General features: G+C 39.8%; 4 protein-coding genes across 9 annotated transcripts in view; 3 read left to right on the top strand and 1 right to left on the bottom strand.

Moving 5' to 3' along the window:
* The first annotated feature begins 28393 nt into the window (after positions 1-28393).
* ncalda (neurocalcin delta a) lies at positions 28394-108065 on the top strand. 2 transcript variants are annotated; one of them, XM_008291991.1, is made up of 7 exons: positions 28394-28487; positions 32335-32461; positions 49336-49400; positions 89152-89560; positions 99991-100096; positions 102809-102928; positions 105849-108065. In XM_008291991.1, exons 4-6 carry the CDS (start codon positions 89183-89185, stop codon positions 102904-102906), a joined length of 582 nt encoding a protein of 193 aa, XP_008290213.1. In that variant the 5' UTR covers positions 28394-28487; positions 32335-32461; positions 49336-49400; positions 89152-89182; the 3' UTR covers positions 102907-102928; positions 105849-108065. The 2 variants fall into 2 exon arrangements, with proteins under 2 accessions (XP_008290213.1, XP_008290205.1); XM_008291983.1 differs by lacking the exons at positions 28394-28487; positions 32335-32461; positions 49336-49400 and adding an exon at positions 66495-66767.
* A 4272-nt stretch (positions 108066-112337) lies between these two features.
* On the bottom strand, positions 112338-125888 carry LOC103364756 (grainyhead-like protein 2 homolog). Of its 2 annotated transcripts, none has more exons than XM_008292011.1 (15): positions 125638-125888; positions 124752-124935; positions 124218-124643; positions 123985-124040; positions 122815-123067; positions 122581-122692; positions 120978-121072; positions 116831-116989; positions 116651-116708; positions 116227-116366; positions 116100-116137; positions 115706-115797; positions 115535-115620; positions 115330-115394; positions 112338-113577 (listed from the first exon to the last, which is right to left on the bottom strand). In XM_008292011.1, the coding sequence occupies exons 1-15, from the start codon at positions 125649-125651 to the stop codon at positions 113463-113465; spliced, it is 1893 nt and encodes a 630-aa protein (XP_008290233.1). In that variant the 5' UTR covers positions 125652-125888; the 3' UTR covers positions 112338-113462. The 2 variants fall into 2 exon arrangements, with proteins under 2 accessions (XP_008290233.1, XP_008290225.1); XM_008292003.1 differs by having other exon boundaries at positions 124206-124643.
* A 2077-nt stretch (positions 125889-127965) lies between these two features.
* Positions 127966-132033, top strand: LOC103364770 (zinc finger protein 706). Of its 4 annotated transcripts, XM_008292028.1 has the most exons (4): positions 127966-128127; positions 128371-128548; positions 129099-129247; positions 130433-132033. In XM_008292028.1, exons 2-4 carry the CDS (start codon positions 128521-128523, stop codon positions 130526-130528), a joined length of 273 nt encoding a protein of 90 aa, XP_008290250.1. In that variant the 5' UTR covers positions 127966-128127; positions 128371-128520; the 3' UTR covers positions 130529-132033. The 4 variants fall into 4 exon arrangements, with proteins under 4 accessions (XP_008290250.1, XP_008290257.1, XP_008290265.1 ...); XM_008292035.1 differs by lacking the exon at positions 128371-128548 and having other exon boundaries at positions 129037-129247; XM_008292043.1 differs by lacking the exon at positions 128371-128548.
* A 7418-nt stretch (positions 132034-139451) lies between these two features.
* Positions 139452-144179, top strand: part of LOC103364795 (14-3-3 protein zeta-like) — a 12487-nt gene continuing 7759 nt past the window's right edge. Inside the window, exons 1-2 of the mRNA XM_008292056.1 lie at positions 139452-139538; positions 141855-142169. Of these exons, the coding sequence (XP_008290278.1) occupies positions 141864-142169 (306 nt within the window). The 5' untranslated portion in view covers positions 139452-139538; positions 141855-141863. The remainder of the gene's footprint in view (positions 139539-141854; positions 142170-144179) is intronic.

The following is a 144179-nucleotide window of genomic DNA, read 5'->3' on the forward strand; positions in this document are numbered from 1 at the left end:
CTGAACTAGTTATCGCTTTGATACATTAAACAGTCACAGAAGACAACCGAGTCAATGAAGACAACCTGTGGGAATACCAAAATGTTGATGCTTAAATATGAAATTCTTCTGATAATTTGAAAATCTAAAAATGTCCCAAATGTGCATGTCACTCAGTCCTTGTTGCATACTGTATGTGTAAATGCAGAAGACAATAACAGCAGTAGAACAATGCTTCTACGGAAATTGTCAAAAGACACTGAGGAGGGGTTGCCCATCTGCATTTACATTTATGAATCCAGACTTAGACAGTATATTTTCTATCTCCAAAAACAAGGTTTTCCAATATAGCCTCCATTGTATGCAAATGTAAAAACATCAGCTTTGTGTTTAAGTGTGTGCAGGCTTGATTTGCATTTACAAAACAATGACCTGAACTACCCAGTGAGTGTCGAGGGCTGTGTGGCAGTAAATCTAAGACAGCCTTTCGTCACCTGTAATTTTCAATGTAGCTGTTTATTTTAAATTCAATTCAGTTCAATTTTATTTGTATAGCACAGTTTACAACATATGTCATCACATAGCGCTTGCCAGTATAGCTGACTGCACAGCAGCGCTGTTATCATCAACCTGGGTTCATGTGATTTTGAGATTATGAAACAAGGATTTTATCTGTGAGGTCTGGAATGGGCCACAATCAATCATTATCATATACTGTGACTTTGCCTCTATTAAATACAGTACAGGTAATCCAGAGAGGAGGAGACTGGAGGTGAGTGTAAGTGACTTTTGCTGTTTTTGACATTTTAAATGTCATATAGTCAATGGTACATTACAGCTGTTGTTATTTTTATTATTATTATTTCCTTTAGTCTCATTCTCAAGAGAAACCTGTTCGCAAATAACAAAACAATACAATATGGAATCACAGACAGACAACACTGTGGGACCTGTCCTTAACAAACGTAAAAATAAAAACAAACAGTGAATTACAGACAGACAGAATCAACATAAAACACAACATTAGACATTAAAATACTATTAACCTCTGCTAATGCTGAATTGCAAGACAAAGTCCTAATCATAAAATAATAGTTTGGTCAGCTGGCCTGTCTGTTTTCCACCTTGACACATCCTTCGTTGTTTGCCAACTGTTCAGGTGTTTCACTGCAAACAGAGGTGAACATTTAACACAAAAACAGCACTGATATTAAGGTGTATTCTCAATTTTTTTACACCCTTTAACACCCCTTTTTTGTGGTTGGGATGGTTCACAAAGACTGATGATCACAGCTACAGTTTTGGACTGCCCACCTGCTTTGAAAGATGTGCATGCATTGTATATGGAATAAAAACAGCCACAATAGCCAAAACTTATTTTGGTATGTACTAGCTAGTAGTCTGTAAACATTAGAGCAGTGTAAGTTAGGTCGAACACATGGGCAGCAAAAGTAAAATTCAAATAAAGACATGAATCTTTATAAGTAAAAAAAAAAAAAGCTAAGACTAAATGTTAAACAATTAGCAGTTAGCGTAAAGACGAGAGCCTGGGTCAAGCAGCTAGCTCAGCCCCTTTAAATTTAAATATACAGAGACTCCAATTAACTTGTAATTTCTTTACTTAACCCAAACACCTGGTAGTGTGGCATTAAATAAATGAGATACAAAGTGCTATTTAGCTACAGAGGTGTTGGTAGGTGTCTTTTTCACTGTTGAGCGATTCCAGCTTTCTGTTAAGCTAAGCTAATCAGCTATACTGGCAACACACGGAAATGATGTGAGACAAAGCCATGAGTATTTTGTCCTAAAATGTCAAATAATGCCTTCTAAATTTCTGAAATACAACAAACAATGACAAAACCTGTTACTTTTGACCGAGGGGCCCGACATGGCCCAACACAGTAACCCATTTCCTCCCCTGTGGATCAATGGGTCTGCTGAGATGAACAGACAATGTTGTTATATCCTGCTTTGCACTGGCCAATTAGTAACCTGTTAATTGGTGCAGGTGCACATGTCTGAATCCAGGGGCATCGTTATTTATTAAAGGCTCTCTGCAGACCTCCTGTTGGCTGAAATTAGCCCTCCTTTCGGCCAATGGCAGGTCTCAGGTGTGGGTGTTGTGGCGGAGACGTGCGCCTGTTAGTGTTGGAGAGTACATCGTAATTAGTCTGTGCTTATAATAAGTCTCTCTCTCTTCTCTCTGTGTCTGCTCGGCCTTTCCCACCAGCTGCCCCTCTCCTTTCCCCCCTGCTTTGTCCATCTTTCTCACCTCTCCATCTGCCTGCTTATTGGTTGAAACATATATGTCTTGACTTTATTTTTTCCAGTTCTCAATCCGTTTTCTTGTTTTGCTTTTGTCCCCTCTCACATTGTGGGTTTAATTTTTCAATTTCCACTCGGCCCAAATTTGAATTTCATTATGTATTCATGATGGATCTGATTTTAATACTCGGTTATGAGCAGAAATTTCTATGTAAAACTGCAAAAGTTTTGTTAGTATAAAAAATAATACAAATTTTGAGGCATGGTTCCTAAAAAGGCCTTAAAGTTATTGTGGTCATTTTCAACCTTCTTGTTTTTATGTCTTTGCTGTGTGAGCTAGTAAAGCATGTTCTTTATTTTGGGTTATATGGTATTTATGTCATTTTGGTATTTAGAAAAATGAATTCTTCAGCACAAAGCATGTACAGAATAAATGAACAAGCTACAATGTTCAATAGTAAGCTTTGGTGGAATCACTACTCAAATCTGAATTTAAAAAAATAAACAACACTTTAAAGGTTTGTGACGTTGCCCTAAAATAAGGTTTGAATGTTTTTTTTCCACACAGACTATACTTTTACTCTGCATATCACACTACCATCAGTGCAACAACATGACTGACTGGATGTTTCGGCTCCTACCAAGAAGGTGATTAGCGTTTGAGATCTGATGGCGGCATATGTGTATTACAACCCCCATATTAAGCATAGATTTCTGTTCTTCGTGTGGTGAGGCACCCCTTACATCTCAAGGTGCATGTAGGTAGAATGCAATACTTTTGGACAGATTATTATTATGCTAAGCTAAGCTAAGCTACTGCCACCATGTCAGGTTATTCCTTTAAGAAATAGCTGTGTTTGGAATGCAATCCACTGTTTGACTATATAACCTCATGGCTGCACTAAATGTGTAACGTATTTTGATCTTTTGCAGTGTGGATGCTGCTACACCACCCGTTCATTGTAATCAGTGAAGTTATGCATAACTTCAGAGCTTGTTCTCTCTACAGATGTCTCTGGCTCTGATCTGCAGTCGCTGACCTCACCGACACCTAAAATATTCATTGTACTGATTGTATTGCTTGCTCGCCATCTGCTATCTTGCTATCCCCACCCCAACCCCCTCTGCTATCCCCACCCCACCATCCCCGCTCTCACCCTAACCTGTCGAGGCAGCTGGTCACCTTCCCTGAACCTGGTTCTCTCTGAGGTTTTTTTCCCCCTCCCTATTAGGATTGTGGGGGGGGGGGTTCTTCCCACTGTTTCCGACTGCTTGCTCAGATGGAGTACAAAAGCAATTTTAGATTTTTAAGTTCTCTTTTCAAATTCATAAGGGCTTCACCTTACCGTGTAAAGTGCTATAAAGATGATATATGTTGTAAATTGTGCTATGTAACTGAAATTGCATCTAACTTTAGGCTTTAATACAATTCATACTGGTGATTTTATTTCAGCTGTCATGAATTAGCGATGGGCTTCAAGGTGGCTTGCTGGTATATACCGCTTAATCCTCACTAGGGTTGCAGGGGGCTGGAGCCTATCCCAGCTGACTTAGGGTGAAGGCAGGGGACACCCTGGACAGGTCACCAGTCTGTCGCAGGGCTACACTTAGAGACAGACAACCAAGCACACTCACATTCACACCTATGGACAATTTGGAATCACCAATTAACCTCAACATGTTTTTGGACTTGTGGGAGGAAGCCAGAGAACCCAGAGAGAACCCACGCTGCACGGGGAGAACATGCAAACTCCACGCAGAAAGATCCCAGTGCCCCCACTGGGACATGAACTGGCAACCTTCTTGCTGCGAGGCAACAGTGCTACCAACTGCGCCACCTTGCAGCCCCTCTTTTTGAAATCACTCCTTTAATTTTAATAATTATCAAAAGCAATGACACAAGTGTACAGGCTGGGTTTACACATAGAACAGGTACGTGCAGATGTGTATATGTGTTAGTGGCAGCAGCAGTCACAGCCCAATCACCTCCTCCTGCTGAGGAGGAAGAGTGAGGAGGAGGGGGAGATGCAGGGCAGATGTAAAGAGGAGGAGCTGACAAACAGCTGACAGACTCCTGCTGGGAGCCTCTTCACTTTCTCAAACAGAAGTTAAGTTAACAGAGTGTCTTTACTGAGCAAGAAGATTGGTTTGTTTATTTGTTTGTTTGTTTGTTTGTTTGTTTGTTTGTTTGTTTGGTTGGTTGGTTGGTTGGTTGTTGGTTGGTGGTTGGTTGGTTGGTTGGTTGGTTGGTTGGTTAGTTGTTTTGTTTTGTTTTTTTATATGAGCTGATTTGATATGAGCTGATTTAATAAAGCAACTCAGTTTGCAGAGGATGAAGGCATGGATATAGCAAGGATATGCAAACATAGGAACGAGTGCTCGAACGTGAATGAGCATATCGATCTGAATACAACATAGAAACATGGGAATGTTTTCTGAAGTAGAACCTCTACTGGTGGCAGGAAATGCAAAATTGATTCTCTGCTTCAGACAATAAACTAAATGACTTGGGTTTGTGTTAAAAGAGATCTCTTTCACTGTCACTGTTACCATAAAAAAGCACAAGTTGATGGGACAATCTTGGTTAAAGGAAACCGTCATGTTTGAAACAGGAAACACACAGCAGTCCTTCATTTTCATGTTTATAATGCTAAACATGTTGTTAAGGTATTCTTGTTCCATTCATCCACTCCGACCTCCTCCCTCTGTACCTACATCACCTCTCTCGTCATAGTTACAACGGCCACTAGAAGGTGTTGTCCCAAAGAAACATAACTATGGATCATTATGGGTTGCTTACACATATTTATGGCAGGACGGCCAAGCAGACACTGAAACAATGCACATTTATTCAAGACTATGAGATCCATGATGGACAAAGTTATACACAGCACACAGAGTCAGAAAGCTGACCAACAAAACAGAGTATCAATGCTGTTTGCGATGACTGCTTGTCCACAAATGTTGCCTTTTTTGTACAGTGATGCACTATCACAACAGATGTAAGATGTGTAAAGGCACATGTGCAAATCCTATCCTGAGGCATATCCTACATAACACGCTTATAGTCTGAAGTTGTACACAAAGCCAGGCAGCAGTGGTGAAATAACAGAGGAAAGGTAGAACTGTTCCACATATGATGAACTGATGTGGCATGAAATGGCCACTGTTGTATTTAATGCAAGCTGACAAGAGTTACATCAGTGGCTTCAAATGGCTGCAATTATGATGATAATGTTTCAAAATTCATTTAGTAAAGGTTTTTAATGTTTTAGAAAGCTATACAACACTTTAAGTGGTCGACAGTAGATAAAAGGTTTTTATTTTTTAAGTTTTGAGTTAGAAATTTTGCACTTCCCTCACCTGAAAGATGCTCAGGAACGCTTTGAAAAAGGTATTCCTTTATGTTTACAACTCCGTTTACAATCAGGCTGAATCTGTCTTTTAAATTTAAAAAAAATTTAAAATCTCTTTAGGTTTTCTTCAAATTAAGAGGCTGTTGCAAGTTTGTCCAAGATGTGGGAAACAATGTGAATAATGCATATGTGTGTGGTTATATTCTTGTAAAATACATCAATAGTTTGGTTGTAGTTCAAACTAGAAAAATGAAAATCTTTCTGTGATTTTTTTGCAGTGAATTTTAAAAATGAAACATCTTTGCTAATGCATTTGTCATTTTATGAAGTAGTTTTCCCTCTGTCCTCTACATGGACGTGGCCTACATTTTCACAAGACACATCATTGTGACACAGTGAGATCTAATATGGCACAGAGGACAGACCAAGCCGACTGGATGAATCCCACTGCTTTTATATGGCCCATTTATTCACATCCATCACTTTCAGTTTGGAGCGTCGGGAGCTGGGGAGACTGGTTAATTTATTAGTCGTCCTCCTCCTCGGTGGGTTCAGGACCATGAGAGAGAGCCGAGCATGCGATGCAGACAGAGTCAACACCGGGGAGAGTGCACATTCAAAAGACCATTTAGCATCAATCAGAGTGACAGCGTGATGTGGGCACAACTGCAGCTTCTTTTACTGTAGGTGTGAATAAAAGACCTGAAACATGCACATGTGTAAAAAAAAATAAAGAAAGAAAGAAACTCAAAAGGTTACCATAATGTCCAATCAATCCTATAAAATTGCTTTTAGCATCAAGGTGAGATTGTTTCTTATACTGATTATGGGAATATCAAAGGAATGTTAGAAATATGTAGGATGTTTTTGGGAAGCACATTCATTTACATAATTTTAGTCAAAGATTGACTAGAATTGTACAACATTTTTAGATGTGAAGCTTATAGCAGCTATCACATTGTTGCTTTATTCATTATTTAGTTTTCTTTAGGTTTGGCCCTCTCTTTTTTGTTATAAAGAAAAGGAAGAAAAAAGGATGGCAATTCTTCTGAGTCTGAATTGATTTTGACAGAATATCCTTGCAATATCCTTGCAGGGGATAAAGCAAAGAAAAGAGTCAGACAGAGAAAAAGAAGCAGAAGAAGAAAAGGATGGGAGATAGCGAGAGAAGAGAGGTAAAGAGAAAAGAAAGACGGGGGTAGGTGGGTGGTGGAAGGACCACTTTCCTTTCTGCTCTGAAGGAACAAAAAAAAAAACAAAAAAAAAGGGAGAAAGACTGGACAACAGCAGGGTCTGAAAGCAGCAGCCTTCTGAGAGGATCATGCCTCCTGTCACACCATCATTCTGGATGTCACAAATTCTCTAACACACACACATACAGGCATAAAAGCAGACAGCTCAGTGGGACCTGTCTGAGCAAAACACGAGTGAATGGAGGAGAAAACAGCGGGGTCAGCAGAGGTGGATGGACACACTGTAGTATACAAAACACACACACCTTCACACCCAAGGCTTGTTTTCCATTCAGGCATTAATACAATTCAAGATTCTACATTTATGTAATGAATTTGTCTAGACTGCTTTTTGTTTGAGATCTGCTCAGTCGAACTGAAGCATGTAGGTTTCATTTTACAGCTACTTTTCTCGGGTTTTGTGTCCCAATGCATCCAGTTCTTGAATGGATTTTCGTAGACAAGTGCATGTGAGGTGTCATCTTCTTTGTAATGTTGGTGCAGGAGGTGGAAATGGGATTTGTCATGTAGGTTTGTCAGAAGCTAATCATAGAATTACATTTCCTATATCTAACTGTATTAAATAATTATATTGCAGTTCTTTCCAGTTTATTAATCAACTGAACTGACATGCCACTGCTGGTGTTTGTGGTCTCTCTCAGTTATCGTCTGTTTGGGGGAACACTTGTTGGATCAGGTCTAAATATACTCAACCACTTTTTAGCTGTGCTCATGCCCCCCCCCCCAGGTCAGGTCTTTCTATTTCGATAAATGAATATATGTTGAGTTCAGATGTTTTCCACAGGTGTGTTCTGGATTGGGTGCAGTGTCTTTATTGAACCTCTTCAAGCATATCTTTACCAGATTTACAAAAAAAAAAACCCCTCATATACCAGTTCGGGAGATGACAAATACAAATAACCCTAATAACACACCATACATCGCATAAGCTTCTAACACATATTATAGATAGACAATAACAAAAAAGCATGATGTTCTTTTCCCTTTAAACAAAATAACTTAACATCAGTGTTAAACATATGAGCTACATGTTGGCATAAAAACATTGGTGGATGTAAAGACTTACCAAAACTAGTGCACAAAATACAACATAAGGCTTGATTGTTGTCCATCCCCACAATAAACATGTCATTATAGGTTGTTTGGCTTCAGTCCAGCATACAGCAACATGTTGCTGCGCATTAACCTGCTGCTTTCTTTCTGTTTCTTGTAATGTTACTAAAAACTACCTCTGCTTCAGGAAACTAGTTAGTCTTTACTGAAAAAAAAATTCAAAAAAGACCATAAATTTGATGTCTATAACTTCTTTTATTAAAGACCTACTTCATACAAGTTCAAACAAAGGCAAGGAAGTTAAGCCAATTTAAAAGTACCTTACTTAACACATTAAAACATTTTCTTTAAGTTAAAAAATCAACAAACACAAGTACAAAACAAGATGCCTTGATGTAGGAGTGGGCGATCTGACATCCTAATCTAACACAAGATCTGCTTTTCAGAATAAATGCACAGATTGAAGTACATGTAAGTATATTGTTTTGAAAGTTCAAGTGCTGATAATTAGTTAGCCCTGGTCTGTCCCATTTAATTTTTTATTTTATTTATTTATTTTTTAAATAAACAAAGTCCTACATTTATTAACAGCTGTGTACTATGAGGTGCTTGGGGTTGATGGTTGGTCTACAAAGCACGGGAGTGAAGGACTGTGTCACCAGAGACTTGGATTTCCATCCTGTCTTCCTTCAGTGGTTAGGTTTAGACAGCAAGCACTTTGGTCAACATTAGGGAAAGTTGATGGTTTTTATTTAAACATTAACAAACCATTGTCTCTCAAGTTTTACAGTATTTGAGCAGACCACCCGGGCTGCAAGATGGCTCGGTGGTTAGCACTGTTGCATCACAGCTAGAGGGTCGTCAGTTCGCATCCCACTAAGGACACTGGGATCTTTCTGCATGGAGTTGCATGTTCTCCCCGTGCAGTGTTCTCTCTGGGTTCTCCTCCCACACAGTCCAAAAACATGTTGAGGTTATTTGGTGATTCAAATTGTCCATAGGTGTGAATGTGAGTGTGCTTGGCTGTCTGTCTCTAAGTGTAGCCCTGTGATAGACTGGTGACCTGTCCAGGGTGTCCCCTGCCTTCACCCTAAGTCAGCTGGGATAGACTCCAGCCCCCCATGACCCTAGTGAGGACTAAGAGGTGTATAGATAATGGATGGATGGAAGCAGACCACCATCTTTCTTCAACCAAATGCTGCGAGTGCCTGAAAATAACAAATGGATGTTGCACTGCAAGATGACCTGTTTTGGCAGAAAACAAATATGTTGTCAGTGATCATTTTACTGATGCTGATGTCAACATTTGTTCTTAGCAGGTACCTTAATTCCCATTTTTTCCTTTTGCATTTTGTTTCCCTCTAAATGTATCTGCTGTTGCAAATTAGTTGTGTATAGATTGATTTTTTGCAGAACAGTGTTGTATCCAAGTAACAACTATATGTACTCCCAGTATGAATGGTATTATTAAAATTCATAAGCTAAAATAACAATAGAAGGGTTGATGGCAACAAACAACTTGCAATACATTCATTTTGCTGGATAAGTCCTGCATATAGATACAGCAGTATTCCACATCACCAGTGGCACTAGTGTGTTCCTGCTCTTGTATGGAGAGAGGGCCAAACCTCTCCAGCACACCCCGAGCACGAAGGAAGAGCCTCTTCATGCCACTCCTCTGTATTCATTATCTTGTTCTGTGCTACACTAGGTGTTTTGTGCTGTGATGTGTTGTGTCGCACTGAGCTTGTGTTGCTCGTGTACGCTTCCCTCCTCTCTGCCGTGCTCCCTATCACTAATGCAACAGACATTAGCATAGTGTTTGATGTCGAGTTAGGAGACATTTAGACGCTCTCTGTTTAACAACTGTGTCAAGTGTTTGCAGCGTCTATTTACTTCTAGAACAACATCAAACAATGCGTACACAGGGCCACAATGACGCCCTGGCTGTGGAGGATGATGAGAGGAGGAGAAGGAGAGCGAGAGAAGATAAAGAGAGAGAGAGAGAGAGAGAGTGAGAGAAGGAAATTCGAGAGGAGCACTCCTTCTCCTGCGTCGCTGCCAGTACTGTAGAAAATGTGAATGCTGTGAATCAGCAGCACTGTGAGGAGACTGTGGTGTCCACTGCAGGTCTTCATTAGAGCACAGCCAAGACAGGAAGAGCCCACTCAGAAACCAGCTGAGCTATTCAGCGCAGTTTTATTTCTGTTGCATTTTTGGATCAATCTGCACAATTCAGATCCAGATAGAAGGGGAAGATATGTGTAGGATCTGTGTGACTCCTTTCGTGAGTCTGTGTGCGAAAAATGTCGATAAAAGGAGATAAATCAATTTGTAGATTTACAGGGAGATGAAAGTGGTTCACACAATAGCCTGAAGGACACAAAAATGTATGTGTATCACATGATCAGCGTAACGCTGACAATGTGGAGGAGCAGGAATAATGAGCTGAATGGTAAATCCAGCTTGTCTGCTCATTAAAGCAAGCCAAAGCTCAACTTTCACAAGAATCAGGTGTCGAGACCCAATTAAGATTCAGTGCTTTGTTGTTTTCTGCTTCCATCTATTACAGCTGGGAAATAAAAGTTTTCTAATTTTCCTTCTGCTTTTTTGTTGTTGTTTTTTTTTACTGCAGAAACATCTACAGGAATTTTAAACATAATCTGAAGGAGATCTGCATCATTAGTGGAATGGTTCGTCTGGAAGGAATTTCAAAATCTACACAAAGGATTCAAAATATAACAGCAAATCTTGGCCACGTTGTCTCATGTGTGCCTCGTAGAACCATATAGAAGATGGACATGACCTCCGAGAAGTGAAACCAATGCATAAGTGCCTTAAACCAGCATTTCTTCTCATGACCAGCAGGAGGCGCCTCCTCTGGTTGTTAAAACTAGTCCAATTGTATAGAAGTCGATGAGAAAATTACCTTACTTCTCTCTTGATTTATTACCGCAGTAAATATTTTTCCAATGATCCCATTGGCTCAGTTGCTATAGTTGCGAATTTCTGTCAATACTACATGATGTTCAATTTGTAAATTATTGTCCCATTTAGACTAAAATAAATGTTAAAGTAGGATTGTTTTACAATTTGGCCACGTTGTGTGTGTCAAGTTGATACTGTTTAGGTGTGTGTTGTGTCCTTGAGATGTCAGATCTACCCTTCACTTGTCACTTTTGATCTCAAAGTTCCAAACACAAGGTTTCAGTGCAATAGTCCACAAACTAATGTGTGATGTCGAGGTCTTTTGTACGTAGGCAACAGGGTCCCGTGCTTCAAACTCAATTCACCTTTATACTCAAATTTGAGCCGACTCACTGAGCTTGTCTGAGAAGTCAAAAAATAATTAAGCATAACATTCAACCCCTAAAACATTTTTGTTGTTGTTGTTGTTCAAGAATAACTATACTTTGACACCTTAATAAAGAAATAATAATGTGCTTTGCTATTTTTTCATTTTTGTTGTAAAACAGTACATTTGAAAATTCATGGATAATAATAATATTTTAGCATTAAAAATATCATTTTGGTTAAATAGCTTCTACATACTGGTTTATTAACTGTTACAGAAACATAAAAAATGATTTTGGTAATTACCAGTGCTGTTAATTTAAGGCAGCTGTGGCATAAACCTGACACTGGGTGGTGGTCTAATACATTAGTGAAACACTGTACATATAACAACATTTTACACTTTGGGTCTATTTTATTTTATTTTTATTTTATGTGCAAAACTATTGTGGTTGTGGTTTGAGTTCTGAGTTCTGCCAAATCACAGATAACCCACACTCAGTACTGTACAGACTGCATCTTGTGTAGATAGAGGCAGAGGGCTGAAACTGCTGCTGCTGTTCTGCTACCCTGTTCATGCTTCATCCTCTCTGTAGACAAACAACTACAAGAGCACTCTTGAAGTAATTAGAGCAACTCACACCACCATTGTCTGACTAAATACACATTATTTTGTCAAAAGTCATTGTAAAGTGTGCTGCAACTGTACTGTGTCTGTATGTGTTTCTGTGCATACAGTCTGTTATATTACGTAAAATATGTGAAGTTCAGTCAGTTGTGTCTAAAATTGTGTATCAGCTGTGCAATTGCATGCATGTGTGCCAGAGTGTGTGTTTTTATGTGTTGGCATGTTTCTTCTCTCCAGCATGGAAGAGTCCAGGAGGTGAAGGAAGGGCGATAAGAGGAAGAAGAAGAGAGAGAGAGCAAAAGAAGAGAGAAAGCTCTGTGGGAGGAGGGAGATAAGAGGGAAAAGGTGAACAGCAACACTTGTCACAGCCGATGCCGCTTCAGATTGGGACGGGAAAAATTTAATGGAATCAAGGCACGAATAGGATGGGCTGAAGGCAAAGAATCTATTGGGATCTTTCTAGTGGGGTGCAGTACCCAAGGCTGGAACCATAATAAAACTAAATGTCTGTTGGCTACGTTATTTCTTATAAATTCTTAGTTACAATATTTACATTGTTTGAAAGTACACAAAACCTTTTAAGTAATCTTCTTATTCTGCAAAGATTTTCAAATTCATAATTAAGTTAATTAATCTCTATAATGGTTAAATGGAACTAAGAGAAATGAAATGTCTTTACTGAAGTGGGTCGTAATGATTTCTGCTTTTTATTTGAACGTAGAAAAGTGTAAAGATCGGCTTTACTGTGGCTGTGAAGCCCTTGGTTGCCATGTCGCAGGCTTTTCATCACGCTTCCATTTTTATGCACACATCAGCACTATCCATGTCTGCGTCTGATCCTTGAAATCAATACCTGTCCGCAATCCTGACGCCGCGCAGTGTTTGAGATGTGTGGCTGTGTCCAGTTGTGGCAGGTGTTTCTCTGCTTGGGCTGTCAAGGACAAATGGTGGGAGATGTGAGGGTCAGCGGTAAGTAATGATGAGCAATCTGCGAGGCATCTCTGCTCCATTCAGTCCCATCAGCTGCAGGCTAAATGAGGCTACTCTGGCAAGCAGGGCTGTCCGAATATGTCAAATAAGCCTGTTGTGTGTGTTTCTTCTATTTTTTTTGTATACACACATATTTAAGTTGCACGTGTGTGTGTGTGTGTTAGAAGTGTGTGAAGCACTGCCCTCTGAATCTGTGCTTCCTGTATAACAATGCAGCAGAGGTGTGCAGCAGCCAAAGGCCTCTTTTCTTTGATATGAAGAGCAGCCGAAAGGTCTTTGGCTGGAAGCTGATATATGTCAATCAGCTTTTTTTTTTTTTTTTTACCCCTCACACAACAACAGCAGCAGCAGCACCAGCCTCTGCCATCCTGTCCGTCTCTCTCACCTACAGCAAATCCCTCCCCAGCACTGATAACACTCCAAATAACAGGTGAGCGACTGCTGGCAGAAAGGAGATTGCCTGACCTTATTGTTTGCCTTCGCCTTCTCTTTGTTCTTCACAAATAAAGGGTTTTTTAATAAACTGAAAGGTCCTCTGCCGTGGCCCATAGAGAAAATGAAAGGGGGCAGTGAGGTATGGTACAATGTGGCGGGAAAAAAAGAGCAGCTCATCAGAAAATAACAAAGGTGCAAGTTAAAGATAAGGCGCCTGTCAGAGATTAATCCAGGCCTGCTTGATTGTTTTCTTTAATACCAGACCTGCTACAGCAAGCGATAAGTTTGCTGAGTAATTTGGTTTTCTAGGGGACAGGCAGCGAGTGGGTGGCTGGGTGCTCGAAATAATATTCAGGTGTGCTCCATAATTGATTTCTTTTTTTTCTCCACCCCTCAGTTCTCAAAGAAAAATGAGATGAAACTCAAAACTGCTTTGACTTGCCTTTCTGTTCTCTCTCCTCTTTTCTTCCTCTACTTTTTTTTTTTTTTTTGCTCTCTTTCCTTCTCTTCTCTTCTCTCGTCCCCCTTTGGATTAATAAACTGGCTTTGTTGAAGACAATAAAGGGAAGGAGAGAGTGTGCTTGAGGAAGCAGTTTTCTCTTCTTGCTAGCAGCTCCATTGTGATGGTTTCTGAAAGAGGCAGAGAAGAGAGAAGGATGGGTAACATATGCTGCAGACAGACAGCGCAGTGTGTGTGTGTGTGTGTGTGTGTGTGTGTGTGTCACGTTCTGATGAGTCTGAGGAAAATGAATGCAAAGAACAATAGATTAAAATCTATTAGTTTGGTAATGAAAAGAGTGGATTCAGTCACCCTGTGTTAATTTGGCTGCAGGAATAAAATATGTAAATACGATATGGGAGGCAAAACGAGCTGAAAAAAAAGAAGCTGCCTAACTTATCTGAAAGGACTTTTTAATTTTCTGCAGCAATTACCATGCTTTCCCCTTTTCTGTCTCGTCCCTTAGAGATCACCGCAGTTAAATTTCTCTCGCAAGCTCTATAGGAAATGCTTTGGGAGACATACCTTGAATTAGACTCATTCGGAAAAAAAGACAGCCGACTCATGAGCTCTGGGAAAACTGCCCGTATTCCATCTTATTTTTATATCTCAAAGGTGAGTAATAGACTTTTGCATTTTTGAAAAGCAGCGCGGCACAAAAGCAAAATCTCTGTGAAATATTTTTGTTAAATCAGTTATTCACCATCATCATTTCCCAGGCTCCACTGTGCTAGTTTACCTCGGTGGATTTAAATAAACAACTTGTTTTTTACCCCGATAGAGGGATTGGAGAGACAGACAGGAAAAAGAAAACATTTCCTATATTTTTCATCATTTTTGCCATTTTGATGCCAGAATTGATCTGCGTCACAAATCCCTCATCTCTCTGCCTCTCTCCTCCACCCTCCATCCCAACCACTTCTGCCTAAGATGGCCTGCACTCTAGGGTTGTTTTCCAATTATGGCTCAACCTTTTCAGAGAAGGTCATTATAATTAGAGATCCATTTAGCTTTTCTGTGAAAAGCATGAAATAATTTTTTTGTGATTGTGGTCCCTGGAAGAAAAAGAACAGGAAGGAGGAGAAAAAATACTGCTGTAGTGCTGATCTCAAGTGGCTCCATTATTATGGTTGGGTGGACAGGTTGCATGCATTAATGGCTTCACTTGGGGGAGAGACTGGCCTTTTGCACATTACTAAGGCGTGAATGGAAAAGACATCTTGGAAATAGCTCTCCAAATCAATACCAGGCTTGTATGTGTCTGTGTGTTCACCTCAGCAACGAGAGGATAATGAGCAGAGGAGGACCTCATTCACATGGAAGTAGCTGCAGACTGTAACCTGTCTGAAAAAATGAATTCTTCATGTGTAATCGGAGCAAAGATGATTATAGAGCTCCTGAGTCATATTTGAACACATGCTGCTAAGACTGTCTTTATTATAAGGTAGTAACAAGAATGGAACTGTAGTAAAATCGACAAGTCCTCCAACCTGATTGACCATATAGGTGGTTTGTCCCTTCTATTAGATACAAGCCATAGCGGTGTGGCAGCACATACACCACAGATGCCCAACTGTTATCCAACCCTTTTCTGATGTAACAACACAATGGCAAAGGTTTAGTAAGGTTTCTGCACAAACAACTTGGTTATTTTGTAAGAAATACAATGGATTGGCTTTAAATATATACTTTGTTAAAGTGGTAATCTCAGTAACCTCAGTTTCTTTTGCTCTGACAGGCATAAGGTCTGTTTATGAACCTCACTTCCTAGAGATCTAAACAGGAATTTATTTAACGAAAAATCTTCAAGACTGCCACCCCAGAGGACCTTCATCATCATGGTTACAATAATTAGGAAATGCTAAAGATAATGGACCAGAAACAACACTAAAGTCGGGCTCACAATGCAGGAGCTTGGGGCTGATTTACCCCCGATTCACCTCTCTCAACAATTAGAGGAGATATTTGGTCTGGGACCTTGGTCTGAACCAGTGTTCAGCCCAAATTATTTAGTAATGCAAGGGGTTAACAGGTGTGGGCTTTAACCTCCCAAACTGCTTGTAGACTCATCAGGGTTGCACAAATAAATATCAAATATGTTGTAGAAGTTAAAATTGGAATGGGTGTGATTATTGCAGAAGCCCTAGGAGCAGGGGACCCTGTTGCCAAGCAACTGTAAACATTCTAGCCCGTGAGGCTCACCACAGCTACGGATATTAAAATCTGGTTATATTTTGCAGCCATTTTCTCATCCAGACTCATCTAACCCTCTGCTTTTGTTTTTTCTCACTGCAAAGTATTGTTAGAGCTACAGCAAGTTGTTACGCTACAGTCTTCATTTTGTTTATGTCCTAATGGGAACATGTGATATGGTCCTGCTCCCTGATTGCTCCCTGGCAGGTATCCTGTAGTGTGTGATGCCACATTGTTTTCCAATCTTGTGTGCATATCTCAGATAAAAGAGAAGAATATCTGTGTGTATTTCTGTGTGTGATGCAACGCTGATGTTAGGATTTTAAAACTCCTGTAGTGTGAGTCCAGCCTAACAGTCTAAAGAAGAGCTGCCTCATATGTTAAGGTTAAAAGTATTCTCTACCCATCCATCCACCCCGACCTCCTCCTGGTGTGACTTTGTTGTTCTACAAACACATCAGCAGACTTCCTTCTTTGCTCCCTTCATAATTAATACGGCTATTGTGTGCTGCTTTGAAGCATCTGCTAACCTAAAACATGACTCTAAAGGTCACAGAACAATCAAAAAGAGTTGTTTCTTATGACAGTCTTATGTGTGAGTGGTTCTTCTAACTAAGTGAAGGTTATCCTACTTGCATGTCGTCAACATTGTGTCCTCTCTCTCCTATAGTTTGTGTTTTGTCCTCTCTCCTCTACCTCTATCATCTCTGTCTGCTGAGCTGCATGCATCTGATGAATCATTACTGACACCAACAAACTGTCCAGTGTTTATTGTCCTATTGTGTGTTTCTCACTGCCCGTCTCTTCTCTCTCCACTTTGCTCTCACCTCAACTGGTAGAGGCATGTAGCCACCCAGCCCCGGCCTGGTTCTTCCTGTTAACAGGAGATGTTCCTCCCAGCTGTCCCCGGGCGCGGTGGGAAATTGTAGGGTTTCCGTCTATAATACTATGAGTGCCCTAAGATTGCATATTTTGTTATTTGGGGCTCTATAAAAAACTGAACTGAATTGAAATTATTTTTAACATAATTGGAGCATTTGCTAAATCCTCCACCTCTGTACAGCAACCATAGCTTAGGAACTGTACAGAGGGAGGAGAGGCCTAGCAAACTTTAGAGTCCACAAGCTTTGGTGGACTTGCTGCCCTTGAATTATATGCTCTTGTTTATTTCACAATAATATTTTAATTGTCAAATTGCAGGTTACTGGGGTTACCAAATGTCATGTACCAGCTGATTGGATAATTAAGGATCATGTGGAGTTATATATCAATCATACTTATTGTAATTAATTTCCTACAGAAAAGGTGTTGTGGGGTAAAAATAAATAAATAATAAAAAAGCACGAGCGTCGCTAGCATGAGGTTATTTTACCCCCTTACTGATTTACCCTGTGGCAACATATTTGTCCACTTTAAAAGCTTGGCCCAGAATATTAAGACAGTTTGGGATAACATGCGCAGTTTCTTTCATGCTTTTTTATTGGATTACCCGAGACAACATTTGCCAAATGCACCTTTTGGTCCTCCTCTTGAAAGCTGTTAAAAGTAAAAACTATGTAAGGTAAACAATCAAATAGCCTCATGTTGGAAATACAATGAAACAACAGTCTGATCTGACATTTTCCTTTGTGCTGCTAATAATTCTCTGAATAAGTAATATGTAGTACAAGAAATTGCTTCTTTTTTATTTTGATTTCCTCTGATGAGATCTTTAACTGGTGAGGAAGTTGAGTTTTTTCAGGATATGCAGCTTTAGTCTCATTGTTTTAGCATGAAATTGTCGATGTAGCAATCAAGTGTGTATTTACAACCTCCGGGCATAAAATAGCCCGACCCACACTTGTTGTACTGTTGCCGCATTATCGGCTCCATGACAAGGAGTGTACCATGTGCATTCACTAACAACATGGTTTCTGTGCCCCGAGGTTTCTGCTTTTCACAAAACATATAATACTGTGTTTATGGCCAAAGCTCCTAATTTGGATTCCCTCAGCAGCCATGCACAGATAGGAAGTGAATCTGTGTAGCATACAATCTATAACAGTATGTTTTCTCCTCTCTGCATTACAGAAGCAGATGGCTGGGGACCAACACTCCAAAGTGGTGGAAACCAACTAATTGGTTTGAGGGAAATCGATACGGTGCTGGCAGCAAACCCCTCCTCTCGCCTCACAGTCCATCAGTCTCGCTCTGCAATTACCCCATTGATTGGCCAGTGCTAATTGCAGGTCTCATTATTGCAGGTTTCAGCCAGTCGCTTTTGCAGCAGCAGAATGCAGAGGTAAACAGTGAGGAGTACCTTGCACAACATATATAAAGTGAATGAGAGTGCATGCAGGTGCTCTGGGGGCTGAAGTCTATACTAGCACAGCTCACCCAGATCCTGATATTGAGATATTTTATTGAACACTATAGGAACGTTTCCTAAAGCTCAATACTGGAGGGAGGTCAGAGCTCAGATCAGATTTACAACAGCACTCTCACAGCTAGGAAAAAACAAAAACAAAAAAAACAGGTCGAAATAAAAATGTTATACTTTACTATTCAGCCTCTAAAATAGTCCCAAGCTGCCCCACAACCTTTGTAATAAAACAAAATCTGTTGTTCATGTTAAATTTAGACTTAGTTCCTGTAGACAGTGCTGTTGTCTGTCACATAATTAGACTACTGGCTGCAGTATTTATATCCAAACCTAAAGCGAGCAGCAAAGCAGACTGACAGAGAGACACTCTGCAGAACAATGGACTGAATCTGCACTAACATAGAAGATTCACATCTTCTTCTGGAGACCAACTTTTCTATTCATCTCTACAAAACAGTGCAATTTGATTAAATAGAACTGCAAGGCAGATCATCTATAGGAATTACTATACGGTAAATGGGCAGTTGTAATAATAAATAACTAGTACTTTGCTCTTCGTTCATTCATAAATCATCTCCTACTTTCCACATGGTTGTGATGAAGAAAAAGTGTCAGTAATCAACAACAGATGAGACTAGTCATAACCTAACAATTTATATCAGCTCCACTGTGAGTATACTCCCCCAAAATAGAAACTTCGTAGAAAAGTTAGTTTGTTTTAAATTCCTTATATTTGTCTCTTTAGATGAATTTTGTGATTTGTGTTGGTTTGCCATGTTTTCAATAAAATTCACCAAAAATGTTCTTTTTTTCGTCTCATGTATCACATTAAAGCTCAGCCTAATTAAAAACTAAATGAGAGATGCAGACGGATGTGGCAACTGCCCTTATTTATTATCTATAATTGCAGCACATGTGGTACAGATGTGATATAAAAAGATGATTCAGGTTAGCTAAACCATTTGCCCAGCCCCTGATGAGTATACAAGCTATTCAAAAGCTATTCTGAATGACACCAGACTTGTTTAAAAGCAGTCAGCTGTAACTTACTTGAATCATTCTTCACTATGGTCGCCAGTCTTGAAGGTGTCATTACAGGAATATAATACTTAGTGTAAGCATCAGTAGCACAAAGTACGAACACTAAATATGTGAAAGCAATACAGATGCAGCAAAATTTATGTGTTGAATTATTCACTGCACTATTTTTGTGGCCAAAAGAATTCATAACAATTACTGTGATTACTACAGGAATGACTACAGATTTTTTGAAAAAAGTTCTTTTTTTTTTAATTACACTGGAAATATGAGTTACGGGAGGTGGAGCGAGAGTCTGTAACGATAATTGTCAAAAAGCTGACTGTGGAGTGTAAAGCAGACCATTGCTGATAATTTATATTATCATATGTATATTATTAACATCATATCAATATTTCATTTTTAAAAACATTATCGTTATCATCAGTACGGGTATATCACAGCAGTCCTTATTGAATCGAACAGTTTAGCTCCAGAGTATCTTTCCTCATATATCCAAAGACAAGAATTTCACTGGCATCATATCAGAGAGCAACTGCAAAATAACACACTGCAGATTTAATTTGGACAATCAGCTTCCTTCATGGAGGCCTGTCAACTCTGGAACAGATTACCAACTGAGATCAAATTAATTACAGTTATAAAATCATTCAAAGTAAAAGGTAAAGGCTGTCTAAAAGTTGAAGAAAAAAAGGATGTAAAATCCTAATTTAGGGACAAGAGATAAAAATGAACATAAACTCAGCACCTCAGTTTCATGGTCAGTGTGGGAACAAAGTTAATTGATTTGCTCCTACCCAATAAAAAATTATAAAAATAAAATTAAAATAAAAAAAAACACAGAAAAGCACATTATTTCTGAAATACATTTCATTACTTTACAGATTGTTGGATGATTTAACATATAATCTTATTTTAAAACATTTAAATTTTTGAGCGTTGATGTTTGAAATCTCCTTTAAATTAGAGTGAACTAGAGCACAAAATGGCAAAAGATAAATGAGCCTAAATAAATGTACTTTGCATCAATGCTGTGAAGCTAATTGTTGCATTAGAACTGAAAAATTAAACCGAATGTCTCTTTCATCCAGAACGATTTCTGCATTCTATTATACGCCAACTAAACATTGATTTCAGGTAAAAGAAAATTGTGGTTTATTAATTACCTTTAAATGAGTTGTGAACTGAAGAAGGCCATGGTAAATCTCAGCTCAGTAAACACACACACATGAACTGCAATGCATCCATTCACACACTAAATTCAGTCACTTCAGTGTGATGCACATGCACACAGGTAAACAGAGACACACACAAACACAGCCTCGGCTCGTCCTGTTCTCTCCCATGGGTCTCTGTTAAAATTGACCTTCTCTGCCTTTCATCACAGGAAAATATTACCCTCAAAGAATAATAAGGCCGCCAGACACATTAATTAGAGAGCATCTATTTAGATAAACGTTGAATGTGAGGGAAGTTATTAATATGCAAGATGAAAATAATTACACACTATTTTTCTTAATATGTGGAAACAGCCCCCCTGCATTTCGCAAATATATTCTCCTGTTGCAATGTCTGTCTTTGTGTGGCTATTTGTTTTGCATAAAGAATACTTAGCGGCGAGGTCATGTGTGTCCACTGGATGTATATTTATATTTGATGTGTGTCGTTCTACCTATACTGATGCTGTCATGCAGTTACAGACATACAGAGCCTTCATCTTCCTCAAGTTAAGACAGTAACATGCTGCATTACTGTCTTTTTTTTTTGTCTCAGATGTACTTAAAATGAATGCATTAGACAGCGAGCGATCTTCTGTAAACAGGGTTCTGGGCTCCATCTGGTCCCAGTCAGAACAGTTTGGCAGCATCTCAATCAGAGCTGCTGATTGGTGCTGCTCTCATGCCTGATGCTGCTGCTGCTGTCCGGCCCTCAGCCTGAACACTGGGATCATTTCTGTTCACACCTTCCCCCCTCAGACTGAACAGATCAGCCCTCTCATTTGCCTTAGCTTTGCGTGTAAGGTAATTTGTGAATTAGAATCTTTGCAGGTGTTGATTTGGATTCTGTAGACGACGTGTGTCTCCTCTGCTCTTGTTTAACCTTTTGCAGCCTTTGAGTCCACTTAGAAAAACTGCATTTTGTGTATTATACCATACAACAACCTCTTAACCACATGTTTTATGGCATGTTTTCTACGTTGAAAACGAGAGGCCACTTTCTTTTCTTCTAAACAAACTCGAGCTCTGCTGCCAACAGGTACTTTTATTCCTTAATTTTTCCCTTCCAGCTGTCGATCGTGCAAAAAGTCTCAAGTGTATGATTTCCTGCTCAAAGGTTGCTATTGTTGCTTTAATGCATATTTTTAAACACCTCAGTCAGCTTCAGAGCAGCCATCAGTATTGTTTGTGTGTGTGTGTGCGCGCGAGGCAGGGGGTAGCATGATGGTTACCAAGGCGACAGAAAGATCTTTTCCCTGTTCTTTTACAGCAGGAAGCAGAAAGACTTCATCAACCCTGGATGACCCCCCAGAAACACAGGTGCAACATCCTCCCCATTTCTCTCTCTCTCCTCTCTCCCATCGCACAAAGATGTACAGCACGGACTCACAATGTCAGCAACACACTTTTGTAAAGGGATAGACACTTGGGCAGGTCATTAACTGGTCAATTAACAGGAAAAATCATTGGTAACTACTTGTATTTGTCAGGGTTCATTTGCTATTTTTTTGGCAATAGCTCTATAGGTCTAGTGTCTCACTTGTGAGGGTATTTCTTTGTGTTCTGTGAGCGTCTTGATTTTGAACTGCTGCTCTGACAAGATCTGATTATGTCTTCTTGGGATCTCTGATCTTGTGGCAGACATCTTTTGTTGCTTTGTAACATTTTATTCATTAATGGTGTCATTGTCACTGAAAAGTAACAAGGGAAGAAGACAAAAACGATGGAGGGGACAGATACAAGGAGAAAACCATAACCAACCCAAAACACGAAGCATAATAGTTTATTGATTGATAAAGAAAAATGATCAGCAGGTTAATCAATAATGAAATGACTTTTCAAACATACTGTATTGCCTTACAAAGGTGGACAACCACCAAAAGCCAAACAGTGACGAGGCTTTTATAAGTTGTAAAACTTTAATTCAATGAATTTTAGGACTGTTGTTCTCCAGAAAGAAAGACGCAGTAGTCAGATACGGTGAGTAGTTTATTTAACATGTGGACAACGTAAAACACTCGCAGATTAAGTACAAGTCACCACAAAATTATTCACAAAATGTAACTAATATGAGATAGATGCAGTTTACTCTCCCCATACCTGCATTACTCACCGTCTCTGTTGTAACATTTTCTTGCTTTTAATGACTTCTTTCTAACTGATTTAAATAATTCTGAGTATACCTGATGTGGACACGAGTCTTCCTAAATATTGATCTTCGTTCTGTGCTTGGTACGGACATAACATTCACATTTCAATCGTCCTGGACTTAAACAAACCTGATTACAGTACGGAGCAGCAAGTGTGGAAGTGCCTTAAAAGACATCTAAGCAAGACCAGTCAGTGTTTAGTGTGACTCTGTGAGCTACTTCTCTCCATTATGGCTAGATTTAGTTCTAATTAGTAAGATGTTAGTGCATTCAAGTGGATGGCTCAGGAGTGACTTAACTTGCTGAAGTGCAATGACTGTGGTTTCATGTTCTCTTTTAAACTGTATATTTCTTCAACATAATGTTTTAAAGACAAAAACAGACACTCGAAAGTCAGATTGTGGTCTTAACTCAGTCTTAGCAAACACAGAGTTGAGATATAGCTGGTGATCCTATGTACCTCAACATTAATGATTAGTGTAACACAATTGTTACTGTGGAATTACTTTTTCTGATGGGTTTGGTTTTCTTTTTTTTATTAGATATCAAGGAGGAGGGGTTCTGTATGTCTCCCTTTTTTGCTGTTAATATTTCTTTTCCTTTTCTGTTTGTCATTTGTATCCTTTATAGGCTGTTCATTGGCTTTAAGGTGTGAGTTTTGTTACATGCAAAGGATAATAATCCTGCAGATGCATTGGTCTTAACAGAAAGAAAGAAAGAAAGAAAGAAAGAAAGAAAGAAAGAAAGAAAGAAAGAAAGAAAGAAAGAAAGCAAGAAAGAAAGAAAGAAAGAAAGAAAGAAAGAAAGAAAGAAAGAAAGAAAGAAAGCACCATAAGGGTACTGAATGTGTGTAACTGTGGTGTAAAGGTGCACCTGACCTCCGTTCAGGATCTACACTCTAATACTGATGGACTATATACTCCATTGCTTTGACATTTTCATTAATGAAAAAAACAAAAGGACATAAATTCCTCAGGCTGGAATCTGTGCATGTCACTCACTCACAAACCTGATTACAGCACCTGATGGAATTATCATATTTACAATAAGACCTTTCCATTATGACGCTCAGCTATTGTGCTTCAGGTAGCTGCAGTGCCTGATGAAATACAACATGGGCAAGATGCTGCCAGTAAATGTCAGAGCAAATATGACAGATGGCAAGGAAAAATCTGAGATAGATACCTGACAAAATGAAAAATGAAATGAGAAAAAAAAAAAAGTAAAATGGCACAGTGATTGTGATCTGACGCCCCTGTTTTATATGCATATTAAACTGCAGTTGCTATCACATCCGTAGTGCTTTTTGGGGGGTTTACAACTGTTTAAAATCTGTATATTTTATTAGATCCTCAAAACTAATTACACGTGTTAATGAGAGATTCGTGGTCAAAAGGAAATTAAAGGTTAAAGTGTAATTCAGCGTGCTCTTGGTTATCTCTTAACCAGGAAGACTCAGGGAATGTTTAACATGCGGCACTCTGGTTTGGACCTTTTCTTGGCTCCGTGCCTCATGAGTGTAATTTGGATGAGTGCAGCTCGCTTGCCTTTGGGCTCATTAACAACAATATAAACAGTAATTACTGTGATCGCCTAATTAATTCATTTAAAAATGCTGCACGGCGTAAAAGGCATGAGCAAATCTTTTCTGGAGATAACAATTTTACGGAATCATTGTTGACACAATTACCAATTTCATGTTCCAAAATACACCCGAAATAATTAAAAACTTTAATTTTTTTGTCCCATTTCACACATTTACTCTTTTATTATTCAGATTGCTACAGCTTTTCTTTCTTTTTTTTTCCCCACTAAGCCTGCTTTCTGTGAGTTATCCTTCTCTGATCCCGTCTCTGTCTGTGTGGCGGCTCTGCAGTCCTGATAAATGTAATCCTCCCCTCTGGACACGTTCTTTTGTTTTTAGGCCATTTCTACGCTCCTCCTCTGATCACCAAGCCTTCCTTATTATAGAATCCTCTGCCTTCGTTCTATGGGTTTTGTTAGGGTAAATAATCATCATTTGGCCCTCAATTGTCTATTAATTCTATCTGCTTTATTGGCCAGTTAATTGTGATTAACAGTAATTAAGATTCGGCTGAACAAAAAGTGGATTTGTTGTGACTCTGGACAATAGTAAAGGATGAAATCTTCACTTTTTCTCCTCCTCACCACGCCCACACCCAGCTGAGATATGCTCCCAAAACAACATTTCAATTAAGTCGAACAATGAGCAGCTGATATTGTCCATGATAACTAGTTATGGTTCCTAAATGCTTGATAGGATCGGCTCACAGAGGAAATTCTTACAGGAAAATCTTTCATTCGATCATCCAATTCATGCAGAGCTTTAATGGGGCAACCTTAGTGCATAAGATGGGAACCACAATGTGAGAAGCATGTGACAGAGTGCTTTATGTTACAGGCACAGTCCTCTGACCCTTCAAAACCCCAATTAATACTCCTGCAGAATTTATTACCACGCCTGGCATCACTTCTTGTTGATTACCTCTCTACTCATTAAAGTGAGAGCAGATTTATGGACAGATCTGACTGATGCATGAGTACGGGTGGGAGGGATACTACGTCACAATGGTGATAAATCTGTACAGGATGTTTAAAAAAGTGTCAGAGATTAATGGTCGACATCGTTTTTTTCGATCGACACAGAAGCAGGGGTTGTGTGGGGTGACCTGCTTTAATAGAAAGAAGACTGGAAACATTTTAGCTATCCAAATTTAAAAGAAGCGTTTTTCTGTCTTGATGCTAAATACACAAATGGGAAATACGTGTTGCTAAGCTGAACTAGAGCAAATAATAACCATGTTTATCAGCAATTACTTTGCAGTTCATTTTTCTAATTAATGATCTGACTATATAACAGTAAACAGTGAAAAAGGGAATCAGTCCTATACTACACAAAACTGTACTGTGTTGTACAGTTTGTATCAGATTATTCAATGTTATTTGTTATTTGAGTTATGAAAATGTCTCGTGAAATTATTTTGAAACAACAAACTGTGTTGAGTTTTTCCTCTACAATTGTATTTTATTTTTGGGGGTTTTGGTTGTTTGTTTTTTATTATTTGTCAAAACCATCTGAAATTGTCAAGACAACAGAGGAGGGGACTTGAAATCCTGAGCTCAAGGTGATGAAATATTAAGTTATCGAGCAAATTTCATTGAGTTACATCAGCTTGAATTTAGTTTTAATTCAACTCATTTAAAATTTGAGTTTAAATAGCACACAGTGTTAAGTTGATGCAGTCACCAACATAACTGTGTCAACTCAAACCTTAAAAAAGATTTTTCACCTTAAATTATTTATTCAAATCAGTAAATCATTTTTTTCTTGCAACCATGTATTTAAATAAGTAGGGGGAATAGATCACTTGAATTCCTTTTTAAAACGTAAATGATTCCTTCAAATGTCTGGCCAGCAGTCCATTATCCAGAACCCAAAAATACTGTGTTTACGGTAATGTATGGCAAAGAAAAGCATCAAGTTATCAAATTTGAGGAGCTAGAAACTGCATATATTTTACTTTTTTGCTTAAGAAAATAGTAAAACTGTTGCATGTCAGTTTTCTGTCAATCAACCAGCTCTAACTGACGGTATAGTCACTGTCTGCAAACAAGAACTGTTACCTAAAGATGCCTTCTGTCTAGGATCAGTACGATCCAACAAAATGACTTGAATGAAGGGGTTCTACTTTGATGCTTCAGTTTATATAAGACAAAAACGAGAGGCAGAACAGCAGAATATAGAACACAGCACTTGATCGCCACCTGGTGGTTCTGAAAGTCAAGAAAGAGTTTGGTTTGTGTAAAACTTCTAGCAGTCAGATAGAAGAGGTTGAATAAAATAATGAGACACTAACCCCAGTGCACATTAAACATGGAGAAAAACTACAACCTATATGGTTGTTTTATTTGTGGATGTTTTGTGAATCTTTGCAATCATTTAACAAGTGAATAAAAGCTCTCAGGTGCAAAGTGAATTGATTTTGATTGGCAGATATTCTTTATTTATTTATGTATTTATTTATTTATAATAAAAAAAGACTTGCAGACCACTTTTGGTATCTGTAAGGACCGTGCTTTCGAAATGAAGATCTGCTTAGATTAGATTAGATTCAACTTTATTGTCATTGCACAAAGTGCAACTAGTAAATACAGATTAGCTTCAAAGTGCAAAAGAAGCAGTAAAAAGTGCAGTGCAGGGTAAAATATCTAAGTAGAATTGATGTAAGGGTATGAATGTTTTGAATGTGTGAAGATACAGACACTGTGGGCAGTATTAACAGTATAAACAGTGGATGCAAAATATATGACTAACCAAGGTGTATAAGTTTTATATATATATAAAAAACCTTGGTATAACATAGTATGATAAAGTATTAACAGAATGCACACTGTGATTAGAGTGGTATGAACACACCAAGTATAGAAATAGGATGAGCAATGGTAATATAAGTGTGTTCAATAAATATGAATATAAAGACAGATGCATGTAAATATACAGTAGGGATAAAATACAGTATGATGTGCAAAATACACACAATATGTACACATTGTGAACAGTGTGGTGTGTCATCTGTGTGGCTTGACCATGTATGTATTTTATATGTAAATTACATATTAATGCAAAGTGATGATGCAGTACAGAGGTAAAGTAGTACATAAGTTTGTAGTGCTTGTGATGAATCCTTAGTTTAGACATTACCTTTTTTCAAAAAAAAAAAAAAACCTTTCTTTAAATGTCCAAATACCTAAAAATCCTAATTCTCCAGCTTCCTCACACAAGTCTAAAAAAACCATGTTGACATTAATTGGTGATTCTAAATTGTCCGTAGGTGTGAATGTGAGTGTGCTTGGTTGTCTGTCTCTAAGTGTAGCCCTGGCGACCTGTCCAGGGTGTCCCCTGCCTTCGCCCTCGGTCAGCTGGGATAGGCTCCAGCCCCCCGCGACCCTAGTGAGGATTAAGTGGTGTATAGATAATAGATGGATGGATGGATAAAAATCCTAATCAGAAAATAGTATTAGGGAATAGTCAGGTGGCTACACACATGCTGACAATGTTAAATCAAAGAAAGAAAAATCAAGTTTGCCACATTCAAGAGTCACAGACAACCCCCCCACCCCCCAAAAAAACAACAGACCCTCATCAATACCCAACTAAACGAATAAAAAGTTCCATTATTAAGTGTCAAGATGTTAGACATTTAGGCATTAGACGTTTTCAGCCTGTTTTGTCAAAAGTTAGAAAGTGGTATAGAAAAGTTAAATCCAAATCAGATTTGATCACATTCCCTGTCTTCTCTATTTGTCCACTAGGTGGAGTCAGAGTCCCATAAAAGAAATCAGACCGCAATGTCGTTGAAGGCGGCAAAAGAAGAGAAAGACGACAGAGGTCCCACTCTGCTCGTTTGCTGGATACCGCAAATGTACACACGTACTGCTCTCACATACTGCAGAAATCTTAATCTTTTATTTTTTTTTGGAACACCATTGTGCCATCTTTCATCAAAATGTCTAATAACAAAGTGGATCCCTTCTTGTGAAGCTCATGAGCTATGGCAGGAAGAATTTTACAGGATTAAAGACGAGTGTGTTTCCCTGTCATGCAGCGCATCTTCCTCGTCCTATCTTTGCTCCCACTCCGTCCGCTCTGACACTTGTTGGGCTACATGTGTTCCTGTGTGTTGGTCTGCTGTGTACCGACTCACCGGTAGATGAAGAAGCCAGTTTTGGGGAAGTTTTCTCTTTAACGAAGCGGTAAGTCACCCGTTGAGGCTGCATGTTTACTGCTCTTAGCTATGTGCTGCACTTGTAGCTGTTATTGGCGTCTTTGCTCGCGTTCAGGCTCAGTACAGAAGTGAGTCAGGCTGAGGTAAACTCATGTCCAGCAGAATGAAGTGACTGAGGCTTCTTGCTTTCATTATCCAGGTTGAAAATGAAAGCAGTCTGATCAATAAAAAAAATACCTGAACACACTCTGGCGTTCAAAAGAGGACTAGCTACGTCTCTGCTTGTGTTTTAGAGCAGCAGGTCGGGTCAACGTACACCGTGTGAGCAATTCAGAAGACATAGCATTGTGCTAAGCTAATGGAGCTTCTGGGGGCAGAATCCGTCTTATTCTTTCCTCCGGCTGGATGCTGATGTTGTGTAGGCTTTTGTCCCACTGTTGTTACCTTCGTTTATCGTATCACACTCAACATGTGTGTTCGCCCTCATTGCTGTGTATCAAATGCTGTACAGATGTCCTGAGGTCTTGCTGAAGGCGGATACAAACTACAACTACTGAGTTTTTCCTGAGCTGTTGAGAGAAAGTTCAAAACGATCCAGGTTGAACTGAGTGTGTGGGAAGTTTTAAACGGGTGTTAAAATGTAAACCAGCAACAGTGTTGTTTTTAGGAATCCAAGAGCACACAGAGCTCTGTTTGTGAAGATGCAGTGTTGTGTTGTTGCATGAGGTTTGGCACTAAATCACTGTTCTGTACTGGAGAAATGCAAGTTATACAATCTAAAGGAAAGTGATCATCCTGGAGTCATTCTCCCTTCAACTGTTACGACTATGAACATCATTTGAGCTTAACCCCATGTAAAGTGCATTACAGAGATTTCTCACTTATGTCCATAATCCTTCAGTCCTAATACCTCACAGTAAACAGAGTAAACACAACTAAGCTGTTCACTCACTGCTTATATGAATTGCACTGGCATAAACTTTCATTCACAGTATTTCTTCTCTAGACTGAATTAAATGGCTTGAGGTACAATAGAGCAGAAAATATTTGGCATTTGTGTTTGAAAATTTGAAAAATTCTTGTAGAATAATATTATTGTAATCAGTCTTTCCACTCTATTTGATTTATACCAAAAACAAACTGACACATTAAATCTCTCCTTTATATTTTTATGATGTTCAGCATTATTAACTTAAAATATCGCCCGTACCGTAAGCCACTGTGTTGTTTACCGTTGTAAGGTTATGGTAATCATTTTCCCTCAACCGTCAAATTCATTGGTCCAGTGTGTCGCTGAATTTCTGCATCGGTATGAGTACATGTTTTATATGTTGTCATCGAGGTGTAAAACAGCTGGTCGCAGCTGTAGGGTGTTGTCGGTTGGTACAGATCAATAACAAGATAGCAGCAGTAGCACCCTCCCTCTTTAGATTTCTCACCTTATCTCCACAGTTTATTACATGTACCGAGAGGCAGATGAGCCGACATCTGGGGAAGGCTGCACATCACCAGGCTGTGTGGGGGGACCTGGAAGGCATCTTCAAATTGCTGCTGGGGCCGTTTTACCGTGAAAATTATAGTGGAATTTTTTTTAATTTTTTTTTTTCAGTGAAGCCAAGCTTGATGTAAACAACACTTCATGATTTCTTGTCTTTATAGTTTATTGTTAGGTAATTGATTTTTTAATTTTTTTTAAATCAGTGGGAGGAGGGTGCCTTTGTCCTGGTTGTTCTGTCGCCTCATCGTATGCTCAGAAAGTACTGTCCTCAAGTCAGAACTGGGAAGTTTGCACATGAACAAGAGCACAAGGTGATACTTTGACTTAATGCGTTCTTGGACACTTAACGCGTCATCTCTTGAATGTGGTGCGTCTGTGGTTCAGAAGGTACATGCAGACCATTTACTAATAAATTCCCACCTCCTTTTGTGTCCTTGGGGAAGACACTAAACCAAACTGTTTCTCAATGGTTAATCCAGGCCTTGTGCAGTACTGTGCCTGTTAAAAGTATTTACCCCCCTTGGAAGTTTTCCCCTTTTATTGCTTTTCAACATTGAATCGTTGTTAATTGAATTTTGCTTTTTAAAAAGAATTTACAAAAAAAGACTTGTGTCACAGTTAAAGCAGATTTCTAATTAAAAAAATAAATAAAATCTATGAAGATTATCAAAGATAACAGATACAGGACTCTTTCGAGGCTCTGTAATTGGAATAATTCTACTCTAAATCTAAATCTTAAGTCACTTTAAAGTCACCTCTTTATTCACAGACTTCAGCCAATTTGTGCTAGAAGTCACATTAATAATGAAATGGAGATCATCTGAGTGCAGTGAATGTGACTCGAGGGAATGTAGTATAAAGACATCTGTATGTGGGGGACCCAGTCATCAGTGAATCAGTGCTTATGGCTGTAACTAACCTATGAAGTCAAAAGAAAACTCCAAGCAAAAAGGAAAAGCATAAGTTTGGAAAGATACAAGAACATTTCCAAGAGACTGAATATCTCCTGAAGTACAGTTCAATCTATTATTAAGAAATGGAGCGAATATGGCGCATGCGTGAATCTGCCTAGAACAGGCTGTCCTTAAAAACTATGTGACTGTCCAAGAAAGACACGAGTGAGGAAAGACACCTGTGACTCCTCTGAAGGAGTTACAAGCTTCAGCAGCTGAGACGGGGGATACTGTGTATACAACAACTCTTGCTGAGGTTTTTCCCAAAGCTGTATGAGAGAGTGCACATCATAACAAACATCACTATACCCATGGTGAAGCATGGTGGTGGCAGCCTGATGACATGAGATACTTTTCAGCAGCATGCCCTGGTAAGCCTGTAAAGGTAGAGAGGAAAATGAATACCGCAAAGTACAGACAAATCCTGGAAGACAACTTGATGCAGTCTGCAAGAGAACTTGGGAGAAGATTTGTTTTCCAGTAAGACAATGACCCAAAGCATACAGCCACAGCTACACACAAATGGTTTAAAGACAAGGTGAATGCTCTGGAGTGCTGAGTCGGAGCCCAGACCTCGGTCCCATTTGTCTTGTGAAGTCGTGCCAGGACTTAAAAAGGGCTGTTCACTCACAATCCATGTGCAACCTGACAAAGCTTGTACAGTTTTGCAAAGAGGAAAGGGATAAAATCGCAGTATCCACGTGTGCAGGACTGATTGAGACCTATCCACACAGGCTCAATGCTTTAATTGCAAACAAAAGTGTATCTACTAAATACTAATTTGAAGGGAGCGCATACTTATGCAGTCACTAAATTCACTTTTTATATTTTTAATTAATTGACATTACTTTGTACAAATCTGTTTCACCTTGACAAGAAAGGGTCTTTTTTGGTAAATTCTTGTCAAATACGTGAAATATAGGCCATGATTCAATGTTGAAAAGCCGTAGAAGGGGAAAACCTTTATACATTATGAAGACACTGCAGCCTGATGGTGTGTGTGAATGAGTAAATTGTAAAACTCTTTGAATATGACAGTGGAAGTAGTGAGTCAGTGAGTGTCTGAGGAGCGTTAATAGAGTGGGTAAACTGAGGCTATGATAAGAGCTGTACGTACAGTAACATTATCAAGGAGTACTTTTTTTTTCCTGACCCCATGTGTGAACTTCAAAGTCAAACCAGAATCTTACATTTCTGAGAGTCAGTGACCATGAACCACACAGGCCACCCACTGACCTAGTCATTAGCCCAGATGCACACTAATTAACCCATAACAGACATTTATTTAGAGACATCTATGGATACAAGCAACATATGCACACATCAAACACAGTAAGTGCAAATACACTTTTACTGTTTTACGGATTTATTTTTCACAAATGCAACAGCAAATCAAAATTAGTTTTCTGTACTCTTTTTCTCAGGTGTTGATATCTTCCAAAGGAAAGCACTGGTGGATAAGTAAGGACACCATAAACACACCACCAGAAGGAGAGACCCAGCAGTCTGAGAGCACTCACCTGGGCTGCAGGTGTCCTCACTTTCCATCTGGTGAGTAACAGAATTAGCTACATACATACATACATACATACATACATACATACATACATACATACATACATACATACATACATACATACATACAACTAGGTATGCTAGCTAGCTGAATATCAATTACATTTCTCCAGAATCACAGACTCCACCTTTATACAATGCTGTAGGTATTTAGACATCAAACTAATTCACACACATTTCTGCTGCCCATTTATTTTATTAAGGGCCAGGGTGATTAACTTGTGTAGATTGACCAAGCAGTTGATCAAGCTTATTTGTCACACATTGCTGTCTGTCAGCACGCCTTTATTTTGAAACACTGAATCTCTGGGTGTGGCTCTGCTGTATTAAATACATTTTTAAAAATGCATCGAAGATAAAACCTGAGAGCATGTTGTGATCCAAATATTGCATGACATGCTACTAAAATGCCCAACCATCAACAAATAGACATCACTGTCGTGGTTTGAGAGTAGTATTGTGTTTTACATTATCTTCTTCCGGTATTTCACGGAACACACTCGGATATGGAGCCATTTTTACTCATGACAGTAAATCTCAGGGTAACCAGTGTTACATCACAGTGTTACCGGGCATGACACTTATTGACACTAATTGCTGGCGTGGTGCTATCTCGGGGCACAAGTCTCCCCATTTGCACTGTCTGCTATTGATTGATCCAAAGGCTGTTCAGTTGGGATTTTCAGAGTCAGCACCCCAGACCAACAGATCAACTCCAAGGCCAGGGAGCATTGTAGGTTGCCTGTCTCTGGGCCAGCCTTTTTGTGTCTACAAGATGTGCTTTTTCTGGCTGTTCCTTCATTATGTAGCCTCATTCATGGTTGCTTTTCATAGAGTTTACTCTTTAACCCTCAGAACCCCAAGTAGTTTCTAGGCATGTTTCACTATTGTCACATTTTTACTCACAAAGCTCACTTTTCACTGCAATATAAAGTCATGCACCACTATGCAGCACAAACTTTTACTAGGAGTAGAGAGAACTCAAAAATGTCTTTTGTGCAATACTAGACAAGGCTCCAGACTAACTTTTCCACTGGTAGCACTGGTGCACCAAGCTTCTTGTTTGGTCGCATGCTGGCTGCAGTAGACTCTGCCAGCTGGCTGCAGTGCAGCTCCTCTGTCAGGTGTGCGACCAAAAACTTGTTGGAAAACAGTGAAAAGAGCATTCTACAGATTTACCCAAGTTGAAACTGATTAATTCTTATCAACATGCACTATTTTCTATGAGCGGAGCGTATTTTAAATATCAATACCATAGTCAGTAATGTTTATTTAGACAGAATTGTGGTCACTGTTCAAATTTGGACCATCAGACCACCAGACTGAATGTGGGGGCTACTTTTTCTTCTGAACTGACTCTGTCTCCCTGCACCTGACCACCTCCTGTCACCAGGTGTGTCGTACCTCCACCTCTCCTCCAGCCTCCTTCTCTCCTTCTCTACTCCTTACTTCTTACCATAATCGTCTGTAGATTGTTTTCTTATTGGAACAAGGTAAAAGTGAAATTGACTGTTTTACCTGTCAGGCAGGGAGAGAGACTGAGTCATTGTGGACGAAATAATACCATTTTCGATGACAATAACTTGTGCCGACAGAAGGCCACCAGGTCAGCCTAATGATCGGCGTTCATTCGCACAATTTGACCGTGTGAAATTTCAACTCGCACTATTTTGTTCGCAGTCTGGAGCCTTTCCAAGCATTAGAACAAAGTCATAATGCTAAAAATATTGAAAAGAGGAGAAAAATAATAAAATTGAATTTCTCTGATTATTAATTTCACAAACAAAGAAAAATGTTGTATATGTTGATTTTTTTTCAAAGTACCCCCAGGTGTTGACAATACTGGACAAAATGATCACTTAAGTAACTGTAATGTATTTCACTGCTGACATTTTTAATTAGTTTCTGTTCTTGTCTCCTATCTGCACAGACTGCAGTTCAGCCTAGATTAGCCAAAAAGCCCCACAACAATTTAGTTTTTTACAGAATCTGACATGTTTTTTTTTGGTGTACTTTTTAAAATGAAACATTAAATTTCACAATTTTAAAGGTAGGATCATAGGAAAGTTGAAAATCTGACAATTATGTTTTTACCGTGTTTGGTACTGATAAATGGTGTGATTTTGATTTTTTTGATTTTTTTTATAAAGATAACATGCCTTTCAAACCTAGGCTGCAAGCTGGCTCGGTGGTTAGCATCGTTGCCTCGCAGCTAGAAGGTTGCCGGTTCGCGTCCCGGTGAGGACACCCGGGATCTTTCTGTGTGGAGTTTGCATGTTCTCCCTGTGCAGCGTGGGTTCTCTCTGGGTTCTCCAGCTTCCTCCCACAGTCCAAAAACATGTTGAGGTTAATTAGTGATTCTAAATTGTCCGTAGGTGTGAGTGTGAGTGTGCTTGGTTGTTTGTCTCTATGTGTAGCCCTGTGATAGACTGGCGACCTGTCCAGGGTGTCCCCTGCCTTCGCCCTAAGTCAGCTGGGATAGACTCCAGCCCCCCCGCGACCCTAGTGAGGCTTAAGCGGTGTATAGATAATGGATGGATGGATGCCTTTCTAACCTGATGTGTTTTAAAGTGGTGTGTTTTGGGGTCCAGAGCATTAATGTACACATGCTTTGAGTGCCCCTCTTCCACAGTGTGGGGCAGGTGCACCCTACCAGTCTTTCTTTTAAGTTAACCTTTGACACTTTTTATAAAGCTTTAGTGTCAAGCAGTGACTGTGTAAAATACATTATGTACTGCCCCTGTCAATTTGCTCATATAGTGGGCTTAAAGGTACTTACTCCAAACATATTGATAAAAGTATACTTCGTTAATATGCAATGCAGTCAGCTGTGCATGTTGGAAGTTTGTCAAGTCGATGGAGAAACAGAAAGTCAAGTCGATGTTCTTGCGGCTGACTTGGAAAGGGCAGCACTAGTTGATCCATAAGGACAGACCTGGTCGATCCATAGGAGTTTTTAAATCACTCTTAGTAAGGCCACTCATCTTGAGTCAGTGTCCCTTGGGAGACCACCAGCAGCAATTTATTTTATATTACAGCTCACAGGTTCATAGGGTCACCAAAACCCATCCACCACAATAAAGTGATGCTCTCAGTTTAACTTCAATATTCCTTCCACATCATGACCTTTGGCTTGTGACTGAAAGAATGAGATTGTGATTACAAGAAACTGAGGAGCTCAGACATCTGCAGGGACCCCATAGACAAACTACTGCTCCTTTATATTAGAAGGAGCCAGCTAATATGTCTTAAGGGTTTGATCAGGATGTCCTCAACAGGCATTTCAGGAAACTCTTTGGCAGACTGAGAACAAAGAGGTCATAATCCCAACCGCTGCATTCAGGATCAGAAAACGTTTACCAATGCATAATATATATTACAGACAAATGGGACCCATCTGCACGATATCAGTTTCATTGCGCCTGATGATATTTGACAGCGATATGGAGCGTATTACGCTCTGTAATATTATATGTTACCTACATATAGAAAACAATTAAATGGACTGATCTCAGTAATAAACTCAAAATCAACATTTTATCATGTGTTAACGTAATTCAGGCTGTATCTCGGATATAGCCCAAGGCGCAATGCGACTGATTTTGTGCAGATGGGTCATAAAGGACAAATGATCCTGCAGTCATACTGAACAAAATTAATCAAAAACACCAATAGAGAGCAGGAGGAGAGCAGTAGACGTTCTCCCTGTAATGTTGTGATGGATGTGTAGGAATCCAGCCAGGACTGACAGCATGGCATTACTTGTGACTTGGTTGTTTGATTTTCTTTGGTTTGTTTTCCTTATCAAACATGAGCACAGTGTGGGAAACACTGTCTACATTTGTCCTTCAGTTTTCCCAGGATGGATAGCTAGGATTGTTGGCATTCCTCATTGAAACCAAGGACACAGCTTCACTGCATCTCACTGAGTCCCCTGTGTTCCCACAAGAATGTGAGCAAATGAAATTACAGGCAGATTTTTTTGATACTTGACATATCTGTCTTTATTTGCATATTCACTTTAAATATTGAGATAACAGAGGCTGGAAGGCTTTGAGGGGGCTACATATAAGACATGATAGATCTTAACCCAGGACTTGTGGCAGGAGCTAAAAGACAACAGCTGAAACTATGTTTCTGTGAGGTCCTATTAAGATGAAAAACAATCTGCTGAAATTCTAAACGTCAAGGCGTGTCCTTAGTTAAACACCCTTGAAGCACCACTGTACAGACCCAGCATCACACCCACCCTCAAGTGTGTACCAGTTCTCTTCTTGCCTCTGCTTTGCTCGACACGACTGTGACTGGGTGGCAAACAAGATCATCAACTGTCAGCTTCATGTTTCCCACAGCCGCAGTGATGACAGCTTGTACAAGTGGACATGATGGGCTGCCCACTGCCTTCAGGAGAAGAGCTGGCACACTACATCCCATCAGTCCATCCATTCATGGTTAGATCATTTGGGAATCTAGTGTTAGCTGAGTGTCTCGCAATTCATGCCAGATAGTTTAATATTATTTTGAAAATGTCATTAACTCCTTTCCACCTGTCCTCCATATTTGACTGTCTGGCTGGATTGACTCAGAGATTGCATTGAGCAGCAAATCTCCTCTCTTACAAAAACCTATGATTGATATTACTGACACTACATCCATGCCAGGCTTTTCTACATTTGTCTTAAACTACAGCATCAGCATTAGTGCACTACAGTTCTTATGTTGTCTCAGTTTATCTTTGTTGTTATTATGCTCAATCATTCATTCAGCTTGTGTTATCATAGCCTTAATGTAAATGCATTTCTCTATTCCTCTGTCATAAAACCAAGTGAAGAACATACAAACCTCAAAGTAGTAAATTTCCACTTTGATCCTTTGTTGTTAGCAATTGCGACCTTTTCACAAGTGAAAATGTACTGGGCTACTGATGATTTGTCTTCGTGCCATTCATCAATTAGATCATTTTAAAGTACAACTGGAGTGTGGTAGTAGAATAGCGATTCTAAACAAATATCAGATGATGTGTTCTTTGCATCACACAATGATCAGTAATATGTCTTGTCAGTGGTCAGATGTAGGAGTCTAATAAAATTCCCTTAACTGCCCTGACCCTGGCCCTATGAAGAAGTATTGCAAGGCAAGTTTTGAACTTTTGATAACAGAAAATGTGCATTAATAATAGATTAAAAATCTAATTTCGAAACGATTGTATAGTTTCATAAGTAGCAAAAGCCAATTTTATGTTAATGGCACACTCCAGAAATTTTGCAAGTACTAGGCATTTCATATATGTCTTAATCTCTAATTATTCAATGAAACAACAGATGTATTTAATGGTTAATAACACAAACACCCTTGATGTAAACATACTTAAATAAATGCAAATGTAATAAAAATTCAATTTAATGTGTTGAATTATCAAAAGTGAAAGTTACTCAGTCTAGCATCTTTGGTAAAATGTCTGCTCCTCCTGAAGTTTCTAAACTATTAGTCAGCCTGAATTTATGCCATCTCGTCAAACCATGCAAGTAACACTTTTTCACATATTTTTTCAATTTCTCACAATGATAGATGTTGATGTCTTCAATAAGGTCACATTTACATCCAAAAGTTATTTGGCCAAGCCAAAAATATACCTCTGGTTTCATGTTATACAACGTGGTGACAGCAGTCATACAATGTGTTGAAGGATTACGTCGATTGAAAGGCACCCGTTCTGTGTCGTGTGTCATAATGAGCTTGCAGTCCACAGATGACTTAGTGCTGACACCTGGCCTTATGATTGGTCTCATGCCGTTCTCTGACCGGTGAGTCACCACAGCTATGCACTGCCAGCCTGTCTAATGTGTTAGATCATAAGAATGGACATGATGACAGATTTGAGGAAAGTGGTTGTAGTCTGTAGCATTTATTGAGTTGATGTACTTCCCTGCTGATGGCTTATAACATGTATTTACATTATTGTGTGTAGGAGTTGTAAAATGGTTTAATAAAGCCAATTTGCAATCTCTCAAGCACACTTATTATCATCTTAAATTTGTATACTGTTTTCAGACATTTTTAAAGGAGACCAGACACTGAGAGTAACTAAACTTTATGGTGTGACATAACTGTTTTCAGTTTGATCCTGTTGGCAGTGGCACTCAGAAGTAAGTGCTAATTTAATTGTTTGGACAGTGGAGTTATTTTTTAATAGCTCTACATTGGCTGGACTATAGAACTATGGCTGTGCTGTGAGTTTTCATCCACATGGTTTAGCTTTGCAAATGCTCCAGTTATATGTCTGGCTCTCATTACATTTAAACATTTTTATTTTTCTACATTGTGTGTATTGAACAGAGAAGATTCAGTACAAATGACTTGACCTGTGGTCCATCGACAAGTGGATGCTTCAGTTGCGCTGTGTGCATACTCACAACATCGATTATGCACAGGATTTTGGGCCACAGCACCACAATCATCAGCCCACACTTTTTCAAACAATAATTCAAATGACGAGTCATCACTTTAACATAGCTAAGGCGATTCAGCGTCCAGTGCAGATGATGCCTGACATGCTTATATAATGGGACCTCTAAAAACCAAAATAAGATGAGGTATTGTTTTGGATTTACGTAGGCACAGTCTCTTCACTTTTGGATTGCGTCTTGTACTTTGAGAATTTGCTCTCGATCTACACTCATCCTTTGCTGTATTCTTCTGTTGGAATGCATAGAAAACCCCATCCCTTTGTGGCTCTCATTCATATGTCAGCTGTACACACCAGCTGGCTGTTATAACTCACCCTGTGCGTGTGTGTGTGTGCGCGTGTGTGTGTGAGAATGTCAGATAGAAATTCAGAGACCAGTGTCTAACAATCTGGTGATGGGCTTCAGGGCCTGATGCTAAATAGAGCTGTATTTTAGTTCCTTCACACACAATCAGAAAAGGATTTCAGTTGAGTCTGTTGAGCTCCCTGGTTATAACTGGATAGCGACAGTTTTCGTTACTGATTAGGCTGTAGCCTATTGTCTCAAATATTCAATTAATAACTTTGTCTATAAAATATCAGAAAACTGTAAAAACAGCCCTACTCTAATTACCTAAGATGAGTTATTCAAGGAAATTTGACCAGCAGTCCAAATGCCAATATTTTTCACTTTTACATCAGGTATGATAGAGAAAACGCATCAAATCGTCACATTAACATTTTTTATTGAGTACCACTGACTCTAAAAATGACTCAGTGTGTGCTGCTCTCTACAAACAGCCAAAAATCAGATATTGCAGGCATAATGTGACCTTACAGCAAAAAACGAAGACTTGAAGCTGGATTGATGTACAACACACATGTTGGCTTGCTTTGTGAAAATTGTGTTTAAACAAATAAACAAAAACAAGACATCTGGGTTCAGTTGCATCTTGCAACACGCACGCTGCCACTTCATTTGCGACATTCACTTTTGTGAAATGGGCCCCAGTATCCCAAAGATACATCATGCACATGCTAAGAGCAAAGCAAAGGATCGCATTCCTAGAGCAGGCATACTGGAGCTATTGGTAGACAACTCTGTCAACATCACCCAGGTGATCAAAGCCAGTGTGGAACATCTACCCCAGAGGGGAACATGATCTAACCTTAACCCTAACCATGGAGCATCCGTGTATGAACTGAACTTAATGGGCAGCAGCTGTGGCATTTCACAGTGAGCTCTCTTTTCCTGTATGTCATGTCCTCTCCGTATGTGACTTCCAACTTATATGCAGCTGGGTTTCACTTGAAAAGGTAAATGTTTAGCCAAGAACTGGCTTTCATTATGAGTGTTGTCTGCTGTTTGTGTCCACATCGGGGCTATGATAAAATTAGATGAGCTTCAGTTCCCTGTCCAGATGATTATAAGACTCTTGTCTTATCCACAACACATGAAACGATCCGCCTCTCTGAAATTCACTTTGATATTTTTCTCAATAATAAATGTCATTGGCAGATTAAAGTAAACCGCAGCAGTGCTATTGTCGTATGTGTACAACAGCTGCTGAATTTCACTCTGAGTCCTATTTGGTCTCCATGCCATATATAGACAGGGAGAGACTAAGGAGAAATAGAATCCACACAACATACGTAGCCGTGATTAAAAATATAAACATCATTCCAGAATAAATCAGACAACAACATACTGTGTGGACAGGTGATTGCTATAGAGCAAGACAAGTATCTGATACAGACAAGTGTGCATTTTTTTTATCTGAAGTGCTAAAAATTGTTCAGACAGCAACCACACGCCATTACCTCACCAGCTAGACAGTGAGACCCCAGCAGCAAGATTGTCAGAAGCGATGGCATCAATAGCTGTGGACTTGTGTTAAGAGAGCTGAGAGGAGTTGCTAAGCTTCACTGACAGGCTTTGGCTTCACACCCTGGCTGGCCAGGAGTCTATGGACATGCCCTGAATTAGCACAGGGCTTTCCCACTATGTGAGAGTGGTATTATGTCACTGTGTTGTATACTTTACAGGGATTTTTAGGGACTATACTCTACGGCATCTGGGATGAGCCACTGGTTATGGCACATGGGAAAATATGGACATAAAATAAGTTGTCATAAAAGTTGCACACAGTGTCCTGCTAGAAATGTATGTACTTACCAGAAGAACAGTAGAACAGAAAATATGGAGAGAAATTAATCTTAAAAGTAGTAAAAATATATAATTTACAGTTGATTCATAGATTGTCATGAATTTTGTTTGTTTTATTTGTTGGTCACACATTGGCCACTACCATTAAGACTAATTTCTCTCCATAACATAATCCCATTTACACTTTTAACCTTTCTAATTGTTTTTACATAAAGAACGTTTACAAAGATATTGTCTGAATCACTGTTTTTCTGAGAAAGACTAATTTTGTATTTGGAAGTGGGGTTGATGGCACAGTGGTGGGTGCAGGAGCTATAATACCGCTTCTGGAAATCTTCCACAGGCCCCTCTGGAGAAAAACAAAACTAATGAAACTCTGCTAGAATTCTTTACACTGGATGATACACAAAATTCACTGATATTTACTTAAATGGCATATTCACAATTATGAGAACCTTTTACCTTATGAAAACTTTAGGCAGGGCTACAAGGTGGAGCAGTTAGTAGCACTGTTGCCTCGCAGCAAGACGATCGCCGGTCCGCGTCCCGGTGGATGGCACTGGGATCTTTCTGCGTGGAGTTTGCATGTTCTCCCCGTGCAGCGTGGGTTCTCTCCGGGTTCTTCAGCTTCCTCACAGTCCTTAAACATGTTGAGGTTAATTGGTGATTCTAAATTTGTGCTTGGTTGTCTGTCTCTAAGTGTAGCCCTGTGAAAGACTGGTGACCTGTCCACGGTGTCCCCTGCCTTCGCCCTAAGTCAACTGGGATAGACTCCAGCCCCCCATGACCCTAGTGAGGATTAAGCGGTGTATAGACAATGGATGGATGGAAAACTTTAGGCTCTCTTTATTTTGAATTATCCAAAGACTAATTACACAAATCTTTTTAACTAATACAGGTGAACACACTCACACAACCGCATGCGTATATATATTTATATATATATATATACACGCACACATAAGCCCACATTGCCTTTATGTAATGTTCCGGTTTACCACCCAGTGCGCGATAGAGGAGAAGTAGGATGAAAGATTCTTGGAGCGACAGTTATATGAGGGGAACGGTAATGAGTGGGCTACAAACCATGACAGTCGGTTTGCCGCAAGTAGGGGAGAGTGAGAGAAAGAGCGAATAAGAGGAGGGGGTTACATGTGGGAGTACACCACAGCGAATACAGTAGGAAGACAACACATTGCAGCCGCAGCCCAGTTTTATTGAGCAGATGAGCGAATGAGCAAGCGAGTATGTCTCGTCCAGACACCCACACTGACTGGGCCGGTGTCCTAGGAGATTAGCAATACATTGTTACGTTTTTCTCACTGTGCATTATGTTGTTTTTAAAACCATTTCAGTATACATCCCATCCTGAGGTTTTACATTGGCCTAGTTAAAATCTTCTTATACTGGCCATTCCTGTTTAGCAAACAAGGTTTACATCATGCTCTCTACAAGTGCATCTGCAGATAATTATTATGCATCCGCCACTGTTGGAGTACGGGACCAGCTAGTGTTCGACACCTAATTGAGTTACTTCAATAACAGTGACTGAGCTCACTGACTAAAAATTTCACTCACATATCACTGCTCAGACTTTGTACATTAGATCACTAGGCAAGGTTTTAGAGATTAAACATGCGAGTCAAGTTTTTTGACACAAAAATGTTAAATATTCTTCCAAAACAGTGACCCATACACAGAGCAGTCCTCTCTGTAACCAATGATCTACCTCCTGGCAGCTGCAGTATTGGTTGGTAGTATTAACTTACTTTGTGGTGAATAATTTTCATGAAGTGCACCACTCACATGCTAAATTTCCATGGGGCTGGAATATCTGTGCTACGCCACAATCCAAACAGCCATGACCAAAGCCTGCGATGCTGCAATAGCACAAACAGGCTTCCATGCAGTGAAAATAGAGCAGGTAGACCAGGAAAACAACTTTCTGATGGTAAAATTAAATGTAGCAGGTCACTGCTAAACACGTTTAAGCCCTTTAATTACATGACTTTCTTGTCGAGCTATAAGTGTCAGTGCTGTTTGGTTACTTCTAAAAATGTTTTATCCTCATGAATATAACAGGAATAGAGCCCAGGAGCTTGCTGCTAATAAAATGGTAATCCCTTGAATTACACAGTCTTCCTGCTCATTTGACACAGCCGTTGGCGTTTGATGTTTTGCGTGAATGCACACATATTAACATGCAGAGGGATGTTTAATGCTTGATAGGTCTCTCAGACTTGTACGGTGTTGTAGTTTTTACACCTGATCCTCTCACTTTTTTTTTACCTACCATATGCATGGAACATGTTGCCATGGCACCAGTGAAAGGCTGAGGTCTCCCTGCTGTCACATTTTGTTCAAAGACAACCTGAGTTCTCCAGACTCTGTGCTTTGCTGTATCTCTGTGCATGTATTTCCTTTATACCTCTCTCTCTCTGTTATGCCCTGAGACTGAAACCATGTGTCTCCACAGGGGAGCTGACCACTTCCCCAGAGGATTTAAGAAATGGAAAAACGACATCATCCTTACAAAAACGAAAAAGGATGAAATCAAAAAGCCACAGTGACCTAATGGTTAATGATCCTTTCTAGTTTGCTGATATGCCTGCTGGAATGGCTCTGAGATGATGTAATGGTGTTGAATTTGATCTCTTGAAAACAAAAGCTGGCCTCTGTCATGAATTTTCAGTTCTATTATTAGTTTTGTTCGAGCATTTTCCTCGTTTTCCCTGAGTAATTTTGTTATTGAGCCAGAGGTTGAATTCCATATACGGTCACCAGACAGGCCAACTACTAGGTCATTAGTGTTTGTTTTAGTCACAAATGGTGTGTGAAATATGCTCAAGACCAGGACAGTCTGTGGTGTCTACGTACATACGTATTTTTATGTGTGTGTGAGAGTTAGGATATAAATGTGCATAAACGCTTGTGGCTCTGCTTTCACTCATCGGCCTATTAAAACTGCCCTGAGCCAAACCAGCGCTCACGAACCAGGGGAAATAATGCTGTTTGATTTAAAGCCATCAGTGGTTGAAGGAATTGTTGTTGGAATGTATTTTGATGGATCCGTGGTACAAATTCTAGCTTTTTCTTCCTTTTCGGTGTTTGGTTGCAAAGTGCTGAAGTAAAGTAGTGTTTTTTTACAGAAAAAGTGCCACTTTGTTACTGTAAACGCTGGAGAAATGTTTGCTCCCATATGAGCGAGCCAATTGTAGGATATTTATGGTGAAGCTCCCTTTCGTAATTACCCAACACTAGAAAGTGTTGATATCATTTTATGATGTGTGTGTATTTATCCTCCAAAGTACAAAACCTTCCCACTGAGTAACTATTCTGGGGAAGCTATAGCAGCAACACCTCAGTGTTGCTGCTATAGTTGGAACTGTTACGGAGGCCCTTTCACAGGACTCTTCCCATCGAGTACAGGAATGGGGCTGCACCATGATCACAACTTAAAAATAAACATTTTAAAAGAATTATTTCACATCATATTTTATTCTCCTGGACTGCACAGTGGTTCGGTGGTTAGCACCATTGCCTCACAGCTAGAAGAGCCCCGATTCGCATCCTGGTTAGGACGCCTGGGATCTTTCTGTGTGGAGTTTGCATGTTCTCCCTGTGCAGCGTGGGTTCTCTCTGGGTTCTCCGGCCTCTACAAGGTCCAAAAACATGTTGAGGTTAATTGGTGATTCTAAATTGTCCGTAGGTGTGAATGTGAGTGTGCTTGGCTGTCTGTCTCTATGTGTAGCCCTGTGATAGACTGGCGACTCTGTCCAGGGTGTCCTCTGCCTTCATCCTAAATCAGCTGGGATAGACTCCCCCCCCTTTTACTTTTTCACCTGGTACCAAAATTTCTCCAAATTGATTTTGTTTGGATACAAAAATGTGCCCCCTTACATCGAGAGCTGTTTAGAACAAGTTTAAACATCAGAAAACACAGCCTCACAGAGTTGTTAGCATGACTTCACTATCTTGCAGCATTTGTTTACACAGAAAGCGTTTCAGACTCGTTTTTCAGTCATTGGTCTCATGTGGTGCCTCGATGGAATAGACATGCTCCTGTTTTAATTACTTGTGTCGTAGCGACTAGTGCTTTCCTCTCGCTATATGCTGGCAGATGCAGTTCAGAGCATATTTTTATGCTCTGGGTCTATTTTTACACATGTAACTACAGTGATTGTGTATTGGGCTTCAAGTGCTGCCAAAACACAGTTGACCTCCAGCTTAATACTGTGCCTGAATGCATCCTGTGTAGACACAGATGGAGCACTGAAGCTGCTGCTGCTCTGCAAACATGCTGCTCACGCTACACTGCATGTGTAGACACGGTGTTAGTCCTGAAACATTTTACAGTTCTGTGCTGTGTACAGATGATTGATGCTTACTAATTCTTCTGTAGTTATAGCTACTTAAAGCATGTCTTGAGAGACAGAGAGAAATGGCAACATTGTTTATCAAAACTTTCATGCCGGTAAATCCTCTTTACATTGAATTAAATCGAGAAAGTTTGCTTCTGTGTTACAAATCATTTTTTCCTTCCTCTGTATGTGTTAAAGCTGCACTTAGACACAAACACCCCATCTCACACACATGCAGAGTTGTCAGTTTGCCTAGAGAGTTTGTGCTCACCAAGCTGTGCCGTGCCAGAAGAGTTGTGTTATTTGAGAGATCCTGGGGAAGTGAGAGGACAGGAACCTCAGGAGCTGGTCTGTTCCTCAGTCGCAGCAACACAGAAGGTGGCTTTCCTCATACTTTCCCCTGCTCCAGGCACTCAGCAGGAAAACGCTTTCATTTCATCAGCTCTTATTGTCGCAATCAAAACGAACACTTTGTGCTTGCAAAGAGCAGGTCGTGTCGTTTGGTATTTAGAAAGAACACCAAGAATTGAAGAGTAATAATTATGAAATGGCTCATCTGTAGTAAAAAGCACAATAGCAAACTAAAATCTTTAATGCCTCCATTCATTGCGCTTTACAATTTATAGTCATGACATTACACAGTTTTTATTTAGTTCTTTGAATTCCTTTTAAAAAATTAACTTCTATTCTTTTCTCGTGTGCTATGAACAGACAAGTTTCAATTCCTGCACTATTGAGCATTAACTTTTAATGTTTTTGCTTCACTTTACACTCTCTGATTTTCTGTGTAATAGTTGTGTAGTTGTTGTTCAGTATTTTATCCTCATTCGTGTTATACATAACACCACATACTGCATAGTCAACACTGCATTCTGCTAATGCATGTGGATCTAATCCAGAAAAACTCACCTACTTAAAAGTCAGCAGCTTAATAGCACAGTGTTTTTGTTTGTTTTTTTATTTTTAGTTTGTGTTGTTATGTTGTTGTTGTTGTTGTTGTTGTTGTTGTTGTTGTTGTTGTTGATTTAGTCAACAGCACCCAGCTGGCCTGCACTTACTGTAAGTTTGGTGGCATTTATTCTGGCCTAAAATGAGATTGTAGCTTTGGGATTTTTTCCAACTCTCCTACTCTATTCTAAATATAGATTATTCAAGGGCCATGCTTAAGTCCAGTAATTCCTGGTTAATCAGACTATTTTTATGTGAAAAATATATTAGCTATGCTCTCTACCAGACTGGGAAAATATGCAATCTTTGAACACTGCGTTTTAATTCTACAAGGTGTAAGATGTCAATATTGGTCATTTATGTGTTCAGCGTAAAAAGCATCTTGATGGATAAATGTGCTCTCCTGCAGGTCAGTATTTTATCCTTTGTGTTTAGTGCTGGTTAGCAGTGTTAGCACACAGGCGCTATAAGGCGCTAGTTTGCTTCATCAGGATTTCTTGTCAAATGATCAGATAGCTCCAGAAACCCTCCTCCATAAGGGAGTATTTTATCATCTCTACAGAAAATAAGAAAATAAGGAGATGTGAGATCACTCTAACTTATTATCATCATATTTTATTGCCCCGTGGCATGCTGACCTTAGCATTCTTATGCAGCTTCATAGAGCTGTAGTCTCTTAGACCTGTGCCTCACTACTTACCTCACCTGTGCTTGGCGGTCGCAGAAATTCTGGCTTTTCATTTCAACATTCATGTTAATAGGTGAGAGCAGCCACACGACCTACGTGAGACCTGCACCTGTGACGTGTCTGAAACACCTCAGACCATCAACCATTGTAGCAATTACATGTTATTAAATGAGAGAGTGGAGTCTACATGTGTATTACATAGTCACAGCAGAAACCCAACAGACTATAATTATATTATGTCAATAAGTTAACAGAATATTAGGTGAAGGGCAGTGTTTTTCCAGTTCTCTCTCTCTCTCTCTCTCTCTCTCTCTCTCTCTCTCTCTCTCTCGCTCTCTTTCTCTCTCTACCTCTACTCTGAGTTCCCTTACTGCCATATTCATGCCATAAGGCAGCTCAGATGAGGATACCACCTAGGTGTCTTTGTTTGGGTGGTTTTCCGAGCATGTCCAAGTGGGAGGAGACCCCGGGATAGACCCAGAACTCACTGGAGGGATTACATATTTAATCTGGTTTAGGAGCGCTCTCAGAAAGAGCTGGAAAAGGGTTGGAAGTGGTCACTGAGGGGAAGGGCATCTGGAATGACCTGCTTAGCCTGCTGCTAACATGACCCGATCCTGGATAAGTGGAGGAAAATGAATGGATAGATGTCACATTAATAATACTGCCAAACCATTAAGCATGGTTTAATTCAAATGAGTGATTAGAAAATCCATCCATCCATTATCTATACACCACTTAATCCTTACTCGGGTCGCGGGGGGGCTGGAGCCTATCCCAGCCGACTTAGGGCGAAGGCAGGGGACACCCTGGACAGGTTGCCAGTCTATCGCAGGGCTACACTTAGAGACAGACAACCAAACACACTCACATTCACACCTACAGACCAATTAACCTCAACATGTTTTTGGACTTGTGGGAAGAAGCCAGAGAACCCGGAGAGAACCCACGCTGCACGGGCAGAACATGCAAACTCCATGCAGAAAGATCCCGGTGCCCCCACCGGGACATGAACTGGTGACCTTATAGCTGCGAGGCAACACTGCTACCAACTGCACCACCTTACAGCCCTGATTAGAAAATGTAAAGGAAAAAATACAATTTATGAACTAGAATAAATGACTCAGAGGATGAAAAGAGCAAGAGAAATGCAAAAAATAATAATAATAATGTTTTTTTTTAAAAAAGAAGTGTGTGTGTGTCTGTGTGTCACATATATAAGAGGCTATGTCAAGATAATTATTTTTCATATTCGGGAATGTTTTTATGATGGGTGGTATTGTAGCAGAACTATTTATAAATGTGTATGGAGAGTTGTGTGTCTGTATCTTAATCTGTGTTTCTGTAGTGAGATTTGTGAATATGAAATTACTTACATTTTATTGACAAGTCTCATTCGCATGTCCTTTTGCAAAATGCATGATGGTACACATTGCTTGGTTCGTGACCTTCGGCTTTTTTTCTACTTTTCACGGTGCATTGTGGGATGTTTTGAGTGGCGAACACCCTATATTGTGCATACAAGGTGAAGTGAGTGATTTCAGACACAGCCATACAGTTTCTGTGCAGTATATGTCACGTGATCACAGTCAGGTCTTGTCAGATGGGTTTATTTTTGGTTATTGACTACATAATAGTAGCTTAATAAGGCTGTTATCTATCAGTTAAGAAAAGTAATCCACCAATGCATTCCTAGGTCAATTCATTTCAGGTTGTTTCCATTCAGTATGCCTTATTGCCATGCCATATTCATGCTAAAAGGGAAGCACGGAGTAGAGTTGCTGCTCTTTTGCATTGCAAAGGGCCCACTGAAGTGGTTCGGGCATTTGATTAGGACACCTACTGGGCACAATCTTTGGTCTTTCTTTGGGGGTCTTCTGTGCATGTCCAACTGGGAGGAGACCAAGGGCTTGAACCAGAACTTGCTGGAAGGATTACATATCTCATCTGGCCTGGGAACACCTCGTAATCCCCCAAGATCTTTCTCAATCACTCACTCTGAATGCTGGTAAACTAAACCACATATAATTTAAAATTAAAATTAAATTAAACCCAACATTCTATTATTGATGGCCATTAACAAAGGCAAACCTAATGTAGAAAATAGCAGCAATGCAGCATGGATGCACAAGTACACAAGGGTCTCAGCAGTTCAGAGGGCTAGCCGTCACTCAATGGTAAGGTTAGCAGTGCAGCAGTGAGGTTTAGTCTTGTTTAACTAGTATTCCTTGTTTTTAACAGATCTGATTGACTGAGCAGACTAAAAGGAAGGCGTTATCCCGTGAGCCCGAAAGAAGACACCAAAGGTTTGCACAGAAAGTTTTTTAAATGGTATTAAATGTATGTTGTGTATCTGCCTTCAAACTTACACATTCAAAGTAAACGTAGTCTTCATAAAGTAATGTGTACCATGAAAATCATGGCACACAGAAGGATACTCTACTTTTGATGTGTTATTTTAGCAAATAAGCCAAATGTCTATCTGTATGACACAAAAAAATGTTTTAGTCAACTTGATGATGTTGAATCAATGCTTTTGTAATTATTGAACAATTTAGTTGATATTTTCGTTCAGTGTCATATTTTCTATAAGGTGGAGGAAATGTTTTAGAGGCACATGTCAGTGTGAAGGACATACTCCCCTCTCTTTTATCTCAGGCAGAAATTGGTGTATAATGTCCAGTCTAAACAATGAAATGTTGGGTGGTCATTCTGCAGTGTGCGTGAGCCCTGTTGTTTTTGGTTTGTGTTGTTTCCCATGACTCTGAGATGAGCCAGAGGAAGCCCAATGTGATTTCCACACAGTTCCCAGGCCCCCAGATCCCTCCCAACACAGGCCATTACACACAGTCACACTCGCATACACACACTTGCTCATAACTCAGAGACAAATATGTGTGTGTGTGTGTGTGTCTGTGTTACTAACATTAAAAGAGATAAATGGCTTGAACATCCTTTGCTCTTTGATCCACACACTCACTCTTACTTGTGAGCCATAAACACACACACACACACACACACACAGGCATGCTAGACTTTTAGACTAAGGTTCAGCTGAAACTTGTCCAGTAAAGAGGTCTGCTGCGTGAAACAAGGGCCGACTGCAAGCATGCCTCACGCACTCACACTTTGGGTCATTTGGAGTCAATGGAACCTCTGAACTTCCTTAAGATGACGTACACTAATGGAGGAGCTTTCTTCAAATAGGAGAAGTTCATATAGTTTACAGTTCTGTTTGGACTTTATCATGGTATCAGTGGGAGTGATAGCAGCTGTCTGTTTTGGACAGAAGAAGTCATTTGAAACTTGTGACAGTTGTGTTAAAATAACATGGAGTACATAGTAACTAAACCTTTTTTGATTATAGTTGTCATGCTTTGAAGGAATAATTTGACATTTTGGGAAATATACTTTTATTTTCTTGCTGAGAGTTTGACAAAAAGGTTTATAGCACTCTCATGTCTGTGTTCTAAAGATGATGCTACAGTAGAATCATCATTAGTCTGTCTAAATGCTGTTTCATTGAAGCATAATTTATTTATTTGTATGTCATTATTAGAGATTATGTGGATGTTTATTAGGAGTTTGACTTGGCACTTTATTCTGGCTCTTTTGCATTGCCTGTAGGTCACTACCAAGGTCAGGTTTGACCATAGACTATATAAAAGATGGACGTAGCTACCGTGACGTCACCCGTTGTTTTCTGCACTGAGAAAATGAAGCCAGGGTTTTGCTACTTCCTGGTTGACATCTTGGATTTTTGGAGCCAGTGACGCAAAAATCGTCGGAGGGAGGCAGAGCCATAGGAGCAGCGATTGGTCAGACGGATTGAGAGGCGGCCCTCTCTGCCCACCCACATTTACTGCCTTCTGATCACTTCATCTGTATGGTCGCTGCCGACTGTCAATCAAACCAGCCACGCCTTGCCCCGCAAAATTTTGACGATTATAAAAAATCAGTATTGATTTATTTTCAGATTGGCCACCTGATCTCTGGACTTGACCGTGAAAACTAATAAAAACAAAATCCTGAGCTGTAGGAATGCGGTATTTCGTGATCTGTGATCACTTATTTTCCAATTCATTTCTATGGGAGCCAGGGCTTTTTGGAGCCAGGACTAGCGGACGTAGTGATATTGCAGGTTTTTGACACTCCGGGTTGGCTTCACTTTTCAGGGCCGGTTGCTACGTCCATCTTTTATACAGTCTATGGGTTTGACTTAATGAAGGTTGTGTTTGGTGGAATTATCTCATCCATTCTGTCAGCCTTTCTCTCTTAGCAGGGATTCAAAGCTGTTTTGATAAGATGTTGTGGTGGAGATGGCAAAGGAAATGCTATCGTAAACTCTCGCTATAATGGCTGACTGATGCAATGACCTTGGATAAACCCACATTTGCCATTGTTCTAAGGGGTCAACAAGCATTATCAGCCAGTGTCCAGTTAAGCCTAGTTTTAAAGCATGTCTGAACAAACTGAAATGAGTTACCATGGTGCAATAACTATGAGGTTACATGTGTTAATTGTAGATTTATCATTACTGGCTAGATGAGTGTTGTTTTGGTGTGAAAATTAAGTTGTTCTGTTCTCTCTGTTGTATTTGCCAGTCATTTCCAACTATTCCTCTCAATTAAAACAGTATTTACAATGAATTACACAAGACTCTATTGAACGTAAAGTCTTGTGTTAAGTGGTCACTTAAGGTGCTGCCTTTAATTTACCAGACAACTGCAAAAACTGGTCACCAAGTGTTTCTTTACTATGTGTTATGGTCTATGGTATGTATTGAGTGCTTGCTTTAAAGCCCACAACTGTTGTGGAATAAAGATTTCTGTCTTGACAGGCGAGTGCTGTGTCACAAAGTTGCCATCTGCGCAACACAGCATACTGTATATCCTCTTAACTGAATACATTTATAAAGATCTGAAGTATATGTGAATCATCTACTGTACATTCAGAGCTGAGACTACATATAGTAGAGTCAGAGTGTTACCACAATGTTGCCTTTTTGATGGAAAACTTCATAGAGGCATATTACCTGATTTCTGATGCAGTCCCTTGGGATCAGTAATATGCCAGTGCCCAAATAATTATGTACAACTTCTACACAAAACCACCAGCCACACCATTAAAGTCAACTTGTTAATATTGTGTATCACCCACTTGTGTTGCCAAAACAGCTGAAGCATCACCTTCGATGGTTCACACCCCGGGCACAGCCTGTTCTCACTGCTGCCCTCAGGAAAGAGGTACAGGTCCATCAAGGCCTGCACAACCAGATTCATCAACACGTTCTACCCAAGTGCAGTACGGGTACTGAATGCACACCAGTCTCCATAGTCTTTACTATTTATCACATATATTTATTATTTGCACTATACTATACTATACTATGCTATACTATACTATACTATACTATACAATTATATCATAATTACGTTTTAATTATTATTTTACATGATACTGTTTTTTTTGTTTATATTTATTACTACCTCAACAGTGCAATATATTTATTCTGTCGTTGGCTAACTGTACATACTTCCTACTGGCTCCTTTTGAAATACATGTATATATTCATATTCGTCTTTTTATACGCTTACTTTTATACTTCTGCACCACTGGAGTTGTCTTTTAATTTCGTTGTACCTTGTGTATGATGACAAAAAAAAGCATTCTATTCTATTCTATTTTTTTCTATTCTATGCTATTAATCTGTTAGGGAATTGACATAGGACCTCTGGGGGTGTTCTGTAGTGTCTGACATCAGGAAGTTGGCTATGGATCCTTTCAGTTGTGGGATAAGACTTTTGTGGACCAGACTTTTTTTTCCCAGCGCATCCTGTAGTACCTGTTTTGTCAGATAGGGGTCTTTGAAATTTGGAGGCTGGGTCAACACCTGCACTTCACTGTCATGTTGCACGAGTTGTTTGTGTGGTGTGGTGTGGTGTGGTGTGGTGTGGTGTGGTGTGGTGTGGTGTCCTGCTGGGGGAGTGCCATTGCCATGGAGGTGTGTGCTTGCTTTGTGGCAATGCTTGGTTGGGTGGTTCATGTCAAGTAAAGGCCAATTCATGGCTTTGGCATGACCAATGCAGACTTTGAAAGCAGACCATGTACACTCCAATCATACTACATACGTGTCAGTCCGGCGGAAACAGCTGCATTACCTCTCTACTACCCTTATCAGATACAGAAAAACAGGACTTCTGTCAATGTTTCTTGAACGCTGGCTGTAACTTTTCACTTTTTACAGAATATATCAGCTAGTTACAGATTGGGCTACAGCGCTGTGTCACTGGAAATACTCTTGAAGTGTGCTGAGCAGAGTGAATTTAGAACTTCCCGCTGTTATGGACACTGTCATTGGAAAGCATGTACAAATCAAAGCACCTCCAAAGTCTGACAGCAGCTACTTCAAATATAACTCTTTAAACGGTGAACTATAAAGGTGTGGATGATCGAGAATCTCCTCATACAGTCTCTCCTCATAACAAGCATTGGCATTCCTTGCACATGTGCAGTTGGTGCGCTTGCAGTGTGGACAGTCTATGCAATCACAAATTTTGGGTTGCTTCCAGATGTCTATAGAGGGGGTCTGCACAGACCCTCGTGAACTTGGATGGATAATAAAATTTCTTGTCACATGTACCCATGCAGACACAAAGACATGGAAAGCATGAATTGGACTTTATATCCACATGAATGTCAGGACACAAGGTTTCCCCACAGAACATTGCATTGTAACAAGATGATCAATGTTACTCACTTCACCTGTCTGTTTGAATGTTGCAGTGGATTAGTGTATGCTTCCCATTAGGATTTTACCACTCTTTTTTTTTCTCTCTCTCTCTCTCTCTATCTCCCCCCCAAATAGTTTTGGCCAGAAAACAGATATAGCTACCTGTTTTCACAGTTTTTGTGGTAACGTAAGAAGTGACATTGTTTGTCCAAAGTTGGCAAAAAACTATGACTCAGAGGAAGTCCATAGCTGCTGTGAACTTACTCCTTGAAGCTGGTGAAATCTGGTATTTGATAGGCCAACTGCATCAGTTCATTGCATCCACCCTGGTGGACAGTCATCAATTTGCAGAGACAGCGGCTTTATTTCTGTGTGAATACTATTGATGCAGCTGTGGGAGTGTGTTTGTGTATGCTGGGTCTGTATATATGTTTCTCGTTGTGTGTTTGTGTGTGTATCAGTAATAGTGAGTAGGGGACCAGGGGTGACTCATAGGGGAGGTGGTGATGTGTCTTTTTCTTGCTCCTGACTCCCAACCTGCTGCTTTCTGATAAGAGAGAAACTGAGACAGTAGGCTTTGGTTAATCCTCTCTCCGCATCCAGCCTGCCATCTGCCATAAAAAACAATGGGATGGGACAGACTGGTCATCAGTTTTTTCTGCTGCCTTCTGTTTATAGTTTGTGAATCACTGAGGATGGAGTGGGTTGTAATACTGTTGAATAACTCTTGAGACACTTTGCTGATTGTATAACAAACCTTTATATTCACTCACAATTTCCTGTTTCTTCACAGCCCACCTCCCCAGCTATAAATGGGATTAAATAAATGCATTCTGTAAATAATGTTCTTCTCACCGCTCTGGATCATGACGAAATACAGCCACATCAAAGATTGACTCATTTATTATTTTAATTAATGAATATGACTGCCAAGAGAATGACGAGAGTCATTATGCTGCTTAGATTCTCCTGAAGAGAAAGCATTTGTTGACTACACAGAAAAGGTGATGAAGTTGACCAGGATCTCGTATCTCAGTCTATCACAACATTTCTGATTCTGCGATGATGAAATAGTGATTCCTGTTCCAAAAGTTATTTTATAATTAGGTTTATCATGTTGAAAAGCTCATCTGAAGTTTACCTCATTCTTATGAAGTACACTCTGTACAGTTTATAGAGTCCTTGAGTGTTTTTGCTGCATTTCTTTTCCTTCTTTGCACAAGTTGCAGGAGAGATCAGTGAGGCAAGCTGCCGATGTCGGTCTGTAGGCCTGGGGTTCAGTCTCAGCCCTGCTGTGCAATCATGATGTTAACATTTGTAAGTTTGTTGAGTGAGATATCTTGACAGCTCTTGCTGTTAAATGCAACCTGTTCAAAATTTCAGTTTGCCAACTTTGATTGACTGATGCATTTACTTGATTTGAAGCAGAATGGGAAGTGCAGGAAAACAATTTTTACATTGGCTTGGGGATGTTAATAAATTTTTTTCACGTCACAGCTGAATAATCTAAATGAGTTACTTCTGTTGTTTTATGTATTTTTAACAGTTCATTGCCAAGTGATAAACAAGTTTTCAGACACAGACACTTGATAGCGCCTGTAAAATTAACTAAATTTCTGCTGTCATAGATTCTTTTTTGTACATTTGCTGCCACTCTGTCAACATTTGTTGAACATCTGCAGTTCTTCTCATTAAGTGGGAGATGTCGTTGCAGTCAGAAATTCTCAGTATATCACACTTTGAATTACAAGCTACTGTGAATGTTTCTTCCTAACCAGCTGCTTGTAATTATGGTTTACACAATTTAATGTGAATATGCATAAATACCTGCAAAGCTAATGACCTTCTCAACAAGCCTAAGCTGTACTTAGTGTTTAGCAGTTCACATGTTAACATAATAAAATGAGATGGCCATCATGCTAAACATTCAACATGTATACATCAGCTTTGTCTCAGTATAAGCTCTGTTCCAGCCTTAATTCTGCTTTGTGTTTTGATTCTGCACTAATACACAAGATACAGGATAGTGTGACAACTGGTCCTGACAGTCCTTTATGTACTACTGCTGTTGGATTTTTATCAAACGCATTTAGGCAGATGGAATGAGTCATGTGCCTAAATGTTGTTTTGAGACATTTGGAATGAAGTAATGCTCTGCACCTGTTCAATATAGAGAAGAAGCATAAATACTTCCATTAAGCAATCATATTTGTAGTGCTTAAATAAGATTTCATGATGGTGTTTTTGCATTTTTACTGGAATTGGCCCATTTTCTTCTCCCAGAATGCTTCAGCTTATCACTTACCAAAGAATACATCATGTAAAACATTGTTGTCATCACTGTCAGCATTCAAAATATTTCCAGCTGTCCATAACTCTCACAACTTATTCCTTCAGTCCAGCAGGTTGTCTAGCCAGTGAGGTCAAACATGGGTGACAGAAAGCAATTATGAAGCTAGAGAAGAAGGAGGATAGTGGGAGATTTTTTTACAGTAGTTTTTCTCCCTTTCTCTGAATTTAATTTCTTTTTTGGCACAACTGTAATTACGTTCAGTTGCGATAAAGAAGAATAAGCTTGTCTTACTGTGACTCTCTTCCTCTCTTCTCTTCATTTAGCTGTCCATTACATCATCTTACTGGGCTATCACAGATACATAAATCCTTCTGACTCATAAATGTATATAATGTTCTTCACTGATCGATCACTGCAGGATTTGATTTGAATCAAAAGGTTGCAAGATCTGAAAAACAAAAAATGTGTATAAAAATGTACTCTTTTTTTTTTTTCTTTTTAACCAAATTTACTTAGTCTTAATACAGTATCACCAGCTACTAAGGGAATGCTGTGTAATTTTCCATCACAGTCTTTATTTTAAAATCACCTGTAAATGAAATTCCCCTCATCATGCAGCTACTTCATTGGTATCATCTGTTTTCTCAAACATATGAATATGCAGTGTTTTTTTTTTCCTTTTCTAATTTTTTGTTAACTAATAGTCATTTCCTTTGATTTGCAGTTTTCACATTGAATTAATATGCATTATCCTAATCTGTTTCATTACACAACAACATAGACCTCAAAGATACTGTCGTCATTTGTTTTGGCAAGCAGTGTGGTACGTTGGATTAGCCTGTTCAGCGAGGTGCATCAACTCGCCCACCCCATGTACTGCAGTTACATAACACAAGGAAGAGATTTGTTTTTAAACAATCTTGTCTACTTACTGCAGTGAGTTGTGAATTTAACCTTCGATTCTGATGAAAAGCTATGAGAACAGCTGTGTGCAGCCTGCCATTTGTCAGAGACTCGGACAACAGCTGCCGTGGGATAAAGCAGTCACAAATGATCTCTCAGAGTGTTGCACAGTGCAGATTCTTTACAGAAGGTTTCCTACACTATGTGAATTCTTGCATGGCTGCACATTTACATGGTCATGGTGGCGGTGCATGTGGACTCACGACAGTGCATTGTTACATTTATAACCATATGGTGTGTGGGAGATGGGTTCACTTCCCAGTCTGCCGTCCAGGTTTCTGCTGATTCCTGTATGTGTTGTAATTGGCAGTTACACGGAAATGTGACGCTTGTAATTGTGCAACACAACATTGTCATCGTGGCTGTCATCCCCACAAGCTGTGTCTGCCCTGTGATGACAGCATCGAGAGAAAAGCTTTGTGCTCTTTCAAAGAGTTTATCTTAATCGTGGAGAAACGGTGCATCAGACATGAGGGCAGCTGTGGCTCAGGTGGTAGAGTGAGCTGTCCACTCTGCCTCTGGTACCACTGAGCTGATAGGTGGTCTGATTGCAGTCCCCTGTTGTCCACATGCTGAAGTGTCCTTGGGAAAGACACTGAACTTGAAGCTGTTACAAATAGCAGGCCAGCTCCTGGCTTGAGAGCTTTGCCACTATTAGAGTGTCAGTGTTAGTGTGAATGGATAAAAGTCATTGTGAAGCACTTTGGACAAACAACTGTTATATAAGTGCAACTGTGGTAATTTACCTGTACACCAAAACTGCACCAGAAACTTGGAGGTAACAAGAAAGGTTATTAAGAGAATGTGGCCTTTCAGTGACACTTTGCAAAGCAGTTTTCTAAAAAATACCAATGTGAGAATAGACACTAGAAGTTGCACTTCTGTCTGAAATATTGAGCAACGGTAAATGTGCTTTATTTAGGGAATTTTGCACACAGCAGTGGTCTGTGGGTGTTGTTTGTCAGGCATTTATAAAGTCTTGCTTCCTTTATCTCCCATCATCAGTGTTGTCCTGAGTGGTTCTCCTTTCTCTTAATCTTTTATTATTATTGTTTATATATTTTTGATCTTCTTATTTTAGTTGGTTTTATGAAGACTGGCACTATTACTATTTCTGTTGCATAAGATAGTACTATGTATTTGTTTCTGTCTCACTTTGTCTGTCCAGTCTGTTTAATATCTGGAATTTTGCAAGTGTATACTATGTTATGTGTGTCATGTCCATCCTTGTTTATCTTTGTAAATTCTATCACTGTTTTTTTTTTTTTTTTCAAAACCACTCACATTGCATATATCACCGGCTCTAATCATAATTACTCACTGTAGAGCACTTGTTATTGTTTTAAAATGATTTCACACTAAATCAAATGTTCCAGACACTCAGTTTACAGATTGTCCACTGTGTAATCTGTAGTGCTCTCTTTGCTGTGTTACTGAAAACATAATTGTATGCCTGCAATATAGTTGAATAATGAAACTCCAATACCAGTGTACCACTCAAACCTTGTTAACAGCTGTGGGCCTCCCCTGCCTGATAGCTGATTATCTAACCTATCTGTTGTTGTCAGCCGCAACAGCGTGACTGATATTGTGTGTGTGTGTGTGTATGTGTGTGCGCCATCCTGGCAAAATGTAGTTCTGCAGATACCTACTGTATGGGATTAAAATGAAGGTTACAAAGATGGGTGTGGTCCGAACCTGTGCTGAGTATTTGTGTAATAATGTAATAATAGTACTAAGTACACATGGGTCAGAACGTTGGGTGGTGTGGTCCCTTTGCAAGCTATCTAATACCCCCAGTCCAGCTGCTGAGAATAAAGTCACAGCTCTCTGATGGAGGTCCAACCTTCATGCTCAAGGTCTTGCTGCCCAATAACAATTCACTCTAACAAAAACCTGTCCAAAACACCAATAGGCACACATCCCTCAGTAGGGCTTTTTTGGGGGGTTTATATGCCATTCTTTTGCCATTTGCCATTGTTTCATACTGGACCTTTTTATTCCGTCACCTGATTTTAGAAACAATAAACGTACACAATAATGGAGTTATATAGATGTGGGTTCAAACACTGACACAGTGTGCAGGGAGCATTTCCGTTTCCAAAGGAGAAACTTCTGAAGGGTTTGCCTTGGAAATAGAAGTTGTTTTTCCTTCCACCCTTGCTGTTGCTTCCTGAGTCTTCAGGAGGAAGGAATTCCCTCTAGTGCCTGTTACCCACCCTACATCCGAACACACACTGAAGACTGTTACATGCATCCACAGAAATGCTACTCAGAGAAACTAAAATCAACGGCAAACTTCTTTCAGTAGGTCAGATTAGGTTGCCTACAGTACCAAATATATATGTTTTCTAATGTAACACTGACATTAGGTGTATCAAAGTGCTACCTGTGATTCCAGTCAGTTTCCTGCCGTTTATTTTTTCTGTATCTCCTGTACCACCTGTTACGACGAGTCTAGCATTGGCTGGGAGTAACAAAAAACACAGGTATTATTGCTTAGGTAAAGCGATTTATTGCTTCGTGATGCAATTAACAGAAAAAGTGGTGGTAACACAAAGAAAACAGAGCTGGTCGGTGTTGCTAACTTAAAGAATTAATAAAACCAAACGAAGGCGAACAGAGTGGTGAAACTAGCTAAGCAAAAACAAGCTTAAACATAACACATACCCACCTAACAAAAACGAGAGTGCACAGAAATAACGAAATAAACAAGTGCCTCAGAACACACATTACAGAGCTCACAAGATGCCAGTAACTTCTAAACTAAGTTATGCATCTGCTAACAGGAGCTGCAAAGAACACAAAGACACAAGAGGCACCAAAGCGAACTGCTCACACTAAATCACAGTCGCGTCTGGACTGTGAGTTGGGCTGCAGGTTTAAACCCCAGGTGTGGCGATTGCTGCAGCTCGATTGGAAATGAAAGTGGAGGGAACAGGGTTGTGGTCCAATCAGGCACGGCAGGCGGCGAGGAGAGGAACAAGGGCTTCAGAGCAGGTCAAGAGCTGATTGGAGACAGGCGGGGTCTGGAGCATGCTCCTCTGCCGGGCATATTTTAAAGGCTGAACAAACCAACTCCCCAGACAGAGGCCACGGAAAATCCACCACAAAACAATGCACCCAGACACCAGGAGCCATAGCACCTCCAAGTACTTCTCCATTATTCAATTCAATTCAATTCAATTCATTTCAAAGGGCTTTATTGTCATTTCAACCACATACAGCTGTACAGTACACAGTGAAATGAGACAGCGTTTTCCAGATCCAGAGCTAAAGTGGTAGTGCAAAGAATGCAGTGCAATTTTTTTTTTTTTACGATAACATAAAATAAAATAAGACAAAAAATAGAATAAAATAAAACAAGAAATAGAAATATGGAGACAGTAGTGCAATATAAAAAACAGGTTGTGCAAATGTACAATTTAAACACGGCAAACAAAACAATGCAACACAACACGGACAATAACAACACAATGGAGGTAGTGTGTGTGTCTCTGTGTGTGTGTTTTGTTTGTGCGTTAGTCCAGTCCTTGGATGTTTAGTAGTCTTATTGCTTGAGGGATGAAGCTATTGCACAGTCGGGCCTTGAGTTCCCGCATGCTTCTGAACCTCCTGCCAGGCAGCAGGAGTGTAGAGAGTTTGTGTGAAGAGTGTGTGGGGTCCTTCACAATGCTGGTGGCTTTTCGGGTGCAACGTGTGGTGTAAATGTCCTTGATGGAGAGGAGGGACACTCCAATGATTTTTTTCTGCTGTTCTCATTACCCTCTGGAGGATCTTGCGGTCTGAGACAGTGCAGTTTCCAAACATATAGCCACCATCTCCAACCCAATGTATACGATGACCAGCATCTCATCACACCTGCAAAGATACCCCATATATAAGGTAGTGGACAGTGCTTCACTTAAACTTATCCCGAGATCCCGAGACGTTCCCAGGCGAGATATAATCCCTCCAGCAGGTTCTTGGTCTGCCCTGGGGTCTCCTCCCAGGTGGACGTGTTCGGAAGACCTCCAGAGGAAGCCTCTCCGGAGGCATCCGAATCAGATGTCCATACCACTTCAACTGGCTCCTTTCGACACGAAGGAGCAGCGGCTTTACTTCGAGCTCCCTCCGAATGTCCAGGCTCCTCACCCTATCTCTAAGGCACCCTGCGGAGGAAGCTCATTTCAGTCGCTTGTATCCATGATCTCGTTCTTTCGGTCACGACCCAACGCTCGTGACCATAGGTGAGGGTTGGGACGTAGACAGACTGGTAAATCAAGAGCTTCACCTTGCGGCTCAGCTAGTCTAAATAATTTATCTCTTAGCAGTTTTACCCACTTGACAGTCAGACTTTCATTTCAGTTTCTTGCATCATCTGAGCTTTTTGCGCATTGCTGCTCTCTGTTCTGATAGCTTTCATTCTTTTCTCTGCTTGGCTCCTCAGCAGGATCTTTACAGTCATATTTATCCTAGCTGCAGGCCTTGTTTAATTACTTCTCCCTGTACACTGTCTCCACCATGTTTGACATGTCATCTTGTCTCTTTCCTTTGCCTCTCTCTCAGCCATACATACCGTTACTCTCAGTAGTCCAGAGGGGGCTGGTTTTCACTTGGCTGACCTTGCCCCCACCCTCCACACTTTCCCACCCTGGTCTGGGCCCCACTCTGCTCCATTCAACTGGCCAGCAGATGCTATTCAAATGAGTGGAATAAGACCAAAGCTGTTCATACTCACAGCTTGGTTGAGTGGAGGATGGGATAAGGAGGGTCTTTGGTGGGCTTCTTTTTTTTTTTTTCTTTTCTTCTTCTTCCCACTGTGAACACCCTCTTCCACACACAAGCCCCGCCCCGGATAAACTTTACACAATGCGCAGCACTTTTTGGAAGTGGAGGTGAGGTGACATGATGTGGAGTATATAAATATACACACACATGCTCTAATGTAGCCACTGTTCCAAATACTTTTTAAAATGAAATGAATAAATAAGTAAAAGCTACAAAAGACAACATTTTTGAAGAAACAGAAATGGCTTTATACTTCTTGCTACAAGACAAACATTAATGCAAGGTTTTTTGATGTTGGGCTTCATTGTATATAAACTATCATTACTTTTTGTTCTTATTCACAAATGTCTTACTTGCACAATGAACAGTTTAAGATTTGTCAGTTTTGTAAATACTGTAAGTAATACTATATCTACAATAACTTGTGTAATACCTAAAAATAGAACTTAATGCATTGCTAAAGTTATAGTTCAAAATTTGGGGAAACATGCCATGGTCAAAATCCTAATAGGTTAAGTAACAAAATGTACCTACCAGCACCTCTGAGACTCATTTATTAGCACACTCTGTCTCATTTGTTTAATTTGTATTAAAGTCAAAGTGTAAAATGTCCAACATCACTGTGGGTTTTTCCTACGCTAGTGTTGGACATATTCACTCTCCCTCCCTTAAATGTTGTCCCGGCATTATGGATTTCCCACAGTCCTCTTGTCCTCGGCAAGTGAGCTACAGTGGTATGTTATCTGGGAAGTCAGTCTTTCAGGAAACCCTCTGCACAGCAACAGTTTCTGACATGATGTGCATCTCCCTCTTTATGTCATGTGTCAGCAACAGACATCACTGGGCAGGGGATGTGTGAAGTGCTGCACTGCCACTTACACAGGCAATGTAGCTTGGACTGTAAGGTTTTGACCCTATTTCTACCCTATTACACAGACCACCATGAACCACTGTATGCCTCACTATCCTTTTACGTGTCAATTGTCTGGGTTCTGATACTCTACTTGTTAACAAACATGAAGCAGTGTACAAAACTGCATAAACTTCTAGTTTTTCTTCTACCCTAACACCCTATGGATGGTTCTTTGTCTTGTTAAACTGTCAACAATAAAGTCAAGGTGGGACTATAAACTTGTCTCTTCTGCTCTTGACAGCAAACATCAAAACCATTGTGTTGTGTGCAAGTATCTTCAGTAGATTTGCTTGTCAAAAATGATACTTTCTTGTGGAAGATGACTGCAGCTCAGGGTCCATCCCATCGCTTTATCAGATGGCACCTTTTGCTCAGTCTGCCATCCATTGTGGGTCCTCCAGGTCTATCCTACCTTCATCACCCTCATCTGTAAATTCATCTTTCACCCCGTTCCCTGTCAGCTCCTTGTGGCTAGAATTGTGCTTTCTGATTTGCCTGCCTTTTTCCCCTTTCATCTTTGTCTGACTTTCTCTTATTTGCTTTCTTTTTCTCCTATCTATTTTACTCTACCTGCAGGAAGTTAGAGGATGATATCAGGTTTCTTTGCAGGACTCTGGTCCTCCCTGGGCCTCTCTCAAGTCATACTACATAGATGTCACTGTCCTTTTGCTTCCTCTTCATTATGATATTGACTTGCTCTCCCAGTAAGCTTGCTGGGTCCTCCTCTGTCCCTGAAGCTCCACAATAACGTTCAACGCTCTGGTTGTAGTTCTACTCTCTACGTCTTCCAGTCACAGTGTTTCTTTGCTCTATTTTGCTTCCTCAGAGCTCTCTTTGAAGCCTGTATGCATCTTGCATCTGCTTTCTCCGCTTACTGGCATATTTACTGTGAGAAATGCTCTGGTCATGATGTCCACAGGTAGCTAGGGACTCCGACCACAGAATAGGCATGTGGAATTTTTCCTGTCATTTTACAGCATGTATAGGCTTCCAGTCTATTTTGGCAAGACAAATAAAGAGTGTATATAATGCAAGTACTCCTGAAATTTCTCACAAATTACCCATTTCATTTTCAAGTACTGTAACCTTTCAGAATGGAGGAGGTGATTTGTTTCTTGAGAAGTTCATGCTCTGGACCCTTAACTTATGACAACCAGCTTGCCTTGTTGCATCGAGCCTCTGCTGAGATGCAACAACTTCTCAGAGTTGTGGTAATCTAGAGAGTGCAGGATGCAGCAGGTGCAAGCTGGTAAAGCACTTCCTGGTGTTGTTCTGTCTAGGTGATTGGCTAGTTTGATGCTAGCTGATCTGATTCTTGAGTTTTTCCCTGCTCCTGCTTGCATTTGATCAACTTAAAGTAGTGCCTTTGTCATGTTTTGCCTGACAACCCGATAACTCATTTGTTCTAAAGAGGAAGTTTTGAAGGGACTCACAACTGTCTTGTGTTATGTCAATGTAATGCATCAGATTTGTGTATGAGACTCACAGATCTTAGATTTTGTCACTGTCACTTCCAGAAGCCTGTTGACAGATGTTTTGTGAGGCTGCACCTTGACTTACCCTTTCACGCAGCTGCCCAACTTCATCCTGTAGATCTTAACTCTTCAGCTGCATATGAGGATTTTTCTTCTCTACACAATTTTGCAGCTTTTTTTTACGCAGTGCTGTGCTCCCTATCTTTTGCACACTCTTTTTTTTTTTATATTTTCCATTCTTTGTCAACTGATTTTAGCATCGTTCATAAGTAACAAATTGCAACATCTTCCTCTTCATCATTAATTGCATTGTCTATGGATTTTTATTAATATGATTAATGCTTGCCTTGTTGTGACATTTACACTTGGGATCTTATCTTCACACACTTCTTTCAGCTGATCCAGTTGGAAACACCACAGTCTCTGAGACACAGTTTCTGCCAAGATCCATTGTGTTTGATGTTGCCATGCCCCTGAGGCCGCACGCTCCCACTGTTAACAATCAAAGGCAATCCCCGTTCGTGTTCTTGTCACACTGAGCACAACGTTAATCATCCCAGCAGTGCCTCCAATATTTGCTGCACGCTTGGACACAAAAGAGGCTTCCAGGCGTGAATGCATTTAGAATAATTATTTTGTTCTTTGTTCTGGAATACAGAAACACAAGCAAATCACTATAATGTGGCTGCATATTTCAGGTTGCTGATGTCCTGTGATTGACTGGCAGCATAAACATTCACATTCACTCTAGAACTTGCTCATAATTGAAAATGTCCACAAACTGCAAAGAACACTCACACTGACAATATCCTGCACAGTTACACAACATGTATTCTAGCAGGCTACAGGTTACGCTACTAATTTCCTTATTAACGCACTGCTAGGTGAAGCACTGTTTTCGACAGTATTCTCTTTCATTTAACCTCCACACTCCGTTATTGTTGTCATGTTCACTTCACCAGTGGTTCTTTACTCTTACACATTCAATGTACATCTCTGTTCCTTTTCTTCTTCTTTTTTGCATCTTTTCACAACTTTAGTTCCCCTCCAAATACAGAAACACAAGTATGTCAGCATAATATAGATGCATACAGCAGGCCGATGTCTACGAAAAGGACACTTGTAAGACACAAGACTACAAGTCTCTTGGTCTTATAAGTGTTATTGTGGGAAGGAAAAAGATTCTGACAACATAGCCACCAGGAAAAATCAGGCTGATGTGCCTCATTAACTGACAGAATGTCAATTTAGTCTGCTCTGATAATAAGACATAGAGTTTTAATTATACCCATAGCTTCTGTGTTGACTTCCACCAATGCTGATTTTCTTGTTGTAGTTCACTGGCTTGTAATCATTGCATAGCTGAAATGTAATTTTCATATGGAGGTTTGAATCTGTCTCTCAGTATTCCCTCCTTCCTTAAAGTAATGAAAGTTAAGTTACTCTGGGTGACTTGTTCTTTTCTCCTTTTTACACTTTTGCATAGTTTTTATTAGGCATGTGTTGAATTAATCACGGAAATCCTGGAGGAATTGGGTATTCTTAGGCACTGCAGAGGAACAACAAAGGGGAAGTCCATTTCTAATGCACAGTCATGTTGTAATGGGGCCAAATAAACATAAGCCCTTTGTACACAGTGGAACACTTTCTGAAGGAAGAATGCAAAATGTGAAAAATTGGGAGGGGGGGAAGAATCTTAAGAGGTATTTTAAAACTGTAAAAAATTTCAGCTCTGTAAATATACTTGCCCCTGAAAAGGGTAAAACAAAGGATCATGTAAATATGTGTAAAGAATAGGACATACAGCTTATTGTGTGTTAAGGATCCCAAATGTAAGTCTAGCAGTGCAGTTTGTCTGGTGCACATTCCTTTTTTGCTGACATTTATTTCTTAAACTGGAAAACAAACAGAAAAATGTGAACACATTTTATTAGTGTTTAATTCCATTTGCTTTTTTACTCTGTCCAGCTTGTCCAGATTAGTCTGTCTTTTACAAGCTTCTCTGCATTTAAGAATCCGTGTTTGTGTCAGATGACCTATTGAAATCATTGCAGTGCAGTGTGCCTGTTACCACGGCAACACAGGCTGCTACGTCTCTCTCTCTCTCTCTCTCTCTCTCTCTCTTTTTCTTCCTCTTTGACTCTCTCGGTCTCCCCTCCCCTTTCATTTCCCCTCCACACCAGAACAAGGTCATGTGACCGTGCTGACGTCAGGCTGGGGAGGCAGGCAGAGGAGCGAGTTAGTTTGTGGGCTTTGAATAAACCTCCTGCTCAGACGAGGAGACTCTGGGAGTCTGTCAGTCACCGTTAGCTCTGTTTCAGTCACTCAGCCGCTCTTCTCCTCCCCCCCTCGGCTGTTCTTTCCTACTCTCTCTTGCTCTCATCTTTGTTTTTTGCGGTGCTCTCCTCTATTCTCGCCTGTTGCTTCTTCTCCTCTTGCTGCTGCTACTGCTGCCAAAAACTTAGTCCAGAGAGAAAGTGCTGGGTGATGGACTGCTGAACAGCTTGTACGTTGCTACAAAGTGAGGTAAGCTTCATGTGTTTTCTCTTTGTGTGTGTGTGTGTGTATTGTGTGCTTTAGCAGCCAGTGGTTGCTTCCAGAAGGGTGTGCACCAAGTTCAAGCTGGCTAAAGGAGGGGTTTCATTTCATTTCATTTCATGTGTTTGAGTCACATACTTGTGCAGAAGGGAAGTTGTGAATGCGGCCATATGTGTGTCAAACCTCTTTTTGTCATCTGTCAAGCGTTTAGCTAAACTTTAGAGTCAAAGAAGTGCAGAAATGCGGTGTGATGTTTGAGGGTTTCAAGGGAGACCCCTGATGAGGGTGTGCTCTCGAAGACTAGTTGCTTTCTTTCATAGCAGACACAGCCAGATCTGTTCTAAAAACCCCATGCAGAAAGTGAGTGCATGATAGAAGAGAGAAGGAAGGAGAGTGTGAACGTTACAGAGGCTGTGCGTGTTTCGTGATGTGTAGCTCCACATGGCTTCTCCTCCCGAAGCGTTGCTAATCTTAAAGGCAGTAGTGTGGGCTGGAGCTACTGGCTCTGTCTGCCAGAGAGTCAGAGGCAAGGAGAGGGGCAGAGCAGCTGCCACCTGCCCCCCTCAGAAGGGATGGGAAAGCCTCAGAGGTATGCGCAGCAAAAAAAAAACAAAATTTAATTTTTCCCAATCTCAAGGTCAGTTATGATTGTTTGGGTTTTTCTAAGAACAAATCAATATTGGGGTGAGGTATGGGCATTTTCCCAAACATTTTTTAAAGTATTTTCTTGACAAAGGTCTAGCTGAAGGGGTGCCCTCCCTTCTCCCCCCTCCTCACTGTCCAGCACACACCCCCACCTCCCTGCATGCCTCAAACAAAAGCATGCCAGCTTGCATTTAGCCCAAATAGGGTGGAAAGAAAGGGAAATGTGGATAACAAGTGGTTTGGATCCACTCCCCACTCTATCCTCCCCCATTTCTCTCACTGCTTCTCTGGAGCTTGTCTGCTGTGAGACTTTATCTCTTCTGCTCATTCCCTCCTCAGCAGTGCCTCCCTCCTTCAATTTAATGAAGTGGAGACCAGCCAATGGCATGTAACAGGTCTCTGTCATTGTATCTGAAGAGTCCCAGTCCCACGTATCCACTGAGTCCATCTAATTAAATTCTTACCGCTGTAGAAGATTAGAACACAAATTAACATTTGCAGTGTTGATTAGAATGAAAATGTGGCTTGGGTTATGGCATATGGTTGTTGTGACATAATACCATATATGGGCCATTTGAAAACATGTTATCATTAAATAGCATTAGATTAGATAAAGATCAGACAAATAAATGGTAGATGTAAAGGAGTTATTGCCGTCTGAGGGTGGCTGTGGCTCAGGTGGTAGAGCAGGTTGTCCACTGATCCCCCCCCCACATGTTGAAGTGTCCTTGGAAAAGACGCTGAACCCATAGTCGCTCCTGATGGCAGGCATCCACCTCGCATGGCAGCTCAGTCACTGCTGGTCTGTGAATGGGTGAATGAGAAACATATTGTAAAGCGCTTTGAGTACCACTAAGGTAGAAAAGTGCTATACACTCAGCGTGGTTTTCCTCTTACAGAGAAGCACACAACTGACCTCAGACACAATGTGCAAAAAATTTTGTCATTCAAATTATTGCAAGCTAGAGTTGAAAGCATTTATAAGTTGTCGTCAAGTGTATTGTCCATATTAAGCAGTTTTTAAATGTCCTATAAGCCCGAGGGTACATCTTTCAGAAGCTGCATGAGTAGTGCAAAAGGACTGTTTGAGTAAAGCGACGAAAAATACAGAGTCTGCCTACTATCATATTCGGCATATTTGTCTTTCAGTATAGTATTTTGTGTACAACCATATTGTTATCTAATTTTTGTGTGTTTGCATGTTGTGTGTGTTGGTAGTACATCAGCATGTTGCAGAGAGGATGTACACTCATTTTACCTCAGTGCAATTTATTCAGCAGTCACTTGCTTAGTTTTATGAATCATTCAGTGTGTATGGTTGTTTGAAAATGGTGATTAACTGTGAATTTTGAACTTCAGTTTCCTGTCTGTTCCTCTTCTGTTGTTTGTGTATATCTGACAGGGCAGAATGCCCCAAAACTGCCCTGAGTTACACTGTCCTGTACCATCATACCACTGAAACTAAATCCAATGACGGGGACTGATCCAGTATTAGGAGCTAAAGAACACCAAATGTAGTTTTTGCTTTGTTGCAACACAAGGGATTTTAGGTGAAATAAAAATGTACTTTAGCAGACAGTACAATGTTAGAGCATTACATAATCATTTATCGTCATTTGTTCAAGGATACTTTCTCCAAGACTGCCAATGTGTTTCATCTACTCTACACTTCATAGCATCAGAACTCTGCACACTAATCACATGTGTGTAGAGTTTTGAAGTGTGCAGTATGTGTCTGTGCAGTTGCAGGCAAGTGGCAGTAGACTGGCAGTTACTTGCTTTTCTATAACTGAGTGTTCCCATTGTCTACACATGAAAGCGAAACTTGTCTCTTTGTGTTGATGAGTGTAAATGTTGCTGCTACAAGTTTGTGTTGCATTTGGCCTATGTCATGGAAAAAGTTGACTCTTCTTCTTTCTAGCATTCTTGCAACCAAGCCCACGTACACACAGAGACAATCGAATGATGTGTTTATGCCCACATCCGTTTAAAAAAACCTGGAGAAAACCGTTTAATTCTGCTACACACAAGCTTAACTGAACAGCATGAACCAGGCTTCTATAACATCCTGTTTTGTACTTAAGGGAGTCTCATGTAACACTGGTGGAAACTAACTTGAAGGCAGTTTATGTAACAGTTGATTTATGACCAGAGGCAGGGAGGTAGACAGAAACAGAGAGAAATGGAAGAAGTTTAAGTGAGAAATATACTCGGAGATAAGAGAAGACACAGACACTTGGGTAGGCAGTTAGATGTTTTTTCCGTCTGGATTCCTCTCACTTGGTTATCAGGGGTTCATTGCTTCTGAAAGTGGTAAAGCATTTTCAAAACTAGGAGACTACATCAAGGAACACTTCCTCCGTGATGTATTTAACTTTTCAGTAAAAGAGGTTGTTTCTGAACGCTAAGGACATCCAAAAGTTCAATAATTCAGTACTTGATATAGCATTTATTTTAGTTTCCTTAAAAAAAAAAAGTTAAAAAGGTTTTCAAAACTCTTAATTTCCATTTAGAAAGGTCTTAAAGACATCCAACAGTTCTGTAATTCGACACTTGCTTTTGCATTTAATTCAGTTTCCTCAACAAAGGCTTCAGAAGCTATTAAAAACTTTCGCATTTCATTTACAGAGTTCTTAAATGTTTTTTTTCTTGCCAAGCATAGAGAGTAATGTGTGTCCTGAATTGTTTCGTGTGATTGTGGGCTATGAGGAGACATCAGTCACCTCTACACTAAACAAACCTATAACAGGTACTGCTGGTACACGTACTACAGTAGCTAGGAATCTCATTAGCTCACAGTTATCTGGTGTTATTTCAGCAAAACAATGAAGTATTTTAATTGGGTAAACTGTCCTTCCATTTTATAGGCCTGATGTTTATCTAGATACACATGGTATTAATTACTTTTGATTAAATTTTAATTATATAATTATTATGTACAGCAAGAGACGACTGAAATAAGTGATGTAAGCGTAGATAAATTATTATTGAATTGTTCTATGAGGCAGGTATTAAATGTCATTTCATGTGCTGTTAAAAGTATGAGAAAGTCTTACATTTTATTTGAGGAGCCTTACAGAACTCCTGAGAACACGGTGTATGTGTCACGCTCCATTACTGAAAGGTACCCTGTGGAGGTTTCTCATTGTCAACTCAAGCATTTTCATTTCTCCACATTTATTCTACAGTCAGCAGAAACATATATGTCCTCATGCACACATAACAGAATAGCATATCATCCATAAAGGCACCTGCTCATCAAAGCGTTGTTCGACAGAACCACTAGTGGTCAAGAACTCCACAGAGTTTGTTTAATGGAGTGAAAATAAAGTTTTATGGTATAATTTACAGTTTTCTGTAGCACGTGGCTTTAATTTGAAGTGGAAACACTTTTAAAATGTGGGCCCACTCACATAAACATGCTGTCGGCAAGAGCACAGCTAACGTCACGGCTTAAACTTCACTGGGCGAGTTGGATTCATTGATATGTACCAATTAGCCACAAAATTAAAACCACCTGGGGAATATTATGCAGGTCCCCTTTTCAGCCCCCAAAACAGCTCTGACCCATCAAGACATAGACTTGTTCTGTGTTATCAGGCATCAGATCCTGTGAGTCCTGCACATTGCAGGTTGGGGACTCAGTGCATCAGATTTACTTTTCCACAAGTCTCACAGGTGACCAATCCAAATTGAGATCTGGGGACTTTGGAGGCCAAGTCAACACTTTGATCTCTTTGTCATGTTCCCTAAACCATTCCTATACAACCTCTGCAGAGTGGTATGGCACATTATCTTGCTGAAGGGCCACTGACCAACCACCACTGCCAGGGAATACCATTACCATGAAGGGGTAACATAATCTGCAGCAGTGTTTAGGTAGATGGTAAGTAACGTTCACATGAATGCCAGAACCCAAGGCTTTCCAGCAGATCACAGCCCAGAGCATCACACTGCCGGCTTGCCTTCTTTCCATAGTGGATCTTGCCACCATCTCAATGCACACACACCTGATTGTCTACATTGTGTTAAAGAAAGCGTGATTCATCAGACCAGGCCTCCATCTCTCCAACATCCAGTTTTGATGCACACGTACCCAATGGAAGTACTTTCAGCATTTGACAGGGGTCAGCATGGACACTCTGACCGGTCTGCTGCTATACAGCTGTAAGTCTTGGGTGACTATGACATGGTTGTCCTTCTTTGGGCCACTTTTGGTAGGTACTAACCTACCACTTTGAAGAGGCTCTGACCCAGTCGTCAAGTCATTACTATCTGGCCCATTTTCAAAGTGCTCAGATCCTTACACTCGCCCAGTCTTCCTACATCCAACACATCCACTTCAAAAACTGAGTCCTAATCCTTGACCAATACCGTTATAAGGAGATAATCGATGTTATTCACTTCACTTGTTTGCAGTTTTAATGTTGTAGTGGTTTCATGTATATCCACCTCAAGAACTCACTGAGTTACATGAGAGTATGTTACACTCAGATCTGGAAATATCTATGTGCAGTGTAAAATCCTAGCGTGACTGAAGGAGCTGAAAAACACATTTGACTAAAGTATGGAAATGTCAGTCACTGTGATTACTGCACTTAGTAAGGTGTGACATTTTTCACTACTTTATCTGCACTCACTGTAAAAGGTCAAAACAGAAAGGAGCCAGTACACTTAAGAGACAATTATACTTCTTTGCTGAGGTGTTGTGGTTTGAGTCTATAATTCACTGTGGGTAAAGTGTTTTATTGACTTTGGAAGCATCACCACACTAGACAGCTGTGTCACGCATTCATTAAATAGTATTTTGTTTTCATTACATACTATGAAGGAAAACATATAAGAAAACATTACTCAGCCTTTTCTTTAACCTTCACCACATCGTCCTCACTGTCAGCAAACACCAGCACTGAAAACTGGAAATAAAATACAAAGCATTTCATTCTGATCCATCATAGCTCTTGCAGTCTCTGCAGTCATCCCCATTGTATGTAGTCAAGTCAACTCCATGTTCCCACAGTATCAACAAACTCATGCAGAAACCAGCCTTTACTCGACACAATCACACATAATATGTTTTATTTTTTTTACTTTTTGCAGGATGCATTTGAATGCACATGTAAGCATACTTTGCAAGTGCAATGTATTTCATTATTGAATTTGATTATTTGTCAATGAAGACAATGCATTGTTGCCTTTTGGCTACTGATGACTGTGGCTAAGGTTATTCAGTTTTTTAAAAAAATAAATTCAGTAGGATGAAAATGAGCATGCATATGGAAACATTTAACAAGTTCATCACAACAAACGGTTGTGCTCAGAAATAAACACTCAATGCTCTGTGACAAAAAGTTGAGTGAGTGCTTGGAGACAAGACACATTTTTGTGGCAGTTTCGGGGGGACAGCTGGTCAGCCATGCTCTTTGTCATTCTCCAATGGGCTTCTTTATAAAGGGGGTGTAGGTCATTGAGCTGAAATCCACCCCCGAAGCGGTGCAGAATGCCCTGAAGGATTGCCTGCAGCTAAAAGGTCCCACACAAGGTGACATTCACTGCATACATCATTTTTAAAGGTTAGCCTTGGCCTATAGGCTCCCATGCATTGATTCAGAGGAACTATGGGAAACAGATGTTCTATTTTTAGCCACAGTGTGGAATGCACACACACTGTCATGTCATGTTGGGCACTAGAGACAACAGAAGTTCATTTTTTCACTTTGTAGAAAATACTTGCTGAAAATACTTGGGATTGCTAAGATTTTTTCTGTCTTTAAGTGAAAGTGGTTATTTGAGTCTTTTTCACTACACCATTTGTGAATCGATAAACAAAAATAAGTTTTATCAGCCTGTATAACAATGTAAAGGTGAGAAACTTTAAATTGGTAATCGTCCTACTTGTCTCATTCTCCACCAGCAGTTTGGGTAAGTCAGTTGTTTGTTGGCTGTGAAAGATAAATATTTCCATATTTCTTTCTGGCCATAGTCGAATGTGTGGTTAGCGTTCTTGACATTCCTGCCACAAATATATTTGTCTGTTAGTCCCTCTTGAAATTCATTTTTCTCACATTGTGACGCATTAAGGCAAAACTTTTGTAAGCAGAACTGCTGCCATGACGGGACACTTGATAATCATGGTCACTCACTCACTTGTGAAAATGACCATGGACACTCAGAGCTCAGTGTTGCATTGATTTAAATACTTCCCAGTGTGTATTTGTCCAATTGTCTGTTCTGTTGGGCAGGAAAACTGTTTTACACGAAATAGAAAATATGATGCAACTTTCATTTGTTGCTGTGTCTCTACAATTTGTATTTAGTGTTAGGAGAGATGATATGGCTTCACAAAAGTATCCAGGATGTTTAAGTGATTGTTGTGGATGTGTTTTGCAAGACAGACACTAACATAAATGTCAAGATGTTTTTGAGGAAGCAGGAAAACAATATCTGACAGTGAGCCATTAGAGTAGACGCTGGAACATATTGTAATATTATGCTCTTACTTTTATTTTGTGGTGTTTCTAACATCATATACTTAATGACAAGTATAATCAGTGAGGTAATTGCTGTTCTTTGATGTTCAAATCTGGAGGTATTTTTTAATAGCTGCATATAGGCCAAAAACAGCCATTAGAGCCATAGTGACCAGTTGATTGCTCTACAACTATATTGACAACTGAATATAGATTTTTTTTCCTTTTTTTTTAATGCAAATTCTAGATAGTCTCTAGTTCCTGCTGTGTTGTAAACATTTCTGTGTTTTATGAGTATTTTGGGGGGTTTGGACTGTTGGTCCTACAAAATAAGTAACTTAAAAACAATGCGGTGACTTTAGTTTTATTGTATTTTTTTCACAATTTTTTTTTTAAATATCATGTACATTTAAAGATGAATGAAGAATGTAAAGAGCAATTGTTAAAATAATATAATTAGTAATTAACTGAGGGCCTGACTTGGTTTAGAAACTTAGCATAAATGCAAGACACAATAAAAGTTAGGCAAGAATCATTCCTTGTATATAAAGGCTGAGTGGCAGAAACCTATAAAGTAGACAAATAAATAAAATAAATATACGTGTAACATTAAATAGAGCTAATAAATCTGCTGTGTCGAATAAACAATGCGCAGCTATGTTAGTAACCCTGAGCATTACGATGATGCTGTGGCAAATGTTTAGGAAACTTGTTTGCTGAAGTACACTTTGTTTTCTTTCTAGACAGAATTATTCTGCTGATTACAAAATTCCTTTTTTCAAAGCTAGTTTAAGTATGTGCATTCACTAGGTCAGTGTGTGCTTGATGCTTGTTGAGTTCAGGCCATGGTCACATTCAGACTGGGATGCAGACCATGAAGGCTTCATGAAAGAACATTTGGTGCTGGGTCACTGAACAGTCATCACAGATTAGAGCTTTAATAATTCAGTAAATCTCTCCACCTCAGTTAATTCAGATTTGGTCTTTAGGGGAGGATAACGACTAGAAAATTAATAGCTGGGCAAAAATAGCATGGACTGCCATTTAATATCATGTTGGTGGTCAGTAGATAGAAGACAGTGGATGATGAAATGTGCTTCTCAAGATTTTGATTGAATGTTGCTGACAGCCACTATGGAACACTCTGTTTTCCTCATTATATAGCAAGTGTATTATTTCACTGTGTTCCAAATGACAGTGTGGCAGCTAGCAGGTGATGGATCTCAGATCCACCAGCTACTTAGAATTCCTCAGTGCTTGCAAAGATGTATGGCAGGCAGGAAGCTTGCCTTACTGGGTATGTGAGGCGATGGGAGAAGAGTGCTATCACTGAATTGTCACTTAAAAATCACTTGAATGCAGTATCTGGTTGGAAATTGCTTTCTGAAGCTGTGCGTTTATTGTGTGTTGTCAGAAATGAAGATGGTATCATAGAGAGGAAATGCTGAAGAGGAGCTGTTTTGTGTGTATTGCTGTAGCAGCTTTTCACAGTGCAGATAGAGATTCTGTAAGCCCACACAGATTAGTGTTTCACTGATGCTGGTTATGAATATCTTCTCTGTAGGGCTGGACCCAAATAGCCGAATATCCGAATATTCGGTCGCTGTGCTGGTATCAGGATAGCAATTTTGATCTCCGAATACCCGCCCGCCACTGCCACTGATGGTGGATACAGTACTATGACCACTGAAGGCGGAAACGCCCGCTCACTCCTGCCCCGTCAGACCGAACACTCAACCCCCCCAAATATTCGGGATGTTCGTCATTAACTGGGCCGAATATCCTGAGACAAGAAATTGCTATTTGGACCAGCCCTACGTCTCAGTAGATATGACAAATTCTGTGTGAGGACTTTTCTTCACTGTTTTTATTTTACTTTCATACTTTGCAATTAGGTATTTACACAGGAACTTCCTCTTAAGTCTTCAGTCATTCTATGATGAGTATTGATTCAGACATGGTGTTTGACTGTATAATGTATTGGCTAAAGTGTCCAACACTTAAAACCTGTGACTTTGTGCGTGTATTTTTACCGCAGAGCTTGACACGGTGAAACTGCAACACAAATACAGCAAACAGACTTGGTATGCTTTGTCAATTTAATCATGATTATAAATATGATTTTTTTTGGGATATTTCTATCTAACAATATTTCCTCAAAAATGTATGCTACATATGTGAATAAATATAACTATAAGCAATCAGCCATTTTCCCTTTATCAAAAAATTAGAAATTAAGGTTGGAGACTTCTGCACTGAAGTAACCAGATGAGATGCCTATTATTGACTGATCCACACTTGGAAAATCAAGATGTCCTTTATGCAGAAATCCCTTAGATCCAAAGTAGTCGTGATTACTGATTTGCTGCATTGGCCACAATTTGACATTAAATGAGGCATATCCAAGATTCAAGAGTTTTTATTTGTCTCATGATCGTACAGTATGTGCAATGAGATAAAAGGTGACTGTTTCTTCAGGCTGTGCAATCGCAATAAGACATTAAAGAAAGGACAAATCTTTAAAAATAAAAAATAAAAAATTAAAGTCACAGCAGGTTGCTTGAAATTCCACCTGGGGTCACATAAGAATATATACAAGAAATTTTGACTACATAAATTGGTTGTATATTTACAAACATACATATATTAATTGGAAAGTCTGGATTTTGTATTTTTCTTTTCAGATGTGTCAGAGATAACTAGCTGATTAAAATGCTTGAACGTGAATACTGTTGCAGCTGTTGGGAAGCCGATCAGAGCTGAGGGAGTAAGCCAAAAAAAATTAAAAAAGAAAACTGTACAACCAAAGAAATTGTTGACTGACAGACACTATAATACAGGCAGCTGATAATTCTCTGTGGCTTCATCACTCCAGGTGATTTCATCTAAATCCATTGTTTAAATTAAGAGATGAGCACAGCAACTTTAAATTAGCATGGGTTTCTGTTTTTTTTTTTTCCTCCTGATTTGAGTCTCTCATCAAAAAGCAAGATTTTCCTTATTACCCTTTCTTTATTCGCTAGAAATAAATGCTGCGCACAGTTGGAGATGCACTGACCTCCTTCTGCAGTTCACAGTGACCGTGTACCACTCCAACTGTTGAATAATGTGCGTGATTTGCTCTTTTTTTAGTTTTCTTAGGTGGTAACCTTGCGTCCATTGATCGTCAGCTTTTATCCCTCACTTAAGGACAAAAACTGTTTTCTACATGAACGCGCGGCTGATCAATATTCAAGTGTTGTTTAATTTACTAAACAGAAAATGATGACAGTGGAGATCTCTGCTGGGCGCTGACAACATAATTCTGTGAAGACGCTGTCGGGAGAATGTTTCCATTAGTGCATCTGTGTGAAAAATATTTACAATGCCACATACCAGTGATAGCAAATGAAAAAAATGTTACAGTAAACTCTGTGACCTTCTCTAAACCTAGCTTGCTTCACTACAGAAGTTTAGATTTTCAGTGAACTTCTGGAAGACAAAAAAACAAAAAAGTCGCCAAGGATGGAAAACAAAATACCTCTAAAATAATCTTAGACGGTCAATGTAAAACTTTGCCTATAACCTCAGTCATTTTAAAAGAATCATCCAGGATATTCTTGACACAACATCATTAGTTCTTGGACACCAAAATCCATTTTAATCTGCACCTATTTAAATTCTAAAACCACCTATAATAAAACAGGCAATATCCATTTCATGCTTCACTTCTGGACTTTTTTAGTGCCACCAGCCATTGCCTTTGTTTTATTTTTCATCATAGTTCTACGCTGGTGTCTTCTTTCTTGTCTGTCTAACCATATCATGTTAACTGCTGCATCTGGTTCTGTTCTGTTAAACAAATAGTTGCTGTTATTACTGCTCCCTCAAACGTGGAACATCACTGTGTGCTGTGGTTTTTCAAAGCAGTGCTCACTTAAAGCTGTGCATGAGTGTTTCAGTTTCCTTGGCTCTGCTCTCACCGTTGGAAAGAATTAAGCGCTGATGAGAGCAGCAAAACTAATCCCATTCTAATTCTAAAAGTAATTATATTTACATCAGAGTTACAGAATCTCACTTAACTTGGTACAACACAGGAAATTACTCAAACTGACTAACGGTCCGTATATTCAGAAATCTTAATGCGCCAAATCCTTTTCACTGTTTATCACATCCCAGTTCCCTGGGTTAATCCTGACCCCTGACCTCCACTGTGATGTAACTTCCCTTCTGTTTGTTATTTTCCGTGATGTTATATCCTGTTTCTATATTTTCCTTTGACCACAGGAAGCAGAGCAAGCTTTGTTGCATCCCCAGGGGTGTTTTTCACTCAGTCATCTCCAGTCTCAGGCTCTGCCCGAATCACATTCTCTCTTTCCCTTTGTCCTTTTCTGTCTTTCTGCTCTGTTTCTTATCATCCATGGTACATATGATAAACCTTGCCTTCACTCCTATAGCAAACATACATTCTCCAGCTGCTCTTATAGTTGCTCTGCTAACGGCTTTTATTAGCTGTAGTTCGGCTTTGGCACATTTTACAACCGTCCCGCTTTACCCTTATCCTTGCTATTGAACATTTGTATTCAGCAGGTGTGACTGAGTGGGAGGCAGTTCTTTTTTATCATCAGTCATCACTTCTATGAAAAAAATTGTTGGAATGAAAAGAGCAACACAGGCAGCAGTTGACATATAAAGAATTCAAATCATAGCAGCTAAGTTACTTCATCTGTTTTCTTTATTCAACTTAGAATGTGAAGTTGAACTTAAATTCATATTTGTCATTTCTTTGAGAGAACAAATCTAGAATGTGTCAGTGTCAGGTAGACCATTGGAACACATGTAAATGTAATTGACTATTTACTAAAACCACTGTAGCATCAAGCTTTGGATTTCTTTGGGTGGGAGGTTGCTTTTATAGTTGCCCTGTTCAGAAGTACCACTGCCACAGTATAATAATCTAACTGTGTAACGCGTAAATATATGATCCGCCACAACATTAAAACCACTGACATGTGACGGTAATAACATTCTTCTTATAAGGCAATGTTCTGCTGGGAAACCTTGGGTCTAGGCATTCATGTGGATAATATTTTGACACGTACCACCCACCTGAACATTGTTGCAGACCAAGCTCACATATTGTGCCCTGCCACTTCACAAAAACTGCCCAGTAATCGTTTGAGGATCTCACTTGAGGACCTGGACTCCAAACTCCCCAGATCCCAATTTGATTGAACATCAATCAGATGCACTGGAGCAAGTCTAATTCATGGAGGTCCCGCCCTGCAGCCCACAGCACCCAAAGTCCCAGTGCCAGACACCACAGGACACCCTTAGAGGTCTGGTGTCCATAGCCTAAAGAGTAAGAGCTTTTGAGAAGGTGGGAGGAAGACCTACACAATATTAGGCCTGTGGTCATAATGTTACGGCCAGCCCATAAATCTACATTGTTGTTGAGTTAACTAGTTAGCTACAGCTCATAAAATATACTGGTCACAGTTGCAATAGCTGATAATACGTATGAACCTCTGCCCAAAATCAAGGACCTTTTTTTCCCAGAAATCATAGTGCTGCATATGTAATGTTTAGGAAGAGCACAGCAACAGTGACTGAATGGAGTCTGTCAGGGGTGAGCAAAGAACCACTTATATGAATTACAGCAGCAGATCACACATGCATAATAACCACAATGACAGCGAGGCCGACATCTATTCTGTGTCCCCCAGTTGGGACCCAAGAGTTAGTCATCCAACCAATTAAGCAGGTCCAATGATCCAGTGCCAGGCAGACAGAGAGCTCCCACCAGGGCAACACAGACAGGGAGCCAAACAAATTAGACACGACCTCAGAGTACAAGGCAGGGGTCATTTTCTGTCGAACAAAGAAGAGGAGGCGAACAAGACATACCATACAGGCGCACAGCTGACTCTCATAACAGTCTATGAAAGAAGTTGAATCAGCTGACATATTATGTAATCTGCTGTTTCCCTGCATCTTTACACATTCATATATTACTCTCATTCAGCCCTGGCTGCACCTTGCTATCATACTTCTATAGGGGAAAAGGAGCTCCGGATCGTCTGTATTTCTGTCAACCAATCGTCTTGACGGAGCAAGCAAAGGATGCAGTTTCGTTGTTGACTCAAAGTAGTGACAGGTGGAATTTGTTTTGGTGGAACATTTACATGCAGAGAGGCGGGCGCTGTCATTAAAATGAATAATTCACCGAATAAAACTAACAGGGCTGCCTTAAATCCTGATCCTCTGAAGTTTTCAGCGTGGTAGATTGCCTCCAGAGGTGGGTGTTGCTGCTTCAGGTAATAAAGTGGATTTTGAAAACGGTAACACACAAAGGGAAAAACAAAGCTGCCTGAAATGAGCAGCCAATGGCAAGCTTATACCCACATCCTACATCCAGCAAGTCAGACCGTTCATACATCTAATGCTAGCAGATCTCTGCACTGTGGCTTCATAGATTAAATTACATAACCTTTAAACTGATTATGAAATTGACTTGAGGAAGTGTATCATCTTGTGCTTCTCGATGGCTCACTCTTTTTCTCCTGAATCAATCGGCACTATGTGTGGTTGCCTCCTCCTCCTCCTCCTCCTCCTCGCAGGTCTGTTACCATAGCAACCTAATGAAGGCTAAGGAGGCCATTTAAAAGTATAAGGGCTGAAAATAACGACTGTGGGCAGCATCAAGCTAACCATCGAGCTGCACCAATCTATGTGACATGACTTCAAACATTGTCTGTCTCTGGCATGGTATTGATTTAAAGGGATAGAGCTCATACACTTATGGTCAGCTTTTATTCCAAAAGAGCAGGCAAGAAGCAAAGAGTAAGATCCTAGAAAAGTTGGCATTAGTCCCAGTAGTACAAACTCATCTGGCCCCCTTTTGGGTAACCCTTTATCCAGCTACTGACTGGCTGTCTGCCAGTGCCTGTCTGTTTTCCCACCTCACTTCCCAGTGCCAGGGCATTGTCAGGAAGTTTTGATGAGAGAGGTTTCTTTTTTTTTTTTGAGGCATTTTGCAGACTGGTTATAGCTCTAAGTTGTGATTGTTTTTTTCACTGTGGTCTTGGAAGATGTTTTTAGAATTAAGCTTTTTTTTTTTCCATTCGGCTACATTGGTGCTTCACTCACCTGCTCAATCAATCAGTGTGTCTTTAGTGATGCAATACTTTTAAAGCGTTTGAATTGTTTAAGGGTTTTCCTGCTGAGACAGGAAAGGAGAGAACAGAGGTGTGTCTCCCCAGGCCCAGAAGGATGTTGGCAGACACAGTCATCATCAGCATTTTCTTTCTTATTTTAATCTCTATTTTTGTGTGTCTTTGTATCCTTCTCTGCCTAACCTCTCCTCTGCCTCCCCTCTTGTTCCTGCTGTCCATTGTTCTGGAGACTCAGGCTGCTGCTCAAACTGAGGAAAACCAAGTGCATAGATGTCTCTAAATAAAAAAGAAACTCTCCCCTTTCTTCTTCCCTGAGAAACTGTCTCTTTCTTTTGCCTTTGCTGGCTTTTTTTCCCCCCATTTATCACAAACTAAAACAATCTCTTAATGCTTCCACATCACAGGTCCCTTTCTGTGGTCAGCACTCAAATTATTATTCAGGGGTTTCATCCCATTCTGTTTTGGTTTTTATTGCAAATTTAGCATCATTTAGATTTTCATTGAGCCTGTGTATATTGGCTCTTAGCATTTTGATTTCAAGGCACAAGTAAACAAAATAAAAGCACCCTAAATTATTTTAAGTGAGCACCCTGTCATGGAAAGTGAAGGGTACTGAAGTGAAATGCTCTTACACTTAATGAAAACTGTTGTGTTGTGTCTTCCTGTACATTTATTTGCTACTCTTAGCAAAATACACAGTAGACCACCGCTTTTGTAGCAATGATTCAGCTCACTATACTGTATGTTTGATTTGTGGTGACTGTGTGTATATCTGCCTGAAAGGGAGAGTAAAATGGAGACAGGACCACAGTTTGAGCAGATCAGAGCACAGCTGGAATCAAGAGGACTTTCCTGGGGGCTCTCTAAATCCAGCTAAGACAGAGTTATTTCCTTAAAGCCGTGTTAGCACCGGGGATAAATGGAGTCAAATGGGGGGATAAATGGGGTCTACGATGGTGTACAGCCACCACAGAGGGCCGACTTCTATAAACCTGCTGCCTTTTTGTGTTCCAGTGTTACTCCATAGAGAGTAAAATAGTCTGAAACATCGTGCAATGTTTTACTGAAGGTTACAACAGGGCAGTAAGGACACTAATATTACTACCAGGGCACCAGTGCGTAGTTTCATTTGTTAAGCCTTAAACAATTTATGAATTAATGAGGAACAGATTAGACTGAATATAGCTATTTCACAAGAAAAGGTTTTGATTTTCCTGTTGAATGGTAACACAAATATGGGTCCTTCACATGAAAATCTTGCTAAGCTCATAAAGTCAGAATTTTTAAATATATTGCCTGCAAGTTTTCATCAAATGATCAAATCTAAGAACAAAATGTGACCAGAATTTACAACTTACACATGATGGAAGCTGGCAAACACTGAAAACGCACTTCTCGACTGCATTTAAAAGAAGCTTTAAACGCATCTTTTGACATATATGGTCTTGTAGACTTAAGAAGAGTCAGCCCCTCAGTTGTGACTCAGTTATTGTTTATACCAGAGTTGTCGTAAAGTTGGCAGCGTTGGAGGTGGTAGTGTCGTTCATTTCTTCATGTTCTCAGTTCACTGGATTGTTTACACTTCAAGCTCAGCATCTTTAAATCCACACATATCCTTTTACTGGTCTTTTCCGTCTGAGATTCCTTCTCCACGGGAATCTGGTGCAGCTGGCCTTTAAGCTCTTTTCACCCTCTGCAACAGCTGCTGCTGTGGGTTTTACCAAGCAGGGGAAGCTGAAGTGAACAAGGCATTATCAGGATAGTTTTCCTGAGCTGTGCTTTTGTTTTTTTTTTGTTTTTTTTAAATTTGTAACCTTTTGAGAAGTATATTTCAGGAGAGCTTGACTGGTGATTTGCTGTATGCTTCAGGGCTCAGAGAATCTATGTGCACGTCATAACCAGTTGCTAAAGGCTAATTTTGTGTCCTTTGAATGAAAACAAATGTAGACGAAAATTCAGGTTTTAAAATGCATCCCACAGCATAAGACGCTGAATGCATGGCTGCAGTTCATTTCTGTGCCATGTGCTGTGGGAACTGTAGTTACAACATTACACAGCGTCAGACTTTGAAAATCCTCGGTGTGGAGGATAAGAATTTATTGGATGTATTACTGTAAAACTAATGGGCTGAAGTGACTGCTTCAAATGAAGGATGCATGCGGAGCAGACTGCTGTAACGCCAGACCATTTTATGTCTCATTTAGTATTATTATATGACTGCCTGCTTCCCATCAAGGATTTTTATTGCCTTTCCGAATTAGTACAACTGTTGATCACAGTTGGCCCCTGCTCCTCACATCACATTCCCATACACTTGTACACACATTTTGCAGTCATTGATTGGGTGTATGTGATTGAGTGCGTATGTGCGTGTGCGTGTCTGTCTGTGGTTGTGTACCCGTGTGTGTGTATGCAGAAAGCTCATCAATGGCTGTGAGATATTGCAGAATGTTACTATGGTAACTGCAGTGAAATTGCTTCATGGGAGAGCAACTGGTCGTGTGTAGGTTGAAATAACACTGAAGATGAAAAATATGGAAATAAGGTGCAAGCAAAGAGCAGAGAAAGACCAGGACTTTATGAATGGCATAGTAGAAAGATGGAGCGATTCTTTAAGAAACAGTGAGGTCAAGGGGGCTCAGCTGCAGAGTTAATGGATTATAAAAGAGGAAAAAGAGATTAAAAAACTGTGTATGCAAGTTAAAACGGTTAAAATGTATATAAATCAAGATACACAGTATATGAGGCATGTATTGTCTCTCTGTGTTCTCAATCTGCTGCATGTCTCTCCTCTGCCTCTCTCAGTGCTTCAGTCTCCTTGCCACTGTTTTCTGTGCATGAGAGTATCTCATAGATGTGTTCACACCACAGTAACACCATCACAGCCTCTCATCGTGGAGAGGCCTTGTTTTTTTTTACAGAGAAATCGTTTTGTCCATAGAGGAAGTGGCCAGAAAGTATCTGGTGTTTGTGCATGAAGGGGTTCAGTTGTTACAATCTCAATGTGAATCTGAGCCATTGGAGCCAATTCTTCTTCAACTCTATGTAATGAATTACTATTTGAATGATAATCAGTGTGCTTAGAGTGAGTTTAAGCAGCGTGCAAATCGTTCTGCAGCAGGATTCAAGGGAGGAAATGTGGCCTCATGAGCAACTGAAGCAATGAAAGCTTCTGCCTGCATCACATGAACTATACTGTACAAAATGTCAGTCAGTCACATTGCACAGCCAAAGCCTCACCTTTTGACTGTCAAAGAAAAGAAAAGGGCATAATTACAAACAGGGAATCATATGAATACCCTACAATTATGAAGAGACTTTCTTTACATCCTTGAGTAAGTGTTATTGAGATTTTTTTTAATATCTGTTTTCTAGTTCGTCAAACCACTGGACCCTGCAATGCTTGAAATGTGTCCACAGACAAACGTCCTGAAAAAAGTCAGTATTTAACAGTAAAGTTGCCTCTTTGCACTCAGTTGCCCTTACCTCAGCCTTTACTGCATTACTCTAAAATAAGAAACCTGTAAGATGATTTACCAATTGTATGACCGATATTGGCCTGTCACAGGTGAATTGGTGTTGTGGTATATGTTTCTGTGCACTTGTTAAAGCATAATGCAAAAAAACTACCATCTACTACACATGTAGAAATTAGTTTGAGTACATATGACAGCTTTTTTACTCCCTAAATCAGTATCAGCTCCAAAAAATCCAGCATTGGTTGGCCTCCAAAACGTACCATTTAATCATGACTGTCCAATTGTCTGTTTTTGCAGACTGGTTACCAGAATATACCACCTCAAGCCCAAATCCGAGAAAGCAGCTTTCCAGAGCTATCTGACACTCTGAACAGCCAGCTGAAGCATGTCGCCGCCTCAAGATGCCTGGAAACTAGTTCTATCACCACAGTCTACTCATTTTAAAGCCAGCTGCTGTTAATCTCTGATTTACAGTGTACTCCATGCACATGCTCTTGGTCTTTTTTTATCACATAATGTTCGTCTTTAATTCTGTCCATGTTTCACTTTGACTGAATTTGTCCCCTTAGTAACCAGCTATAGCATAAAGCAAATTTAAACCTTAATCCAATCAAAAATAACCTTATGAAGGAGTGAGTGCAACAACAGAAATACATTTTCCAGTGGTCCAAAGAATCTAACTGAAGAGATGACCACAAAAGTGTGAACACGCAAACGTACACTTACAGACAAGCAACTGAAACTAAAAATCCATGTCTTGAGGTTAGCTGATCACGACAGCAGCAGCAGTAGCAGATTCTTTTAACGGCTGTGGTTGTGTCTGTGAACGCAAACGTAAGTGTACCGGCTTGCAATAGAGTGTATCATAACAGGTGACAGGACACAGTAGGTCAGTAATTACAGCTTTGTGAGTGTGTGTGCATGTAGACTGTGTTTATAGCGGTGGACAGGGTCAAGGCTGTGGATTGAAGAGCTTGGCGACACACTGAAGTGTCATTACTCTGAGGGTCAGTTGCTGTAGCAGCACCTTAAAGGTTACTCAGTACAGTAATTGGCATTGAGTGAGAGCTTTTTTTTGTTTGTTTGTTTGTTTGTTTTTTTTTTTGCTTTTTCAACCAAACCCTCAACTGTTTGCTTTCACCTGCTAATACAGCATAGAGGATTTAAAAAAAAAAAAAAAAAACGTATTTCCCAAATATCTGTCATAGTTTTGAAACAAGCACTTCCAGTTCATTTAATTTTAAATGCATTAATTTCTTTCTTGTTTGCTTCTTGTGAAAGCATTTGGTAAAAGCAGACTGAAACGCAAGCAGATAAACAGGTTTGAGTGTGGAAACGGGGATAAAAACCTCCTGAAAGTAAACACTAATTAAATTTTGTTTCTGAAAAGAGTCCAATAATTGAAGCAATGGACTTAAGACTAGTTTCTTGTTGTTTCCTATTCTGCACATCCACATTTAGGGCTGCAGTGTGTTTGTGTTTTTCATCCATATTTGCAGCTTGGCTCATTGGATGTCACTGTTAGTACAAACCAACAGAAGTCTGTCAAAGAGCTAGATTGTCAAAAATCATGCCCCACATACTTCTTTCTTAGGTGCATTTATGTGGCACTAAAGTGGCTGCTGTCCTTGATCATGATTCAGTCCGACCAAGACCAAGACACCAGATCTCTTTTCATCATTGTGTTAACTAAAGGGCATGACTGGGGCTCACGCTTTTCCATCAGACTCAAGTAGCAGATAATTCCACACTCTGATAAGGTATCACTTCTCAGATATCCTTGCTTACATTGTGGAATTTTTGCTCGCTGGCAGCCTTGTTTGAACTTTGATTTGAGTTGAGCTGTCGGTCGATCAGTCTGCCAAGTCGTCACCTATGCTTTTTGTCTGATTTCTCTCAGTAGACCCTGTGAATGACCCGCTCATAAGGACGTGAAAAAGAAACTTTCTGCAGTTTTCATCTCCTGTGGTTTTTTACACAGTTGTATAGATGGTGCCTTTGAGGACATAAGTGACTCATTTCCTGAGACTATTCAGAGTGAAGGCCAAGGCGAGACTAACAGCACACTGAGCAGAGCGGAATACTTTCTTTGCGCAAACACATACAACTGAGAAAAAATGATCATGCTAAGGCATGTTGGGAGAGTTACTGCATATGCTGTGGTCATATTTTGCATCTTACAGTTGTATTTTAATGCAAAAAAGGCTTCTGATGAATACTAAAATAGGGTCATGTGCATATATTGTACACTTGCATACACACTGACAGTGTGGTTATTGTAGCAAGAGTACAATCTCATTGAGACCAGGGGCAGGCACTTCCTGTTTGTGTCACCAAAAGGGCAGATAAAAAACAGACACGGAACTCTTCCACTGTGTCTGTTGCCACTATATCCCTGTCTTACTGACACTCGAATACGAGACTAAAATAATACTTAATACGTCATGAAAAATAATAATGATCATACAAATAAATACAGACAATGCACAGGTTTGTAAAATAGCCACAACACTGAAGTAGCTCAGTCAAATTTCAAAATTCTACTCAGTATTATGAAGTTTTTTTGTGTCATTTTTTATTTTTTTCAAGCAACTTTTTGTTGCTGAGATGTTGAGGCTGCGATAGTTGGAGATGGCCGAGAGCTGAAGCAAAGCTTTTCAGAGGCTGGGTCTGGGAGAGGAGAAAGCCAAGGCTGGTGTGTGTCTGGCTGGGTTAGCAGGGTTGTTGGCTGGGCAGACAGACAGACAGACAGACAGACAGGCAAACTGAGCAAGGAGACAATAAACCTGAGTGCAGCCAGGTTAGCCAGGAGTCACAGAACTCAGAGAGCAGCAGCTTGTCAGAGCCAGTGATTTGACCGCAGCGTGGGGACTGGGAACAAGGCACAGTTTGACCATGACACCTGTGACTTCAAAATTATAGATTTGAAACATGAGAAGAATGTTTTAATATAATTAAACTACTCGACAATTTCTGGTCATTGTGAGGTCATGAAATTACAAGATCTGCTCTGTGAAACACTGGGTAGTTTCATGTCAAACAGAAGAATAAAATAAATGCACAAATTAGCATCTGTTCCTTGAGATGTTTTATGGCATTAATATTCAGGTCAACCTATAATTTCTCACCTTCAAGTCATCAGTGACTCAACGAGACAGCTAGCAGTCACTGTTATGAGCACTGCAGCTTTTATTATCAAAAAATAATATAATGTGTCTTTATTGTAGCTCAGATACATGGAGAGGATGACTCACCATTGTTACTGTTTTGAGTAAATGTTATATTTGTTACTATACGTGAACGTTTAAATCAGGTGCAAACAGAGATTATATGGCTTTATCCGGTTCATAACAATCTGCACTACAAACACTGATACGGCAGTTCCCAGTAGACAAGAAAGAAATTACTTTTAAAGAGGTTATGAATCGGAATGATGTTTGCTGAGCAGTTCAGTGTACATATCATTTGACCGTACCACCTTTTCCTTCCTGTGCATCTAGGACGACTTTAGTGTGTGTGTGCATGTGCGTGTGCGTTTGTGCATAGAGAGATTTTATAGAGTAATTAAGCCCGTGTCAGGCATATGGCGCCGTGTGTACTCAGAGTACACAGAGCTGTTTTCCATGGAAAGTTCCATCAGTTTGTAAAGGGGAGTGATTTTAGTCCTGATAAACATGAAGTCTGAAGAGCTTATATTTTTATAGGGGGGCTGGAAGCTAAGCAGACCACACTGTAGTTTATATATCAATATTTTTTCCAAAACTGCATGTCTCACATACATAGACATGTGTCGGCCCTACCTATCCAACATGTCTCCTTGATTTCCAGTGAGAACCTGCAGATAGCAGCAGTGATAACGCTAACTGAGACCACAAGCTCTAGCAAATAGTAACAAATTAGTGTCACAGACCAGCTATAGGCGGCACAAGTAAAAACCACAGAAGTCCCCCTTCACAGTTAAAGTTAGCAAGAAAAAAAAGCCATATTTGAGAATATAACATTTTTCCGCCTGCAGGCTACCACATTAAGAGGACAGAAATCATTTTGCTCTTGATATTAGTAGCCTTATATAATATGTCGAGACCTTCAACATTGGAGTTGCAAGCTGAATGGAATGAATTAAAAATCCGTTATGATCCATAGACAGATTTCCAAGTGATACATTAGCAGACAAAAACAACCCAATAAACATAGAGGTTATGAGAATTATTTTTTTTTAACTGCATAAACTGCAAAAAAAAAAAAGGCATGGAAAATGTTCAGTGTATATAAGACCTTCAGCGAAGAGTGCAGAATTAGCTGGAGGCATCTTGTCAGAACACTGGATTAATCAGGTCGTGGATAGTTTTAAAACTGCTTTAAGCTAACGTAGTGCTGTGTGTTTATAGCTGTTTAAGAATTGATGCAAAAAGGTCAGTGCTTGTGTGATCAGTTTGATGTGCATTTAGAATTTCGTGTTTTGCCCTTAGAATATTGCAGAATAGCTATAAATATGAATATTATTTTTTCATGATTACTTATATGGTGTGCTAAACAGTTTCTTTCTTCTTTTCATCTGTCTTTCACTGTGCCATACATTAAATAGTTTATTAGTGTTTGTAACATCCACTTATGTGTCTCTCAGCTGTGAGCAGAGTGAATCAGGACCAACAGACATGGGGAAGCAGAACAGCAAGCTCCGTCCTGAGGTGATGCAAGACCTGCTGGAGAGCACTGACTTCACCGAGCATGAGATCCAGGAGTGGTACAAGGGCTTCCTCAGGGACTGCCCCAGCGGGAACCTCTCCATGGAGGAGTTCAAGAAGATCTACGGTAACTTCTTTCCCTACGGAGACGCTTCAAAGTTTGCTGAGCACGTCTTTCGCACATTCGATGCTAATGGCGACGGGACAATAGACTTCCGGGAGTTTATCATCGCATTAAGTGTGACGTCGCGTGGCAAGCTGGAGCAGAAGCTGAAATGGGCCTTCAGTATGTACGACCTGGACGGGAACGGGTACATCAGTAAAGCTGAGATGCTGGAGATCGTACAGGTGAGTGTGTCCGGCTGTACTAATACTGCATGTTGAACAGCTTATAGATGATACAGGGTCTAAAATACAGAATGTTACTGTACCAGGAAGAACCTTTTCTGTCGCATGGTCTTCTCAAGTGTTGTCCATACCTGTGTTCAAGTGTGCTTAAAATGTAAAAGTCAGGTGACACATAGACACATGCAAACTAACTACAACTTTAGCCAGGGCAATGATTGTTAAATACTTTTATGAACAGTGCTGCCACTGTATCCATATTACACTCTTTATGAGACAAGGAAAAACAGTGCTGGCATTTTAAGAACAGCAGGACATACAGCTCTGCTTCAGGGTGAGAGGAAGTTCACACGGGCATGGAGCTGGATGGGCCTCCTCCTGATTTCTGAGAGATATGTCATTCAGGATCTTGTTTACTGCCAGCACTGAAATGTCAGTGTACTTAAAAAAGCATTTAGATTAATTGGAAACATTCCTTTTCCTACCAATGAAAGCAGTTTTGGAAACATTCAAGGGTTCATTAGCTTAACTCCTTCTTAAATGTGGCTTTTAGCTTTATTTAGAAAAGAAAAGAGTAGTTTTTCCATCTGCTCCACACCTTAGCCTAATCCATGTCTAAAAATCACTGTGGACTGTATGTTTGTCTGTTGGCTTGAAGTTACTGTATTATGTCTTGTGCTGTCATGTCTGTGTGCACGTTTTATATTTTGTAAAGCCTACTTGTTGTCTTTTATAGCTGCTGAAAACAGTCTTATGCTGGACAGTTGAGGAGGACCGTCTCTCAGGCAGTGTTCAAAGCCCTGCATGCTAACCTGTTGTTATTCACTAAGATAATGAAGGCAAATGTCAACTGAAATGCCCAGCGGACTAGGCAGACTTTCAAACCTTTTTTATTAACATATTAACAAAAAAGGAAATAAAAATAAATTCAAAGCCTTGTCATTTTGTAAGAAGAACAGTTATTTTTTTACAAGTTATTTTAGAGGTTGGAAAGTCATTTCTTTTGTAAAACATTTAATGACTTGTTTTCTGAGCTGCGTGGAGGGCACTGCTCACCTATAGGAGAGAAAACAACAAGGAAAAAGGGGAGTGCAGATGGCATTTCCTGTACAAAAGCTCATGTAAACAGACTATTACATGCACAAACTCAGTATATATGTGAGTGTGTGTGTGTGAGGCGTGTGTGTGTGTATGCACAGGAGTATGCTTTACTTCCTCCACATTTATGTAACAGCAGCTAGATTTTCCCACTCTACTTTCACCTAATTTGATTTCTTGTTCAGCAGACACCTCATCGTGTCTTCAGTCTAGGAATCATTTTGAAACAGGAAGTCTGTGTGTGTCAGGTTAGAAAGATGTATGGACAAAGGAGCTGCATCCAGTCAGAGAAAGGTGGAACAGAGACAGAACAGAAACGGATGAGAAGAAGAAAAGATCATTTTTAAGAAAAGATCAAGAGTAATACAATGAACACACATCTGTGTGTGAGATTATAAGTGTATGTTTGCTCACGTCCTGTAGCTGGTTCACCCACTGGGCAGAGTAACAGTAATGATTTCAATGTGAGCTTCACTGAAGTGATATACTCGTAGAAGTTGGGACATGGCTTCTCTCTCTTTTGCTTTGCAAGTCTTTAATCTGCATCAGTTGCTTTTAGCTACTTGGAAGCAACAGAAACGAGTTGTAAAGTCTACTTTGACATATTACCATGTGTTGATTTGTTAAACTATGTCCCATGTGAGTCACTGCCTAAAGTGAGTTGCACATGCACGAACGTAAACAGTTTATTGCACGTTAGGACCACCATCTGCACTGGATTATATGAAAGCATGGACCACCTTCTCACAGTCTAGGTACGTACACTGTGAGTGGACTAAATTCACAGCTGACAAGATGAGCACTTTATGTACCAAAAATCATAACCTCTGTCTTTTTATCTTAATATTTGGAAGCTGTGTATAAGAAATTGCAGTGCAGCAATTCATAAAAATCACAACAACACATATACAGAGGTTTCTGCTAGTTTTATATACACTAAATAAATGTATCAAGTAGTTTGCTCTGTCAACAGACAGAAGCAATGTTATGAAAGGTCTTTGGCTGTAGGCTAAAGAGTTTTACCAAATGAGAGGTGTACATGCGTCATTTTAAGACATTTTACTGCAACCATTTACACTCACATGTGCACAGTGACTTACACTGGACAGTGAAAAAATTGCCACAGCCCTTCATTTACACATCTAGCACATATATACAGGCAATGTAAATTTTGGCAGTCACTCTCCTTTTACCTCTGTTTTAGGCTAGTCATAGGTTAGCTGTAGTCACTAGCTTTGTTTTGATGGTGGACAAGTAGTAAATAGTGGGTTTATGGGTGAGCTTTTGCTTGAAAAAAAAAAAAAAGCTGAAATATGCTAAGACACATTGCATAGCTCTGACAAGTGGCAGAGTTGGGTGATGATTCTCTATGGGATTGTCATTGAGTGATGAAATGAAATGAAATGAAATGAAAAAAAAACAAAAAACTTTATTTATCCCAGAAGGGAAATTCAATAGATCTTTGTCATATGACATGTAGTAATTTCATCCATTGTTGCTCTAAAATATTGATTATAGTAACTTTAAATCAGATTTTCAGATTTTCCTTGTTGATTATTAGTGTCTTTCTACTTGAAGCTTTGGTTTTGTTTTTATTATTCAGAATTTTATTTTCTCCCAGCATACTGTGAGTCACTGCTGGTACAGGTATAAAGGCTTTTAGATCTAAGCTAATCAAGCCAGTGTCTCTGATTCATTTCCAAGGTGGCCACAACCAGTCCCAGGAAATAGTCTGTATTGCCTCACATGTGCCCACCAATCATCTCTTCAAGGTTCAATTAGTCTCCCCCCCCTTCAAGATTACCATGATTCAGACTTCAATCCGTCACTTCTTTCTGTCGTCTGACGACATAAACTCTCCACCCACTTACCATTAAAAGATGATACTGTTTTCAAGGACAAAAGAACAGAGAGCAATGACTCAGATGCTCGTGTCTGACTGTTTGCAGATCTCATCAGCTGAAGTGAAAAGGAGGAGAGTCTTGAAGGAATGAGTGTGAGTGGATGTATGCTGCTGCTGGTAATTAGCTGCAGAAATGTTGTCCTGCTGCACTGTGCCTACAAAAACCGGATTTGTAGTAGTAACAAATATTTCATTGTAACCTTAGAAGCAGAAATGGGCTTCTGTGTTTTACTCATTAGACAGTGCCATTCCTCACTGCTGAAGTTTTAGAAAGAACCCAGGGCCATCTCAGTTTCAGTCTTTCCGTCTCAGACATACACAGAAGCACTTACGCATACACACAGTATTCATCTCTCCTCATGTCTATCTTTTCCCTTTCTGCATTTGGCTGGCTGACTTTCCTGGTTCAAAGCCACCCGCCTCTGCACAGAGAAAGCAGGCTTCAGAAAAAAGTTTTCAGGTAGCACTGACTTTTGAAAGCAAATGCTGAAGTTTAAATGAAGCCTGAGCTCAAAGTTTCAGTGAGGTCTGCAGCTTAGTGTGATCAAAGTATGTGCGTTTAGGTGCATCAGAGGGCAGATTTGGCAGCTGGCTCTCATAAAGCTAAATCCATTTCTGCTGTGTTTCTGTGCCCAGGTGATGTAGAAGACTGGCCATAGCATCCAAGGTGTCCTTTCTCCACATGATGTTCACATACGAGGTTTTCAGTGAAATGTCTTCAAATTTCTTAGATGGAGTGCTATGATTTTTGTATCTTCATTATATGCCCCTCAAGATGAATTGCAATACCTTGTGGTCATCTAACTTGTCACCTAGCACCATCATCAGGGCAAATTCATATTTTTTAACACTTCACTTCATCCAGATCTCTTCAGCTTCACTTGTGCTTTGTAAGTAGTGTTCAAATTATCCTCCATTCTAGGGAAATTCATTCTCTGTTTCTAAGCAATCCTAAGTATTGTGAGCACTGCGGAGCCACTATGTAGCACGCAGAGTATCTACTAGATTTGCCAGCCAGCGCCATGGTCAAGGGCACTTTGGAGAAATAACCTAGCATGTTTTCGATGGCACATTCACACTCACATTCACACCTACGGGCAATTTAGAATCACCAATTAACCTCAGCATGTTTTTGGACTGTGGGAAGAAGCCAGAGAACCCGTTGAGAACCCACACAGGCACAGGGAGAACACACAAACTCCACACAGAAAGATCCCAGGCCACGCTTCAAACCCAGGACTGTGGAGCTGTGAGGCGACAGCGCTAACCACTGCTCCACCATGCTGCTCCATTGTGAATATGTTAGCATTAATATTTATACCAAATACAGCCTCACAGAGCCGTTAGCTTAATTATCTAAAAAGTCTACATAAAGAGGCTATTAAATTTAGTCATATGCCATGCAGACAGTTCAAAATGTGTGCATGCATGAACAGCATGACTGTAGTAAGGGAGCCACATGTAGCACAGTTGTACAGCCTCACTGCTACTTTGTGGTCACTAGTAGTCACTCATGGCACTGCAGCAAAAACAGGCCTTTTGGCTCAGGAAACAGTTTTTCCTTTAGACGTCTAATATAATAAAGATATCTGTATAACTTGTGATAGGACACCTCTAAGTACAAACAAGATAGTTGTTGTGCTTTGTATTATGATATCCAAATCCATCAATGTTTTTTATTTGTTCAACTCTAGCTGTGATATTCCAACATTATCAGATAAAACTAGTCTGTTTCCACTACTGTGCTCCATGTTCATGATCAAGTGGATGCTTTACATCCACTGTTTTACTAATTTAGTTTTGTTAAGTGGTTGCAGAGGCTGTCTTTGTTTGATTTTTACATGTTGTTCAGCCAAACACAAGAATCGAAGAAGCTCTTGTTCTTGGATGATGTTTTCTCATGCGCATTTTTTGAACAGTAATATGATTGAAAACAACAACAAATCATTCTTGTTCAAATCCATACCTGTGCAGTTTTAATTGTTGTGTATTAGAGAAATATTATGTAGTCTTGAATCTGTAAAGTTTTATTTTGTGTCATATGATCATGATTGAACACTATGTTATCCAGATTTAGAGAGTTTTCTCTGTAAGGGATATTGTCCATCACAGCAGTACGACTATGGCCAGCACTTACGAGTGCTTCACCCAAACGATTCTGTCATTCCTCCCACAGTGATCTTCATGTTTTCTATTAACACTCGCCTCCATTTGCCATAGTGACTGGGAGCTGTGGTTCACTCCAGCTAGCTAATGCTCTCTCCTGCAGAGAGTGTGTAAATGCTGGTGATGCTCATAATTAGCCTTGCTGTGGGAGTAATTGAATGGGATAGATCACAGTCAGCTTGGCTCATCTTCTTCAGATAATGACAAAATCTGAACACAGATAGAAAGATAAAACTGTCTCATCTACTCATCAGTAGTTGATGTCTCACCCCTGTCTACCTTTCATCTGAAACACAGTTCTATCAGCGGAGCAGACGGCCACAGAGGGAAGATCATTGTCTCGATTGGCAAAAAATGAAAGGAGAAAGCATTCATAATAGCAATTAAGCGAGAGTGAACAGAATGGCGCAGGAGGTGAATAGATTGCTGTTCAGACGGATAAAGTCACCATGGGAAGCATATTCATCTGTGGTGTGAGGCGAGAGACTGTGTGTGTCTGTGTATTGTGTGTGTGTGTGTGTGTGTGTGTGTGTGTGTAGGTGTGTGTGTCTGTGTCTGTGTGTGTGCATGTGTGTGTGTGTGTGTGTGTGTGTGTGTGCTTATTACTACTAAACACTGGTGTTCAGCTGGCTCTGCCAATGCAAATAACTCTTAACAAGTAGATAACCTACCTCACTTTTTGCCTTTCTACATCTGTCTTTTCCTGTATTATGTAGAGGGAAGCAAAAAGATATTTATCCTCACATTTGTACGTGGCCAGGTAATAGTCCAGAGCTTTGGCTGAGTAACTGTGTGTTGTTTTTCTCTCTGTTTGTCCTCTTGACCGTGGCTCAGGCTGTTTCTGGCTTCACAGGAGACAATGTTGTGTTCTTGTCTGGAAGCTCCCTGCTGGAAGGCTATGAAAGGAGCCTTCTTTTTTTTTTCTCAGTGGCATTCAGGTTGTAGAATGGATACTGCTTAGATCGCTGGAGCTCGACAAAGCCTGTCAAAGAAGTAAAAGCACATATGGCCATTCCAGACAAATAAGGAGACAATTGCTAACAGAGAAATGAAAAAAAAAATCAAGCAATTTAAATTGTTAAAGTCTGCAAGAGAAAAAAAGAGAATCCATAGTAGGAGGGTTGGATAACACCAGCTGGCATGGTGTCACGTGTGAAGAAAAAAAATAAGCCTGGAGTAACAAAGATTGTAGTCTATGGGTGCAGATAAAGAGAGGATCAAAACTGACTAAGTGGCTTTATTTTTGGTCCAGGAGTATTACACTTCCTGGTATCTAAAGACTACTTGCGTGAACAGATAAAGGTAATAAGACCAAAATCAACAATGTGTAACTCCATCCCTCAATCCTTGCTGACCTAGCTACCCTTTCTGTGGCTCTCAGCCCCAAACCCACTGGTTCCTGCTGAAGATGCAAGTCTTTAAAACTGAGGGACATCTTGTATTGCCTCAAGCATTCACTTCTAAAACTGGTCACTATACGTTTGATGACCTCTGAAGTTTTCATGTCGTACCATCAGGTCAAATTTCATTTGGCCAGTATTCTGATTTATGACCAAAGAGCTGCAAAACTAATAACATCAACCTCAACTGTGCTTTGTGTTTAGTTGTAATTGGCTAATGTTAGCCTGCTAAAATGTGACTAAAATGATGAACATGGTCAAGAATAAACTTACTACTATGTTAACATTTACCTCAAAGCACCACTATTCATAAGCATAGACTGGAGATTCATTGAGCTTTATTTATATAGTGCCATTCTACAACATTAGTCATCCCACGGCACTTCACATAGCAAGGTGAAGACCTTACAATTGTATAGTATAGAGGGAAACCCAACAAATCCAGAAACCTCCAGCAGAACCAGACCCAGGGAGGGCAGCTGAGGTGAGGGTGTCATGGTAATATAATGAGAATATAATAATGAATTTAGGAAGGTTTGACATAATCTAGCACTGTACCTGTAAACACTCCCTGTGACATGGAACCAAAGTGAACACTAGCTTAGCATCCTATGATAGTATTGTTAGTGTAGCTTCTAATAATAATAATAATAATAATACGGAATACTTATATAGTGCTTTTCAACACACTCAAAGACGCTTCAGAAAGTGGGTAAGAACGCACATTTTTAAAAAGTAAAATAAAATCATAATAATAAATAAAATGTAGTGGAGAAAGGGGATGTATGAGTTGTAGGCAGTGTTGAAAAGATGTGTCTTAATGGATTTCTTGAATATGGAGAATGAGGAGGATTCTCTGATGCTTTTGGGGAGTGAGTTCAGAGGATGGGAGCGGCGATAGAGAAAGCCCTGTCACCCCAGGTCTGGAATTTGGTACAGATTGGGTTTTGGATCTCGGCGGAGCAGCCGATCAGTGAAGGCTGTTGCCAATCAACAGCCACGCAGCAGACACCAAAGCTTTCTTTAAGCCCTCTAATTTTAATATTGGAACAATAATTGTGCTTATTAGAGGGCTCAAATTTAGCAATTGAGCATTTATTGGAATCTTTGTAGAGTAAGCTGGGTTGTGACCAAAAATACTTTATATTTCTCTCTTCTCATAGCACCATGTGTAGGCAGAGAGCTAAAAGCTCCAGATTGTTTCACTTCTTATTGGTTGCTTGTAATTTTGGGATTTAGAAATTTAAGCTTATTCGACTGCGTAGCTCTGGATTAGACCATCAGCTAAATCCCTAGTATGTAACATGGGCTAAATGTAGTAAACACTCAGCCGTTTTAAGGATTTCAATTAACAACAGACCCAGCTTCAAACTGAAATGAAGGCTGATATTCACTGCGGTCTTGTTTGTCCCTCAGCTCCACTTTGACCCAGGAGCTGAGCTGCCTTGCTACTGTGTAATAGGCAGCATACCCAGCACCTATATAAAGCTCTTGCTGCACTGTAATCACAATCAGCCCTTTTCTATTCACATGTCAGCTCCCATTCCCCTCAAATCCGCCTTCTTATTAGAGACAGAGAGAGTGGGCTGTGATTTCACTGTTTACTGCCAAACAGCCTGCATTGCAACAGAGCGCAGAGGAGACACAACACTGATAAATAGTCTGCAAGGGATTGTGTGTGTGCGTATGTTTGTCTCCACCCCTCACTACCTTAACCATGAATATGTAATCGCAGAGCAGTGGAGCTGTGCACAAGCTGGCATGTTGAAATACATTTTGAATAGGTGCAAGCACTGATGGTATAAATTCACTCACCTGTGTGTGTCTTTGTGCACAGCAGATAAATCTCCCTTATATCAATAAATGAACTATCACAGGGACATGTTACATAAGATCCCATGTGTGGCAGATTCCTCTGTGTGGGCCTTCCGGGATCTCGACTTTCTCTGTCTGAGGCTGTAGAAAATAGTGTTTTCTGTTAACTGTATTAAGTCCCACCACAACAGAACAAAGTGAGCACCTTGTTGCTTTTATCCTGAAGGAATCTTCAGTCAAGTACGCTGAAGAGAAGCAGACCAGAAAGACAAGTACTGCCAGCTTTTCCTAAAGTTTCAGATTTGGAATAACTCAAAATATTCATGCCGTGTTGGCATCATGTGGACGGACCACAAATTCCCTTCAACATTTACTTGTACTAACAGCAGCTAATGTGTGGGACTGACATAAAAACCCAACATGAGTACCAGCAGCCTGTAAAGTTATTATGTCTTTGTAGCTTCTGTTACACGACGACTGAGGGTTTCTGAGGTAACTGAGCTGTTACAGGAATTTCCTGTAGTCTGGACCAAAGATAAATATTCAGATGGGTGACAAATTAAAGGAAAGACATGAACCCTTGACCCCTCTCAGTGAGGTGACCCCAGTGGCATTTTGCTGACCTGGTTTGGTTCCACTTATCCCTTTAAAGGAAGGGGTCACTGCAAATCAATATAGAGTTGTTCTGAGTGATCACCTTTGTCTCTATGATGAAACACTTCAATCCTCATAGGAGTGATCTCTTCCAGGATAACTGTGTCCTCATCCATAGGGCTTGATGGCTGACATGTTAGACAGCACTCTATATCTCTGGCTTTGAAACACCAAAAACTGACATATTTTCTTTTTTGACTTTTTTTTTTTTTTTGAAGTTTCAGATTTAGGCTGCAAATCAAAGTGAAAGCACCACATACGATTCCTGGCCCACATAGGGTAAAAAAAAAATGCAAATAATATGTGGATACATTATTGTAAAGGAAAAAAAAATACACATGTAAAGATGAAAGAACATTTATTTCCATATCACCAGTCTGACTTACGGAATTTATGACACTTTTGTCAAAACATCACTCTGGCTCACTCATGATTGGTCAGAGGCCATCGTGACTGTGTTGTGATGATGCCTGACCTTTGTTGATTGGCTGGATGAAGTTACGTGATTCTTCATTTTTAAAGCCTGTTAGTTACCATATCTGGTTCCTTGTTCAATAAAGGGTTAAAAGGATTTATTTGGGGTGCACAGATTTTACATGTGGGCAAAGAACTGATATTGATTTAACAAAATCTGATCAGTGCATCAATAGTTGCAGTTTGCGTATAGCTGTTGTAGAGAGAGCAGACAACCACAGGTGGCACAGAAGAGCTATTTTCAGGCTGTATGAATAGAGAGCAAAGTTTTGTCTGTAATGAAACAGAAATCCCTTTCTCTTGTTCACTTATTCACTAAACTCTAATAGGCCACAAACTCTGCACTTCAGTCTTTAACCAGTAGTAAATTGAGGTTTTGTGCACTTTTTAATCCTTAGAATTTTGCATCATTAATGACAAATGTTGCACAGTGACAAGTTTGGTAAGTAGAAAATGCAACATGTCGACCTGTTGCATTGTTTTACAGACGTCACTGATGCTACTTTTTTGTTCCACCGTGGCATCTTGGAGGACAGAACATGAAGCATGCTTTAATGCTGAAAAATAAAAAAAATAGAATAAATGGAAGAAGCTAAAGATGCACAGTGACTCCACACACAGCCACTGTCACATAACATCCACTTAGAGCCCAAAAACACAAAACCTGTGGTGAATGCAGGCAGAAGCAAAAAGAAGTTTGATTAGAATTGCAGAATTGAACATTATATGCTAACATAGAGTAGAGTGATGTGTTAACATCCAAAGCAGAAACTGTGGCAGAATCAAGCCTATCAGCTACCATGTGTCTCCACTAGGAGTGAGATGGACATCCATTGAGCTGTGAAATTCCTGGGGGCAGTAATTCGTACCATAACACCGTGCAACTACCTCTGATTATCTGACCACTGTGTGTCCCTTTGTAGGCAATATATAAGATGGTGTCCTCTGTGATGAAGATGCCTGAGGACGAGTCAACACCTGAGAAGAGGACGGAGAAGATCTTCAGGCAGATGGACACCAATAGAGACGGTAGGGTAACTTCATTTAGAATAAACCTCACATAGGTTTGGTATTTTTTTATCAGTATACTGAAAATTATTTATCAGCTGAAGTGTTATAATTAAGCACACTTCAGATATGGTTACAAGGCTACTTAGAAAGCAGCATTCATGAAGAAAGAAGTCTATAAGGATGTAGTACCTTCATGTTGTTACTCCTTGTTATGTACTTTCTCGAATGGTGGCCTAAATAGTTAAACACAACGGTTATATGCACATATGTATATGTATACTGTACATACACCTAAAAACAAACAAAAAAATCTGTAAAAAAAAAAAAAAAAGTACAAAAAGTACTTCACATGACTGAGAGTAGTTTGCTGCCAAATAAAAACTGTTAGATTTAAGTTGAATATCCTAATTCAAATAAAATGCAAAAACAATAAAGTTACTGAAATTTTCATTGTATGTTTTGCAAAGAAACACTGTAATGTTACAGATTTTTACAAAATAAATATGATCAAATACCTTAAATACATAGACCTAAACATTCTACAACAAAACGGTGTTATTTTACTGATTTTTCCTGGATGATTCTAATCGAATACCTTAGATAAAATGTTAACGAATGCCCATGATTGTTAAATGGCAATCCTGTTATGGAAGACAAAGTACACAGCACTGTTGATTTCTAAACACATTTCATTTTATTCAGCTGAAAATTAACAATGTCAATCAAATACACCTGCAGAGCCCAATAAGAGAATTGATTTTCTCTGTGCCACAACCCGACTCATGGGCTGCAACGTAAAGTGGAGAGGGACAGAATTTACAAGAGTTTTATTGAAATAAATGAATATCTTAAATAAATATCAAGAGGATAAAGTACAAAACCATTAGAGCATCCTGAGTGCAGCAGCAGCAGTGTGGTGACATTACCAGACTCCTCAGGCATCCTGCTATCTACACACAACGAAGACAGTTAAGCTCATGCACCACCAGAAACTCCAGCGCTGCCATGGCAGAGCCAGTGGGGGTACAGAGCCTGACAGAATCAACCTCAGAGTAGTGCATGCTTGTATTACAGATAATTACTGTCATTAACGTGAATTTGAATGTCAGTTTAAAAAAAGGCTGAAACAAACTGTATAACTAATATAGTACAATTTTTGGAGAGAAAAAAAAATAGAGATAATCATAACATTATTGCATAATACTTTTTTATTTTACTTTGACTTTGTAAATTTTTATACAATTTAAAAAATTACATAATTTTTTAATTTATTTTCCGTAAAATCAGGATTTATTTTGTAATAGCGTATATGCATTGCATGTGCATATGTATTCCATGGTGGCAGAGGGACTTTATAACAACTTATTGTTCATTTGATTGCTATTAAAATCATCACTGTGGTACTATCAGCTAATGTCAGCACACTCTATGCCCACAGAGTCTTATTGTGACCTGACTTGACATGCAAAGCATATTAAATTTACTTGTACTTCTCCAACAATACATCAAACGAATTTTAGAACAATCTGGTGGAAACTGATTGATTGTGTGAAAGGAGGCACAACAGGCATTTAAAATGCAAATGTATTGAACAGCTTGTCACTGCCACCTGGTTAGCTGGCTGGCAGCTGTTGTCATTGACAATCCAGCCTGGTTTTCTATTACAGAGTGCTCCAACCTGAAGAAGCCACTCACTGACAACACATTTCATACCTGACCTGAAATGTTAGTCACACAAAACACACTTGAGTTGCACTCAATTGGACTATAGATATTCAAGCAGCACCTACATACAACTCTCCATGTGGAGATCCCACAGCACAGGAGAAACAGTAACAAGATTGGGGGGGGGGGATGGATGGATGGATGGATGGTGAGGATTGAGTGAGCAGTGTGGGTAGGTGGAGTTGTGAAAGAGGAGTGGGTTGGAAGAGACAAAGGAGGAGGAGGTGGAGGGAAGACTAACAGGGAGAAAAGTGACAGCAGAACAAAGACACAAGATGAAGCAAGATAGAGCATGCTGACCGCAACGTGGAAGTATGCTGGCTTTATTTTGCATCTTCTGATGAGAATCAAGGGCAGTGCACAACTACTGGGGAGGCAGCGGGCCTCCATCTATCACCAGGGTGGTCAGAAAAAAAGCAGAATTATCTCAACACTGCCCCCTGTTGGTGAAAATTCAACACCATAGGATGCACTAAATCCGATTTTATGTGGAAAAATCAAAAAAAAGATAAAAGGCTCACCTTTACATTGTTGCAATCTCACCACCTCCCGTCCCCAGGATTCAGGTAAAAAGGGTTAAGGTGCAGTTTTCAGGGCTCTTGGTTCACTGGTGAGTTGCACAAACATGGACAGGTCCTTCTTACATCCTGAGGTACTCTCGAAAAACCAAGACTCTAAAGGCCACATAATTACAGCAGAATGTTTAAACAAATACAGAAAAGCTTAGTTAAAAACAAAAAAAAAAACCTAAATACACCATAATTTAGAGTAATTCCCGACCCCTTGCACTGTGTGGGAATGCAGTGTGGCTCAGTGTTGTTAAAACAGGTGGTTGTTACCACATTTGACCTTCAATTTAGATGGTGTCCTGATCGTAATAGGACTCTTGTGTGTCTTTACCTCCAGCACTCTGCCTCCGGCTCAGTTTTCTGCTGTGAACTAAAATCTAACTTACAAAGCGATGGTCTCTCTTCTGATTTCATGCTCGTGCTGTGTATGTTTTAGGAAAGCTGTCTTTGGAGGAGTTCATCAAAGGAGCGAAAAGCGACCCCTCCATCGTCCGCCTGTTGCAGTGCGACCCCAGCAGTGCTGGACAGTTCTAAACCTGAGGCATCAACACAACCTGTAAGATTCACAGTCAGCAACTTCTTTACTTCACTTTTTAGCTACATGGTAGGGGTAAATGAAATGAAACAGACGTCTATACAGCAAAATGTACTTGGTTCAGAGTCGTGCAGGCCTTACTGAAAGTTCTGGTGCACTGATGTAACAGAGGAGGGCTGAGGTTCAGTCTCAGGAACGAAGGTGTTTCTCCCACGAACAGTTCTTCCTCCCAGGCAGAGAAGACGCCTGCTGGAGGGAATCTATTCAGAGGCTGTGTGTGCTCTGCAGGATGTGGGATGGGTCATCCACAGTGTCACTGTCTTTGTGACTATATGTAGTTCATGGACTGATATAAGAGACGTTGTAGGAGGTGGCCTGGTATTTTGGAGCAGGGATTAAAGGTGCTGGTGCTCAGAAGAAGCCTCTTCGTTTTCAAACCCCCATGTGTAGGATATGATCATTTCTGAAGGGCTGTTTTTGTGTGCACCTTACCTTCTTTTGGAATTCAAGCTCTCTGCCTTTCTTTTTTTTCTTTTTTTTTGCTCATGTTGCTGAGCTCTTGGCGTGAGCTGTTCCTGCATGAACCTGGTAAGCCGGCTCAGACCTTGAAAGCTGAAAGCCAGACAATGTGGAGTAGAGATCTGAGCATCAAAAAGATACAATTGCAATTAAACACAACAGTAGTCTGCCACAATCTGAGGTTAGAGGATGTTGAAATCAGAGGAGACATCAGCAGACAGCAGCCCTGCTGCTCTCTGTGGAGCTCACAGTTGTGATTGATGATGTTGCTCTTAAGGATACATTCACATTTCCCCCAACAGTCTTTCCTTCCTGAGCTGCAGTGGAGGGACAGTAACACAAAGAGGGGATTCTGTTTTGAATACACTAACTCTTTGGAAATTATCCACTTGATTGTTCTGCTGAAGCCTCATATTAGCTGTCTCTGTGTACATACTGCCGCCACGCCTGACTATTGTTTAACAAAGGTTTGTTTGGACTGTTTTTCTGGTGTTGGCATCATTAGAGAAGAGTCCTAAACCCTCAGACATAATCAGTTTATTGTCACAGAGGGAGAAAGAAACCAGTAAATGTTCAGATTCAAGAATCTCCAATCAGAAAACTTGGGATTTTCTATATAGCTATATAACACACTAAAGGAAAGGACAACTGATTGTATTGTAGCCCCAGTACTCCTGAACTCCTGTAGTGTGGCCTGTAACACAGATGAAAGCCCCACAGGTTCAGGTAGTTACAGTACAGCTGGCCACAGTCCTGAGTAATGAGCAAAACATGTTGTCTGTGTTTATTAAAAGGAAAAATCACACCTGATTTAAATTGTCAACCATCCCTTTCAAAGTAATCTCCTTGGGCAGTGGTACACCCCACCAAGCACTGTTGCCACGTTTGCAACGCTCCCCAACGGTCCCATTCATCATCCACAACACGCACTCATGGGCGGCTGTGGCTCAGGTGGTACAGCGGGTTGTCCACTGATCGCAAGCTTAGTGGATCGATCTTCCGAAAGTTGAAGTGTCCTTGGAGAAGACACTGAACTCAAAGTTGCTCCCGATGGCAGGCAGGTCCTTGCAGCTCTGTTCCCATTGTCATGTGTTATGTGAATGGTTGTATGAGAAACACATTGTAAAGTGCCACTAAGATAGAAAGATGCTGTATAAGTGCAGACCATTTCCCAATACTCTTCTGCAGTGTCAAAATAGTGACCCTTTAAACTGAATTTCAGTTAAGAAAGAAGTCACAGGTAGTCAAATCTTGGAAGTAGGGTTGGTACAGAGCGATGATTATGTTGTTGTGGCCAAAAACAACAGAGCATGGTGCTGACAGTCGAAGCCTGGTGGACAAGCTGCAGGTCTAATCACCCAGTAATGTCAAACAAACTACACATATACTCTCGGTGCACCTTTTTTGTCTTGGACACTGGAGCTTCTTCCACTGAAATCAGATGTTTGGTCTCAATCTGTGTTTCCTGTTTTGTTTTTCAAGGTCACATAAGTCATAGCTAGTTTGGAAAATAGAAAGAAAAAAGATAGATAGAAAAGTGTTCATATGTCTGTAATGTCAGATAAGACCATGTCAATAACCTGTCGATGTAATCATTAAAATACAGTTTGTTCCTATCTGTTGTTGGGGAAGCAGTTAGCTCTGGTCCCCAGTGATGGTCCTTGACATGAAGGTTGGCTCAGTTTGATTGGGACAAACTGACTACAAAGTAGAGTCAGTACATGAAAAATCTGCCTGTATTAAAAAATATATTTTCATAGGTATATTTGTTTAGCCATGTTCTAACTGTGTCCTGCCTTGTTTAGGCTATCGACCTGTATTGTTGTTTTTGTGGTACAACTTGTCATACTCGTTTAATCAAATATGAAGGTTTCACGGAAATAACATTTATATGGTCAAATATTTCATATTAAAAGTACTCCATAAGTTCTTTTTTTATTATTGTGACAAGCAGCCTCATATGGTTCAGAAAATATCACTAATGTTTATCACTTCATAATGCCTTTAATTGTTTTACATATTTCAACTCAATTATAATCAGATTATTTTAATTACCATGCCCAGTTTTGCAGGTTTTGAATCAATGAGATGATGAGAAATACCAGTGAAAGTGTCAGGTTTTTAACTTCAATAGATACTGCCATCCAAACATAGCCTTAAATTTCAGTGTGAGATGAAACGTGTTTAAAGTGGGTCAACTGCCTTTTTTAGTCCTTTTGAATTTTAGAAAATACTTGATATATCAATCTAAAATGTCACAGACTCCATTTTAAACATCCATTGTTTATAATCAAACTGTTTCAGCCAATCAGTTTATTTAGACATTGCATGTGCTGGTATTTATATTGCCTGTATGTGCAAACCAACAAAGTAACAACTATGCCACATTGCTCATCTGACTGCCTCGTTTGTGTCTCTGCAGTGCTTCTTTGGGTGACTAAATGCCCGCAACTCTCCACTATGGAGCACACTGATGATGAAGAATGACAAGATGATGACGATGAAGAAGACAGGCCTTCAATATGTACACTGAGGACATTTCAAAGATGGACACAGGAGCCACATTCTCCAGTTCCCCGCCTCCCTTCTCAAGCTGTTTATCCGCACCCTCCAAACTCCCAGCAGAGACTGATCTCTCATCAGGTTGTCAAACCCCACTGATTGTAATTGAACCCCTCAGTTCTCCGAATGGCATGTCAGAGTATAAGGAAGGTCTACGGTTGGTTGTATATATGCAGTATAAACTGGAGTCTCTGTATCAGTGTCTTTGCTTGGCTCTCTGTCCCCTCTGAGGCTCCAGCCGGGGGCCACACAGAGCCTGTATCACTCTAATATGTATAATAGACAGAGTGTGTGCATGAGACCACAAGAGGGAAACAAGAGACATGATGGTGTTGGACGTGCTGTAAATGAGATCATTTAATGTGCAGACGGGACCTGTGACGTTTGTCCTTCAGTCAGAGCGAGTACTGCTTTCCTCTTTTCTACTGTGAGAATGTGTATGTGTGTTTGTGTATTTTGCAAACTTGATAGACTTTGTTTCATAGATTTTATGCCGGGACAACAACAACAACAACATATAATATTGTGCTACCATGCATAAGCACCCAAATCAGCAGTCTGATTTTAGGGAAGTCTCCCTGATGAAGGAAGAAAAGAATCCCTCGATCCATCACCTGTTCCAGTGGTTTCTTTCACATCAGTAACAACAGAGAGAGTTACTGCGCTCTAGCTTTAGGTAACAATAGAAAACTAGTCTTTACAAGTATTTGAGTACAGTGTAGATATTTTAAAGTGCATCTAAATTTGTAAAACAAATCCTCATAGTCCAGATTACTCCGTTGAGAACAAATGTTGTGAAATAATATTAATAATTTTAAAAGATGTTTGTTTATTTAAGCTGTTGCGGGATATCAAGCATGCAAACCAGTTTCTTTTTGTTGACTTTTACTATGTGAAGGGCAAAGACGCGTTTCTTCACGTTCACTTTTAGATGTTTTGAAATGCAGCATGTTGGGTACAGGAGGTGCGTAGAAATAAAAATAACACGTATGCATGTGCGCATAAGCATGTGTGTGTTTTTAATGTATGGATATCAAACAGCCGGTCATCCATTTAGCTCTGTGCTCGCTTCTGTATGTTAGTATTGTCAGCGTTAGTACTACCAGTGGTCAGTGTTATTGGATTGGAGTATGGACTGCCGAAGCTGACACATCTAGTGGTTCATGTGAATGATTTCACGGAAGAGGAGCTTTAGGACGACCATCATGCACATGTACATGTAAGAATGCTGGGCAGTCATCGCTGAGAGCTGTTTTCTGTTGCAGCTGAGGCAAATAATTAAATCAACAACCAATTTAATCCCTAACAAGGTCCAATATACACAGAGGGCAGCGGCTCAGAGGACACTTTGAGTGAAACTGAATGTACACTGTTCCAGTAAATACATATGAATACCATGCACTCAGTCACACATCAGTTCAAGTGTTGCCTCTACATTCTAAGGGGAGAATTTATTTCCCTTTTTTTTGGTCCAGTCTTCTCTCCTAATTTCTTCGTCTTCACTCAGCTTCAACAGAAAACATAAACAAAATTTTAAAAAGAACCTCTTCAAGCTCTGCTGACTGTCCTCCTCCAGGCCCGAGCGAAGCCGTTTCAGTTACTGCGTTGTGTTCTGATTAGAAAAGCTTTGAATGTGTAATTGAGTAACTGCTGTTTTTTTTTTTTGTAAAGAAAAAAAAAGATGCAGACCAACCAAGGATTACAACTACTGCAATGATACTGTCACAATGTGTCGCTTTTATAGGTTTTTTAAATCTTTTTTTTTTCTTGTTTCCTGTCCTTTGTTTTTCTTCTTTTTTCTTTTTTTTAGAAAAAAAAAAAAGTGTCAGGTGTAACACTTCTGTTAAAACTCCAAAATAGTATCTTGTGGTCGAGTGCCAAATAAAAACAAAAACAGTATTGTATAAATTTATACTGTACAATTGTTATATGTTGAACAAAATTGTTTGTAATTGTTGCATTTTGTAGGTTTTGTAAGGTATCCTGTATTTAGTGACTGCAGTTTTGGAACACAGGATTCTGTTTTTTGGTCAATTTAAAAGGCAAGAATTAAATTTACAATATATTGTGTGCAAGTATTTGTGTGATGTCTGGTTAATTGTGTGATATTGTGGGTTTTAGTTTGTTAAGGACATACTGGCATCTTTGTATGTGTTCACTTTTAAATGACAAGAAAAGGATGGTTGAAAGTAGAAACCATTGCGCAATTTACTGGTATCAAAGTGTTTAAATGTATCTATATATTGGATTTTTGTTATTGATTCATTGATATGTTGCAACTGACTTTGGTAGGGCTAACTTTACTCATTTTTCCTGTAAAGTGGCTTAATTTTGTGTGTTGCAATGCTTTGTGTTTCTGCCTTTTCTAGAAACTAACTACAGCTGAAATATAAATTGTAAGTACCTCAGTATTATACTTAAGCATGGTAGTGGAGCATGGAGCACTTTCCAGCACTGGTGAGGTTGTAGTTCTAGTATTGCTAAAAGTTGGTCCCTGTCCCTGATTTGAGTCGCATGAGACACAAGCATAAATGCATAGATGGTGTAGTAAGGTCTGTGAGGTCAGCCGTCTGTACTGGACCCCCTTCATCAGCCACAACATTAAAAGCACTGGCAGGTAAAGTAAATCACGTCTGATCATCTTGTCACAGCACGGTGTTCTGCTGGGAATCCTTGGGTCCTGGCATCGATGTGGACGTTACTTTGACACAGCACTCACCTAAACATGGCTGTTGCTAACGACACCTCCCCTTGAAAACATCCATCCATCCGTTATCTATACACCGCTTAATCCTCACAAGGGTCGCGGGGGGGCTGGAGTCTATCCCAGCTGACTTAGGGCGAAGGCAGGGGACACCCTGGACAGGTCACCAGTCTATCACAGGGCCCTTTGACAACAACACTTTCCAATGCAGCAGCCTCTCCCTGCATGACAGTGACAAAGAGCCCAAGGCGCAGACTTTACCTTCAAACTCCCCAAATCCCAAATGAGCATTTACAGAATGCACAGGAACAAATATTATCCAAGGAGGTCCCACCCTGAAACCCCCAAGATCCAAATGATGGCTGCATATATCCCAGTACCAGAGGACACCCCGAGAGGTCCTATCTTCATGCCTCAAGGGGTCAGAGCTGTTTGGCAACAAGAGGGGGACCCACACAACATTAGGTGTGGTTTTATTGTTCTACGCTGCGAGTGGACCAAGTTTACTGCTGATCTCAGTAGAGCACTGGATGGACCAAAGGAACTTCTGTATCATAATATATAAAAGCTGGGTTATCAGAAATGTCAGTGTTGTGGGAGTCATTCACACAAATCACAAAAATGTGTACAATACTGAAGTACACGACAAGCTAGGTGTATATACACAAAACAATAAATTAGTGCAGCATTAAATTACAGTTTAGTCTGTTGTTGAGCTGGACTGAAAAATTCCACCTGATGTGAGCTGCATGTACCATTATACGATATTTACCTGCATTCAGTTACACTCACACACAGGAATCACATCAGCACTGTAAAAAATAAATAAATAAAAAAATTCTGAAAAATTTACTGTTATTTTTCTCATTTTCAATCTTGTTACATTACAGGTAATAACTAGTAAAATTACAGTTTTTTGTTTTTTTTTAAATGGATTTACATGTTGACCCTAAAAGGAAAAAGGAGAAAACAGGCCAAAACTGTAAATAATGTCCATATTTTAAAAATCTGTATTTTTACAAACTGTATTTTGTTTCTCTTTTACAATTTGTGACTGTAAAATCGGACAATTCTTTTACATTATTTAAATCAACAAAAACTATTATTATTTCACAGATATTTGTCTGTATTTAAAGGGGAAAACATTATTAATGACTGAAAAAAAATGTAAATATTTTTTTAACTATTGTTTGACAGACTTTCCCTGACTTATTTTATTACAAATATCTAGAATAATCACAGAAAAAAATATTTTCACACTGACTGGGGAAAAACAAACAAAAAAACGAACCAAAATTGTACATAATTATGTACATAATTATTTTTGACGTATACTTTTTTACATCAAAAATCTGTATATTTGTCAATGGTAATTCATTATTTTAACATTTTTGACACTAAAATTATACCACTTTACTGTATTTAAATCAGCTTATAAATACTATAATTCTACAGATATTTACAATGTTAAGATTTTAAACATTTCAGTATTCAACAATTTTTACCATATTTTTTCTGTCAGTTAAACATGTTGACATATTCACGTTTGGGAACAGCTGCCAAAGTACAGCTGCTGGTGATGGAAATGTCTTTTGTTATTTGGCCATAATCTAAAGCACTGTGATGACAAATCTGATAATAGTAGCGAAAATGAACTTTTATGGGATGAAGCAGGTGCCACTAAAGTCATTAGGATTCATCCTGACAAAATCTCATGACAATCCATCCAGTAGTTGTTGACTCTGGACCAAAGAGGCGGCCTGATGGATCAACACAGTTACACCACTACCATAGCTAAAACTACATCCACTGAAGCAAACTACCCAAACTGCTCCTCTGTGGATTTTCAGAGCAGTTTTCAACACCTGTAATGTGAAATGATGACTTTTGTCTGTTCTGTTTGCTAAAATGAGATCACTGTTGCATGCACGCTGAATTGCAATCTCAGTGTCCATTATTCTGATTGCTGACTGCAGAGCCAAACACAGTGGCACAGCCTGCTGGAAAACTTCAAGTTGATATAGTAAAAATGTCTTCAGTTATTTGGAGGTGACGGGAGCTTAGCACCCACTTCCTGCTAACTTTAGTTTCCAGTAAAGCCAAACGGGTTCCACTTTCAAACAGGACCACCTCCATAAAGGATTTAAGTCGTAACTAATGGTTGAAACTATATTGCTTCATAGGCCTGGGCTGGTGAGTATAAATCCAAGCCGCTTTCAGTAACACACTAAATGTGAAATAGTTTTCTCAAAAACTACAATCATGTCTACCCACAATGCCCTGTCTGGAGCCCTCAAACAGCCAATAGCAGGTCACCAGAAGAGACTTTTTTTTTTAGTCACATTAGTCATCATGACTTTATGCACATCTTTTCATCATTCGACTCATACTTAAAAACTTGAGCATGCAAGAGAAAGGGTAGGTCATCCCTTTGGAATAATTTGCATTTATGTAAAAAATTTAACAACATTTTAAAAATGTTTAAAATATGGTTATGTTTACTAGGACATTGTGGTTGTCTTTATTTTGTTTAAGCTTAAGTACAGAAATGCAGGTAACACCACAGGGTATGCATACATTTTCCTACCACTGTAAGACATTTTCCATATAGTTATGTGGATAATATTATGCTTTTTAGAGTGTGAAACCCCCCCATGACTAAATCTGCCAAGCTGCCTTGATAACTGGAAATTCCAGAAGAGATGAGGTGAAGAGAGGAAGGTGAAGGGAACGTAAGGGTTACAAAACTATTTCGAAGGCTCTGGGACTAACAGTGAGAAACATCATCTACAAATGATGAACCTTGTCACGCCTATGCACTGATGGGTCAAAGGAGGAACTAGCTGGAAGACAGACATTAACACAGAGTTCCACTGAAAGAATATTATATACTGTCAAGCATGGAGGTGGCAGTATGATGTTGTAGAGAGGCTTTGCTGTGTCATGGCAGCACCATATAATCAAAGAAAATATGAATGTGGCTGGACTAAAGTAATCCAACAAAGAGGGGTTGGTCAAAATTCCACCACAGTAACACTGGAGACTGATATCAAGTTATCTGAAGGGTTTGGCTGCAGGTACTGCTGCTAAAAGTGGCTCGACTAACTTTTCCACATTACTGATTTAGGTATTGGATAAGATTCTTTCTTCGATAAATACCATTTGAAATTTGAAACTTGTGTGCTTACTTCAGTTGCCTTTCTTTTATGCTAGATTTAGTTTGAAAATCTGGCAACTCAAAGCCAATAACTGTCTGTAGGTGATCAATGCTAAAGGCTCTATGAAATTATCTTTGGAGTTTTGACACTTGAATTGTAACACATAGTACTTGAAAAAGCAAAATTGTATCATTCTCCGTCTTTATGCACTTATAGCAGCTTTTATACATGCTAGCCAAAGTATAAGCCATGTATACCCACAATTATGTTGCATGACCACTCAAATCCATTTATTAACACTTAACGCAGATGCCAAACAGAATGGATAAACATCAGCCAAAGAAATTATTCACAACCTGGCAATTCAAAGCCAATAATAAATTATTTAGGTGCTAATAAAGTCATTAAGTTGTTCATGAAAGCTGCTGTGCTGTAAAATATAAGCAGTAAATTTTAGCGTTGATGCCACAGACAAGGAGAGACAATAGACTGCATATAAAACTATATTTATTGGCTCATTTAATAGACTGTACATCATATGAAGGACAAAGAAGGTGTCAGTGAATCCGGTATGAGTGCAGGCAGTGGGTAGGTAAAAAAAAAAACAACAACATCCTCCTGTTGAGCGCTGACAGTTAGCCGTAGCCTTATAAGAAGACTATGTAAATGAATGGACCAGTTGAGCATTGCGAGTCCCTAACGAATGTCATAAATACTAATGACTACAGTCTCTTTAGTGAGAGGAAAAGCAATAAACACACGCACAGAGGAAGCAGAATGGTTTAACGGCATCCTGGAGACTGGCAGTCTTGTTTCATAATGATGCCTCATGTAATTATAGATCCTGAGACAGTGGCAGGTAGTCATAACCTGGGATAACAGTTATTTCACTGGCACCAATAGGAAACATTTAGTATGCAGTACAAACATGACCAATCAAACAACAATAAAAAATACGGACAACCAATACAGATTAAAGTACACTCCCTTAAGACACATCATAAAAATAACTGTACACATACAAAATAATTAGCCATAACTTTGAACACTCCTGTGGAACAAAAAGATGTTGCATAGACTTTCTGTGAAGAGGTAACTGGAAGGCTGGCAGAAAGCACAGAGGAAGCCAACAGCAGTGCTCCCTGCTGTTAATCCAATATATAATGTCTTCTTCCTGTGAGACCGCAACAAGCTGGCTGGATGCTTTGTGATGACCTGGATAGAATCTCATCTTAGTCACAGTTACACAAAGAGTTTCAAAAGTGAATTCCTACGAGCTAATAAGGTAGAAAAGGTCAAGAAACTTTTCACACCTACATCACATCCATAGGTTTTCAATTTTAATAAGCCTGTGTTACGAGTGCAAGAATTCCTCCCATGACAGGTTGTTCACTAAGCATGAGCTGCAGAAGTTAGGCATGTGGGGGTTTCCCATTCTCGGAGCCAGTGGTCTGTACAGGGCAACAAATCCTGCCGTCGCTCCCACATGGCCTTCGAAGAACACACTCTGGCTCTAATACTGCTAACAATGCTCATACATTTCTAAACATTGGCGAACTTGATCACCTCAGTTAGCGATCACCCATAAATGCAGTGCTGTAGCCAACAAGCGTCAGATCTCCGACAGAGTCACTCGCAAGTAGTCGGCTGAGCTCTCAATAGCCAGGGTGAAGGTGTCCTCGTTGGAGTAGTGCTGGACTATGTTGTCGTCCATGTTCACCAGGACCCTGAGGAAAACAGTGAACAGATGAGAAAGACTTGTTTGGAATTTGTTGTCATGCTGCTCTTTTGAAGCCAGACATTAACGGACCTGAATGAGAACTCAGGGTGATACAGCCATACAGTAGCAACTTGTCGATCTCAAGGTAGCCACACACTTAGACATACAGTGTTTAGCAAGCTTATTAGACCACCACCCAATGTCAGGTTTATGTCACAGCTGCCCTAAATGAACAGCATTGGTAATGACCAAAATCATGTGTCATGTGTTCCTCGGTCCTCTGTGGCTTCCTGTAGAGACCTGTGTGCGTGTGTGTGTGCGTGTGTGCGTGTGCGTGTGTGTGTGTGTGAGTGGCATTCTGTGTTAAATGTGGACTGGGAGGGTGGATGGGGTTTTGTATTTTATTTTGTATCCCCTGATCCCTTCTGATTGTTTTCTGTAATGTACAGCACTTTGTGATGCATGTCATGTATGAAAAGTGCTTTATAAATAAAGTTTGATTGATTGATTGATTGACTGTTGTGTTTCTCTAAAGGTTAATACACCAGTATGTAGAAGCTCTTTGACAGAAATTATATTTTCATGCTAAAATATAATTATTACTGGGATCCATGAATTTTCAAATTTACTGTTTTACAAAAAAAAGAACAGAAAAAATAGTAAAGCACATTATTATTTCTTGATTAAGATGTCAAATTATAGTTATTTACTTGCATTCCTCAACAGAAAAATTAGTTTTAGTGGTTGAACGTGACCCAGTGGCTCAGATTTGGGTTTAAAAAGGTGAATTCAGTTTGAATTCCTCATTTCTGTTCAAAATGGTAAAACGTTCAGAGCTGAGTGTGCATTAAAGCACTTCATGATGGTGGATGGTCTATATGTATGTATACAGTGCTTAACAAATGAGACAGGTGGTCTAATAGATTTGTTAAGCACTGTACTCTACTTATTCATCATTTTACTGTAAATAAGGCCATAATTTACTAAACACTGTGCTGTATTGGAGAAAATTTGAAACTAATGATTGAGACCAGAAACCCATCACCAAAAGGTTTACTGAGGTAACAAACAGGGTCAGAAGTAGTTTTTGGGTTTTTTTTAGACTATACCACAGTAACCACGGGAGTTGCCCCCTGCTGGCCATCAGAGAGAATGTAAGCCCAGGGCACTTCCACATTGGCTTCTCTCTTCAAACCCAGAGGTTCATCTCATATTTAGAGTCTATGTTATTGTATATCTGTCAGTGGCTCAATCCATTGCTTTTGAGCAGTCGAAAATATCCCAACATCTACTGATGGATTAGCACTAAATTTTGTGCAGACATTCCCAGACAATGTACCTTTTATATTGTGGCGATGCACAAACATTTTTTTCTACTTCCCTATTTCAACCAAAATCAACTAACCCCCTCAGAATGAATTCTAATAGCTTCTACGATACTTCAGCTCTTCATCTAGATTCATCATTCAGCTTAACTTTCAGTTTGTCAAATACTTTGGTTTGTGAGCTAAACTAAACTAAACTTTCCAATCAGTTGCATTTGTTCTTTGTCTAAACAATAATTATAAAATTTGGTTTTCAGCACTTATCAAAGCATGAACACAATAACATAAAAATACATGTTTTCTAATCAGCAAATGATAGCATGTTAATAATCCGATGCTGCACATATTAAACATTACCTGGTGAACATCAGTATGTTGCTGGAAAGAGCTGCTAGTACAACTGCAGAGTCTTTCTTTTATGAAGTTTGACTCACCCCTTTTTGCTTTTTTGGTAAACTTTGGCCATCTTGTCAACAGGTAATGCATATTTCTCCGAGATCTGTAAAGAAAAAGTGCAATTTAAATATGTTCAAGCAGCCTGCTGACTCGCTGTTCTGTGATGGATATTTTGTTCAATGGTTGACTTAGTTCAGTTTCTGTAGCGAGCAGCTGCTCAATCAATACTTTGTCAGTACTCACTGCCTCCATCAGTGCTTTGAGGGTTGGGGTGCGCAACATTAGGGCATCAAACACTTCATCACCCTCCTTTCTCACATACAGTAGAACTGATGAAGCAAGAAGTAACATTCATTCATTCTGTCAAATGATGTGCAGTGTAAGAACAAGAGCTTGTAATGAGAAGTAAGTTACCTTTCCTTTCCACTTCCACTTTGGACTTCTTCGGCTGAGGGGGACAGACATCTTCTTCACCAACATGTGAAACCCTCTTCATCAGAACACCTCTGATGAACACACACACACACACACACACACACACACACATACACATAAACACACGTCATGTGAAAGGAATCCAACTGTATCCCTGCTTTGAAATTATGACTTTCTCTAAACAACAGGGATGTTTTTATTTCTGCTTCCGTTGTATAAGGTAGGGATAAAATGAATTATCACAAATCCATATCTTTAGCTATCCTTTTGTGGTATCATCACCATGGAGAAATCATTAAAAAATAAAGCACTCAAGGCGTACATGCTGCAGTGAACTGCAACGCATGACAGTTTTGTCCAGTGTGATGCTCACCCATCTCTGTCGACCTCCTCAGTGTTGAAAGCAAACACCTGCAAATAATACAGGAGCAACATGAGACGCAAGTGTAGATGCAGACACTTCTATGAGTGTGTGTATTGCAGGGAGAGCAGTCTCTCACCTGCCCTGCTCTCTGCAGGTTTCCAAAGTAGACGCCAGGAATGAAAAGAACAGGCTGGGAGTCCAGGTCCAGCAGGCTTTTGAACAGTGTGCTTTCAGCCCTCTTAATGGGAGAGCTCTGCCCTGAGCTGCCATTTTTACCTAATTCAGAGAAAGCATGAACCTCAGCATCTGTTGCCAGGCAACCACTAAAAGTACAGATTGGATGAGGTTTAATTGATTCATCTGGCTGTTTAAGTCCACTTCTGTCCTCATTTACCATTTAGTTTGTGTTCCATTCAGTTTTAATATTTCCAGGAAAGTGCTTTGTAACCTTGTTTCAGTGGATTTTAACTCAAACACACAACCATATATTTTGTAAATGTAATAAATATCAAATTATCATTATTTAGCTGAAATGAAGAAGAAAGAAAGCTAATTTTTACCTTTCATCCTCTTCCTGAGCTGCTTTTTGTCCTCATCACGTAGCTTCCTTTCTGCACCCTGCAACACACACAAGGAAAAGGAGAATGTGTTAAAAGACAGTAAAAAAAACTAAAAAAAACTTTATTCCAAGTCTAATTTATCTGCTCATTGTTGTCCAGACCAGACAACTGACACCTCACCTTGTCGCAGAAGACCTTAATTTGAGCGTAGGCCCTATGGATGGGCCTGCCACTGCAGCTGTTGTAGCTGTAGGTGTCAATCTGAATTATCAGAGGCATTCCCTTTACACCTTTCTGCGAAGAGAAGTCTGTGCTCAGACAGTTAACGGAGATGAAGACCTACGAAACAGAAATGAAACAAAAGACAAGGGATATCTTTTGAGTTTTGAGACCAAAAATGAGACTTAGATGTCAAACTACTGTCATACAGCACTGATTATTCACGCTTGTACCACAGACGGTAGTTCTGCAGTTGCCAAGCAGAACATGAAAAGATTGTGGAACAGCTCATATAATCTGAAATAATAATTATAATTAAGAAATGTATCTTCAGATATATCCAGCTGTAACTGCTTAGCACTATAAGCATTGAAAACTAGTTAACAGTTAACCAGAGAGGACGCAAAGCTCTCTAAAGGTTACAGATAAACAGATAAAAAGAGTTTGCTCTAGATATAGTTATACAACCCTGACACACGTACAGTCTATAGCCTGAACAAGCCAACTCTGACACTGACAGTTCAGTTGTACTATTATTTATCTAATTTAATGATTTTACAAACATCCTATTTCAATTTAAACTATTTTAAAGGCATGGAAGGTTGTATCTGTGAAAAGGGAACTGGGACAAAGCTTATGGGCACAAAAGTCTGGAAAATTGTATCATGATTATACATGTTAGTCAGCTGACAGTGGTGCTGAAGGAATATTAGGGGCCTTACTTAGTTTTATCTGAAATCTTGGACACCCTTTAAGACATTTCAGATCATCTCAGTAGCTGTAAACAAGGTTCTGTAGGTTGATGGTTTACAAGTAAGAAACCGAAATTGAGAAGTCAGTTCTGAAAATCTTGTCAGGACTGAGTTGGGAAGGCAAACAGGGTTTCTAGGATGCAATATGCATCCCTTTAATTTTCTTTTTCATTCACCACCTGATAATAAAGCTATTCCTGCCTTTATTTTAACGATGAGAACCCGTTATTTGCCTGCCCCCGGCTCAGTTAAAATTCAGTTTGTTTAACAGCTAGTCTGGTAGAGAGATCTGAAGGAGATTTTTGTTTTTCAAATGAATTTCAACCTGACTCATAAACTGCAAAGTGATGAGTGAGAGGGTCACAGGGTCATGAGTCACAACAGCAGCACCAGTTCACAGGCCAAAAGCAACGCTCAGTCATGCAAACATGTCCCATTTCTCTCATGGATGACAATAAATGAGCTTTAAATTTAAATGCATCAACTAAAAACACACAAGAAAGTGTGATTTTCACACTGAATTTATCATTGATTTAATATTGTTGCAGACCCCTCAGTGTCACAGCTTTTAGAAAGGCATGGTTCTGGTACAAAATCTCTCTTTCTCAAAGCTAAATAATGTTGCAGAGAAGGATCTACTAAATCTCCTAGAAATAACTATATAGTACCATTACTATGGTATTTCATACAAGATAAACATCTTCTATCATCACGCATTTAGTTACCTGATGGAACAGATTCTCATGATTAACACCAAACCACCTAAACTAACATGAAATCCTGTTGAATTTTCCAGTTAAACAGGACTGGCAGCTTGAGCAACAGGTCGGCGGAGACGGATAACGGTAGAGATTCCTCATTGCAGCTCAACAGCAATTTTCCCACTACACAGCATCAACAGCATCGTGTCTCAACCTGCAGAGGTGAGGGCTGATTGCTGGAAAGGCCTGGAGCACAAATGAGCCTCCTACACACCTCCACAAATTCACACCTCCACAGACCCAAGCCATTTAAATTTTTCCACAAGCACCGGACGCAATGCTGCTAGCGCACCCGTGCGCGCGTGTGTGCCTGTGTATGTAGGAGGCTTGTTGTGTTTGCGCTTGCTGCATGTGTGAACAATCAAATACCTTCCCAAAAAACAAGAAGGTCATGAGGGTACAGTAAAGTGGCTGTTCAGTGCCATCCGCTCAACTGGGCAGAAACAAACAAACACAAATACAGAGTCATGCTGCAGGAAGCTGCTCATCTCCCCCTACCAACACATTTCACACTCTGTAACAATGAGGACACTGATTGTTGCCTGGCAACAGCCTAGCCATGCCAAAACAAAAAGAAAAAAATATAATTTGCACCAAAAATATAAATTTTGTATGTCGGGCCATCAAAGTCTGCTTGGGCATCCAATTACGTTTGGAAACCTAAATTTGTAGGTGGCACTAGACAGGACTAAAAAGAGAGAAATGACTGCTGTGACATGTGAAGTATCAGATTTCCTCACAATAACAGGGGTGTTCTTTCTCAACCTCCTCCACTTTATTTCCAGCAGCCTCTGGTCGTGCATGGAGGCTTATGAGTCAGTGTGCAGCAGAAAGGCTGATAATGATCATCTGGTTTACATTTGGCAGCAAAGCCACACATTCCCATTCACAATCAACAAAAAACAGAGATGACCTGCTCTTGTAATCAGTGGTTTCGGGAACTGCTTCTTTCACTCTTTACCTGACAATTACAGCTGTGTACTGTGAATAAAGTTAAAGGCACGCTAAAGAAAAGAAGTTAAAAAAAAAAAAAGATTCTATCAAATGTAGGCAAACTCACACCTAAGATTATCTATTTAATATTTGGTGCAACAAACTGTTGTCCACTGTTACGTATTGCATCATCCATCCATTATCTATACACCACTTAATTCTCACTGGGGTCGCAGGGGGGCTGAAGCCTATCCCAGCTGACTTAGGGTGAAGGCAGAGGACACCCTGGACAGGTCACCAGTCTATCACAGGGCTACACTCAGAGACAGACAACCAAGCACACTCACATTCACACCTATGGACAATTTAGACCGCAATTAACCGCAACATGTTTTTGGACGGGGAGAACTCCACGCAGAAAGATTCCGGTGCCCCCACCGGGACGCGAACCGGCAACCTAACCAGCTAACCAGCTGCGCCACCTTGCAGCCCTATGGTAACACATTTTATGACAATTCATCTAATTGCCATAGATGTTTTATTCAGAACCAAAAACACAAACCTGAAACTGGCATTAGAAAGTCTTAAAGAAAGAAAAGATGTGGAGTGTTTACCAGACAAAGAGGTTATATCAAAAAGATACAGTCAGCTTGCTTTATGGGGTATGTAGGATCAAATGTGTTGGGCCATGAGCCCATATTACAGAACAGAAATGAAGATCGTTCATCTTTGCTGCATCAAATTTAATTAAATTTGTCTCTTGTAAGCCTCCATAATAACCTTAATCACTGGAGCAAGCTGGAGTGATGTGTTCTGTAGCTGGATGTGTACGTTCTTTAATCACTGAAGATAAAGACTGATGTCTGAGATGTAGCTTCTTTCATCTATTCAAGATCTACACAATGTTCTGAAAACAGTGGTACGGTACACAATGGCAAATGACTGGTCAGGTGTACAAGTACGCAGTCTGATGTTGTGTCTTCATACCACCACCTGAACACACTGACAACAATTACAGTGTAGTGAAGGTGTGTGCCAAGCAGTAAATATTTATCCACAAACCAGCAAAGCTGCAATTACCTGTCTTTCACTGAGGCTGTTTGTAGAGTTCTCATTAAAACTTGAGCTAAATGGGAGCCACAGGGCCCAAAACAGCCTCAGGATGGGCTCATTCTTTGTGTGTGTGTGTGTGTGTGTGTGTGTGTGTGCGCGCGGGTGTGTTAACTTGTTGTTTGCGGTTCGTCTTTATCCAACTGACCACCTTTACAAAGGTGAAATCTGAATAGCTTGTTTCCAAGGCCGGCGTCTCTGCAACCTTAAATGATGACTGAACACAAAGAAGGAGACGCTCCTATTGTCGTGGAGGACAAAAAGGTTGGGGGAAGATGGAAGGGTCTGCATATAATCTCCAACTATTCTGACACTAAAAGGTGTCAACAGCCCACTCATAGCTGAGTATAGACAAAGTCCTCAAGATAAATAATTGTGATTTCTTACTCACAAATGCCTAAGAAAGTAAAGTAAAACAAAATAGAGGTAATTACCTGAGTGCATGTTTATTCATCCTGTTTCACTTACAGAAGAGTTCTTTCTTGCTTTGACATAAACAGCATTATGTGCCTGTTTTTGCTTGTTCTTCATCTACCCTTTTTGTTTTTTTACCTTTGCTTCTTCACTGACATCCCATGTGAAAGACACGGCATTGTAGGCAATTTCCTCCACGTTTCCAATTGTGCTGAAGCTCTCCTTGTAGTCAGCTGCATGCAAAGTGAAAAAATGGGAGAAAACCGTTTCAGTGGTTGTTCAATGTGGAACTTGTTATTGTGGAATAACCTGCACTCTGTCTAATGGCCAGCAGGGGGCGACTCATCTGGCTGTAAAAAGAAGTCATATTTTTTAGAAGTCTATGAGAAACTTATCCTACTTGTTTCTTGATTTGTCACCTCATTAAAGCATTTTCCTAATAAGGTTATGGTTTCAATTGCAAGTTTAAACTCTCCTTCAATATAGCATGATGTTCATTTTTCCAAGTTATGGTCCCATTTAGAGTAAAACAGACAACAGAGCAAGCTATGATTTATTGTGGGGCTACATTGTGGTTGACAGTTTGCTACCATATGGGCGTGTATGGTGTCCTTGGTTTCTCAGTCACATCTACCCCTAGTTTGCCAATTCTGACTCCAGTCCACAAACCAGTAGCCAAAGTCATGGTAGTTACGAACATCTTTTATATACGACATCTTGCTTCATTTTCATTGGTAATATTGACACACAGAAGCAAAAGCAGCAAGCTGTTGTTAAGTTGGAGTTAGTGTTACTATTTTAAAGTAGTTTAGTCCAGTGGTTCACACCCTGGGGGTCTGCCCCCTCTCCAAAAGGTCACAAGATAAATCTAGGGATTCAGGTGGCATGAGGTCACAGAAAAAGGTTCTAATACATAAATTTGCATTTGCCTTTTAGACTCTTCTCTAACCATTGCACTTTTTTGAAATACTACTTTAGTGGAGCAATCCACTGATACCTGAAAAGAGATCCCAACTAGATACAACTAAAATGTAGTGGAACAGAAATGCAGTGAAGGATAATGTTGCATTACCAAAAACTGTACTTGGGAATAGTACTTGAGGAGATACACTGAGTCAACGTTCCACCTCTGTTTGGCCCAGTGACGCCTTTTTTGTCTATAAACAGACTTTAAAATTCCCAGAAGGCCACTGTAATTTAAGCTCCTCTACCTTGTCCATGGCAAGTTAATGCCAGTACCATGGATGCTATTGGCAGAAGCTTACCAGAGACAAAAAAAAAAAAAAAACACCACATTGTAAGACACTGCTGGTTCATTCCACTGAGTTTTAAACCACAGGCTGAGGCATGTCTCCTGCTGATCATACAGGATATGGCTGCAATCCAGGCCCCCACCTACAGTATTCCTCCTGCTAACGTCTATGCAAATGTAAGACTCATAGGCTGTCTCTTCACAGAGCTCCTGTGGGAATTGAGGATTGACTGTTATTCAAATTCATATCGAGTTTCACCTCAGGATATGTGACAGGATTCTCCTGCAGCTTGCTGCAGGTTTGCCACCTGCTTACTCTCTGCTTATCTTGATGATTTTGTGAAGCTTAGAGGAAAATATCTATATCTAAGTGTCAGATCTAAAACTGAAATGAGCGTGCCTATTCGCCATCTGCTACATTTTTAAACTCCATCCAGCCATGAATATAGAGGGTAGGCATGGCAGTGTGGAGGAAAACTAGCATCTTACCAATGTCCAGGACTCTCTGCTTGGCAGTGTGCTGGCGGGAGTGCCAGTATTTCCAATTCTTCAGCTGCTCGTCTCTGCACTTGTCTTCTCCAAAGACAACCATGATAACACTCTGGAGTGGAAGCAAATGTATAATCAGGCAAAAATATTTCAAGCTACTCAATGATAGGCTTGCAGTAAAACTCAACATCTGCCTCTAGACTTCCTCCTCATGTGCTGTTTTACCTCCCTCACCTGTACAAGACTGTCCTGCTGCAGCTGAGAGCCTCTCGTGGTGCTTTGCTCACCACTGGATGGGCTTCCATTAGGCTTATGTGACAGCATCCCTCCACTCATTTTGCCTCTGGACTGCCTTAAAGATGATTTGAAGCCAGTCTTGGACAGTGTCAAAGCATAGAACTGGCCCCGGTTAAGGTAAGCCATGGGTCCTTCTCCTTGCCGCGGCCGAAGTGACATGCTGGCCTCCAGATTGTACTGGAAGCTGTCACTATAAGAACATGAGCACATGTGGGAATGTCTGGCCACCATCAAAAAGATTGAATATCTTCTTTCTCATAAGAACAACCATATTACTGTACATTGGTAAAATTAGCCCAAACTGTGTCAACATTTTAATAAAAAACAAAACAAAAAGATTGAAGATGGATTTTTTGACAGGACTGAGTAGCTTGGTCGAGAAAAGGGTGTGTCTTTATATTGCAAAAAGAAAATGAAAAGGATTTTTTTACAGCGGTAAGTGGTCCTTATGACAGATATGGATTGTTTTATTGATCAAAGACACTCTGACGTGCAACAACACGATTTTAAATGATAAGTCTGGTGATATTCTAATTTTTTCTTTTTGTCACCACATCTGAAAAGACTAAAACCAACAATGACTTGAGCCTACTGACAAGTACTGTGTCTAAAGCCTAATATATCTTGTTCCTTTGTGCCACAAAGCTTTGCTGTTGTCTAAAACCAACTATCCTGCTCCAGTACCAAAAGTGTATTAACTTTCTGCTGAAAATACACCATTTCGAATTAGAGTCCTTTAAAAAAAAAAAACATGTTTGTGTTTTGCTTCTAAAGATTTACTTCTTCGTTAAAACTAATGGGTTTGGTGCCACAGAAAGGCTGGGTAAGTTATAAAATATGGAGAGACAGAGTGACAGAGTGTTAGTTTTGTTCTTTACATGGGATTTTTTGACAAAAGAAACTATAGAACATTGCTGGTCTTATCCTTTAACAGCACTGTATCAGAACCCTGTGTACACACAAATGTGACTCTCTTTGATATGCGGCGTTTGGTCATATAATGTCTTTGAAATGAAAAATACTTTATTCATCCCAGAAGGGAAATTCAATAATTTGAATAAATAATAATAAATAATAATTTGCTGGTATTTGAAAATTTCAACTTACATTGGTTGGCTATAGTGGAATGCATCATCTCCTGAGGAAGAGCTTCTGTGGTACATCTGTGAACGAAGACGGTACTTACTGTGTGTTTCAAATGGAGGAACGTGAGAAGCTACTATGCATCAAGCAGAAATTTTAAAAAAGAGTCTCAAAATGTAAACCTGACTTTGAAAGCATGACATAACACCACCTCCACCTCACTCCCCCCAGATAACAAGCCTGACCTCTTCTCTTACAGCATCCTCATTCGTGCTGTCCGGCGTGCTTCTCTGTTCATCTTTTAGATAACCAGCGAGGGACAAATCATAGCAGTTCTGCTCGTACACCATCCTTATCTGCTCTCTAGGTTCTTCTTGGTAGGAGCCACCAGAACAGGGAACTGGCATGGATGTCTGACTCTCTGTCTTGACCAAAGCAAGAGGCGCACTGCCTCCACCTTTTCCATCTCCACCTCTGGTGTCTCCTGAGAGGTTCGTAGCTCCATACCTGGAGCCCTGATGTTCGCTAGTGGTGCTGTTGTTTAGGGAGAGGTTTACAGGCATGGACCTCAGAGCCTGAAGATGGTGATCTAGTTCCTCCAAGCTCCCGCAGTTATTGGACCCAAGAGCAGCAGGATCTGAGGGTTTAACACCACTGGAGCTACGTCTTCTCTCTCTAGGAACCTGACAGGTTACAGCACATACAACAAATAAGATCTGAAACAAGTCCAAAGAACACTGTATGGATATTTTCTGTTTATTATTTTTGCTGTCATGTCAAGCCTTTCACACCTTGTAGTAGTCGTACAGCAGTCCAAGAGCCGCTGCACTGTCCTCATCTCCGTTGATGCTCATCATGGCCTTAGTGGCAGCTGTCAGTGGGTTCTCCAGGTAGCTTCTCCATGCCTCGTCTTCACTGCTGAACACTCTGCGGGACGGCACCACCTCACTTGGTACCACCACCACCAGCCGTTTACTGAGAAAACAACAAGACAATGGGAAGAGACTGTAAGTCATGCTGTTACTGCAAAGCCGATCTGTCAGTAACAGAAGTCATTCTGCCAAGCCACCAGGTATGCCCCAGGCTGTTTCTCACCAGACTTCAATCAGTTGCCCGACTCATGTGAGGTGTGTTTATGCAAGTTCACTTCTGAGGATTAACTGCTTGTATAAATCACAATTAATTAACAAAACTAATGGAAAATAATGTAGTTCAGAGGTACTGGCATGACGATAAATAATGTGTGAGATGTCAGTTTTTGAAAACCTCATACTGTCCAAAAAATAATATTCACAGTTCAGTGAAAAATGTATAACATATTATAACATATATATAAACAGTAGCATTTAATTGCTTGCCAATCAATTATAACAAGATTCTGCTTACACAAATTGTTATACTAGCATTATATGAATTTAATCATTTCTGTGCCTAGGATACATTTTATGACATATTATCTCTTTTAGAGACACTACTTGATTTAAATTGCTCTTTATTATATACATTTTAAAGCAATAAACTATACGTTTTTATGTAAGAGAAAGGCTACAGATGTGCATATAAAAAAATATAATAATAAAAAGAGACAAAAGCTGTATAGAAAAAAACCTTAAGCTTTAAATTCGAATTTAAGTAAAATTAACAGATATAAAGCTGACATTAATTGCTTGCTCTTACCTGTCCATGTCCATTTCGCCTCCAGGACTCCGGTGTTTTCTAGGACTTCCTCCGAAAACTGGACTTTCTAGTTGGTGCAGGTAAGTTTGTGTGGGACACAGAAAAAACGTAGCCCCGCAGGACACCGGCTCTGTTTAACTTTTTAGTCCAAACAGCAAATAAAATCCTCTGTGATCTTATGCAGCCTCGTAAAAAGATATTTCCTAGTCCGTGGTGTCAGGTAAAATGTGAGTCCACACTGAGCAAACCACAGAAGTTAACATTTGTTTGGAGAAGTTGCTAAATTAAGAGATGGGTTGTGCGGCACCTGAAGAGGCAGGATAAACAAGAAAACGAAGGTGGCGCTGCTGATTGGTTACCTGCATTACGCAGTTGGCACAGTCGTTTCCTATTGGTCAGTTCGGAGGTGAAGGGCGTGGCTTAAATAAGAGGGGGAAAGGCGGACACGCCGATGTTGAAATTCAGATTGTGTTTTTACTGAGTGATGCGTTTGTTTGAAATTATTTTGTGCTCTGGTGCCAACTGCTCTCTAGCTGAAAAGCAGAGAATGACAACTAGCACCCTTCTCACTTAGCTGGTCCACGTTTTAACAATTTTTCTTTGACATTTTAAGTGAAAGATTATTCAGTGGCAAAATGTCGCATACTGATCAGAGCCACTTCTTTTCCGCTGCCCCAGTCAGGCTAGATAGTCTTTTTAAATACATGGTCATTATCTTAACCATTATTCTGTCCAACAGTTACTGATTAAGGCTGTAGCAGGTACAGAAGGATTGCTGTCCCTGGTTGGCCTTATTGTTGTACCGTGACACCTTGTGGTAGGTATTTAATCTTGCACCGTGCAGACAGAAACTCATTCACAAGTGGACTCTGCAGATGTGTTGTACTTTTTTATAAAAAATTTCAGTGGTTGAATTTTTTTATTTGTTATTTTTGCAAATTTGTAAATAAGTTAAAATAAGGATTAAACAGATGCTGCCTTCACGTGATGTCAGAAAATTTCCTTTTTGATCCATCAAAATGAGGTTCATCTCATTTCTCTATTTTGAGCCTCCTCCTCTCCTCTGTCTAGCACCCTCCTCCCAGTGACCCGGAAATCAATCCCAGCACACCAACAGGAAGGATGTCTCAGTCCCTAAAATGCATCTTGAGGATGAAAGAGTGAGGAGAGGGGAGGCTTGCCAGAGGATATGAGTGAGGATGCACACGTGTATTCTCAATGTCTCCTTAATGAAGTGTTTGAAATATAAGAAGACGTGACAGACAGTTGTATTATACCCCTCATCTCATTTTCCCATTTGCACATCCTCGATTCCTTTTCTCGACTCCTCTCCTCACGTCTTAGTTCCTCCCACCAGAGAAGAGAGCGGAGGAGGCGAGGATGAGACATGAGTAGAGAAGAGAATAAATGTACTTATAACTCAGTTTACAATGCAGCAGAATGAGAAGAAAATGCAACACTGTCATACATTTATATTTTTTATACGTGTGGAGAAGTATGAAAGACTGAGGGAGCATAAATGAGTACTATACAAATACAGAGTGAAACATATCATGACTTCCTGATATATTTTACATACATTTATTTGTCAGTCCTGCTCCCGACATGATTTGTATGTTCCAGCCATGTCTTGCGCCTCCTTTATGTCGCTGGTGGAGAAAACACTTTATTGAGGATACATAGACCTTTCAATCCTCACTCATAGCTCCTCCAGCTCCTCCATTCTCGATTATCTGTTGTCGAGGTTCATTGTAAAAACTGAAACATCTTTTGTGATGATGTACCAAGACTGATTTCCAAGTCACATTCAAAAATTAAAACATACGACATCCGTTCATTTACATCATATTTTGCCACATTGTGAGCTCAATTATAAGTAAATGCACACTGTAGGATGTCCTGAACATTGCTCTGCTCATCTGACAGAGGATCAATATAAAGCAACTGAAAGTCATATTTTATTGACATCTCTTTAACATATCAGCTCCAATGCAAGGATGTAAGATTTTTTTTAAATGTCTGTTGCCTCAGCTCCTTCCTCCTCGTGTCTCTTCCTCGCTTCCTCCTTTTGTATCTCTGGAGGGAGGGACTAAGAGACGATAGGAGAAATCAAGGAAAGGGATCAAGGATGTACTAACTGAGAAATGAGGAGGGGGAAGACTGTACACATGTCCCTACTTGCTCATAGCTTTTCCAGGCTGTTTTAGGAATGGAAACGTCCTTTAAAATGATGTCTTAAGATCGATTTCCAGGTCACAGGCAGGAGGGCCGAGGACGGAGGAGACGAGGAGGCACAAAATGAAGAAATGAGATGAGCCTCTTCAGCGCTTCCTGACAGCCCATGACGGCTGCGTAGGTTACGTCTTGAGCATGCGCAGAAGTGCAGTGAGGGCAAAGCACTGGGATCAGCGGCAGGTCCAGAGGACTTTACCTAGCGTTAGTTAAATTGTGTTTTGATAGCTGTCTTCAGTAATACAATTTTTTATACGGGTAAGACATTTGAAAACTGCGTGTTATGACTGCTTAATGATAATATTTACCTAAATGGATATTCTGTGTATGTGTCTGTCCGTATTATTCGATCTGCCTCGCTAACCAAGCGGCAGTGATAGCAACCGGCTCACACAATGTTTGCCTCTCTGAATTAGTGCGAAATAACATTAATGTCTACGTCATATTTATGCAGCAAAATATGTGCGTTTTGTGTTATTAAGACAACCCCATCATTTACAGTAATCTTTCTCAACCGTCGCTCTTAAACGTAATGCTCATCAAAGTTGGCTAACGGTGCTGCTAAACCCAGCATCCCCAGATAACGTTAGCCGAATGAGAGCGATGCATGGCGGAGACTGACCTCAGATCACCCACAGTGTCCACTGATGGATGACGTTTGGATGTAAATGTTTGCCGAGTAAGTTTTAAAGTTACACTCCAATAGAAAATGGCTGCTTCTTTGCAACGTACACAATTTTGGGATTGCTGTTTGACTCCAAGGTGTTGACAGTACACCATTCCCCCTCCTGTGACCGTCACTCAGTAACAGAGTTCATACAACCTTAACTCTGACCTACTTCCAACATTGTGTCTATAATAACTTTGAAAATCTGCAGTCTGATTTTCTTTGGGGAAATATCTAAGTTAATTGCTTTATCCATGTGACCCAAAAAGTGGCAATTAACCTAGTTCTGAAAGATTTTTCACAGCCACTGCTGTCTTGCACAATTTGAAATACATTGTCTTCTTAAATTGCAAACAATCGAGTTGCTTTATTCAAAGCATCATCTGGTGTAACTGCTTTACATTTTTAGTTAGTGTGACTTTTATTCCCTTGGTGCTTTCCGTTTCCACCCCCTTCCTAAAAGTCATTGTTTTCAAGCTAGACTTTATTTTTTCTTTCAGTTTGTGGCTCATGACTCTCTCAATGGCGTTGGGCTGATCCTACTCCTGTATAATTTCTTCAGGTGTAACATCAAATATGGCCCGTGGGCACCAGAAGTTCCAGTCCCAGCAGAAAAATGCCAAAAAGCAGGCGGAGATCAAGAAGAGCAAAGGTCATGACCAGAAGGCCGCAGCTAAGGCTGCTTTAGTATTCACGTGCACTGTATGTCGGGTATGTGCTTTAGCAAAAAACTGAACATTTAACCACAAAGTTAAGATGAAATGTGGAAGACTGGAGGCATTCCTTATGCTTTGCAGTACTGAGAAACATTTAAATTGTTTTCAACAATGACACTTCTTATAAACGTGTATCAGAGAGACTGTAAGTATGATCCAGACACAACATGTACTGTATCCTGTCCCTTTAGTGTCCATTTAGCCTTGCAGTGTGTAGCTACTCTACCTAATCCATCTACTCTCAATAGCTGCACTGTGTTATCAGCTTATTAGGTGTACTTTTACACTGGCACCTAGTTGCTGCTAGTATTCAGTTAAAAACTGCAATGTAGGGAAGGGAACTGCTCCTCCTTATCTCCGAGCCATGGTCAAACTATACAGCCTGGCCTGACCACTGCTCCTCTACTCATCTGGATGTTTCACTTGTCCTATCGCTCAGAGGAGCCAGTGATATTTCATCTTGGTTTAAACCTCTTTCCATCCTGGCTCTCTGACTCCACAGGGGTAGAATGAGCTCTTGACTAAATCAACCCCTGTGTGTTTAAAAACAGCCATTGCTAGCACTTACTCATTTTGTGTTTTGAAAAAAAATCTAAGCTCTTGTTCTGTAATGTGTTGAGTCTCTGCCCAGATTTTCCATCTTTCTGAGACTGTCGTGCCCTCTTCAGTGACAGTCCAGATGCACATTGCAAGTATGAACATGGGCAGAACTCCAAGTGCTTTTGTGAACTGCTTGCTCCACATTTCTTGTATTCATACCTCCGCCACAGTCTGTGTTCGCTGCTGAATGTACTGACGAACTGCCTTTGTGTTGGCAGGGATGGCAGTGTAAATGCCTGGGATGGTTATGACCTGATATGCAAGCTTCTGCTTTATTTCCTGTCCACAGCTTTTAATGGAAGACTTACTGGCTGCCTGTATTGTTACCTGTAGATACAATGTATGTTTTCTTTAGCCATTTATCGAAGGTAACTGCTCTGACTACGTAGTACCAAGCTGCCAATTTTAATATGGTGTACAGTGTATCTTTTGACCTGCTAAGTTATCATGTTGTGAAAGACCAGATGTCAACTGTTGTCATTTCAACCTATTGTTGATGCACAAAACTTCACGTCATATGATTAATATTGCATATTAAATTCTCTAATTTGTTGCTTTTTTCTTTCCCACCTTTTCTCAGACACAAATGCCTGACCCGAAGACCTTTAAGCAGCACTTTGAAAGCAAGCATCCAAAGTCCCCGATGCCCCCAGAATTGGCTGATGTGGAGGCATAACAGCTTCACCTCTCTTTGATTAAGACAGTTGGAGCCGATTCAGGACAGGCTTCTACATTGTTGCTGATAAAATATGTTAAGTATAACTTCAGTTATTCCTCATTCTGATTAACAGATGTATGGGTGTTTATATGCAGGGGTGGTACTTGCCTTCCTGTCCAAGGTAATCTTTCCAGGTTGGATTTAATTTTTTTTAAACTGCTGTCACATGTCGCAATTTGATGAAGGCAGACACACAACAGACAGCTACCCTCTCTTGGCTTGTGCCAAAAGTGTATATGTTCCATTTTTGATTGTATGCAATATTTGCAATGTCTGATTATTTCAAAATGTGACCAGCTTGTCCATGGGCTCTTTGCCACTACACCATCTCAGGTCTCCCAATGTTTCCAAACAAGCTTTGAAGGTAGTATGAAATGGCACTAGCTCAGTTAAACAAAGCTGATAATGATAATTGAAAGTCATCTGCATACAAATCCATTGTACTGTGAAACCCATTATGGATTTTTGACTGAGACTAATTTGTGATGCACTACAGTTGAAGTCATAACTGTAGTTTTAGCCAGAATGACTTTGGAGTTCCTAGTGTGCTTGGAAAGGCACATTTAAAACCACTAATATTGTGTTGTTTGAGTAGATTCAGATTTACTTCCAGGCGGCACTGATCTTTTTTTTTGCCTAAATAATTTTTAAAATGTCACTCAAGTCTATCATTGTTGTTGATATGATAAATATGCTAAACACACTGTGCTACAAGGGTACTCAAACAGTATGTTGTATTTGCCCCACAGATTTTCATAATGTCCATTTTGGAACTTTCTTGTGTGTAACACAGTTGTTAGAGTTGACCAGAGAGGGCACTGCAAGTCTACTCACAGCAAATCCTTTCACTACTCAATTGCTTGAACTCTGCTGCTGAACAAACCATTTATATGATTATTGATCCTGTTAGAAGTGATCTGTTGACTGAAGATAAAAGTTTGCACTTGGTGGTGCACTACTCCCGCCTCTCCTTCCAGTTTTATCATTGTCATAATGTGTTACATAATTGTGCACATCTGTAGTATTTGGTAATGATTGATTTTGTCACTTGCATTTTGCAGTGTAACCTGACTCACACTGTTATCTCTATGGCATATGTGGAAACCATGTGCATGTGGAGTCTCGCACTCTTTAGTGTTATTCCGTCATGATGGTGCACAAGTATTTTCACACTGAACCTGCATTAAAACTCTAAACTACTTTACACTATAAGTTCGCTTTGGTTCTGATCTTTATATTAGTTTCTTATCATAGCATGCTAACAGAAGGAGATTTAATTTATAGAAATGAACTATTTTCAATACATTTTGACCTATTGGTCATTAACCACTGACATTGTATCACTGTGCTAAAGTCTGGACTGACAACCAGCCATGTTTTTACTTTTGTAATAATCATATCTTTGTGCACACAATGTAATGTATAGCCTTTTAATAAAGGTCTTACTTTTATATTAACCATTACGAAGTTGTGCTTTATTTACCTATATTGCTGAAAACTGCACATAGGAATTTCTCACCTCATTTGAGCTTCCACCTACTGTATGGGCAACTGTGAAAACTGAATAAGGTGTGAACATTTCTAATATTGAATTGTTCGGGCCTATTTCAATATCACCTGTTTGAAATTGATATTGTGTTTGTGCACTCGTTACAGTGAATCAGTGACGTGCGGTGAGGTTTGTGGCTGGTGAGGCACTGACTTCATCAGAATCAGATTTACAAATATATGCACTCTACACAGTAGCTCATTTGTCATTTGAATGGCAGCAGTTTACGAATTATGTTTCATATCTACATTCTTTACATATACAAACTGTAGCCCACAAAATGCACATTTCATTGTAAAAGAAACTTGTTGCTGTTCCCTTTACTTATAAATAAAGTCCATGTGCTGTTCCTTCTGCACAAAAATATCCATTACTTTCTGGTAAAAGTCCTCCTATCTTCCTTCACTGGTTAGGAGGGGGAAAAAAATTAATGGATCGCTTCACTTGACTTGCTAACTGTATACCTAGTCTAGCTTACTGTCATTTACTCTGCAGCCATGGACACAAGAAGATTGTATGGGATCACGAGCACTCCCTGCCATGAGGCAAGAGAACTGCCTGCTTATATTTTATACATCAGCTAAACTATGGAAATTCAGTTCATGTATTAAATGTGTTTGAAATATTTTACTGGCGACATACAGACAGCAGTACGCTGTCACTGCATGGCAACCAGTGCAGTTAGCGAGGAATTGTGCAATTCAAGGTGAGGCTCAGCTCGCTGCTGCCTCATCGGCTTCCCTTCCAAGCATTTGAATGGGCAATTGCGAAAATTCAGCAATTTTGAATAAATAAATTTAAAAAATCATCAAAATTGGTGAGGCTAAATGAAAAAATAAATAAATTATAGTACAAATCACTGGATAAATATAACCGTTTAAATGATTTTATTCTAAATATTTTTTTCTTTTCGTCTTCCCTGACTGCACGCCACTGCAGTGAATGTACATGTACCACTTAAAAAGTCTCCTAGGAGGGTGGGGAAGTCAGTATGATGAGTCACATTTTCTCATCCACCTTTAGAGACTTGTACTGCAAATCAGGATTAGTGGGTTAGCAAAATGACTTCTGGTTTAACTCTGGGTTTTTAGGACTACAATGGTGATTCAATTCTTACATTTGTACATCACCATGGTAACTGGTGCTGAACGCCTAAAATGCTCTAGAGCAGGTTATATTCCCTGATAACAGATTCGCAGTGAGCCAACTTATTGTTTTAAATTCTGTTCTTATATTTGTTCTTTACTTGCTCCCAAAAATGTTTAACATCAATAAGCAGCTGAAAGTAAAACAGTCTCACACACTGTGATGCAAATATGCACATTTAAGCACCTTGTAAATATTCCCACTGTGAGACTCTAAAGGCTTATCTTATCGTACAAGAATATCACAGTGAAATGAATTTCCACAGCACAATGCAAATGGTTTTATTTTTGTCACTTAGTTAATTATTTAAATAATACGATAACGGTGACAGTATAGTTTGGCATGGTAAACAAAATGTGGCTTTGAAAACAAACATGAACTGAAGAAGACAACATTGGAATTTAATAATTTGCCATGTCCATTAAATGTGGTGCGCATGGATGCAGCAGCCCCTTCAGGAGACAAGGAAAATGAACGTTTTGAGTGTCTTGCCTATCCCAGACATTCATTTCGCAAACTTGTGGCTGAGAGAATTTGCTGGGTGTCAGAACAGTGAAAGGCGCTGGAATTGCAGCGATCGGTTATGATTTGGACATGCTGCACCAACGAGGAGTCCAATCAGAGACTACGCCGGCAGTTACCTGAGAGAGAAGGAAGTGCAAACGGGGCAAACGTAAACAAAGGAGGAGGAAGAGAGCTGGGATCCATGCTAGGCTAAAGTCTAACCCCTCCAGACCAGCAGTACTGTCGCTCCTACTCTCCAATGTCCACTCCTTCCACAACAAGCTGAATGAGCTACGTTTGCTGGGAGAAACCTGCAGAGAGTGGAAAGAGTGCTGCGTGTTTGCTTTTGCGGAGACATGGCTCCATGACAACATCCCAGATGGCCATACACCTGGAGGAGACAACATCGTTCTGGGCAGACAGACAGACAGCTAGCTCTGGGCAGCATCTGTGGCTATACCATCATCACACCATCGTGTGTGTCTTTGTGGACCAGGACCTGAAGAGGTTCACCATGTTCAACAAATGGCGGCGTGCATGGACACAGCGGCCCCTTCAGGAGACAGCGACAGTGCACGTTTAGTGTCTTGCCTATCCCAGACGTGCATTCCACAAAACTTATGAATTAAATGATCCTGAAGAAACGCTCTCTCATCTTACCTGTACTACTGTGTATGTACAGCAAAATGACAATAAACTTTGATTTGATTTGATTTACATATTTCGATTTGAACAAGTTGTGCAGGCATTTAGATTTCTATTCATACACACACACACGCATATATAAAGTTTATATGAAGTTAAGCTGAAAAATTATTTCATTTTATTTTTATATTTTTTTTGTATTTTCATGTGGGTTAAGGTTCATAACAATAATCTGTTTGGGTTTTTTTTCTTTTCTTAATTTCCGTCTTTTTACTGAGATTTATTTATTTATTTTTAACCCTACCAGTGTTTTTTTTCAGTGTCACAGGTTTCAACTTTGCGTCACTGTTTTGACGCAGAGGGGAGGAGTTTGAGGGGAGGGGCAATAAGTGTGCGATTTACATATAAATTGCAAATTAAGGAGCTCCTGTCCTCCTGTGAGGTTGACATGAGTGATGTGATTATTTCACCATCTACCGAATTATGCACCACTGTACTATACTGTTTTCCACAATGGAAAAATGTCTGCCCCCTCCGACTCAGGCAGCTCTACCAGCACCGCTTCTGCTGCTACATAGTTGGAGTTGAGCCAAGCAGGGTAAGAGAATGATATGTTCCACAGAATCCGTCACCTAAACTCTTCCCATACATTGTCTGTTGGATCCACTCTGCAATGCAGTCAGGTAGTGTCACGTTGCGTTTTGAGGACAAACGTGTCTGCAGTAGAGGAAGCTGCATTTTCAGGGCCATTGTTGTAGAACCACATTGCTAGGGCCTTTGTTTTTTGACTCCTTTTTTTGGGCAAGACAACATGGGAGCCACTTGCTTAAAAAAAAATCTAATAAATGTTTTGAGTGGAGTAAACCTTTAGAACATTAGCTTGTTGGTAAAAAAAAATAAATAAATAAAATAAAATAAAAAATATATATACTATTTTGGTGGAATAAACCTTTAAAACTACTTTTAAACATTTAAAGTACTTGGACAGAAAATAGAACTTTTAGTGGAGTAAAGCTTTAAAACTTTAAAACAAGTACTTTGACAGGAAACAGTATTTTTGACAAAATAAACCTTTAAAACCATAGCTTGTTGATTAGAAAATACTGTTTTGGTGGACTTAACCTTTAAGAAAGTAGCATTTTGGGTTGACCAACTCATTTACTAATAGTATCTTTAGTAGAATAACACTTTAAAACCATGAGTCGTGCATTTTAGTCAGCACCCGGTTTGGCAGGGGCCACTGAAATGACAAAGGTCCTACAACTGAGGTCCTGAAACTGCCGTCTCCTCTTGATAATATTGGTTTCGGGAGGTGGGGCTTTGCATTGTCCGTTCCTCATTTGCATAAAATTGAGGACTAGAGTGCTTTAAGCAAATGAGAAGTATTGAGCATGTTCCACCTTTGGAGTCTCCCAAAAAATTTTTAAATTTATCATTATGAATCTGAAATGAGAACAGGTTCAGCAACTGCATAGCTTATTTCTTGCCTCAAATGTTTTCAGAAGCACATTTCAGATTTACCAAACAAGCCGCGGTGTTGGTATGCTTTGAAACACAGGAGCAGACAGCCTCCAAGTCAAACATTGTCCAATCAGGTGCAGCTAACTTTTGCACAGCCATCTGAAGGATGAATGTGTTTATTCCTGTTGAAGAGCACCTTTCAGTCACTTATCGTACACTGTCAGTTGTATTCCCATCAAGTGTAGAATGTTAGGAAGGAGAACAGTATCTCAGGTTTAAAAGCGCCCCTGTGGATGCCTACCAGAAAGGCCTCTCACCTTGACAGAAGATATATATCAGCCATGCAATGCTATTGCAACCACAAAGCGTAGCCTCAGCATTAAAATAAAATACAATGTGGCAATGCAGTTATTTTGATGAAATTCAATTCTTTTAAGGCTAGCAGTAATACAGGGCTCCACACTGGTACCAAAATGTGACCATTTTTTGATTGCTCAAATTCAAATTTTGTGACAGCAGGAAGAAAAAGTAGCCCACTACTTTTAGCCAGGATGGCCAGAAAACTATGTACATCGAAAAAAATAACCTCATAGATAACAATTCATGTCGACAAAATCCCTGAGTTTCAGCTTGGGGAGGTCTCATATTAGAATGCCTTATATCACTCTTTTCCAGGTATTTTTGGTCACTTGAAGTTCCCTGGTATCACTTCTGTAAACTGGACACAGACTAAACTCCTCACTTACTGAACAGCTGCTTATCGATAGACATTAAATTTAAGAATATTCCCTAAACACCCAAGGTCGTTACTCGGACAAGTGTGTGACCAAAATAAGAATCAGATTTTTCACTGAGAAATTCAGATCGAGGGATTTTATTTACACAGGCTGTTTTCTATGAGCTTAGACAGCTTCCCACAGTGGAAAATAGTAAAGTACAGTGGTGCAAAATTCAGTAATTTGTGAAATAAATGCAAATTATATGTAAAGCACACGCATCTTGCCCCTCCTCTCAACCTCTTCCACACCAAAGCAGTGACACAAAGTTAAACAGAAACCTGTGACATGGACAAAAGTAGTTACAGTGGAAAAAAATATCACAGCAAAAAGACAGACAGGACAGAAAAAACAAAAAAGTTGTCATTGAGAAGAAAAAAAATTACAAAAATTAAATTAAATTAAATTAAATCATGTGCTTTATTGTTCAGCTTTCTTCAGTGGAAATTATTTTTTTCAATGCCAATACAACTTGTGTCCTTTTTTAGTTCAAGTTCTATTTTTAATGCCAAACTATACTTAGAGTGTTTAGCTCCATGTAAACTCTGCTTTGCTCTTTGTGCATACCCTCTCACACTCTTCACTGATGTGAAGGTGTAGAGCTCATCTTGTGACCGTGGAATGGTAAACAGTGGGGTCAGCGTGACGTACTACTGGCCCAACAGGTTTTGTGAACATGCCTGAACAATAGTTTCTTTCACCCTGAAGACAAATACCACTTGTTCACACCCTCTGCTACACCCATGGAAGACCAGGTACAAGATAAATGCCTGCAAAAAGTCAAGTTTATGCAACATGTTCTTTAAGAGATTATATTTTACATCTTCCCTATGTCACAGAACCTACATATTTTAAAGAAGGAAAGATATTAGAATGATTGTCAAACACATTAACCTACGTGAGGGTGTCAATATTAAAGATACTTTTAAAGTGCTCCTAGTATTTGATCCACCCCATTAACATACAGAAGCGGACACAATAATAGGAACACTTTTAAATGTAATGCAGTCCAGTACGCCACCACCACCCACCATGACCTCAATAATAAATAACAACGGCAACAAAAACTAAAACGGTAGAAGCTAAAGAAGAATTTATGGCAGAGATGGTGTCATAGATTGCATGAGATTTCACAGGTTACCAAATAAGATATGAGATAAGATAAGATAAGATAAGATAAGCCTTTACTAATCCCACAGTGAGGAAATTTGAAGTCTTACAGCAGCAAAGGGGGTAGATCAAATATGTAGGGAGCATCAGTAGAAAATAGAAATACACAAAAAATATTTCTAAATAATGTTGACATTGTACACATGTTCCATCTGTGGACATTCAGATTTTGCATTTTTCCTCTGGAGGTGGAAAATAACAAAGCTGTACATACCTATATACTGAAAAACACTGGTATTGTACACTGCCAGGTGTTCTTCCTCAGAAGATTAAAATCCTTGGATGTATGCAGAGAAATACTGCATATGTTCTTCCAGTCAGTAGTAGCCAGTGTTCTTTTTTATGCTGTGGTCTGTTGGGACAGCAGCCTGACTGAGAGGAACACTAGGCGGCTGGACAGGCTGGTGAAGAAGGCTGGTTCTGTCCATTTATCTCTGAAGTTACATTATGTTTTGCAAAAACTTTGGCAGTCATTTTTTATGCTTTCCCGAATTACTTCTAGATATGATTAAACTAAATTGAATTAACCCTGTGGTTTCATGGATGTTTGGTACTAATTTTAAACAAATCCAGTGAAAAAATAGTGATTGGTGAGACTCAGAAAGAATCACAAAAATTATCAAGTTTTATTCAGACGGCCAAGCTCGTCACCAAAAGGGATTTGGGATAGAGCTCTAGAATTTTGCAAGGTTCTATGAACTTACTAGTCATTATCACGTTTTTTTTTTTTTTTTCAAGAACATCCATGTAGGATGGACATGACCCCTTAACCCATTTTATTTCTTTATGTGACATATCTGATTTGGTGCTACACCCTTCCTGGACCACAAATTGACAAGTAGGGAGAGTTTTTTGGTTTTTTTTGCACTTGTGTCTGCACATTCCTGCAGCCAATACTATCTGATCTGCCCTTAAATAGGTTACAAGCTTGAAACCTTGGCCCAAGGGGAAAACATGTGACAAGGCAAAAATAGCTTCACTCTCTCCCCTTGGAAACCAACCAGAATGCAGAAATAGTAGTTTCTATTAGGCAAGATATACTGTAGCTGTGTCCTGTGTTCTAGTTTGTGATGCCCTCAACATCTGCAGCAAATACTTCTGGAGGATAACGATATCTCATTTTGTTTGAGAATTCTCAACCTGAGGCAACTAAGGAGCTTGGTTCTTTTAATTATCAAGATTTTTAAAAATGCTGCATACAGCTATGATCTGTGCCATGGCACCTATATCACAGATCCATTCAATACTTTTAAATTCCTTTCAGTGTTAGTCACTATATTGCATGTGCTGTCTCTGCTCTGATAGTAAACTATGACCTACAGTAAGACAGGGTGCTATATTGACATTGACACGGACTTCTTTGTCAGAGTTACTGTTAATATCTCTGTTTGCTTGATGTAATGCAATGATCAGAAGTGCTTGCTTGTAAAGCAAGATCATAGTATTAGTATAATTTAGTACAAAATCATCTAAAGGTGCCTATGTTGACTGTATTGTTCGCAGGAATTTATCACATTAAGACTAGGGAGGAAATGGTAACGAGAACTACAACTCCCACAGTATATCTCGAGTGGTTGCCCTGGTAACGTATGACGTAAGTCCCCTTTGCTCTGGCCGTGCCTTGGACTGGTGTGATTGGAAGGAAACCCCGTGGACTACATTCAGTCGGAGAGGCTGAGAATCAGCTGTAGCTTGGCACGCCGACGCCAGTACTCAGGTAAGAAATGACCTATAGCTTTAAAAAGTGCGCTTTTAAGTTTCCATATTTCATTGCGAAGCCTTCTGACATATCTTCAAATATTTTGGTAATCGAAGCGTATTGTCTTTGGCTGGCTGTAGAGCTGCGTGTAGCTGCGACGCTCATCTAACTGAAGAACAATGGATAGCCTAGCGAACGTTACAGTGCGGGATATGTGTAATGGCTGGTTTCAAAAGAGAACATCAGACGGACAGACAGCGAAGGCGTGTCAGTGTCGAAGGTTGAAGCTCTGAAATGTAATCTAATTGCTACAAACGTTAAAATCTTTAACCGAAGTAATTAATCCGTAAATTGGTTAAGAGTGCACGTTGCTGGTTATAACAAATCGTCATTTGTAATGGAAATGTTTCGTCCTGGTGCAATACTAGCCGTCGCTGATTTTTCTACATGTATCATTTTAATCTCAGTTTAAGCGCCTTTAATGATTTCAAACTTGCTGATAGTGCTATTAGGGTACAATAAACGGAATGACGTTGTAAAGTAGTGTATTAGATGTGTTAGCTTCCGTCAGGTGTTAAGTAATTGGCGCATTAGGAGAACTAACAAAAGGGGCAAGTGTAATTTTATCACATGTGCCACTAGGCAGGCAGCTAGCTAAGTTACACTAAGATGCACACCTTTTTAAAGGCATCCCACGAAGCTGGGGCATATTTTTCGGTTCGAGAAAAAGTATTATGTGTTCATTTATATTACGAATATGACAGATTAGCTATGAAAATGAATGTAACCCCGAGTCCGTTTCTACAAGCTGTGTGACATGCAGTGCTTCTGTTTCAGGAAATAGTCGGCGCCATACTGAAAGCGGATCACGAGGGCCTAACTGTTGCGGTCGCCTTTCATTTACTGAATTGTATTTTTTCGCCAGAACTGTGGTTGTGAGGGAAAAGGGGGGCTTTTAAGTCAACGTCTGCCGAAAATACTTACGTTCAACCATGCTTTCTTTTTCCTACTTGAGTTTCTGCTTGATAGGCAAGCCACAGGTACAAGGAAGGGTGTGGTGTGTGAGCGTACGGGTGAAAGAGGAGGGCAAGTCTGCATTTGCCCTGGAGGCTTGCCAGCAATTCTGGATCAAGTTCTTCTTGTCCGTATCTGTACCGTGACTGCAGCGTGCATTCTTTTGGCGAATAGTCTCTTACATTTACACGCGACGTCGCGACGCAGACGATACGACTTTACTATTACGTAGTTTTATGTAGTAATGCCACATCGGGGGAAAAAAAGCACCATTAACGCGTCTGTGAGGTCATAGACATTTCTCACACAACGTGTCTTAGTAGTTCTGTATTTTAACAGAATATCCAGCTGACAACTTCTGAATCGGCATTTCAGTATTTTCCCTTTTCAGTTAATTTGGTTGCCCATTTTTATATATGTTGTGTAATGTGAATAATCTGATTTCATTTCTGTATCTGCTGACAGATGTTGAAGATGCCATGCTCCATGTATTGTAGAATGGAAAAAAGTGATTGATTCTGTGGAGCCCCTCTGGCTACTTTGAAAGGGTCAAATGGATATACTGTGCATAGACTGCCTTTATACTGTAAACTACAGCTAGCACCCTATTCCTCAGCTCTTACAAGCCTATACAACTATAAAACAACTGTATAACTTGCAGGTCAAGTACAGTGTTATTTTTTTTTATAGTAGCATTGCCGTTTTTCTCAAGTCACTGCTTATAGGCCATGGAGGTGTACTTTCAATTGTATGCTGCTATATGTTTGGTAATTGCAATTTTTCACATTCAGCCATCAAAAATGCTTTTAAAATGTTAAAAGCAAAAGTTTTTTTTAGTTTAAGCATGAAATTCACTCTTTTCTGCTCACTTGTCATGTTTTGTTAATTACCATTTCTATACTTTCTGTTCATTTGCCCTTCTGTGCCCCCTTAGCCTTAAGCTGCCATGGTGTGCATCAGTGTTGTTCCTTGTCAAAGTACTTCCAATGGACGCCAGCAAAACACTAGTTGCTGCAACATCAGTTAAACATGTGGTGCAGTGTAGCAGCTTCTCTTGGGATACACATCTGTTAATGTGTTCAGTTACAGCAAACACAAATAATTTTATTTTCCTGGTATTGTAGGTACCAGTTTGCTTTATTTATTTATCTTTAAATCAAAAATTGTATTTGTTTTTTCTGCACATATTTAATGATAGGTATTTCCTGTAAATGAATGGCAGTTAAAATACAAATCTGTTTTCTTGCTGTCTATTTACCTACTTAATTGACCTCCAGCTGTCTTTTTTTTCTTCTTCTTTTTTTCTTTCGTATTCTACAGTGAGCAGTCATGTCCGAGACATCTCAGAAGGATATGGTGCAGAGGGCCAAACTGGCCGAGCAGGCTGAGCGTTATGATGACATGGCGAGTGACATGAAGGTCGTGACTGAGTCAAGCGAGAAAGAGCTGTCGAATGAGGAGCGTAACTTGCTGTCAGTGGCCTACAAGAATGTGGTGGGCGCCCGCCGCTCCTCGTGGCGTGTGTTGTCCAGCATCGAGCAGAAGGCTGACGCTGGTGGAAGGAAGCAGGAGCTGGCCAAAGAGTACCGTGTCACGATTGAGACAGAGCTGAAAAAAATCTGTCAAGAAGTGCTGGTGAGAATCATATTGTTTGATTAGACAACAATAGCTGATTTTATCTGTCTTTTAAATTAATGTCTTATTTTTTTTAGTTTGATGACGATAGTGCATTTTTTTATTTCCAGCTTCATTAAAACAGAATAGGAATCCTATTTACTTATCCTGTAAGTTCTGTTTACTTACTTAGAAAAATATATGTATTCTAAATCAACTGGGACAAGTTGACCCTGTGCTTTTGCGTTCCTTAGACATAGTAAACATCACCACTTATGATGTTAGTATATCTGGCACTAGAATGCAATGTAGCTTTCTCATTATGCATTTTAAAGAGCCAGTGATAATCTGTTGAAAAGCTGCTGAAAGATTCTACTGTCCCTCCACGTGGACTGTTATGGGTTATTTCCACAGCAAAAAAATATTTTATGAGTAATTAGGGTTAAGCAACTAACATTGTCAAACAAGACCATTACAACTGGTCATATTCCCCTTAACTTTATATTCTGAAAGCTGAATGGCTCTGTTACACTGCAAGACCCTATTTCCTGTTACAAGTAGGGTCTCATTTTTCTTTTGACATGTAAGGTAGAATCTACAGTGTATCTATCTCCTGTTTTCACTGTGTCCTCCACTGATTGGCTGAGTTACAAAAAAAAACTCGGGGCAAAAAGGGCCTTATTCAGACTTTCGTCGCCATAGCAGTTTAGCTTGGAATTGTTAGAGTATTATCTGCACAACAAAGCCAGTTGCACACCATCTTCTTCTTGGAAAAAATAAAAACAGGCTATGCTTTACAAGGTTTGCCAAATGCTTTAGAATTAGTCCAGAATGTAAAAGTTCTGGGCACAGATCAGCTTGCACAACTAGCAGTGCTACTTATTCTACTGATTTGTAGTTTTACTAGTATAATAATATTTTTTGTGTGATTATATCTTGCCAATTTTCATATTGTTTGTACATATATTAACTCTATAGCTATCGCTAGGACCTCTACCACTCTGTTTTTCTCTCAGCCTGTGCATTATATTTGAGTGGTGACTCAAAAGGTCGTAATCCCATGACAGATGCTGAGCCACCGACGTTCTGGCTCGCTAACCTCCACTTCGACCAACAGCCCTGTGGGAGCCCAGCAAGAGTGGGATGAGAAAAACATAAAATGTGTAGACAAAGGGTGTAGGATAATGTTAGCGCTGATGCATACTGGAATTGAGCTAGTTTGTAAAGTTTCATCGAGCCAAGTCTAAAGACGTGTTTATACCGTTGGATAGTCTTCCTCAAATTTATTCATGTTGTTGTTTGGTTGTACACAAAAAGTGATAGAGGCCATTGGGTAAAGTCAAAAAGAGACCAGGAGTCAAAGGCATGACCAAGGCAAAGGGGGGCCATGCCTTCCTTCTCACGTTTCCATGTAAAAGCGTCTAAAGACCCAAGGTTCCCAATAAATGAGTACTTTATAGTATCACAGCAAAAAAAGATGATTTGTACACTGCATAGAGTTGTGGTAGGAAACTGCAAGAGCACAGCGCAATGCAGACAACAGAACCAGTATGAAATAGTGACTGAACTACATCTCATTGAGACTACACATTAACCAGCCGTCACTTCTAAGCTACTGCTATGAACCTCTAAAATCACGGTTTTATAACCGCAGTGTCATTTGACAAACTAAGTATGCAAAGAAGTTAACGACAATGACTATGCTGTGAATTCTGCTATATTTTCATACAATCTGAAGCTCTTATGAAAGTCAGAACAATTGCACAATACAGAGAAAAGGAGTTGCTTTAGCGTTCTTTTTGAGGGTAGTGTTACGTGATGTGTTTTGCTAACCAAACTTTTCATGCAATCTAATGCTGACTGATATATTACTGTTGCTCCACTACACTGCTTATTTGTTAGACAATTAAAACCGATGTGATTTTGTCAGGTGTGTTACTGGTTCTTTGTAATCAAGAAGAGTATCAGATTTAAAAATTGTACACAGGGTTTAGAGAAATGGAGACTTCAAGAACATGTGTTAGCAGGAAA

This window comes from Stegastes partitus, unplaced genomic scaffold, assembly GCF_000690725.1.
Source record: "Stegastes partitus isolate 25-593 unplaced genomic scaffold, Stegastes_partitus-1.0.2 Scaffold18, whole genome shotgun sequence".
In the NCBI taxonomy this organism is placed as follows: Eukaryota; Metazoa; Chordata; class Actinopteri; family Pomacentridae; genus Stegastes; species Stegastes partitus.

Coding starts and splice junctions, on each gene's coding strand:
- ncalda (XM_008291991.1), top strand. CDS start 89,183: ATGGGGAAGCAGAACAGCAAGCTCCGTCCTGAGGTGATGCAAGACCTG. Junction 89,561..99,990: donor AGATGCTGGAGATCGTACAG/GTGAGTGTGTCC, acceptor GTCCCTTTGTAG/GCAATATATAAGATGGTGTC. Junction 100,097..102,808: donor GATGGACACCAATAGAGACG/GTAGGGTAACTT, acceptor TGTATGTTTTAG/GAAAGCTGTCTTTGGAGGAG.
- LOC103364770 (XM_008292028.1), top strand. CDS start 128,521: ATGACGTTTGGATGTAAATGTTTGCCGA. Junction 128,549..129,098: donor TGGATGTAAATGTTTGCCGA/GTAAGTTTTAAA, acceptor TAATTTCTTCAG/GTGTAACATCAAATATGGCC. Junction 129,248..130,432: donor TCACGTGCACTGTATGTCGG/GTATGTGCTTTA, acceptor ACCTTTTCTCAG/ACACAAATGCCTGACCCGAA.
- LOC103364756 (XM_008292003.1), bottom strand. Junction 124,041..124,205: donor AGGATGCTGTAAGAGAAGAG/GTCAGGCTTGTT, acceptor CTTCGTTCACAG/ATGTACCACAGAAGCTCTTC. Junction 116,990..120,977: donor ATGTCAGTGAAGAAGCAAAG/GTAAAAAAACAA, acceptor TCTGTTTCGTAG/GTCTTCATCTCCGTTAACTG.